At 37.4% G+C, this 144,179-nt stretch overlaps 3 protein-coding genes across 3 annotated transcripts in view; 2 read left to right on the top strand and 1 right to left on the bottom strand.

Moving 5' to 3' along the window:
• Positions 1 to 9,712, top strand: part of LOC121374067 (sodium- and chloride-dependent taurine transporter-like) — a 48,162-nt gene extending 38,450 nt beyond the window's left edge. The window contains exons 6-13 of the mRNA XM_041500963.1: positions 196 to 299; positions 2,053 to 2,177; positions 3,442 to 3,554; positions 4,120 to 4,257; positions 5,039 to 5,138; positions 5,580 to 5,680; positions 6,973 to 7,152; positions 8,005 to 9,712. Coding sequence (XP_041356897.1) covers positions 196 to 299; positions 2,053 to 2,177; positions 3,442 to 3,554; positions 4,120 to 4,257; positions 5,039 to 5,138; positions 5,580 to 5,680; positions 6,973 to 7,152; positions 8,005 to 8,208 — 1,065 coding nt within the window. The 3' untranslated portion in view covers positions 8,209 to 9,712. The remainder of the gene's footprint in view (positions 1 to 195; positions 300 to 2,052; positions 2,178 to 3,441; positions 3,555 to 4,119; positions 4,258 to 5,038; positions 5,139 to 5,579; positions 5,681 to 6,972; positions 7,153 to 8,004) is intronic.
• A 20,078-nt stretch (positions 9,713 to 29,790) lies between these two features.
• On the top strand, positions 29,791 to 124,231 carry LOC121374216 (protein WWC2-like). Its single transcript, XM_041501212.1, has 24 exons — positions 29,791 to 29,972; positions 46,826 to 46,935; positions 56,778 to 56,872; positions 57,384 to 57,492; positions 67,036 to 67,195; positions 78,588 to 78,720; positions 85,521 to 85,646; positions 86,192 to 86,343; positions 87,408 to 87,572; positions 88,011 to 88,100; positions 88,649 to 89,518; positions 90,236 to 90,301; positions 91,172 to 91,258; positions 91,953 to 92,136; positions 98,938 to 99,135; positions 100,033 to 100,121; positions 100,538 to 100,641; positions 101,072 to 101,178; positions 110,925 to 111,185; positions 111,733 to 111,831; positions 113,063 to 113,219; positions 113,988 to 114,061; positions 114,884 to 115,014; positions 115,806 to 124,231. Exons 1-24 carry the CDS (start codon positions 29,845 to 29,847, stop codon positions 115,921 to 115,923), a joined length of 3,813 nt encoding a protein of 1,270 aa, XP_041357146.1. The 5' UTR covers positions 29,791 to 29,844; the 3' UTR covers positions 115,924 to 124,231.
• A 5,571-nt stretch (positions 124,232 to 129,802) lies between these two features.
• The window catches only part of LOC121374061 (proteoglycan 4-like), a 25,610-nt gene continuing 11,233 nt past the window's right edge, over positions 129,803 to 144,179 (bottom strand). The window contains exons 8-14 of the mRNA XM_041500958.1: positions 142,550 to 142,665; positions 141,629 to 141,751; positions 139,136 to 139,483; positions 136,962 to 137,123; positions 136,121 to 136,346; positions 135,150 to 135,268; positions 129,803 to 134,464 (exon numbers count right to left, since the gene is read on the bottom strand). Coding sequence (XP_041356892.1) covers positions 134,351 to 134,464; positions 135,150 to 135,268; positions 136,121 to 136,346; positions 136,962 to 137,123; positions 139,136 to 139,483; positions 141,629 to 141,751; positions 142,550 to 142,665 — 1,208 coding nt within the window. The 3' untranslated portion in view covers positions 129,803 to 134,350. The remainder of the gene's footprint in view (positions 134,465 to 135,149; positions 135,269 to 136,120; positions 136,347 to 136,961; positions 137,124 to 139,135; positions 139,484 to 141,628; positions 141,752 to 142,549; positions 142,666 to 144,179) is intronic.

Raw genomic sequence — 144,179 nt, 5'->3', positions numbered from 1 at the left:
GTTGGTCGTGTCTAGGTGTGGATTATTAATATTCCGTGTTAGTCGTGTCTAGGTGTGGGTTGTTAATATTTCGTGTTGGTCTTGTGTAGGTGTGGGTTGATGCTGGGACGATGTCACACTATTATATTTTCAAGATGTGTTATTTGATATAAAATGTATGCCCCGATGTGTTGATATGTCGTGTTTCGTGTGTAGGTGTGGGTTGATGCCGGGACGCAGGTCTTCTTCTCCTACTCCATATCGATCGGCGCCCTCACCGCCCTCGGCTCCTATAACAAGTTCAAGCATAACTCGTACAGGTAAGACAACACACACACTGTAATGGCTGGCGCGTGTCTAGGAATATCAGCAGTGGGAGTCAGCACTGTGGCGAGCGAACTGTATGTCGGTCGAAACATGCTCCCCTGGTAAATGTACTGAAAACCCCCCCAGAAGAAACTTTGTTTGAGCAGGGGTTCCACCCCCGAAACCCGCCCCTTGCATATGCCTCTGTAGTTTTATTATTTGGGAAGTATCGCCTGCCTAAAAGCTGATGTTTCTCTTCTCACTAGACTTAAAACTGAATACCCCCTCCCCCACCCCCAATCTTCATTCAACGCTGTACACCTATCGTTTGCCATAGCATTAGCTTGACCTCTAATTGAAACAAAATATGTATTTTTTTCACATTTTGGGTGTCTAATTAATTGAATATAATAAATAAGAAGGGTTAAGAATGATAAAATGTTGAATTATGTGTACAGTAGATGCAAAGTTCATGGAGCCCTTCGAATTCCTGGGCTTATGCATTTTTTCATTTTTAAAAAGAATGAAATAAAAGAATTTCATGACGCACTCAAAATAATTTAATTACGGTTATCAGACGTTGGACATATGGTTAAGGACCACACAGATAATGAGAGAGGAATCCCACTGTCACTACACAGTAGGCTACTCTTTCCGATTAGCAGCAAAGAATGTTTTATATGCAGAATCCCAAAGGATAGTACATACCACGTCCTTTGTTATACCAGATGTGGAGCACTGGTTGAAACGAGAAATAGCCCAAAGGGCCCACCGACAGGGATCGACCCTAGACCGACCGCACATCAAGCGGACGCTTTAACAAGTCCCGTCTCACTACCCATGTTCAAACGTTTAGAACAATACAGTCCGTATTTACTTATTGTCTGTTGCTCGACGACTGATGTATAAAAGACCGTGGTGTGTGCTGTTCTGACTGTGGGAAAGTGCATATAAAAGATCCCTTGCTACTAATGTACTAATGAAAAAATGCAGTGGGTTTTCTCCTAAAACTATGAGTGAAAAGTACGAAATGTTTTATATCAATAGCTGATAATTATGGTGTCCTTACATAAAAAGGGGCGAGACGTAGTCCAGTGGTAAAGCGTTCGCTTGATGCGCGGTCGGTCTAGGATCGATCCCCGTAAGTGGACCCATTGGGCTATTTCTCGTTCCAGCCAGTGCTCCACAACTGGTGTAACAAAGGCCGTGGTATGTACTGTCCTGTCTGTGGGATGGTGCATATAAAAGATCCCTTGCTGCTAATTGAAGTGGCGACAGCGGGTTTCCTCTCTCAATATCTGTGTGGTCCTTAACCATATGTCTGACGCCATATAACCGTAAATAAAATGTGCTGAGTGCGTCGTTAAATAAGACATTTCCTTCCTCATTAAAGAAAACAAACGTTTAACTGTTTAACTCTGTTGTCTGTTGAGAGAGAACACACAGTACCCGATGATGCTCAGTACAAGGCCCGCCTAAGTGTGTTTCAAAGTGAGGTCAGTTCGATGGTCTGACGAATGGAAATTCGTGAATACGAGGCCCTAAACCTCTGGGGTTCGGGAGCATGTTCTTTCAAGAACGTTTTGTTTTTGTTTTTGGGAGTGTGGTGGGGTTTTTTTGTTTTTTAGGGGCTGTTGGAGTGGGGAGTGTAAAAGGGTCTGTTAGTTGATTTATTTTTATCATCTAATATTATTATTTTTATTGTTGTTATTGTTGTTTTTGTTGTTGTTGTTATTGTTGTTAAAACTCTTCGTTATCGTTTTACAGAGATTCGATTCTGTTCGCACTCACAAACAGTGGAACCAGTTTCTTCGCCGGTTTCATAGTGTTCACTATCCTGGGCCACATGGCGAAAACTCAGGGTCGTGATATTTCTGAAGTCGCGGCGTCGGGTCAGTATACTGAATGCCACTCACAACACACACGTTAGATTCGTAATTGTTAATAGGATACGAGAAGAAAAGAAAAGGAAGGCAATGTTTTATTTAACGAATCACTCAATACATTTTATTTACGGTTATATGACGTCGGACATATGGTTAAGGACCACACAGATATTGAGGGAGGAAACCCGCTGTCGCCACTTCATGGGCTACTCTTTTCAATTAAGAGCAAGGGATCTTTTATATGCACCATCCCACATAGAGAGTAGTACATACCACGGCCTTTGTTAAGCCAGTTGCGGAGCACTGGCTGGAAGGAGAAATAGCCCAATGGGCCTTAGACGGCATTCGATCCTAGATCGATCACGCATCAGGCGAGCACTGTACCACTGAGCTACGTTCCAATGAATTGGGTGGTTCGTTTTCAGTGGAGTATATTTCCAGAAAGTGTGTCGCAATTACGAATCAACTAAGTCATCATTTCCACACAACTAGGTTGTAAATACTAAACAGCTAGCTCGTAAGTACGAGATAGCTAGAGCATAATCACAAGACAGCTAGAGAAAATTACAAGATAGATGAGTCGTAATTACCAAACACTTAGGTGGTAATTACGAGATAGCTGAGTCGTAATGACCAAAGAGTCAGGTGGTAATTACGAGATAGCTGAGTCGTAATGACCAAACACTTAGGTGGTAATTACGAGATAGCTGAGTCGTAATGACCAAAGAGTCAGGTGTTAATTACGAGATAGCTGAGTCGTAATGACCAAACACTTAGGTGTTAATTACGAGATAGCTGAGTCGTAATGACCAAACACTTAGGTGTTAATTACGAGATAGCTGAGTCGTAATGACCAAACACTTATGTGGTAATTACGAGATAGTTTGGGCAGTTTGGAGGTAACTGCGAGACGGCTAGGAAGTAACTATGAGACGGCCAGGGCGTTGTTACGAGACAACCGGGGCGCAATTACGAGTCCACTGGGACGTAATTACGACATTGAGAAAGCGTACTTACAAGACAGCTATGTCGCAATTATGATAATACGAGGTCTGTTAAAAAAAAGTATCCGGAAAACAAGTAACTTAAATTGTGTTTTTCAACTCTAATCTCTTCCTATGTAGACCTCTTGTACATATATTTGCGAACATTATGAGGTACTATTTTTGTTGGCAAAGACCATTTGCTTAGATAATAATGAATGACAGAATATGATTTTTGCTGTAGATGTTTTCCTAATTGCAGTGGTTTCTTCTTCTTCTTCATCCAGGTCCTGGCTTGGCGTTCATTGCTTATCCGAAAGCCGTGTCCTTGATGCCCGGATCGTCCGTGTGGTCGGTGATCTTCTTCCTCATGGTCATTCTTCTCGGGCTGGACAGTCAGGTATGTTAGACTGGACAGACGCACCACATGGACGGGGCCAATGGCGTATTTGGTGGCATGTGTAGGGCACCGAAAGCTCGCAAACTATTCGTACTGGACTCGTACCATCGTCTTCTATCATATATTCTTTTTACGTTAGTCGCCAAGACAAGTCTTGCGAGCAACTGCGAGCACTCGCGCACCTGAACATGACTCAGAAGTGAGAGCCTTCGCGAATGATTTCACGTGTACGGAGACGCATTAATGGATTTTACTCAACTTATTTGCATAGCAAGTTAATGTTAGTCGCAAATTCCATTTGTCCGTAATCCGTATGCGGATACGTATACGTAATCCATAAAGCATAGAGCGATCGGATATACAGACACACGTACGGAGATGCATACATGGAATCTGCTCAACCTAACTGTATAGAAAATGGTTGTTACGGAATACGCATGGCTGTGTACGGACACATGGAATTTGCGCATTACTTCCGTGAAGTGTGCGCGCGGATGGCGTGGACTCGCATCCTAAGACCAATGTCTACTGTAAAACTGATCGAAATTTGTGTTTATTTATTCAGTTCGTGGGCGTTGAAGGCGTGATCACGACCGTCGTGGACCAGTGGCCGAACTTCCTCAGACGAGGCTACAGGAAGGAGATTTTCATCGGCTGTGTCTGCATCTTGAACTTCTTCATCGGACTGGCCATGGTCACCAATGTAAGTCAGATTGGGCGGCCCCGGGGAGGGGTTTGGAAAAAGGGAGCGGACGAAACTTATTTCAGTGATGTGTTTTTGCTATCTTTTGTTTAGTTGGGTGGGGGTTTTTTTCTTCTTTTGTATTTTGTTTTTCAATCATAAACTGTACTAGTTCATTACAAAAACGAACCCTTCAGGACCGTATACAACCTTCATTACTAGAATGGGTAGTAAAAATAGGAGTAGGGAACAATAAAATAGAGTCTTCAGCTAGACAAAAAGAACAATTTCAGTCTGAAAAGGACATTTTCATATTTTTAGTGGGTGGGCATCTTCCCCGAGCCCTCTGAGCTCTTACATTAAGCAGGGGCGGATCCAGGATTGTGTAAAGGGGGGTCCCAACATTCTAAAAAGGGCAATTTGAGTTTGTTGAAGTTAGCTCCAAGGAGTATTTGGGTACATTCTCCCTAGAAATAATCTTACTCAGAGACGCGTTTTCACATCAGTTTGATGTTGTATATTGTAATGATGAATTTAAAAAACATAAACATAAAGGGTACTTCAAACGGGCGGGGCGGGGTGGGTGGGGGAACCCCTGTGACCTTTCTCTGGATCCGCCAATGTGGAAACCGAGCACTTAGTCGACTACTGTGGTCTCTGTATAATGATATTGTCGTCATCGCCGTCGTCATCATCATCACCATCATTATTATTATTATTTATTGCTGTGTTATTGGGTGTCGTTATTCATTCATTCATTCATTCATTCATTCATCCATCAATTGTATATTTTATGTTCCAGGGCGGAATGTATGTGTTCCAGCTATTTGACTATTATTCCGGTAGCCGTATTATTCTGCTGGTGGCCTTCTTCCAACTGATCGCTATCGCGTGGGTGTACGGTAAGTCATAGCACGTCGTTCGGTTACCATTACGCTAGGTGGGGGTAGGGAGTATACAGTTATTCAACTAATTGTTACCATTAGGCAGTTAATTGTTTCCGTTATGCTTGTACTGGGTAGTGTTATGCTGTTATGTTTAGCAATATGCATTAATGTATTACCATTAAACTATTGTTTGTTTCCGTTATGCTTGCGATGTTGTTCGTTACCGGAATTATAATTCATTCACTATTGATATCTGCAAGTCCTTATGGTAGCTATGTTGGCTGCATGCCCTTATGGTAGCTATATTGGTGTAGATGGATATGGGATAGACTATACTACCGTGAATACGTATCTTCGTGCCATTCTTACAATTAGTCTTAGATTATATAGGTAGTTTCTGCAAAATGGAGAACACAACACATGAAAAAGGAATATACTTTTGTCTTGTTTTATTAGGAGTGAGACGTTTCTATGACAACCTTGAAATGATGTTCGGCTGGAGAATAAATCCCTACATGGGTGTCTGCTGGGTGGTCTGTTCGCCTGTGTTCTGCATTGTGAGTATACAGACAATAACTGGTTTCTCTCTTAGTTTCAACCCGTGAAAATGGACACCGAGTTTAGTTAATCTACAAACCTGTAACACATCTCGATAAAATTACAACAGAATGAAACGAGTCTGTGGCGTTCAAATGGAGAAATACTCTCCAAAAATAGATTAGAGCTCGCTTCTGAAACCGTTACTTTTCAGAGGTAGATGCGGTTTTAGAATTTATTATTTTTAAATGCATTTCGTGGTATTACAAACACCAGGATGACCAGAAACAATTTGGATGTACCGAAATGGATAATCTGAACAATAAATTATAAATAACGTCTGATTTCAATTATCAAAAAACGTCTGTAATAGTGAAAAATATGTGGTAGTGATTGAAAACTAGGGTCTGTCGCTTTAAGATATCGGCTTTATTTATAGTTAGAATGGCGATTTCTGCAATCCTAAATAAGTTGAAACATTTATGAAATTTAACTTTCATTCCACAATTTTTACCGTTTTTAGGGTAGTAGGTTCTAAAAAACAGTGTCAAAATGACCATATGTTTGACGTCCAATAGCTGATGATAGGATAAAAAAATCAATATGCTCTAGGTGGCGTCGTTAAATAAAATAAACTTTACTTTTTCATATCTTGCGAAATATAAAGTGATGGCAGGACTGGTTAATGTCGTAAGATATTGGCTTTATTCTGCGAAACTTAGAACGGCGAACTGACACTTATTGGTCGGTGGACGCATTCTCTAATTGAGCTTTTTCCCATTCCAACCAGTACCCGTGATTTGTACATCAAAGGCCGTGATTTGGTCTCTCCTGTTGCAAAGTGCATATAATAGATCCCTTATTATTAATGGAAAATGTAGACGACATCTTCTAAGACTATTTGTCAGAATTATTAAATCTTTATCGTTCCAGTCAGTGCACCACGACTGATATATTAAAGGCTGTGGTATGTGCTATCCTGTCTAGGATGGTGGATATAAAAGATCCTTTGCTACTGATGAAAAATGTAGCAAGTTTTCTCGCTAAGACTATATGTAACAAATTACCAAATGTTTGACATCCAATAACTAATTATTAATAAAGCGATGTGCTCTAGTGGTGTTGTTAAAGAAAACAAACTAATATTTTCCACTAGCCGATGATTAATAAATCATTGTGCTCTAGTGGTGTTGTTAAAGAAAACAAACTAATATTTTCCACTAGCCGATGATTAATAAATCTATGTGCTCTAGTGGTGTCGTCAAACAAAATAAACCTTAACTTTTGATACATGTTGTTGTTTTCCTTCTAGATCATTTTCATCTTGAGTGCACTGAATTACTCGGAACTGACGTACAGTCGAACGACGGCGCCGAAATATATCTACCCAGACTGGGCCGTCGGCATCGGCTGGCTCATGGCCGTCATCTCCATCGTGTGGGTCCCCATCTTGGCCATAGCACAGCTAATCAAATACGGATTTTCTATGAGGGTCAGTTCGTCATATAGTATATATATATATATGTACTTTTTTGGAGGGTTTTTTTTTGTTGTATTTTGTTGTTGTTGTTGGGGGTTTTAGGGGGTTTTTGTTGTTGGGCTTGGGATTAGGGTTTTTTTTGTGTGTGGGAGTGGGTTCTTTTCTTGAAAATTTTGAGGACCAATATGTTAAATGTGTGACCACAATTTTTACATTCATTATTTTGCACATGATGTTTGCACATACTCCTTATGGCTAGCTCAGAAAGTAAAACTAGAGGCAGAAAACCTCAGTGGATTTAAAGTTATAAAATGTGTCAGACATTTTTCTGTGTACTTAGCCAAAGATTTTGATGAACCATCTTTTTACGCCTAGTGGCAGCACATCACAATTTGTTTTTGTTTTTTTATGCCATTTCTTTTAAGTGAATTATGCAAAGATTGTTTGTAAAAATACTTATTTGTACAATATGTACATGTTTGTATATATGTTACAATGTGTGTAATGTGTGTGTGTGTGTGTAAGCGCGCGTGTGTGTGTGTGAATTGTGAGTATACAAATGTGTAGCTCGAGTGTCCTCTAGTGTTATTCTAGTGTATGTGAGAATATAATAGAATAACGCTAGAGCTAACAAATGTGTACATTAGCCGCGAGTACTTTGATGGTAAGAGAGCAAGACGGACATTTGGAAAATTTACTTACCGTCTGAATATTCTGGCTATGTGTACACCAGATGTAGAATTCATGTTCCATATATTGCATATTAAATTAATTACTGGGAAAAGATTGTTTTAATTTGGTTTAAAATTTCTTTAAAAATAACTAGTATTTTATTGATTGTTGAATTATATCTTATATTTATAGGTATTAAGGCTTTTGCTCAAGCCGTATGGATTGAAACCGCATCAAATGAGACCGCAGGACTACGGGGAGGAAACTCTTGAAGATTTGGAGCGTGAACGAGCAGGATTACCTCCCCGGAATCGCGAATATATTCCATACGACAACACCGCGTTTGAACCAGAAAAGATACCTGGAATGCCTGACCCACATTTTACTCAACTTTAAAAAATCTGCTACGTAATTAGTGATGAATGCCAGTGGTCTTCCAAAGTTTTCAGTCCTAATTTATATCAAAATTATTCATTTATAAATAGTGTTGTGTTAGTACAGTAATATTTATTACTGTATAGTTATCTAAATTGATGTTTTGGACCGCTCATAGTTGCTTCCAGCAGACTAGACCGAGTAGTCTGACCGTAAGAGAGGTAGGCGGACATTTGGACAGTTATATACGCTCTCATTGCCCTTCCCCCTTTATCGCACACGGGCCTGCAACAAGACTTACAAGAGAAACAGTCACCGGTTTTTAGCACAAAGATGCTATACTTTGTGTGTGGACCCGGACATTCCTTTCTTTTATCGACGTTCTGGTAAATGCATAAGTTGACGCTGTAAATTTGTTGCACAAATATCATGACACCAAATCGTAGTTAGAACTTCATTTTGTCAAATACTTTTCATAAAATAACTTAAGTGTTGCCCTAATTTGAAATATTGTCACAATAATTTATATAAGCAGAGTGAATTATAATTTAATTTTTTAAATATTTATTTAGGTGTTTTTTTTCGTTTTCTTAGTTTCTTTTGGTGGCGGCAAGTAAGCATGAAAAGAAATTAAAATGAAAGTGGCATGTCATGAAATGCAATATATCCCTAATTTTGTTTTTATAATGGGTTGTCATTACAAAGAATAGGGATTAAAAAAAGTTTGAAATGAAATTGCAGAGACCCTAGAAATTCAAACTAAAGGGGTCACTTTCAAATGTGTCGATTTTGGACCTTATGATTTGGAGTGTTACCTCTTCATATCCTTTTTGGGGTCGAGTTTTATTTCGTTTTGTTTTTATTTTATTTTATTTTATTTATAATTTTTTTAACATCAGTTTTATTCTATTTTATTTTATTGAGTTCTATTCTCATTTATAGTTTAGTATGTTAGCGGTCAGTAATTAGTTTAGGTTTTTTTAAATAACCAGTTTACATTTTATAAATGACACCCGCAAATACTCATGGAATGGTAATACACGTGCATATCATGTCTGTAGTTAGCATCAGTTTAAAATACATGTAAATATAATTGCTATATTTCTACATTTGTAATCACATGTTTTGATACTGTGTGAATGAGAATACATCTTTAACAAAGTGGAGGCCGACATCATGTAGTTGTAAAATCGATATAATTTACACATTTTTATCACAAATATGTGTTCATCAGTCCTCTACTTGTTTTAGTTTCATATTTTTTCTATTAAATACTTTGAAATCCACGAATCGTTAATACGTAACGTACAGAAATTGTTTTTTTGATATAAAATATTTTGAATAATGTCTATCTGAATGTTATATGTGCATGTTACATTCTCACGTGTATTTTTTATTCGTTGTCATTTGAACGTTGCGCAGTTATCATATTATAGTGGTGTATGCTTGGTATACGTAATAACCAGATATACTAATATATATAATGTTTTATATTTTACACAAAATAAAGTCTAATTCAGACATGCGCATGATTTCTTTGTTTTCTTTGATAACGTTTACAATTACAAATAAATGGGGGTTTGGGGGGGGGGGGGGGGGGTTTTTTTTTGTTTGTTTTTTTATTGTCCCAGAAGAATACGTAGTGTTAGGGTTGGGGCCCTAAATCACTACTACAATACATAGCATATATATATTAATAGTAACATATACAGGTAATTACATAGACATATCTAGTATGAAGAAATATTCTTTAAACTCCTCTAGGGCACTGACCTAAATTGAAAAGATAGATATAGAAAAAAGAAAAGAATAAAAAGAAAAGAAAAAAGAAATAAGAAACGAAAGAAGGAACAGAGTTACTTCGTGCATAATTGCGCATATATGACAGTATATTCATAGAGATACCTACATACATAAATGCATACACATATATATTATACATGTACATATATTCACAGATGCACCCACATCTACCAGAAATATATACGGAAGAAATGAAATTAAAAGTATTATATTTGTTCTAAAATGTAGTCTGAATTTTGTTTTCAAACAAGCTGTTTCCATGTCGAGATTATCTTTAAGTCTCAATAAAATAGTGTTTGCCACGTTGCCCATTCATTATTAAATACATCGTATTTACAAGTTTTTAAAATAATTTATCTTTCAATTTCAATTTATGTTGCATTATGCCATGCACAGCGTTAATACTTAAACATTTCTTTTGTATTTTCATACTGTATATATAATATTTTATATTAATTATTAACCAGTTTATAAAATCGCTTTTATTATTGTTTATCAAACCAAACATTATAATAATTTTATTAAAATGAATTATAGTTCCTGTTCGAGTAAATATCCAATCTGTTACTGCTTCCCATAAAGTGTGTACCTTGCCGCAATCGAAAAATAAATGTATTGTTTCAGGAAAATTATTACAGAAGTTACATATATCAGAATCAGTGTAGTTAATCTTGTATAGAAAAGTATTAGTAGCTAATATGTTTTGCAGTAATCTATACTGAAACCATCGAAGGCTAGAATCTTTCACACATCGAAATGGTAAAGCATAATATTTTTCCCAGTCAGTTTGTTCAAATAAAAAGCCTTCATTACTATATTTTATCTGTCCTTTTGGCTTTACATACTGAAAGTTTAAAATGTCATACATATTTCTGCACCCTTTTTTACTTTTTAATAATAGTTGCAGTTTTAAAGGGTATATAGGATTTTTCACTGTGTTAAAATGATCGTCTTTTAACTGATCTAATTTATATATAAATGATTTGACAGCATTTATTAATGATGCATAGTTGATAAAATTTGTAGTTATATGGTATTTTTCAACAAACTGGTCATATATTAAAAATAATGTTTTTACCAATATAGGTTTTATACAAAAATGGTTTATGATCTATTAATATTTTACTGTTAAGCCATATATTTGTTCCAAGTATGTCTTCTACATTATTCGGATTTTGTTTTTGTTGTATTTACGCCCAATTTTCCAGAGTATCTTTCCAAAACATATTTTTCATGTGCAATGTTTTACGAACAATAAAATTATCCCCATATAAGATTAGATCCTTTGTGGATATACCTGTAACTGATTTAAATAGGGTTATCCATTTTGAGTTTTGTTGAAACAATCTTCGAACCCATACACATTTTAAAGCTATAAGAAAGTTATCTATATTTATCATTTTTATACCACCATTTTTGTAGTCTTGTGTTATTAATGTTCGTTTTATCTGTTCTGGTTTATTCTCCCAAATAAATTTAAAAAATAATGTATTCAGATGTTTTATTACTTTTTCGTTTGAGTTTGGTAATACCATTAAAAGGTGTGTTAACTTCGGTATTACCAAGGCTTTTAGAACCGTGACTCGCCCTACAACAGTTAATTTTCTCACTGACCATATTTTTATTAACTTTTGCATTTCCAATATTTTAGGATCATAGTTGAGTTCACCGATATGTTCTAACATGACTGGAAATTTAATTCCAAGTAGTTTAAATTCAGTTGCCCCCAGTCTAGTTTCCATCTAGTATGGTGAAAAACATCTTTAGAAAACTTTTTACTGCCTATCCAGATAGCGCTTGATTTTGAATAATTTATTTTTAAGCCTGAAGTATGAGCATAATTATCTAGAACTCTTAGCGTACTATGAAGGGACTCTGGTGATCCATCGAGAATGAAACTGGTATCATCTGTATATTGGGATATTAAATATTCTTCTCCATCTATAGTTACACCTTTAATTGTTGTACAATTTTTAACAAGAATTGCTAGAATTTCAGCGCATATAATAAACACATATGGCGACAATGGGTCCCCTTGTCTGCATCCCCTTTCTAAATGAAATGGTTCAGACAAAAATCCATTTTGCATTACCCGAGATAAAGAATTGTTATATAAAGTTTTGATCCAATCTTTAATAGAAGTTTTAAAGTTAAATATGTCTAGTGCTTTATTTATAAAAGACCATGATACTGAGTCGAATGCTTTTTCAAAGTCTACTAGTAACAGCAACCCAGGTATGTTATGTGTTTCAGTGTAATACATAATGTCGTATATTAGTCTTATATTTTCCCCAATATATCTTCCTTTAATGAAGCCAGTTTGGTCTTTGTTTATAATTTTATCTAGTACTTGCTTTATTCTGTTAGCTATACACCCAGATGCCATTTTATAAGTACAGTTTAACAAAGTTAAAGGTCTCCAGTTTTTAAGAAATTCCTTAGGTTCATTTTCTTTAGGGATGCAAGTAATTATGCCTAATTTTTGGACAAGAGACATTTCTTTGACAGAATAGCTATAATTAATGGATCTAACTATAAAATATCCAATGTCAATCCAAAAACATATGAAGAACTCTGCAGAAAAACCATCAGACTTTTGTCATTTTTCATTCCCTTTAAAAAAGTTGATACTTCAGAATATTTTATATCTCCTTCTAATTCTTCTGCTTCTTTATCACTTAATTTGTTAAATTTATAATTACAATTGTTTTCATTAGATTGTCATTATTTTGCCCAACAGGTGCAGAATAAAGCTTTTGGTAAAATGATTTGGTTTCTTTTAATATTTTTTGTTGGTCATCGATTACCTCTCCATTATCTAATCTTATAGTTGATATTAATTTACTAAAGTAATTTCTAGATTCTAAGTTACAAAAGAACTTTGATGGTTTTTCCCCTTCTTCTATCCATTTTGCCCTTGATCTGATATAGCTACCCTTCACTTTTTCTTTTCTTAGTTCTGTTAGTTCATATTTCTTTTTTTTAATTTCTTCTACGTCAATATTTTCACTTTCTTCTAATGTTTTAATTTCAGCACAAAGTAGTTTTTCTAATTCATTATTTTTTCTCTTTTTGAATGAGGAAAAAGCTATTGTCTTGCCTCTTATTTCCATCAGTAATGTTTCCAAAAACAGCTGGTCATTTATTATAAATTGTATTTCTTCTGTTAGAATCGATTTTAAATTTAAATTATTATATACAGGTACAGCATATTGGTGTTCGATATGTTCTATTAATTATTTTATTGTTTTAACATACTCTTTATCTGTTAGAAGTGAATTGTTAAACTTCCACAGTCCAGTACCCTTTTTCATTTGATTAAATTTTAAAATTAAAACTACTCCGGCGTGATCTGAACGATAACTATTCTCGATTATTATTTTCTTTACAGCAGGCATTAAAATATTTGCTATAAGAAAAAAATCTAGTTTACCTTGTTTTAGCGGTGATTTTTTTTCGCCATGTATATCTTCGAAGATTGGGATATAATTCTCTAAATGGGTCTTTTAAATCAAACAGTTCTATATTTTCGATGATGTTTTGTTGAGCTTTTGGGTGATTAGCATGTAAATAATATTTTGTATCTAAATGTTGATTTAGTACTAAATTAAAATCTCCACATATTAATATATTTATCATTGTCAAAGTCTACAATGCATTCCAATATAAACAAATAAGTTAGTTTCTCAATATATTCTTCTTTTTAAATGTCGACTAAGTATGATCTATAGAAGGAGTCGGGGTCGGGGGAGCCGAGCTCAGCAGGTCATTACACGTTTAGAAAACTGGAACCTCATGAATATCCCCCAAATGTCCCAATCTGCAAACAAATTGTACTAACCTTGCATCTATGAGCGTACGGAAATGGGGGGGTAACTACCCCCCTCCCCTAAACCCCCCCCCCCCAAACCCCCACCACCATCACCATCACCATCACCCATAATGCTGGAGCAAATCATCAAATTCGGGCAAACACGATAGAGATATTCAAATAAAATTTGCTAATATGGCAAAATTATTAGTGAACTGCTGGAAGCCGCCAGTGTCCCCAAGAAGACTTCGTACCAATACTATCGACTTAAGAAGTATGAAGTTCTTCAGTGCGGTGACAGTGAAAGACTGATAAGACGACGTGAGCACGCAGATGAAGCTCCTCTGTACTTCGTGTCAATTGAAGAGACGTATGGTGTGGTTACACGTACCCACATTGCAACCGGCCATGGTGGTCGAGACTAGATGGTGTACGAGTTGACCAAGAAATACGCTAACATCACAATAGAAGCACTGAACCTCTTCAAGTCCCTGTGTCTGGAGTGCCAGAGAAAGAGAAAGAGACCATCTACAAAAGGAACAGTCGACAGGCCGATCATCTCCAAAGACTTCAACTCCAGAGCCCAGGTTGATCTAATCGACATGCAGTCAATCAGCCAAGGACAGTTTAAATGGATCATGGTCTATTAAGATCACCTCACCAAGTTCTGTGTTTTGCGGCCCCTTGACATCGAAACGTTCCGCTGAGGTTGCGTTTCAACTGCTAGACATCTTTCTCCTACTTGGTGCTCCCGTGCTGCAAAGTGACAATGGTTCAGAATTTACAGCACATGTAATCACTGAACTGAAAGTAATGTGACCAGAGTTGGTGATGGTCCATGGGAAATCTAGGCATCCACAGAGGCAAGGGTCCGTAGAAAGAGCAAACTGTGACATTAAGGACATGCTTGTTTGTTGGTGAGGAGATAACAATACAACTGAATGCACTGTTGGACTCAAAATTTGTTCAGTTTCAGAAGAACTCCAGTCTTCATAGTTGAATTAAGTGTTCCCCATTTGCGGCACTGTTGGGTCCTGGTGCTAGCACTGGCCTGTCATCGTGTAGCCTCCCTCCTGGAATTCTCCATCGATTGCAGTCAGAGGATGATCTACTTGCAGCCATTGCATTGCCAGTTCCTGATGATGGTGATGATCGTGTGGCCACTGCAACTGAGTCCTCTATACCTGGCCCGGTGACAATGTGACTATATCTATCCCCCCCCCCCCCCCCCCCCCCAATGTTGATAGAGGTAGAACTGACCCACGGAATATCATCGGCGTTGTGACTGAATGTAGTGACAATGACGTGTACAGTATTGCTGTGAAAGGCGGCACTCTCAGTGGTAAGTATTCACACAACCAAATTGATATGTGTGTGTGTGTGTGTGTGTGTGTGTGTGTGTGTGTGTGTGTGTGTGTGTGTGTGCTACCAAGTTGTATTCTGCAGATGACTTCAACACAGAGAAAACCATTTCTCTCCGCCAAGCTGTTCAACTTGACTCTAACTGTGGTGGGCAGGGTTTTACTAAGTACAACTGTGCAGGTTCCAAGCGTTGTCAAACTAATCGTTGCCGGTGTTTCAAGGCCAAGATGCAGTGCAACTCTAGGTGTCACTCGACACTGCCGTGTACAAATAAACTCTCCTAAGTGCAATTCTCTCCTTCCTGAAAATGAACACTAAACAAGACACTAGCCATTCCGACATGTGCTATGTTCAAATATAAATATGTGCTATGTTTCCCTTTTAAAATGACGTTTCAATAAAAATGTATTTTAATTTAGAAACATATTGCTGTTGTCATTTCATGCCAGACATGATGCAAACTACTCTATAAATACTATTGGTTTTCTCATCAGAACGATTTCAGGAAATATGTATAATTTTCACCATCGGATGGAAATATGTGTAATTCCTGGAATTTTCAGGAATTACACATATTTGAGTGAATGAGACATTACACATATTTTCTGAAATTTTCAGGAATTATACATATTTCCTGATAATACATATCATTATGCATTGATACAATAATTATATCTATGGTTGTGTGTACCTTTTCGTCAATAATCCAAATTTAAGAATAATAAATTTGGTTTTGGAAACCGATTCCCTCCCTGCAGTATACATACTTTTATAAAGTTTTGAAATCATTTAAAATAATCCAAAATTATCTATTGCCTTTCAATGAATGAAATCAGTATGGTTGTGAAATAAAGTGAATAATTTCATGATTTCAATGATTGTAATCATGATTACTGGACAATGTATTCGCAATCGTAATCGATTACTTTCAATTTTCTTGTAATCGTAATCGTGACATTCTCAAGTAATCGTAATCGTAATCGATTACTTTTGTCTAGTAATCGCCCCACCTCTGATATATATATATATATGTTCTGGGCACACATGTCGGCTATCTGGGCTGTCTGTTCAGGACAGTGAGTTAGTTTTTAGTGGTTAGTGAGAGAAAAGAGGGTGTAGTGGTCTTACACCTATCCATTGAGTTATTAAAACTCGCTCTGTACCTGGCAGCGAACCCTGTAGGCCCCTACCTACCGATGGCTTAACCACGACACCACCAAAGCCGGTACACCATGTCCAAGAACGATTACTCTGGATGACTTGATGTTGTGCTCAAATGTAGTTGTCTCCCTTAGTTGGGTGGGGTTTTGGGGAGGGAGGAATTATTGGTATTTTTATTAAAAAAAGAAAGAAGGATAATGTAATGATGTTAAAGTTATTAATCAGTGCATTAAGAAAAACATTATAACTGTTAACAACTTTATGAATTATAAATGAAATAATTTAGAAAAATGTTTCACCATTAAAGTGTTTTTTAAAAGTTGCAGTAATGGGGCACTGGTTGGAACGGGGAAAACTCAGAAAGTGGGGATTCGGTCCGTTCACTATACTGAACTCCATAGACAGATTTGTGGTTATAGAAATGATATATGAGGAGAAACAATACATTTAACTGATTTTATATATCTGAGTGTATTCTGGCAGACAATAAATAAACCAAACATACCACGGTCTTTGATATATCAGTAGTGCTGCACTGGTTGAGACGGGGAGAACCCCCAGTCAGAGAGAATGGGTCCACTAAGGTGATTCGATCCTACAATACAAGAACTTCTGACGAGCACTCTACGACTGACCTAGATGCCGCTCCTACTCTAGACCAAGTATGAAAATAGACAAAGAGCCATATACGAGTTTAAAATGTTCTGAGGTGTTGTTAAACATCTAATCCTTTCTTTTCTCTTAGTGGATAGCCTTATTTGTAGGATGTTCCGTTATAACCAGTGCTCCATAACATGTGTATAGAAAGCCGTCATTTAGGCTGTCCTGTCTGTTAGTGGATAGCCTTATTTGTAGGATGTTCCGTTATAACTAGTGCTCCATAACGTGTATAGAAAGCCGTCATTTAGGCTGTCCTGTCTGTTAGTGGATAGCCTTATTTGTAGGATGTTCCGTTATAACCAGTGCTCCATAACATGTGTATAGAAAGCCGTCATTTAGGCTGTCCTGTCTGTTAGTGGATAGCCTTATTTGTAGGATGTTCCGTTATAACCAGTGCTCCATAACATGTGTATAGAAAGCCGTCATTTAGGCTGTCCTGTCTGTTAGTGGATAGCCTTATTTGTAGGATGTTCCATTATAACCAGTGCTCCATAACGTGTATAGAAAGCCGTCATTTAGGCTGTCCTGTCTGTTCAAATGGCGCACGCTTAGAACTCTTCCCCAGGATCTGCGTTTGCGAACAAAATTACTGTTATTATTACTGGTTGTTGTTGTTGTTGTTATAGTAGTCGCTCGGGGTGGGGGGAGGGGGCATGTTATGTTTGGTTGTTTTTGTTTGATTGGAGGAATATTTTTTTGGGGGGTGGGGGTATGCCTTTGTGTAGAACTTTTTTGTTTGTTGTTTTTTGTTGGGGGGTTTGTTGTTGTTGTTTGTTATTGTTTTTTGTTGGGGTTTGGGTGGCGGTTGGGGGTTAATACTGCGTGGGTTAAACACGGCCCTGAATATATCATATAGTTAATAAGTATGACTGTGTGGCTCTACGGATGTGTAAACCACGTCTGCCCCACATTTTTAAGTTACCAGGTACTAAGCAGATGGTGTTGCGCGTGCCCGCTCTATGAAACATTCTTTTGCAAATGAATGGAATTTTAATGTCTTTCCCAGCGCAGCTGTTTTCGTTTGGCAGACATAGGTACCGAGTCCATACTCCGAAATTATTCCTCTTTTTAACAATTTAAAAACTCGTACATCTTCATAACGGCTGTTTTTCATGCGTGAATGCAGAATGCTGAAAACGAAAAACGAATACGTTCAAAATTGATTCTATTGTTATCGGTAGCAATGTTCCACACGAGCGGCACTGTTTGTGTCCGTTTTTTCGCATTACGCGCCCGCATCACGCCCACAAACGCCGGACCTCGCCTGCAATATGTCCGCACCACGCCCTAACCACTCGTCACCATGCCCGCATCGCGTCCGCACCGCGCCGGTGTACACACCACACCTACACCTCGCCCGCGCCGCGCCGCGTCAAAAACAGCTCACATGGAAAACGGTATAAATTGTCATTAGAAGTGGGATGTAGCCCAGTGTTAAAGCGCTCGCCTGATGTGCGGTCGGTCTTGGATCGATCCCCTTCGGTGGGCCTATTGAGTTTTTTCTTGTTCAAACCAGTGCAGCGCGACTGATATATCAAAAGCTGTGGTATGTGCTATCTTCTCTGTGGGATTCTGAATATAAAAGATCCCTTGCTATTGATGGGAAAATGCAGCGAGTTTCCTCTCTAAGACTATGTCAAAAGTACCAAATGTTTGACATCCAATAGTTGATTAATAAATCAATGTGCTCTAGTGGTGTCGTTAAACAAAAGTTATTTTAACAAACTTTAAATTGTCTTTAGTGCAGCTCCGAACCGCTTCAAAATTATACTGACAGAAAGAAGTAAGGAAACACTTGGTATAGTAGATGGACATTATTAAAATGTACTGTCAGCGTCGTAATGTAACACGGTTTATTTTCTCTGACGGTTTGCCACATTTTGGTGGAATGCTGTCATTTTGAGCAAACGAGAAACGATATATTTGGTAGGAAAAATGTGATGGAATCATTTTAATTCCATCCTGAACTTGTTTTGAAATTTCTCCAAGATTATGAATTTTATTCTAAATTTTAATTGTACCTACTTGTGATATATGTATTTGTTTAGCACAGCTCCTTTATACTATTGTTTAATTTAACTTTTAACATTTTATTTTGATGTTCCTCGCCGAGTTATTGTTATATTTACCTTTGTTTCACATCCAATAGCCGATGTATTTCAGTGTGATGGGGTGTCGTTAAACATTCTGTTCAATTCAATTTAGGTTTTGTTTTCTTTCTTTCTAACACTGGATGTGCGTTTTGGTTGCAGTGACGCTTTGTCGTTAGTGTTGGTGTGGTCCCATATTTTATTCCCATCAGTATATCAGTGGAAATATCCGTTTTGGTTGCAGTGACGCTTTGTCGTTAGTGTTGGTGTGGTCCCATATTTTATTCCCATCAGTATATCAGTGGAAATATCCGTTTTTGTTGCAGTCGGTTGCTCACTTGAAGTGCTTGTGTCGCAGAATCGAACCATCTCTGTGAATTTATTCAACTAATAGGGGTTTTCTCGATCCTACCAGTGCACCACAATTGGTCAAAGACCGTGGTATGTGCTATCCTGTCTGTGGGATGGTGCATATAAAAGATCCCTTGCTTCTAATGGAAACATTTAGCGGTTTTCCTCTGATGATCACGTGTCAGAATTGCCAAATGTTTGACATCCAATAGTCGATGATTAATTAATCAACGTACCCCAGTGATGTCGTTAAACAGTGGATGATTGCAGGGCCATAGCTAGCGGGGAGGGGGGGGGGGGTGGGAGGGCAATTATAGAAACTTGAAGAAAATTCTCTTCTTAACCATTTAAGGAGTTTTAGACAATTAACTACTCAGTTGCCCCCCCCCCCCCCCCCCAGCTACGACCCTGGTTAGTTGCAGTTATTATCTGCTGTTAGTATTGGCACCCGTACCCCCTCTCCTTTTTTCCATCAGTATATCAGTGGGATTATCTGCCTTTGTTGCGGTATCGGTAGTTCGTATGGTCGACCCCATATCCGTCTGATGTAGCTGTAACTGTATTGTATATGTTGTCCTTATGTGTAAAACATGGAACATATTTTTAACGATAACACTTAACTTGATGAATAGTAATATATGTAACAATTGTGGGTGTCTTCTCTTACACAGTATTCCTAGATGTAACCCGTGTGTGTTTATCACGGGAAAGTGTGTGTTGTCGTCGTCTGACGCTTGCCTTTCCCCCCAAAATAGATAGCCTGCCTTTATTATCCAAGTCTATATACAGGACCGTACAAAGGGGGTGCCAAAACCATCGTAATCTTTGCAATTATCTTGCTAATTATTTCTATTTTTCTTCCTTTAATGGATATCGATGCTCCACGACTGGTATATTAAAGACTGTGAAAGAGATCAAATAAATAAAAAAATCGCTTGCTGCTTTTCGGAAGAGGTAGCCTCTATGGCGGCAGCATTTGGGTTTTTTCTGGGGGAGGGGGGGGGTCTTCTTTTTTTTTTTCTTTTTTTTTGTCTAGACCAAGTATCGTAATAGCCAAACAGTCATTGTTTAAAATGTGCTGAGGTGTCGTTAAACGTATAATCCTTTGATTTTCATTAACTTTTGAATTTGTATATTGATGTCGATCATCAATTCAATATTTACCTTGATGGAACGATGGAAAAGTATGGTGGAAAGATTTCAGGCCAGCTCATCTGTCGGTTTTGCCCGAATGCGAAATTTTGCCCCAGCAGAGGCGGGGTGGGGGGGGGGGGGTGAGAAGGGGGGATTCTCCTGACCCACCAAACCCTACCCATGACTCGTATTCTTAAACTACTTAAGCTACTTTTTACTGTTATATTGGCTCTATTTGAACATAAACGTCAATGAGAGACGGAAACAAAATCGCCAACAGTATTGTTTAGTTAGCTGCATGGAACATGATAGTTGGTACACCGTACATATGCAACATTTGTGTAAATATTCCTATAGGCCAAGATCATGAAGATATACGTCAAATATAGATCGGTGTAGGCACGTGATGTGTGGGATTTGTGGAGGCACAATCCCCATAGAGTACGTGGTGTATCACATCACAGTGATGGCGGTGTGACCGTTCACGCAAAGGATGATCAAATGACTTATGCCCTCGTGTCTGGTATGTTGCCTATATGCTACATTCGGCGTCAGTGGAGAGGGCAGGCGCGAGTACAGGAGATGGTTGGGTGGGGGTGGGGTGTTGGGGTCAAAACCTCCATCTCAAGGAAACATTTGTTATTTTGTTAATGTATTTTCCCCGAGCATGCCCCGACCACCACCCCCCCCCCTCCCCCCCCTCCTCACCCACCCAACCTTTTAAAAATTAGCACGCCACTTGCACAATTTTCTGCACACACAGCTGGTGGTGTTACTATCGCTGGTAGGAAGCATAGTTTCTGATGGGTTTACTATCTCTGGTAGGAAGCACAGTCTCTGGTGGGGTTACTATCTCTAGTAGCAAGCACAGTCTCTGGTGGGGTTACTATCTCTAGTAGAAGGTACAATCTCTGGTGGGGTTACTATCTCTAGTAGGAAGCACAGTTTCTGGTGGGGTTACTATCTCTAGTAGAAGGTACAATCTCTGGTGGGGTTACTGTCTCTAGTAGGAGGCACAGTCTCTGGTGGGGTTACTATCTCTAGTAGGAAGCACAGTCTCTGGTGGGGTTACTATCTCTAGTAGAAGGTACAATCTCTGGTGGGGTTACTGTTTCTAGTAGGAGGCACAGTCTCTGGTGGGGTTACTATCTCTAGTAGAAGGTACAATCTATGGTAGGGTTACTATCTCTAGTAGAAGGTACAATCTCTGGTGGGGTTACTATCTCTAGTACGAAGCACATCTCTGGTGGGGTTACCATCTCTAGTAGGAAGCACAGTCTCTGGTGGGGTTACTATCTCTAGTAGGAGGCACAGTCTCTGGTGGGGTTACTATCGCTAGTAGGAAGTACAGTCTCTGGTGGGGTTACTATCTCTGGTAGGAAGCACAGTCTGTGGTGGGGTTACTATCTCTGGTAGGAAGCACAGTCTCTGGTGGGGTTACTATCTCTAGTAGGAAGCACAGTCTCTGGTGGGGTTAGTATCTCTAGTAGGAAGCACAGTCTCTGGTGGGGTTACTATCTCTAGTAGAAGGTACAATCTCTGGTGGGGTTATTATCTCTAGTAGGAAGCACAGTCTCTGGTGGGGTTACTATCTCTAGTAGGAAGCACAATCTCTAGTGGGGTTACTATCTCTAGTAGGAAGCACAGTGTCTGGTGGGGTTACTATCTCTAGTAGGAAGCACAGTCTCTGGTGGGGTTACTATCTCTAGTAGGAAGCACAGTCTCTGGTGGGGTTACTATCTCTAGTAGGAAGCACAATCTCTGGTGGGGTTACTATCTCTAGTAGGAAGCACAGTCTCTGGTAGGGTTACTATCTCTAGTAGAAGGTACAATCTCTGGAGGGGTTACTATCTCTAGTAGAAGGTACAATCTCTGGTGGGGTTACTATCTCTAGTAGGAAGCACAGTCTCTGGTGGGGTTACTATCTCTAGTAGAAGGTACAATCTCTAGTGGGGTTACTATCTCTAGTAGGAAGCACAGTCTCTGGTGGGGTTACTATCTCTAGTAGGAAGCACAGTTTCTGGTGGGGTTACTATCTCTAGTAGGAAGCACAGTTTCTGGTGGGGTTACTATCTCTAGTAGAAGGTACAATCTATGGTAGGGTTACTATCTCTAGTAGAAGGTACAATCTCTGGTGGGGTTACTATCTCTAGTACGAAGCACAGTCTCTGGTGGGGTTACCATCTCTAGTAGGAAGCACAGTCTCTGGTGGGGTTACTATCTCTAGTAGGAGGCACAGTCTCTGGTGGGGTTACTATCGCTAGTAGGAAGTACAGTCTCTGGTGGGGTTACTATCTCTGGTAGGAAGCACAGTCTGTGGTGGGGTTACTATCTCTGGTAGGAAGCACAGTCTCTGGTGGGGTTACTATCTCTAGTAGGAAGCACAGTCTCTGGTGGGGTTAGTATCTCTAGTAGGAAGCACAGTCTCTGGTGGGGTTACTATCTCTAGTAGAAGGTACAATCTCTGGTGGGGTTATTATCTCTAGTAGGAAGCACAGTCTCTGGTGGGGTTACTATCTCTAGTAGGAAGCACAATCTCTAGTGGGGTTACTATCTCTAGTAGGAAGCACAGTTTCTGGTGGGGTTACTATCTCTAGTAGGAAGCACAGTCTCTGGTGGGGTTACTATCTCTAGTAGGAAGCACAGTTTCTGGTGGGGTTACTATCTCTAGTAGGAAGCACAATCTCTGGTGGGGTTACTATCTCTAGTAGGAAGCACAGTCTCTGGTAGGGTTACTATCTCTAGTAGAAGGTACAATCTCTAGTGGGGTTACTATCTCTAGTAGGAAGCACAGTCTCTGGTGGGGTTACTATCTCTAGTAGGAAGCACAGTTTCTGGTGGGGTTACTATCTCTAGTAGGAAGCACAGTTTCTGGTGGGGTTACTATCTCTAGTAGGAAGCACAGTCTCTGGTGGGGTTACTATCTCTAGTAGGAAGCACAGTCTCTGGTGGGGTTACTATCTCTAGTAGGAAGCACAGTTTCTGGTGGGGTTACTATCTCTAGTAGGAAGCACAGTCTCTGGTAGGGTTACTATCTCTAGTAGAAGGTACAATCTCTGGTGGGGTTACTGTCTCTAGTAGGAGGCACAATTTCTGGTGGGGTTACTATCTCTAGTAGGAAGCACAGTCTCTGGTGGGGTTACTATCTCTGGTAGGAGGCACAGTCTGTGGTGGGGTTACTATCTCTAGTAGCAAGCACAGTCTCTGGTGGGGTTACTATCTCTAGTAGGAGGCACAGTCTCTGGTGGGGTTACTATCTCTAGTAGGAAGCACAGTCTCTGGTGGGGTTACTATCTCTAGTAGAAGGTACAATCTCTGGTGGGGTTACTATCTCTAGTAGGAAGCACAGTCTCTGGTGGGGTTACTATCTCTGGTAGGAAGCAGAGTCTGGTGGGGTTACTATCTCTAGTAGGAGGCACAGTCTCTGGTGGGGTTACTATCTCTAGTAGGAAGCACAGTCTCTGGTGGGGTTACTATCTCTAGTAGGAGGTACAGTCTCTGGTGGGGTTACTATATCTAGTAGGAAGCACAGTCTCTGGTGGGATTACTATCTCTAGTAGGAGGCACAGTCTGTGGTGGGGTTACTATCTCTAGTAGGAAGCAGAGTCTCTGGTGGGGGGAGGGGCACAATCCTTAGTAGGAGCACAGTTTCTAGTGAGACACGATCTTTAGTAGGAGGCATTGTCTCTAGTTGTAGGTACACTCTCTGTTAGGATGCACAATCTCTAGGGGTGGGGCACAAGCCAGATTTTTTGTCTTAATTTATATAGAGTAGGACCAAAAAAAACTAAAAATCGTCCTCAAGTGATGTTGCTGCTATTGGTTTTGCTGCTGCTGCTGCTGCTGCTTTTGAAGAAGGAAAAGGCTACGTGTGATTAGATATAGGAAGGAAGGAAATGTTTTATTTAACGACGCACTCAACACATTTTATTTACGGTTATATAGCGTCGGACATATGGTTAAGGACCACACAGATAATGAGGGAGGAAACCCGCTGTCGCCACTTCATGGGCTACTCTTTTCGATTAGCAGCAAGGGATCTTTTATATGCACCATCCCATAGACAGAATAGCACATACCACGGCCGTTGATGTACCAGTCGTAGTGCACTGGCTGGAGCGAGAAATAGCCCACCGACGGGGATCGATCCCAAACCGACCGCGCATCAAGCGAGCGCTTTACCACTGGACAATTAGATATAGATTAATTTATTCAGTGATTGATAGCGCATTAATTAACACTATCTGGAACTGTAAATAAGTAATTTCTGTTTTGTCATGCTCTGCTTCAAAATATTTACAAATTAATTTTATTATTATTTATTATTGTTGTTATTGTTTGTATAGTTATAGTTATTGTTATTATTTTTGTTATTGTTGTTGTTGTTGTTTAAAAATTTGAATTTGAAGGGGATAGGAAACATTAAATATATAGAATATAAATGCGATTTTCTCTTCTGGATTTATTTTAGGACATTACTCTTTCCTGTAGAATTGCTTTCTCTTTCCTTTTCTTTGTTTCACCTGAAGCATGGCATTTTCACCTGACGCTGACCTTTAACAGCATGACAAATCGATTGTCACAACACCTTTGGACAATTTCATAGTTCTAAAATTTCATAAGCCTGTAGTCAGCACGTGCTTTTTCAAAAAAACATTTCAAATGACCGGAATATTAATATCCGTTCTGGCACCAGCCTCAAACAGATCTGTCACCGGACTACAATAACTAACTTTAGTTAAGATCGATACAGGGTAATTAGAGATCGCTTTTGACGATGGAGGTGATTAGAACGGCTAGCCGATTATCTCATCAATACATTCAATTTATCTCATAGGTGACCACACTGTCGGCAGTACAAACCACATGGCAGAAACAGAAAAATCAATCAAGTTAAATTAAGTGACATCGAATTTCTCCCCTTTATGTTGGACATGAAACATTTGTTCTTTCTAATGCTAGGCTCCGACTACCAACTGCCAACACAAAGTCCGTCAACTTTCTGCTCTCACGATTTCTACGACTGTCCAGTTGCTGATGTGAGCACTCTTACAACTCCATTCTCGTCGTATATAACTCCTACGACCGATTAGTTGTCAATCTGAGCGCACCCGTCGTAACATTACATTACAACGCATATGTCGAGTTGGCCAACTCCGTCGTAACAGTTGAAAGTCAGATCCTAGCATCCTATTCTGAGTATTTCATGTTTCAAACCAGTAGGCTATTCAAAAAGGCGGTGCTGCATTCTTGGTCTTATTTTGGCTGTGTTTGTTAAAATGATTTTCTTTTAGACGTGTAGGTGATTTTTTGTTCCCTCTGGTATGTACTAGCGATTTCCATGTTTGATCTTCTTTTGTTCTCATTTGACTATCTCTTCTTTGCTCAAATAAGGGTTTAATTTATACTCGTACAAATTCATTGTAATTTTGTGTCAAACTGACACTCAGAAACACGTGCTACTTGTGTGAGCAAAATCTGGGGGCATCCTCGTGATGATTGAACACTAAACCACAACATTTTTTCTCGAGATATCAGTCGCTGAGAAGCCACGCCTAGCCCATGGCACTAGTTTGCAACTGTGGGCGGTAGAGATGCTTCGTAGGTGGTGTCTGCCAATAAAGCAAGTGTACATTTATTAAAAAGACATCGGAACACTCTTGGAAGTGACTCGACTGAGCTTCATTGTAGTGAGAAATGACTGGTGCTTTTGGCACGCTGCGACGGAAGCTATCACACACAATCAGCTAAAATATAGAAGACACACACGCGATTCATTCATTGTCAGACCTGCTGGAAACCTCCACTTCATTAAAATCGAATAAATAAAACTATGAAATAGTTATTTTGCTAATTATACAAAATAAAATGGTAATGATGATGATGACTATGATAATTATGATGATAATGATGATGATAATGGTTGTAACGGTGGTGGTGGTGGTTGTATTGTCGTTATATATACTACTCAAAAGAATTTAAGGGTCAAAATTTTATAACCAAATAAGTTTCAGAGTGTATTAGATTGATGATGTAAACTACACCAAATTTTTTATTTATTGTTCCATATTTACAAAAAACCACAAATAAACGTCACTGTATACAAGAAAGTCACATGACATGCTTTCAAAGTTGAAGGTTGTCAAACATGGATTTTACACATTAGAACATTCGTTTAATAGTGTGTGAATCCACCCCTGGCGCGAATACACTCGACACATCGTTGCCTCATGCTGTTGATCAGACGTCTGAAGAACTCTTGGGGAATGGCCTGCCACTCTGCCATAAGAAGTTGACCCAGATCATGAAGGTTGGCCGGAGGGGCATGGTTATCCCGAACTCTCCTGCCTAATTCGTCCCAGGCGTGCTCTATTGGGGCCAAGTCAGGCGAATATGCTGGCCAATCCATCCTGGCGATACCTTGTTGTCTGAGAAAGTCCGTTACCACCCTGGCGCGGTGGGGTCTGGCATTGTCATCCTGCAGAACTGCCCCGCCGCCAATCTGCTGAAGGCCTGGGAGAACCAACGGCCGGATAATCTCATTCAGATAGCGGATTCCATTCAGATTGCCATCCACCACATAGAGGGGGGTCCTGTGGTGGATAGAGATGCCGCCCCACACCATGACGCTGCCACCACCGAACCGGTGACATTGTCTAACATTAACGTCAGCGAAGCGCTCCCCAGGACGTATGTAGACACGAACCCGACCGTCGTTGAACTGGAGACTAAACCTGGACTCATCAGTGAACATCACTCGACCCCACTGAACACGTTGCCACCGCAGATGAAGCATGCACCAGTGACGTCTGGCCGTTCTGTGACGTGGTAGGAGTGGTGGTCGAACAGCCTGGCGACGGCAGCGTAGATTATTGGCTCTCAGACGATTGCGTATGGTTTGATCAGACACTCGAGTTCCAGTCGCAGTCCGCAGATTGTCACGTAATCGGCGTGCAGTGTTTGTGCGTTGACGTAGAGCCATATTGGTGATGTAGCGGTCCTCTCTATTTGTAGTGCTTCGGGGTCTTCCCTAACGTGGACGATTTCGAACAGAATTCGTTGCTTGGTACCGTTGCCACAGTCAGCCAACGACACTCTGACTGACACCAAGTCTCAGAGCAACATTTCTTTGCGTATTGCCATCCTGAAGCCAAGCAATAGCCCTTCCTCGATCTTCGATAGTCAGTTAAAATCGTACCATTATCGAATTTGGAGTGTGCACCGTATACGAACGCAAGCTCCAATTATACGGAAATTCAGCATTGGGAACATGGAATACACGTGCAAAGCGTGCAAATGAAGCGCTTTGTGAAAAAGCAAGTTATGGACACTTAGCAGACCTTTCGCTTTCGCCCTAATTTACCTGCAAATGTAAGCATGTTTTCGCCATTAGAACTAGTCGACAGTGTCAATGACAGTGGCTTTTAATTCATTTATGGGTTGCTTAGACCCACTTTCGTCAAAATGGAACAATACCATGCGTGACATTATGGTCTAGCTAATATAATTGACATTCAGAAAATAATGTCGAAAATATCGTCTGACCCTTAAATTCTTTTGAGTAGTAATGTACCACTATGGGTGGTAAGGGTGCTTACAGGCGCGTGTTCAGGGGGAAAGGGTTCTGGGATCGAACTTCCACCCCCATTTTAAGCAAATTTGTTTTACTTTTTTTTTCCGGGGGATCATGACTCGACACCCCCTCCATAAAACTTCGCTCGCTGTAGTCTAGATCGCTCCCCTGTATACGCGCCTCGTTTAGTAGGTTGTTAAAACGTTAGTTTGTTTAACGAGCACACTGATTTATTAATCATCGTCTATCATCGGGATCTTTATATGCACCATCCCACAGACAGGATAATACATACCACGGCCTTTGATATGCTAGTCGTGGTCCCAAACCAACTGCACATCAGGCGAGCGCTTTACCACTGGACTATGCCCACCCCCACTTTAAATATAATGCACTGACACCACAACCCATTAAAAATCAAATTAATAAGCTGTATAATCCTTCGTCCGCACCCAGGTCGCTTCCATCTTACGATTTATATGAGAGAAAAAAAAGATATAGGGCCCATTAATATATAGAGGTTTTTCACAGTGGCGGATCCAAAAAATCCATTTAAGGGGCCCCCAATAAACGTTCCCGAAGGGATTCCTCAGATTCTCCAATGTAAAGAATTAAAAATATACTGAGATCCAGGGCGCAAAGCAAAGTTTCTAGGGGGTTCGGGGGTATGCTCCGCCGTAAAATTTTGAAAACTAGATGTCCTGAAATGCAATTTCCTGCATTCTACAAGTAAAATACATCTCTGCCTTAAGATTTACTTCCAATAATATTTTTGATTCAGAATTATCGAGGGGGCTAGAGTTCCCCCAGGCAACCCCTACTCCGCCGTGCCAGTAAATCTGTGTAAATACATCATTATTAGAAGGGATGGGGAGACACACATTAGGCTATAGACCAGTGCATCTATCAGGTTAGTATTAGGCCTATTTTAAAACATTTTGCTTTATTAAAATTTAGAAATAAAGGCCTAAAAGTAGGCTTAGTTTCTATTTTAGGAGAATAAAGCAACACTTGTCTTTAAGTGTCTGAATATTAAAATAATAGACTTATGAAAAGGTAGGGGAAGTTTTAAGAACATTACAAGAGGCGGATATGGGGGGGGGGGGCAGGGGCCCGCCTCCCCTAAATTTTGCGATAGTTATAATTCTATTATATATTAATTTTCATTTTTTACGATCCCCCTCCAAACCTCCCCCAAAGTACCCTTGGCATTCCACCTTATGTCCCTGCCCCCCCCCCAACTTGATTTTCTGGATCCGCCACTGATTATTGCCCTATAAAATTAACTCACAAACCACCCTCCCGTTATGAAATTTCCGTAGGTTACCTCGTTTGTTTATTATGCCTATGGTACTAGTATTTAAAGCGTATAATGAATGTTTCCTAGCAACAAAATTGTTAAATATTTATTTTCTGAAACATTTTTAAGATGCTGTTGCCTTGCATAATTACAAGCTGGAATTCACGGGTTACAACTAATCGAGAATAGTCCCCCAAAGTTGCTCACCACAACATTAGGAGTCCGGCGAAACTTTTATCTATAGTACACTGTGTACTAAGAAATATTCTGCTGTTTAGATATGCATTCCAATCTCCTATTGTGTTTTCTGATTGGCTAACACCTCCACGTGACTGTGCTTGCTAATGGCAGTCAAAATGGAGGCCAAAAATGTGAGAAGCGAAGAGTAGCCTACTAAGAGTTTAGATGAAATATGCCAAGGGAAAGTAATGGGGACCTTTCCCTACCCGAAGGCTGGGAGAAAGCAAGCGATTTTGATGGCAAAATATTCTTTATAGATCACATTAACCATCGAACGACCTGGATAGACCCCAGAGACAGGTGAGAAACGTCCCCGTTTTTAAGTTGTCAACAGTGTGTGTTGCTAAATTGCAATAAACCGCGCGTGGAGACGTAGTTTACCTCTACGTGGATGTTACGTGGATTTTACAGCAGTTTATCGGGGATTTTCAACGATTCTGCGGAGGTGGAATTATCTATTTTTATTTGTATTTTATGTTGTGTGTACTTGCCACTTGGGATTGCGGCGATACCTTTGCTTTGGTATTCCAACATCTTTGCAAGAATTGTTTTGTCGTTTTCGAATGCTAGCCCCAGTCTCAGATGGGAGTGGGACTTGCAGTGGGAAGTTAAAACGTGAGAATAATTGGAGGACTAATCGTTCGATTTTGGACTGGTTTGTGAGTTGTAATTTAGGCTTGCCGCATAGGTCTAAGTTAAAAGTTCAAGAATTTATTTTCTTTGTGTACTGTACAAATGTCAAATAGTTTTTAATATTTGTAATCCAAACAAACACAAAGATAGAACACATACACATACAATCATTATATTACAATAGTGAGGGGTTATGTTCTGTGTGGAGTTTTTTTTTTAAAGAAACAAAATAACCCAAATAACTTTAATTATACTTTTTGTTGTTCGTAGCATTAGTACACATTACACAGGTGTTCAACTAATCATATAAACAAAAATTAATTTTAAGTAAATTTTTACCAAGCATTTGTGTCTTTAAAATGCTAAATAACTGAAAAGACATAACTTTAATTTAATATGTAAGTGTGGTTGAGACATGTTTTTGTAACTTCCATTCTCTGTAGGAATGGAATGCTTGAGTAGCCATGTACATGCACATAGTCTAGGGCCACACAGATAATGAGTGAGTGAGAGGAAACTCACAGCCAACACATCGTCAACTACTCTTTTTAATTATGTCATGTCATGTCATAGGGTTTTACGTGCACATTCAGAACAAGCTGTTGTAGTGCACACCTGTCGTGGGCACAAGAGCCGGCCAAGGCTGGCTCCTCCGTCCATGACAGGAAAGGTTGGGGGAGGGGAGAGGAGGGACTGCCTGCACTGGCAGGTGCAAGGGAGCACCAGCAGCCCGATCAAGTCGGTAGCGTGGGGGTAGTGCTATGGAATTTGAATGGAGCAGTTAAATGCCAAAGAGAAAAGGGTGCGCAATTTTGATTGAGGGAATTTGGCGCAATTTTGAACGGTGTCGGTCGAAAGGTAAATGGCCGAGCTAATATAGGTTTTGATATTAGTGAATCGAGAGTAGCTCGTTTTTGATTAGCAGCAAAGGATCATTTATATGCACCATGCCACAGACAGAATAGTACTTAACACAACCTTTGTTACACCAGTTGTGGTGCACTGGCGGGGACGAGAAATAACCCAGTGGGCCCACTAACAGGATCTGTTGTGCATCATTAAAATGCTTCACCCATGTTCTATGTCCCAGCCCCATACTGGTACATTTCATGTCGTTAATTCATGTTGTGCATGCCTGGAATTTCACGTATATGTACTGTTCCATTTCTATTATTTTATGTCTATGGACTGTCAGTCATGTCAAGGTTCATGATAGATTATCAGTTTTATGGTTCCTTTGTAAAAGTAGTGTACTCTCTAGCCCTGACTAGGCCAACCAGGCTGCATATTTAGCAGCATTCGGTGCTTATGTGAATCCCAGACTGTAGTAATGTTCCAATGATTTATAATAGAAAATTGATCCGTTTGGCTCCACCAATGTGATGATGAATTATAAAAATGTATAAACAATTGTGTGGGACTACTAACTGTAGTTCAATTTAGATGACTTTGAGGTAAATTTTTAGGGATTGGTGTTTGTTTTCATGTGTACACGAAAAAACCCCGATAGTAAATATATATGTATTCAAGGCAAAGTTAGCAATTTGAAGGGTTTATCCTTGTAAACATTACCCGGTACATTACATGTAGGAGCATAGTCATCCTAATTCAAATCCTCCTTACATGTAGGAGCATAGTCATCCTAATTCAAATCCTCCTTATATGAGAATATAATTTAACCTATTGTGTAGTCAAAAGTTGATTGGCTGATATAAACCAATTATAATGAAATTCAAACTATAGTACTGTCGCAAATAGAATAAAAATGATTTTCGTCAATTATTTCTTGCATATTAAACAGATAAGTAAATACTTTGTAAATATCTATTTAATGATAGTCTACCTAATTTAGCATTTACTTGTTATGGCTCTCATTGATGTACAAGGTGGTGTTTACTCTTGGAATTAAAAAGAAAGATGTCAATAACAGGTGATTTATGCACTTTATTGGAACAGACTATAACATATTTTGGTCAACATGTGTCAATTTCATTGCTGTTAAAATAATATGCGAGGGACGGTTTCTGATGACAGTTTACCCCTATCCCTCTCCAAAACAGGATATTTGTAGACATTTATAAGTAACTTTTGAGCAAAACTGTCAAGAACCATTCTGAGTTTGTGATCTATTATAAATACCAGTATTAAAGGTGCTATTTCAAAGTTGCATAATGACAGCTATTGCAAATCATGTTTTCATTAAATTTTGCTTTAACATTTAAAGACTACATCTTTTAACTATATGCCCATAAATGATTATAGGAAATAATTTTATCTACTATTAGAATTTTTATTTTTTTACTGGAGAAACTTTATTACAAACAGAATGGAAATGGAAATGTTTTATTTAACGACGCACTCAACACATTTTATTTATGGATATATGGCGTCAGACATATGGTTAAGAACCACACAGATACTGAGAGAGGGAAACCCGCTGTCGCCACTTCATGGGCTACTCTTTTCGATTAGCAGCAAGGGATGTTTTATATGCACCATCCCACAGAAAGGATAGTACACATAACTGCCTTTGATATATCATTCGTGGTACACTGGCTGGAGCGAGAAAAATCCACTGACGGGGATCGATGCCAGACCCACCGCGCATCAAGCGAGCGATTTACCACTGGGCTATGTCCCGACCATTATCACAAACAGATGGTCACATAACTTCTAATATAGCACCTTTAAGTGGTTGCAAGATTGTGTACATTTCTAATGTACTTATATTGAATTCATATTCACTAAATATGCTGGTCATAATTAATAATGTATGCTGCAGTTCAAAATAATCAGTTAACTTGCAGTTTTAAATTAGAAGTTTGTTTAAGGGTAAATGAAATTGACACATGTCAAAATGTGTTATAGTCTGTTCTAATAAAGGACACAAATCTCCTGTTTACTGACATCTTTATTTCAATTTCAAGAGTAAACACCACCTTATACATCAATGAGAGCCCAAACAAGTAACTGATAAATTAGGTAGAGTATCATTAAATAGATATTTACAAAATATTTACTTGTCAGTTTAATATGAAAGAAATAATGGACGAAAATCATTTTTATTCTGTTTCCGACACTACTTTAGTTCCCATCACTAACAGATTTTTGGTGAGAAGCATGAGATGATGAGATGGAATCCCAACAAATATATTCATGCATTTGATAGAATCCTACCCACCCTCTCCCCAAATCTGGAATATATATTTTTTTTCTGTAATTAATCTACTAAGTTATTAAAATAGATTTCAGCTGTTAGGGTGATAATCAGTTTGGTTTTGAAGCATTGTGTTGAGGTAATTGGTCGTGCTGGTAATCATGATAAAAGTGTTGAGATCCAGGGTGTGAAATGTGTCCATCAGGACCAGGCAGTGATTAACACAGCAGAGAGAGAGTTAACACCTGCAGAAGCAAGTGTTTAGCACCTGTGGACATCTCAGTAGTACATGCAGTATTCATAGAATCGGTCCACCAGGTGACGGCAGGCAACACAGTATAGAGATTATAATTATACATGTATGCATCTTTTGGACACTTTTTCTCATCATTTTATTACCGGCCTACAACTAAACCAGACTAATAAATGATACATGCACATATATGTCACAGTGTGTCAGCTGTGATATCAGCAGGTATTTTGTCTTGAGACATTGTTGAATAATAGTGACATTCTCCTTGATGCAAAATGAATGCATGAATATATATTTTGGGATCTGCACATGCATATATATACTCTTCAAAAGAAGAAACGCAAAACCACATTGTCGTAACATTTGGAGAATTGATTTAATTATTGAATGGTGAGTCCGATAATTACCAAATGTTGCAGGATTGTTCACAATTCACTCTAGTCCATTGTGAGTAAGTGATAGGACACACCACCAAGGTCAAGGTTATCTGAAGTCAATACCGGGTGTGGCCTCCGCGTGTGTTGACAACTGCCTGGCACCGCCTGCCCATTGAAGCAACCAGAGTACGGATGACGTCCCGGGGATGGTGGCCCACTCGGCCTGCAAGGCTGCTGCCAGCTCGGGCAGGGTCTGGGGCTGTGGTTGTCGCTGTCGGAGGCGTCGGTCCAACTCGTCCCATAGATGCTCAATTGGGTTCAAATCCGGTGATATCGATGGCCAAGGAAGGACATTAATGTTGTTGTTCTGTAGGAAAGCCGTTGTGAGACGTGCTGTGTGAGGCCTGGCGTTGTCATGTTGGAACACTGCGTTGGCGTTGGCCATAACTGGAACGATGTGTGGCCGGAGGATCTGGTCAATGTAGCCCTGTGCATTCAGGTTGCCCTGCACGTGGACCAGGTCAGTTCTGCCAGTGTGTGAGATGGCTGCCCACACCATGACACTACCCCCGCCGAATCTGTCCACTTCCTGCACGCAGTTTGCCGCATAACGTTCACCACGACGCCTATACACGCGACATCTTCCATCATGACGTCGGAGCAGAAATCGGGACTCGTCACTGAACCACACCTGTCTCCATCGCAGTTGAGGCCATTGTCGATGAATCTGGCACCACTGCAGTCGGAGTCGACGGTGTTGTGGTGTTAAGATGACACCTCGAACTGGACGTCTGGCACGAATTCCTACCTCACGTAGGCGGTTCCGTACGGTCTGGTCGGATATCCTGCGCAAACCTGGTATTGCTGCGGCTGTGGAGGTGGCAGTAGTCAATCGTTTCCGAAGGTGGCGTACCCGGATGTAGCGGTCCTGCCCGGGGGTAGTGACCCGTGGTCGACCGGATCTAGGGAGGTCACATGTTGATCCATGTTGCTGGTAACGGTCCCACAGTCTGGAGATGGTGCTTGGGGACACATGGAATGCCCTGGCAACGGCCGTTCTGGATTCGCCTGCGTCTAGTCGGCCGATGGCATTGTTTCTCTGCGGTTCACTGAGACGTGGCATGTCCTGGATTGTCAACTGTCGGCCAGATACAGAGGCCAGGCAAGCGAACACCCTGCACCTTTATACTGTCGGTGTTCATGTTGCACGTGCAGACAACGCATGTGCAGTGGTGACATGGTTTGCACGTGGCTGCGTTTTTGCGAATATTCACATTTTGGAACTTTATTGTACAGTAGCTGCGTTTTATCGAATGTAACCGTGGGAATGTGTTTGGGACATGCAATGACCTTATATTCACAAAGCATGAACCGGTAGGAAACATAAAATCGGAGTTATAACCCATTTGTACCCTTTTGCGTTTCTTTTTTTGAAGAGTATATATTGGTTTATGGGGAGCCATTCTAAGAATTTTTTTTTTGCAAAATAGCTTGAAATAGGAAGGAAAATATGACCTGCTGTTATTTTTGTAAAATAGCTGATCAAAAGAGTAGAGGTTAGTAGAGGTTATTACCAGAATGTGTTTCGATATTGTCAATATCGTATTATGTTATAAATGAAAATTGTATTATGTCAGTCTCTGGCGAGCATAATAGTATTCCATTATTTTTATTCCTAATATATGATATATTGATGATACCGAAACACACAAGGGTAATAATATCTTTATCATATAAATTCAAGCTTAATAAATGTTTTTGTAAACTGTATTCGCATCTTTAATTCCTGTCATCCATTACTCGATATTCAAATGATGTAATGAATATGTGATGCAGTGCCCTTTTAAATGGAAATAATGTCAAACTTGAATGACGTCATTTTGGATATCCTTATATAAAAATAAACTAGTGCTTTTTTAATGCTGTCCAATCATCTTTCAGTGTAAAGTTGCTTTTGAAATGTTTTTGTTTGATGACTGTGATTCTATGAACGCATACATCAATTATGGACCATGGTTAGGCCATCGGTCTACAAGCTGGTAGGTACTGGGTTCGGATCCCAGTTGAGGCATGAGATTTTTAATCTAGATACCGACTCCAAACCCTTAGTGAGTGTTCCGCAAGGCTTAATGGGTAGGTGTAAATGACTTGCACCAACCAGTGATCCATAACTGGTTCAACAAAGGCCATGGTTTGTGCTATCCTGCCTGTGGGAAGCGCAAATAAAAGATCCCTTACTGTCTGTTGTAAAAGAATAGCCTATGTGGCGACTGGGTTTCCTCTTAAAAACGGTGTCAAAATGACCGTATGTGTGACGTCCAATAGCCGATGATAAGATAAAAAAATCAATGTGCTCTAGTGGCGTCATTAAATAAAACAAAAACAAAACAAACAAACATCAATTATGGCATGTCGCCGTAGTATGTTTGCTTAAATGTCAATAAATGTAGTGCTTTGACCTCAATTAATTTACATCTGATGTGCAAAGTTATAAAAAAATTCTGAAAGTGTGATCTGAAAGATATACTTTGATTACACTGAATATGCTAGCTGTTATATGATAAAATCATATATGTCCTGTTGGAAAAAGGATAGCGATGAGTGAGGTGGTGGTTATGGATAATATGAGAAAAATTAGAATGTATATGTATGAGGAGTGTTTCCAAATAATGTGAAATTTCAAAATAACACCCATACATCTAAAAACTCTACTCATTTATTTATACAATATATGCATAATTTTTCATCTTTCGTGGACATTATTCCACTTACAGATGGAACATTTTCTCACAAATAGTTGAGATGTGTCCCATATCAGGGCTTCAAGAATTTTTATAAAATCCACAAGCCATGGGATCAGTGACTTAAAACATTTACTAGCCATGATTAAAAATTCACTAGCCCTACTTTACTTTAAGTCAATACAATTTTACTAAATAATCATAATAAATCAAATATGTCACCTAAAGAGGGAGATAAAGCTTAAAGACACTAATATTTTGGAGTTGGGGTGGGGGCAGGATATTCATATTTACAATATTGGACAAAATTTTTCACTAGTCGTCGGGCATGGCAATAGTAGTTATTTACTATCCCAACATTGAATATCACTAGTCATGGGAGTGGGGTTACCATAATCTAGAAACCCTGCCCATATACATGTATATAACACATTTTAAGCAATTTTTTGTCAACCAGCAAGAATACAATAATTTCAACAAGGCATTTTTAATATAATGCAGAATGATACAATTACTCTTTTACTTTATTTCATGAGAAAAAGTCTCCATTCATAATTCATAAAAAGTCTCCATTCATAATTAAACAACTTTCTTTTCATCTTGATCTTTCTTAATTTTTTATTTTGATGCAATGAAATTCAGGTGCTTTCAATTTTGTAACACTTTTTCTCTATTTTTGTAGTCTATGTAGTCATCAAATGCAATTATGAAAGGAAGTTGTCCCTTGACACTAAAGACTAAAATGGAGACTGGTGTGTATCATATTTAAAACCATTGCTTTCCGAGTACCTATAAAGTCCTGGATCCAAAATATTTTGGGGGTTGAAACAAGTTGGTCAGAATGCTCCACATTTTACATATAAATTATCAGCATGACATTATTAGGTCAGGTCAGGTCATAGGGTTTAACGTGCACATTCACAAGCTGTTGTAGTGCATGCCTGTCATGGGCGCATATGTCGACCCATGGCGGCTCCTCCGTCCAGGACAGGAAAGGGTTTGGGATGGGTGGGATGAAGGACTGTCCACGCTGGCAAGTGCAAGAGAGCACCAGCAACCCGAACAGGATCGGTAGTGGGTGGGAGGCATGACATTATTCTTAGAGAAAAATACTTAAGATTATATTAATTATTATGAGATAGTAATATATGATAGTAAGCTGTTTTGAACAAAGCTAGATACATCTACCTGCATTTAGTTAAATTATAAACAGTTATGCCTATTGAATATACCTCATTTGTCTGAATTTACTGATATCTAAACTATACAGGCAAAACAAAAAAATCTTGTGCCCCAACCCACCCCCAAAAAATTATAAAAATGAAAACTACAAACAAGACTCCTCCCAAAAACAGAAGACCCCCCCCCCCCCCCCCCCAAATTTGTTTAATTTTATTTTTTTCATGAACTAGTCAGGTTACAGAAAAATAGTCCAGGGCCCTGTTCCACAAAGCTATCTTAGCACTAAGATCACCTTAGTGTATATGGTAGCTATGCACTTAAGGTGATCTTAGGGCTAAGATCACTTTGTGGAACGGGGCCCTGGTATTTGTTTTTTAAGTTGTTGAAAGGTTTGACCAAACTGGAACAATATGCACCTAGGTAACCTTTATAAAAATGATAAAAAGTTCTTCAGTCTTCTTCATAAGATTGATTCTTGCTGTGAGTCACTCATGTGAAAATGGTTTGAACGGGATGCCTGGTTCCGATTGTAAGAGCCAGTGGTGATCAAGTGCTTGTTTATACTTCCCTGCATGTCTGCCTTGTAGTGGTGTGACCTTTCACTCTGTGCTATTTCTCCAGAATGCACACATGTACCAGTGTCACCACCAGTGACCCCAGTGTACCCAGAGCACACCCTACATGTATACATATACATGATGCCACAACCAGATGACCTGTCTTGACACCCTGTTGGTATCATTTCACAGTGTGTTTTGCTTTACAAAGTGAAAAGGGTTGGGACGTAGCCCAGTAGTAAAGTGCATACGTGATGCGTGGTTGGTCTAGGATCAATCCCTGTCAGTGGACTATTTCCTGTTCCAATAAGTGCACCATGATCAAAGGCTGTGGTATGGGCGATCCTGTCTGGGATGGTGCACATAATATTCCTAGCTACTAATGGAACATTTTAGCGGTTTTTTTCTGTAAACATAAAATAATATAGTCAATGATGTGGTTGATGCAGACATGTAGATTAAATTAAAACAAATCCATTAAGGGTCATGTAAATCTAAGAAAGTCCTGGCATTTGCCAATTTTATTTTTGAAGCTGGGAAAATCATGTATTTTGGAGTTAGGTCATGAATGAAAAGTTACGGAAAACTAAAATTGGTTACTAATAATAAAATACCTGTAAATGTTTTTTTCATTTAAAATAACAGTAAATTATAACAAATAAATGTTAATTTTCATCAGAACATTATTATATTATAAGATTATGCTGATCAGTTTGTGTCAGAACAGTCCTGGAAAATGCTACAAACGGTCATGAAAAATGTTATAATTTAAGTCATGATATTTGGTTAATAACAGTGTATGAAATCTGAAGATATTTTCAGCTGACGTGTCTTGGGTAATTTTCATTTCGAATGAACATCATTGAAGTTTTTGATATATAATTATTGTGGTGACTTTCGTGTACAAATTAAGATTTCTGTCATTGTCATATTTTCAGCATATTTATTAATTAATAGACCACAATATGTGGCACCACTCATTTATACATTTCGTGTATTTATAAATAAACTGATCTGATTTGAAAAACCTGTTACAATGCAGAGAATTGTATTGACTACAGGTATGAGCCTTCTGTACAATGCATACCTGTACATTTTCTGTATTTATATTTCCACATCTACAATGGACATGTTTTATGAACACTGTCTTGTTGTTTGTAAATAGATGTCTGCTGATTTTTATATCACAAACGTTTAGAACCTAATTGCCAACCACGACACCAGTATTTTCCACCAGGTGAATTGAAAGTTATTTAACTGCCATGCATATTTAAGCAATTATTCCCCTGCCCTTCACCCACAACAGAATAACTGTTGTGGTCATTGACTCTCGGACAGAATAACTGCATCAGAATGTGTTATAATGTACCGGGTAATAGCTAATATATGTACATATATGTGTACATACATGAAAGCCAAATAGCCTGCTGATGTCCACATTGCACAAACAATAATATCAACTGGTATAGGCATAAACTGGCTGGGTTGTTTTTAGCATGTTTTTATTGCCTATGCTGATGGTGTGATCAAAATAAAGACCTTTGATGTGCCAGTTGTGGAGCAATAGTTTTAGACAGTGGGGTGGGTGGAGGGGAGAGTCAATTGAGGACAATTGACTGTGTAACCCATTGCATCTCAATGAAGCACTCTACTTTGAAGGGGGGTTGGTAGTCCAGTACATGGTAAAGTGTTTTCCTGATGCGCGGTCAGTTTCGGTTCAATCTTCATCATTGGGCTATTCAGGCCTATGGATTTCATGGAACCGGTCATTTCCAGTACCATGTCGGTAAAATCACGCAAACAAAATTTTGTTTCCCATCATTATTATATCGAGTATACGACTATTGAATGGAACCTAAAAATAGTTTCTGATGGGTTACTGGTCATGATCGCAAGGCATGGAACTGAAAAGATGTTTCCCATGAATCTCTGATTTGGTTTTTTCCATCCCGACCTCGGACCAGTGCTTCACGACTCATTTATCAAAGGCTGTGGTATGTACTGTCCTGTTTGTGGGAAAGTACATGCATAAAAGATACCTTGCTGTTAATGATTTTTTTTTTTAGGATTTCCTCTAAAACTTCATATCAGAATTACCAAATGTTTGACATCCAATAGCCGATGATTAATAAATCAGTGGGCTCTAGTAGTGTCGTTAAACAAAACAAAGCTTCTATCATTAAGTACATTGTTTCATACTTTTCTTGGAAAAGTTTGCTTCTTAATTGAAAATATTGCTTTCTTTTTGGGGGTAATGGCGTATGCTATTAGTAGAACTCTGCCTGTTGTGTTGGTGCAGAAATGTGTCCGGAATGCAAGTAGATGATCTTATCTCGGTGTAGAGATAACACCTCTGTTGTTGTTGTCTTGAGAGGCCCTGTTTGAGTAACTATATAACTACATGTATACTTTAGTACATGCATGTTTATGTACTCGGTACATGTATGTTCTTAACACAGCATAGACATATGTGCAGTGCAATTACACATTTTCAGATATCTCTTGGAGTGAAATACTAGGTCAACCTTAAATTTAATGCATCGTTTGCTGTGACACTACTCTCTAGTAAAACACATCGATGGATTGATTTAATGAAATAATCTTTTTAGACAAGATTTTCACTTCTCTGAAAAAATATCCGACCCCCAAATAAACCTCAACAACTGGTAAACAAACAATGGATTAAAATGATTGTAAAAGTATAGTGGTGTCAGTTTTAATACCCCATGTAGTCCTATGGGCATGATGTGACAAAAATGTTTAAAAGTTTGACATGCATCATTGGATATTCAATTTGAGGATACTTTTTTAATGATAAAAAATGGTGTAACCTAGATATTTTGGGATTCCATTTCATAATTTTAAACTTCTTTACCCAATAGCTGATGTCTTTTTTAATCTTCTGATGCAGAATTTGGGATGTGTAAATGCACCTACACCTGTTAAAATGAGCAACCTATTGATATAAACAGGTTCCTGAGTGTTCTACGTTGCAACCAAAATGGTCGCCAATGCGACCAAAATGTTGGCGTGGCGACTGATTGAATTTATTATCATCACCATCTGGCAAATGACTCCAAAAACTTTAACGTCTAAGTATTAAATTATTTGCCATGTGCGTTCAGAGTCCTAATATAACAGCGAAAACCAATGCAATTTGTTGACATCATTGTGCAGTCGGAACACTTCGTTATTTACGAAGTTGCCCGATTGATCACTGTGAATTCCATATTAATTTTTGGTACCGTTCGGAACTCATCGCGAAAACAATCCAGATATTTCGATTGGTATATTATTTTAATGCACACAACCATTTGGAATATTTTAATTGATATGGATTTTTGGATCATGTATGTAATAGGACTAAAGAAGTTCTGAATTTTAAGGATTTTGGTTGCTTGCCCGGAGGGCAAGTATGGGTTTACATTGAGGTTGCCCCTCCAAAAATTTGGTTGCCCTGATTTCATCCGTGTTTTGAAACTGGAGTTCTGACAATAAAATACATTACTTTTTAATAATGTTTTTAAATATTTGTAGTTATACACATGTACTCATAGGGCCTAATTGCTTAAGATTGTTGTGATTTGGCGACACATGAGCTATTTTCTAATCGAATGCACTGGAATGTTTACTATTCGGAATACTTCAGCTGATTACGATGTTTCCTGATGTCTCACAAAATCGGCCGAGGAGTTCCGAGTGGCAAACAAACCCACGTGATTTTGACTGATGCTTTAGTAGAGGGGATGATTTTTCGTTTCAGATTTTGCCACATTCCGTTTCAGATTTTTGCAAATTCCGTGTTTGTTTTGGGGGTTTTCCTTTTTGTGTGTTAATTAGTGTCATGTTTTATTATTATAAACTATATCCATTTGTGTTTTATTGTTCCAGCTCTGAGCTTGTTGGCTATTGCTATTTTTTAAATACCTGTAAACATTTTTGTTGACACAAACTTAAAAAAAGAAGCAGTTAAGTAATGTTTACTTGCCACTAATAAAGACTAAAAACGTGATGCACCATATTTTTTGGCCTATTACACGCATTGCTGTATAAACAGCACCGCTTGGTTTTAGACAAAGTTTCGACCTTCGTCCGTACATAAGCCGCAGTTAAAACAAAGTTACAAACTTAATTACTGTTAATTATTGTTTGTATTAATAATAATAATAAAGAGATCCATTCTCCCTTAAATTCAAACAATACATAATTGTTGATTGTGTGGCTTTCAGTTTCATTTCATTTAATGGATTATGGTTAAGATTCATAAACAAAACACACATTTGATAAACCCCGCTATTTTCATGAAAATATTAACAAGAACTTGGTAATGCATTGTTTGTAATCTTACATTAGTTGCCAAAAAATATATAAATAAATAAATACACGATAACATTTTATTTGGTCCAGTATTATTACAAAACGTGAACCAAAAAATAAAAGTGCACAAGTAAGAATGACTAGTACCCACTCGATTACACATGTATGTTTCTATGTAACCTAACTAGCACAAATTACATATTCAGACGTGGTCGGGTCAAGCTGGATATAGGCCAGCGGTAGTGAACCGATACTAAGCACTGTTCTGTCGATCGTTTACAGTTTCGACATTGTTTTATAACTTTTAAATGAAGGTCTTATGCTTACGAATCGTAATAAGTATTATTAAAAAATATTGAAATTGAACATACTAGAAATCTTGTTATATAATCAACATTCTAAAATTGTATTAGTTCATGTTTATTTTTATATTTCAAATTAAATTTTACTGTGTAAAGTGACATGGGTAAACAGTCAACATGCTTTGTTACAAGCTTACAGCGTAACTTCCGAGAATGAACGGTTCTGGAAGTGTTTAGGCATACGAAAGTTGGCATACAAAAACACTATATGCGTATATTATTAATATTGAATCTTAAAACTACCAAAAAGATTTATAATGGTGCTTGAACCAGAAATACAACTTCTAAAGTTTTTGTTTTTTTTAAATCGCGAATTCCGTTTCAGTTACTAAATTCCGCGATTCCGTCCGTGTTTTTCGTGATTACAGAAAATCATCCCTTCTACACGATAGTTTAAAAGCGATTGTGGGCAAGGAAACTGCATATTATTTTGCGACACAACTCGCCTTTTGGTGTTTAAAAAAAAGTCAGTCATCCGACGGGCAACTAGTATCATAGAAGTAAGTTGCCCGACTGAATATTAGGTCGTCACAGACGACTGGACGACTGTAAAATTGAGCGATGTATTGTACTATACATAACGATTCACTATGGTACATTAGTGGTGGTTGCATTTGATTGAAGAACACGAGTACAAAATCAAGTAAGGGTTGCTCACTCACTGTTCAAACTATACACATTGTAATCAAATGTGCAAAATGGAGACTGATTATTAAACAATGCATTATAAATGAGCATTTCAACAATTACGCAATGCTCTTTGATGCACCATGTGATGCGTTACAAACGTTATGGGGGAGTGGTTGTTTGTCAAGATTTACTTGCCGGCAACATCTTTAAGACAATATGATTTTTATAAAAGCATAAACTAAATATCGGTAGCCATACATGGTCATATTTTTATTTGATGATTTTTTTAATCAATTATTTATTTAAAATAAATTCAAAAGAAAAAAAAAATGCAAACCGAATAATGTTCGTTAAAATGCATAACTGTGGCAGTGAAAAGTGGAGGGGTGACAAGGGTGTTACGTAATTTTAGAAAGGATGGTGGTCTTAATATTACAAAATGTTATGTGGAGCAAGGTAATAAAAAACCTTCCAAAGTTTCCACTATGTAATTATTGAACGGACACAAGTGATGTGTTTGATCTGTTAACCCATTACGCATATTACTACACTCGTTCAAATCGAATGCAGCCCCAGTTAGCGGTGTATTTGTTTTTCTTGCTGTGTAGATGTATACGTTGTTTCCGGCCAGCATGGCAAAAATTTTCAAAGCGGCAAAATGTTAAAATATTACAATTCTTTAGGAAAACGAAAATCTAAAATTTCAAACGCTAATCAAGAAGACGAGACGGGTGAAACAAGTACTGAAAAGTTAAATGAAGGCCAATCTGAGAAATCTGCAGCTGAAACCAAAACAGAGCCAGCCAAAAACCGTAGAATATTTAATTAAACTAGACTTTCAGTTTCCGTGGCTTCAGCATGACGATAATACTGACACAATGTGCTATATGGTAGGATACGTAGGGAAAAAAATAGCAGTCATATGAGGCATAAAATAGCGGTCATGTGAGGCACAAAATAGCAGTCATATGAGGCATAAAATTATAAATACAGTCCCTCCCACCTCCCTCATGCAATAAATTCTCAAATGGTCCTCATTTCAAATTCATGACTGAGTGAAAGCTGAACAATTATATTGTTTCAAACTATTTATTTAATCCAGCAGCATAAGTCATGTATAATGTTTAGATGGTTACAGCACATGCATAAATGATACAAAAAGAGTAGTGTGGCTAGTAACATTTTAAGCTTGGCGAGTAAAATATTTTTATCCACTAGCCAAAGAAGAGTAAGATATAAAGCCAAGCATAGAACACTGTTCATGTATTTATGTACTTAATTGTTCTGAAACATGGATGAAAATTATACATGTACATGTACCTACATTGTAGTTAATGTGTCACTTTCCAAATATAATTCATAGTAAGTTAACCATTAAGCACAAAAACTAAACTGCTGTTGGATGTCAAACTAAGGTAAATGCAAAAAATGCCAGTTAAATGAGGTTTTAATTTGATTGAATTTGCCAAAAAGCTGAAAAATCTGTATCTTAGGTTTTTGTTTATTTAGTCATGTCAGATCAATTCTGAAGGAAAAAGTCCTATCGACACATGTAAAGTACATATTATATTTATAAGTATATGTTTAATTTTAAGCAATAACATTTTTGAAATTGTCAGTTTCAATAAGCAGTTTAAAAATAAAAAAAAATCTAATAAAAGAAATTGGCTTTTAAAATAGTAAAATGTTTGTATTTAATCAGTTGTATGTTGAAAGAGAAAAAAGAGAAGATTTTATCACATTTGTTAATATTCCATTGTTTCGCACTGCATGTGTCACCAGTGCCTCTGTACATGCAGAAATCATTCTGCAGATCTCTGCCATTGCACATGAACACATGATGTCTGGACTACTTCCACCTAGACTTGAAGATATTTCTGCATATTGAGATAAACTTGCTGTGTACGGCTCTGTAGACCTATTGCACTTTGTCATTTGATCAAGTTATAAAGTGAATTCCCAGTCTGATAAGCTGTTTATAGCCGGGTAAAGTTGTGAATGGAGGTAGAGCACCTTTCTCAATTCCACATTACGGGGCGTAGCCCAGTGTTAAAAGTGCTTGCCTGATGCATGGTCAGTCCAGGATCAATCCCCGTCGGTGGGCCCATTGGGCTATTTCTCGTTTCAGCCAGTGCACCACGACTGGTCTATCGAAGGCTGTGGTGTGTGCTATCCTTTTTGTGGGATGGTGCATATAAAAGATCCCTTGCTACTAATGAAAAAATGTAACGGGTTTCCTCTCTATGGCTGTCAAAATTACCATATGTATGATATCCAATAACCGATGATTTGTAAATCAATGTGCTCTAGTGGTGTCATTAAACAAAACAAACTTCTTCAATTCCACATTACACAGCTGGTCATCTTTGATAGTGCCATGTATTTAACACCTAATCATGTTTTTAATTTTATGATTTTTGTATTTTGAAATGGTCCCATTTTTTGTATTAAAGATATGGTTACATGGCAGTTGATCTACATAATGGCCCAACAAACATTTCCAAACAATACATTTAATATCTTCTGATAAGTGCTTCATCCAATCAGCGTCATAGCTGCCATATCCCAGAATGAAGCCTTAATTCATAATTTTAAAAATAGTTTATAAAACAAATAATAAACCACCAAAAAAAAAACCTTTGTTCAAATAAAAATAAATTGCGTACAGGTTTAAAGAGCATATGTTACAAGCATTAACTGAAGAAATTAAACAGTGTATATTTCAAGTCGTATAATCCATGGGAGTGCCTTTAGTAGATCAACTGGCATTTGACTATACTTTCATTTCATATGAGGTGCTTGGGAAGAATTTGTAAATATATACCTGGTAAACATTTATTAAACAGGCCATGAAGAATCAGTGGCAGCCACATATTAATGGACATGCTTAATAATTATTCTCAACTTGCTGCAATACCTGTTAACGAAAGTGATTTTATTTCAGTTACACGAAGCCTCGGACATTTGCCGACTGTGTAGGAGATGAGTTGCCTGTTGGGTGGGAGGAAGCCTACGACCCTAATGTCGGTGTGTACTACATCAACCACATCAACCGTAAGTGTCAGGATTTTCACAACAGGGTTCAGTGGGTAAAAATCTGAAGCCTCTTTCACAAAATATCATGAAATATCATGAATGAATGTGTTAATGACACCCCAGCACAACAATTCACATGAGCTATTGAGTGTCAAAGGTAGGTATATGAATAGGAACAAAACATTGGGTTTTATATGTGTCATTTACACATCTCTGACTTCTGTTTTATCAGATGGATCAATAAGAATGAAATAAAATTATTCATGTTCAGTGTTTGTCAGAAAGAAATATTTGGGTATGGCGTTATGGAAGTGAATGCAACCAATCAACGGGTATTGGGGGGGGGGGGGGGGGGGCTTTCCCAGAAAATGGGTTAAATTTAGGTTTGGGCTTAAGAAAATCATACAGTAATGATAAGAGTAAAAAAATCTGCAAACAAATTTGGGTATGGTGCCATATCCATTTTACCTGATGTTTATTTTAAACATTTTTCTTCTTTCTTTTAGAAGTTTTAAGCAAAGTTTTACTAGGCCTACAATATTTTGTGAAAGTGGTCCATGTACCCTAAACTATTAAAATGTAGTCCTTGTGTTTTGAGGCCAGGCAGGTGCTCTTGCTTGTATGTACTCGGGCAAAATGACTTTCAGTGGACGAAACACTGCTCACCTCATCATTCACCCACATCATTAGATTACCGTGAATTTGAAACAAGAGCGATGTAATTTTAGGAGAGCAGTATTCAAACACTAGGCACTGGTTAAGATGTTCTGTTATGCTTTTAAAAAACTCCGTGACACGTGACAGTGAAATGTAGTCTTCAGTCTTGATTCATTTATCAATAAGTTTGCCCATCGGACACAACATGGTCAAAGCTTTCTGTCTTTGACATAAAGCATGCCATAGCTTTGCTTGTTTTTGGTGGTTAGGGTACAGTCAACCTCCATACCATTTTTAAATATTTCTGATCGAACCCTTGAATACAATTTTGATCATAATTATATATTGGGTTTTAGGATTTATGATTTTATTGGAATCGCTTTTTTGGTATCATGTCCTGTGATCATCAAAACTCATCAGAAATAGTTTTTTTGGTAATAATGATAATAGTGGATTATGTTACATGCTAATGGATAATGCAGTGTTCGAGATTAAATTTCTTGGCCAGTATCCCAAATGGATACTAACATTTCAAAATCTGGTATCCCACCTGAGAATTTAGTATTATATGGCATCCCAGTGGGATACTGGGTTCTTGAAGTCTGGTATCCAAAATTAAATTCTGGTATCCCCGGGATATCGGGATACCGTTAATCTCGAACACTGGATAATGAACTTGTAGCTAATATTAGTAATAAGGGACACAGAATTTGAAATTCAGTGATCTATATTTATTTATTTATTTAAATAAATCATTAATTGCGAGATTAACAGGTTCAAAATTAAATCCTTTTTAACTTCTTGACATTCATTATGTGATTTCAATGATTTTTTCACCTACACACCTGTCACCTTGCATTAGAGCTTTGCGTTTATTAAAACTTCAAAGGGAAATCATTTAAAGTTTACAAATTACACACAATTCTTGATTTACTGTTTCCTCTTCCAAGCAACCAGTTTTGCAAAGTCAGCAGAATTTTTGCATATGCAGAATTTAATGATCAGTAATTTGAAAGCGTGGAGCTTGCTAATCATTTGAGTTATAGGTTATGCAATATATAAGGACAAGATAATAGGAATAATTGGGGAAATGGTATGTCACTGTCTGTTCAGTAGAAAGTTCAAATTTAATTTGAGCTGTAAACATTCTATATAAAATATACATATACAGGTACATATGTGAATGTATGCTCATCATTGGATTGCACAGTTATAAAAAAGCATTATAAGATGTTTACTGTATTTTAAAATGCTTAGATACAACTGGGGCTTTTTCTCTCTTTTTTTTTCTGGGTTTTTTGTTTTTTTGTTTTTTTTGTTTATGTATAAATGTACCTCTAGATTTTGTGTTGATGAAATTTCAGTTTTTATTTAAGGTTCATATATCTACATGTACATTTATGTGTACGACATTTAAACAGCCCTCTGCATTAACTTCTGCGTCTAGGAGCCAGATGGTGCCTACTTCTATTTTTCATATAGATAGTATGAAATGTTTTACTTGCCAAATGAAAAAAAATTGTCACCAAGTCGATCACAATGTAGAGGGCTGTTAAATTCTTCTGAAGTATTGTAGATTATATTTAACACAGCCACAGCTTATAATAGAATGGGCCCACCGTCGGGGATCGATCCTAGACTGACCGCGCAACAGGCACATATCAGTAGATGCCATGTTGATATTAGGTAGGACTAGGAGTAGTCAATTTGGCAGCAACAGGTTTTCATTCCACAACCGGCTTCGGTGGCGTCGTGGCAGGCCATCAGTCTACAGGCTGGTGGGTACTTAGAGGGGATGATTTTCCGTTTCAGATTTTGCCACATTCCGTTTCAGATTTTTGCAAATTCCGTTTTTTTCTGTTTTTGTGTTCAATTAGTGTCATGTTTTATTGTTATAAACTATATACATTTGTTATATTGTTCCAGCTCTGTAAAAATAATTTTTGAAACAAACTTTAAAAAAATAAAGGTGTATAAACCGCACCACTTGGTTCCCACCTTCATCCGTAAATAAGCCGCGGTTAAAACAAAGCCACGAACTTAATTACGGTTAATTATTTTTTGTATTTAATAATAATAAAAAGATCCATTCTTCCTTAAATTCAAACAATAAATAACTGTTGATTGTGTGGCTTTCAGTTTCATTTCATTTGATGGATTATGGGTAAGTGTGTTTTATAAACAAAACACACCGTTGACAAACCCCGCTATTTTCACGAAAATATGAACAAGAACTTTCGTAATGTATTGTTCATAATCTTGCATTAGATGCCAAAAAATATGTATAAATAAATAAATACATGATAACATTTTATTAGTTTCAGTATGATTACAAAGCGTGAACCAAAAAGAAAGGGGGGAGGGGGCACACGTAAGAATTACTATTTTAGTACTCACTCGATTACACATGTATGTTTCTCTGTGTGCACAAATTACATATTCAAACGAGGTCGGGTCAATCTGGATATAGGCCAGTGGTAGTGTAACCGAAACTAAACACTGTTCTGTCGATCGTTTAAAGTTTCGACATTATTTTATAACTTTAAAAAAATATATATTTGCCTAGAATTATATATTCAGAGCCGGTTTAAGGATCCGCGGGGCCTGTAGCACAAATAATAGCTGGGCCCAATTCCCAAGATATATATTTTGCAACCCCCTCAGGGAGAGGGGGGAAATGTACACAATGCCTCACCGCAGGACCTCATGAACCGCAGGAGAAGAAAAGTAAAATGCTATTTTTGTGTGCAATTTAGAAAACAATCGGTTCAGAAATAAATAACGTAGTAAATTCCGTAGCATGAAAAAAGGCGTTCCCCGTGGGACGGACTATAAATGTGAAATGTTTCCGTACAAATTAACGAATATGCCCGAAGTTTTACGAAATTACGTTTTCTGGCGAAAGCGTTGTGTAAATTGGCTATGCTTTTGAATCGTAATAAGTATTAATGAAAAATATCGAAATTGAACGTACTAGAAATCTTATTATATAATCAACATTCTAAAATTGTATTAGTAAATGTTTATTTTTATATTTCAAGTTATTTCACTCTGTAAAGTGACACGGGTAAACAGTCACATGCTTTGTTGCAAGCTTACGGCAATTAAGTGTAACTTCCGAGAATTAACGGTTCTGAAAATATTTAGGCATACAGTACACTCCATAAAAGTTCGCATACCAAAACACTATGCGTATATTATCAATATTGAATCTTAAAACTACTAAAAATATTTATTATGGTGCTTGAACCAGAAATACAACTTTTGAAGGTTATTTTTTTTAAATTGCAAATTCCGTTTCAGTTACTAAATTCCGCGAGACCGTCCATTTTTCCGTGATCGAGGAAAATCATCCCCTCTAGGTACTGGGTTCGGATCCCAGTCGAGGCATGGGATTTTTAATCTAGATACCGACTCCAAACCCTGAGTGAGTGCTCCGCAAGGCTCAGTGGGTAGGTGTAAACCACTTACACCGACCAGTGATCCATAACTGGTTCAACAAAGGCCATGGTTTGTGCTATCCTGCCTGTGGGAAGCGCAAATAAAAGATCCCTTGCTGTTAATCGGAAGAGTAGCCAATGTAGTGGCGACAGTGGGTTTCCTCTAAAAATCTGTGTGGTCCTTAACCATTTGTCTGACGCCATATAACCGTAAATAAAATGTGTTGAGTGCGTCGTTAAATAAAACATTTCTTTCTTTTTCTTTCATTCCACAAATGTGTATGTGGAAGTATTGTTAAATAAACTTTTCTCTCCTTTCGTTGTTGTCTGGTTCCGCATATTGCCACAATATGGTTTGTGTCTGGTCCATCATGTTGTAATTTAGTAATATCTTTTAGGTTGGTCACAAATAATATCACATCCTTCTGACAAAACCAAGCACTGTTCAAAACAGAATGCTTTAAAATAATTGGATTTTTAATTAATTTTAATTAATATTCCATCCTTAAATTGTTACAATAACATTCTATTTGGCTTAATGTGAGATTAATTTCAAATTAAAAAAAAGATAAGGATAATCATTTCAATACAGTTAGTTTTAAAATGTTTCTTGCATTACTACTGTTAGTGAAAAAAAATTCATACTAAATAAAACCATGTGCATAATTATTACTTTCAATAAAGTTAGCCTTCAAGTGTGTTATTGTACATTTTACCATGAAAAATAATATTCTTGCTGGAAACAGATCTGCATGACAGTCCAACCAAAATTTAGCTTTCAAATGTTTTAAAATGTTCATGTACTAATGCTACTGATGAGAATGTCTTGGACCTGAAATGACGCACTGCAGTGCGTTGATCAAGTTGTTAATGTGTGGAGAATGGTCACGCAGGAGTCATGTTGTTGTTTTATAGTCAATATGTTCTGGCATTGGGCCTTATGGCAATGGTGTGTTGGTCCAGCATACACAAGAGTTAATCTACGCCAAACAAAGGAGTGAGCCAGAAACTAAAGACTTAAGGCATATGGTTTGCTTAGCATTGGAACCCACTCTTAACCCTTTACTTGCTATTGCTGTGACATCATTTACTCTGCTTGAGAGTGGACTCGGTCCTCTGTACAGAACATGCTCAATCCACGCCAATAGGCTTCTTCCAGTAACCTCTCCATGCCACCAAGCAAGGTTTAGGTAATGTAGTGCCACATTTTTAAAATTGCATATATATTTATATGAATAAAAGGTTGGGAAGCTTTATCTGGAGGCTAAATTAGAATCCCACTTTGTTGGAAGTAACAAAGATACTTTCTGTTAAAAATTTATTTCAAGAAAGACCCCTGGATTGTTTCTCTGTTATAACCAGAACTCATAGAATGGCCTTGGTTAGTTGCATTTTGACTGCGTTGGATAATTTTCATGTTAGTCAACTGAAAGCAGGCCGTGATCTTAACTTTTTTCAGTGGTAGCCCACTGGTCTACCAGGTTATAAAATCTGGTAGCCCTCAGTGAAAATTGGGCGTGCACTACAACAGCTTGTTCTGAATGTACACGTAAAACCCTATGACCTGACCAGTGAAAATTGGTAGCCCCATAAATAAATTAAAAAACTAAATACTTTATTTTTATTCAAACATATTGTTTTTTTACGTGTTTAAGCATCTTGTTGATTGTGGATGTGCAAAGAAAGTCTAGTAGACTGGTGGACTACTGGGTTTAGACATCTGATAGCCCAGGCAACAAGTTGGTAGCCTAAACAACCGGGGCTACTGCGAGGGTCGAGTCTTGTGAAAGTGAAAACCATTAAAAACATTTATTGTTTGTTGTGAATGTATCAAAAACCCTCATCATTTTATAGAAATTTTACACTGGCAAAATGGTGTGTATAATTCACTAAAACCCCAAATATTAAACTAATTCTAAAGAGTTTGATGAGCAGAACATCATGTTTTTATTTATCAAGGCTCAAAGTGGGAAGCAAACTTAGCTTCTCAAATTTTAAGCTGTAAGCAAATGATAGAAAATACGAAGCAGTTCTAGAATTAAAGACTCCTAATTAGACTTGTAGTGCAACTTTTTTTTAACAGCATGTGAAGTTATCAGTCTACTGCAGGCATCGAAATAAGCATTGTGTCTGGTAACCCATTTACAGGTTACCACAAAATATAGTCTGGTAACCTATAGGTTTCCACAACTATATGAAAGTTAGAATTGAATTCCTGTTACTACTACGCGGTCGTTCTGAAATTGTAACGGTGCGCGCGAACATCGGTACGAGAAACGAAATCCGGAAGTAAATTTATCTACTGGGCGCTGCTTAAACGCGGATTGCCAAAATTGCTTTGCAATTGCACAAGTGTGCACGAACATCGGTGCAATTTTGTATGAGAAAACAAAACGCGGACATAAATTCATCTAGTGGATGCTGCTTAAACGCGGAGTGACTTGCGCGTGAATATCGATGCAATTCCTGACGAGATAATGAAACGCAGAAGTCCTGAATGCATTGCCTGGTTTACGTTCGGAAACGAAACACCGTTCTCGACTTTTCTAACATGTGGTAACCTCCCAGTAACCTGAACGACCGTTCTCGACTTATTTCAATGCCTGTACTGTGGATAAAATTTATGATTTATATTAATTATTACTCTTCAAAATGAAGAATTAGTGATATATCTGGAATACTGTCAAAAGTATGATGAAAAGCAAAAACTGTCTGTGAAGTTGATTATCCAGAAGCATACCGTATATTGCTGTGTATTAGCCGACTCCTTGTATAAGCCGACCTCTTGGTTTGACCCTAAATATCAAGTACAAAATCATCGGCCTCGTGTATAAGCCGAAGTCATCTTTTGTCCAGTTGTACATTTTATTGGTTTCAATAATACTGTCAACAAATAGACTTGTGCTTTTCTTTTTCATTGTATTTTTTCCCCTTTAATTATAACACACACGGTAATCGTCATCGCAATATTAACGTCTTCCATGCCATGCAAAAATAATTTAGCACCAATAAATCATAACAGGAAAATAAACAATTCAAGAAGTAACAACATATCATTGCACATAAGTAATTAAATTATTCACTGGACAGCAAATAATAAACTCATTAAGGCATGTTTAATCCCTGTTTTCCCCTCCACACAGAAAAACGATGGCATGAGTTCCATATTTTCCCATTAACGATTTTAAAGAAATATTTGTTAGAATTAGTTTAAGGTTAGGGTTAGGGTTAGCGATAGTTATATACAATATCTTTTAAAACAATTGGTTCTATAAAACCAATATAATGTTTATATACTACTCAAAAGAATTTAAGGGTCAAAAATTTATAACCAAATAAGTTTCAGAGTGTATTAGATTGATGATGTAAACTACACCAAAAATTTAATTTATTGTTCCATATTTACAAAAAAACACAAATAAACGTCACTGTATACAAGAAAGTCACATGACATGCTGTCAAAGTTGAAGGTTGTCAAACATGGATTTTACACATTAGAACATTCGTTTAATAGTGTGTGAATCCACCCCTGGCGCAAATACACTCGACACATCGTTGCCTCATGCTGTTGATCAGACGTCTGAAGAACTCTTGGGGAATGGCCTGCCACTCTGCCATAAGAAGTTGACCCAGATCATGAAGGTTGGCCGGAGGGGCATGGTTATCCCGAACTCTCCTGCCTAATTCGTCCCAGGCGTGCTCTATTGGGGCCAATTCAGGCGAATATGCTGGCCAATCCATCCTGGCGATACCTTGTTGTCTGAGAAAGTCCGTTACCACCCTGGCGCGGTGGGATCTGGCATTGTCATCCTGCAGAACTGCCCCGCCGCCAATCTGCTGAAGGCCTAGGAGAACCAACGGCCGGATAATCTCATTCAGATAGCGGATTTCATTCAGATTGCCATCCACCACATAGAGGGGGGTCCTGTAGTGGATAGAGATGCCGCCCCACACCATGACGCTGCCACCACCGAACTGGTGATGTTGTCTAACGTTAACGTCAGCGAAGCGCTCCCCAGGACGTCTGTAGACACGAACCCGACCGTCGTTGAACTGGAGACTAAACCTGGACTCATCAGTGAACATCACTCGACCCCACTGAACACGTTGCCACCGCAGATGAAGTGTGCACCAGTGACGTCTGGCCGTTCTGTGACGTGGTAGGAGTAGTGGTCGAACAGCCTGGCGACGGCAGCGTAGATTATTGGCTCTCAGACGATTGCGTATGGTTTGATCAGACACTCGAGTTCCAGTCGCAGTCCGCAGATTGTCACGTAATCGGCGTGCAGTGGTTGTGCATTGACGTAGAGCCATATTGGTGATGTAGCGGTCCTCTCTATTTGTAGTGCTTCGGGATCTTCCCGAACATGGACAATTTCGAACAGAATTCGTTCCTTGGTACCGTTGCCACACTCGGCCAACAACACTCTGACTGACACCAAGTCTCAGAGCAACATTTCTTTGCGTATTGCCATCCTGAAGCCAAGCAATAGCCCTTCCTTGATCTTCGATAGTCAGTTGACGTCGTACCATTGTCGAATTTGGAGTGTGCACCGTACACGAACGTAAGCTCCAATTATACGAAAATTCAGCATTGGGAACATGGAATACACATGCAAAGCGTGCAAATGAAGCGCTTTGTGAAAAAGCAAGTTATGGGCACTTAGCAGACCTTTCGCTTTCGCCCTAATTTACCTGCAAATGTAAGCATGTTTTCGCCATTAGAACTAGTCGACAGTGTCAATGACAGTGGATTTTAATTCATTTATGGGTTGCTTAGACCCACTTTCGTCAAAATGGAACAATACCATGCGTAACATTATGGTCTAGCTAATATAATTGACATTCAGAAAATAATGTCGAAAATATCGTCTGACCCTTAAATTCTTTTGAGTAGTATATTTCGTAATCCAGTATCGCTATGTTTTGCCTTTGAAAAATTAGACATTTCGACTATTCTGTGTAAAATTTCCTCCACAAGGGTGCTTTTGATGGTGCTTTTGGAAGAAATATAGCACAGAAGACAGAATGAGGCATCATGGGACTAAATCTTCGTTTTATTCCTTAGACGTTCGGTTTATTCCGTCAAAATACACACTATGAGATTTATAAGTATTAAAATGCACTTTCACTTGTTGATCCACTGCTCGGCTACAGTCCCGATGGTCTGGAGTTCAAATCCAGGCCTAGCACTACGTCGTTTGTAGTGTTTAATGCAATACCCAGTTCATATGGCTAATTCAATACCCCAATAGTGGGAAAAATACGGAACTCTTTCCTCAAAGGCTGTGGTATATACTACCCTGTCTGTGGGATGGTGCATATAAAAGATCCCTTGCTGCTAATCGAAAAGAGTAGCCCATGAAGTGGCGACAGAAGGTTTCCTCACTCATTATCTGTGTGGTCCTTTACCATATGTTTGATGCCATATAACCGTAAATAAAATGTTTGAGTGCGTCGTTAAATAAAACATTTCTTTCTTTCTTTCACTCCACCACACTCACCTGGAATGTTTAGGAGAGCTGTAAATTGAGCTTCTTGTCATAAACATTTTAATTTTTTTTTTAATTGAAACTTCATGAGATTGCTCTCCTAGCACCATTTCAGGAGAGTGATCTTGATCTCCCTTGATTTTGATTATAGTAAAAACTGTCACCATGACAACTTGGAGGCTTGATTTCCTAGTATTTAATATAGTTTATGAATGCAGTACTTATATAGTTATAGGTTTTGTAAAACATGTATGTGTTTGTCATGTTTCAGAGGTGAACCAGCTTGAGGATCCAAGACAGCAATGGCGGAAGGAACAAGAACAGATGCTCAAGGATTACCTCATCACGGCACAGGAGGATCTGGCGGTCAGTTGTCTTTTCCTCGTTTCATGTCGTTAAAGTTCTTAAAAACCAGACCACTGTTTTGTTGTCAGCAAATTTGACTGCGTTAAGATATTTGGTCCCAGTGCATACAGTTTTGTTTTTTAACCATATATTTTATAAATGTCATAATTTTTTCAGCAAATTATGTATTTTGAGTATTGGTCAAGTTCAAGCTAATGCATGTGCATGTCCTACACAAAAAGTGTGTTTTTCGTTACAAGTGTATTCTTTAAAAACAATTTAGTTTTGTTGAGTATTATTGATACAAATTATGTAAGCAAATTTTATCTCAGTTTGTTTGTTAGAAATAGTTGGCATTAATTAAGGTAGTTTGTTTCTTATGGTACAAGAGTGACCATGTGTTGAATTTTCCATATTTTGAATTATTTAAAATAATGCTTTTTACTGTAAGGTTTTACTTTCATTGTATGGAGTAAAACTTTAACCTTTCAGTTGAGATGTATATAAAACATTTGATTTATAAAATTTGTAGGCCAAAAAGGAGATCTATGCTGTGAAAGAACAGCGGCTTCGACTGGCGCAGGATGAGTACCACCACTTGACGGAAACACTTTCGGGTTGGAAGTCCTCCAGAACTAGCTGTAAGTACATTTATAAATATACTATACCTTCTTCGACAAACATCTACTATACCTTCTTAGACAAACATCTACTATACTTTCTTGGACAAACATCTACTATATCTTCTTAGACGAACATCTACTATACCTTCTTAGACGAACATCTACTATACCTTCTTAGATAGACATCTACTATACCTTCTTAGACAGACATCTAATATACCTTGTTAGACAGACATCTAATATACCTTGTTAGACAGACATCTACTATACCTTGTTAGACAGACATCTACTATACTTTGTTAGACAGACATCTACTATACCTTGTTAGACAGACATCTACTATACCTTGTTACACAGACATCTACTATACCTTGTTAGACAGACATCTACTATACCTTGTTACACAGACATCTACTATACCTTGTTACACAGACATCTACTATACCTTGTTACACAGACATCTACTATACCTTGTTCGACAGACATCTACTATACCTTGTTCGACAGACATCTACTACACCTTGTTAGACAGACATCTAATATACCTTGTTAGACAGACATCTACTGCACCTTGTTAGACAGACATCTAATATACTTTGTTAGACAGACATCTACTATACTTTGTTAGACAGACATCTACTATACCTTGTTACACAGACATCTACTATACCTTGTTAGACATACATCTATACCTTGTTAGACAGACATCTACTATACCTTGTTACACAGACATCTACTATACCTTGTTACACAGACATCTATTATACCTTGTTACACAGACATCTACTATACCTTGTTAGACAGACATCTACTATACCTTGTTAGACAGACATCTATACCGTGGTAGACAGACATCTACTATACCTTGTTAGACAGACATCTACTATACCTTGTTAGGCAGATATCTAATATACCTTGTTAGACAGACATCTAATATACCTTGTTTGGGGCGGGACGTAGCCCAGTGGTACAGCGCTCACTCAATGTGCGGTTGGTTTGCAATTGATCCCCGTCGGTGGGCCCATTGGGCTATTTCTCGTTCCAGCCAGTGCACCACGACTGGTCTATCAAAGGCCGTGGTATGTGCTACCCTGTCTAGGATTGTGCATATAAAAAATCCCTTGCTGCTTATTGAAAAGAATAGCTCATGAAGTGACGCCATATAAAATGTGTTGAGTACGTCGTTAAATAAAACATTTCCTTCCTTCCTTCTATACCTCGTTAAACAGACATCTGCTTATACCATCTTGGCCAAACATCCACTATACCTTGTTAGACAAACATCTATTATACCTTGTTAAACAGACATACACTATAAATTGTTAAACATACATTTGCTATATACCATCTTGAACAAACATCCACTATACCTTGTTAGACAAACATTACTATACGGTGTCGAATTTTGCATTAAAGTTTAACAATAAAGTTTAGTGTTTAGATCAGTTTCTCACGGACTATAGTCCAAAGTCAGTGAAACTTGGTTTATAGTTTCACCTATCTATGGATATTCATCACAGTGCATCAAAAATGTTTATGATAGGCGAGACATTTAATTCTGCAGAATTCCTGTTTTCAATTTGTGTCACCCATGGAGTACCTTCCACACCCATTACACATTCTTTACTATGTCGACATGGTCAATTCCTGAACTTTATGCACTCTTTTGAGTGACACAGTATCAGAAGGAAAGACAAAAATAAATAAATAAAAATATAAACAGGAAGAAATAGGACGAGACGTAATATCAATGATCAGATTTCCAACCTCATCTGTTCATTTGTGGCAGTAGGTTTTATCTTTCAAGTTATTCTGACAGTTAGCCTATCTCTACTTATTTGTCATATAGAGTTACGCTATTACTTTATTTGTGGCATACCTGCTGTGCTTAGGCTTGCATATTAGGTATTATAAATTGTAGCCAGCGTGAAGCTGTGCTGCAACAGAGGCACCGGAAACCGTAGTTTTTTAATGGTCTGATGCCTCGTGCAAGAACGAAGCCTAAATTTCATTGTGACATTTCTTTAGCTTGCCAATTAATAACAACTTTTATCGTTTTCCTCAAGGAACTGCTGTTTCGTAGGCAGTGTAAACAGGATGTAGTTCTTGATAAAAGGAAGACTTTAATAATTTTTTATTTTTTTATTCTTGTGGAAAGGAAATTAAATGTACAGACATACCAATTTAAAGTGTATTTTTTAAGTTTAGTTTTTAATGTTATAAGTTGAAAGTAATATTTATAGATATATCTGCTGGTGCTAATTATATTTGTTAGATAAAGTATTATAGAAGTTATATTTGGTAGATAAAGTATTATAGAAGTTATATTTGGTAGATAAAGTATTATAGAAGTTATATTTGGTAGATAAAGTATTATAGAAGTCTCTGAGTATAAAATATGCATGGCATGTAATGTATGTGCTTATTTCTAATGTTGAAACTCTTTTACATACGTACCCCCAGGGAAGTATTACTAATAGAGAGCATGATTTTCCATTTTAGATTTTGACAAATTTGGTTTTTATACCATATTTCTAAGTTTGTGATTAGTGTTAAATTGTAATCTTAATAACAATTATTTGGAATTACCATTTTCATTGTCATGGCTACTAAAGGAAATTTTATTTATTAAATCAATGTGCTCTAGTGGTGTTGTTAAACAACACAAACTAACTTTCCATTGTCATGGAAAATCATCCCCTTTCGTATAAGAAAAATGTATGTAACACCCAATATAAATTACCTGTATTTACCTCAAGGGGGACCTTAAATTTGTTGTATATTTTATGTATTTACCTACATAAACCTAAAAAAGAAAGAAAGAAAAAAGAATAAATAAATTCACAAAATATCTAAATGAACATAAACATTAAAACAAATGGTGAAAAGGCACTGAAGTTAAAGGGCCACAGTTGTATGTGTGACCTGAGGGCCAAGGTCATGGAAATATCTAAGATCCTATGACTTGCTCTTTCAGAAATAGTACTGCAATAGCTGGTGGCCTTGTGTGTTGTATGAGCTATGTGTTTGATCTGGGTTTTTTACACTGCGTCTCCCACTATTTAACTTGTACTATTGTGACTGTGACACTATGAAATGCTGGTTTAATTGCCTCGGCATCATTTGCCGGCCAGGACGTGACAATGGCCCAGTCACTAACTAGGGCTGATTCTGTGATAATACTTGAAAGCATTTTCACACGTGTGTTCTGGCTTTATTGCCTTCATTACTGAAATACTGCTCCAGGCTTTACAGTACACCTTTCACTAATTGCAGTTTAAGTCTTCAAAGAGAGCGCAGGCGAAAGATTTTATTTATTTTTGTTTTTTTGTTTGCTTGTACACTCTTATGGTTGGGCCGTAACCAGGAAAATGCACCCGTACACAGCTGGACCAATGATACACATCTACAGGAATACTATATTTTTCCAGCTTTGTCTTTTATGTATATCAATACTGAAAGTCAATGGGGCCCATTGGGTTATTTCTCGTTCCCGCCAGTGCACTATGGTTAGTATATATCAGAGGCTGTGGTATGTGCTGTCTTGTCTGTGAGATGGTACATATAAAAGATATCTAGCTTCTAATGAAAAAATGTAGATGGTTTCCTCTCTAAGACCATGTCAGAATTAACAAATGCTCCACATCCTATAGCCGATGATTAATAAATCAGTGTGCTCTAGTGGTATTGTTAAACAAAAAAGTAAACAAAACAATATTTAGTATTCATCAGTGGTAAAGTTAGACAGGTGTTTAGGTAGTGGCTGGTAGCAAGACCGAATAAAACAACTGTTCGTGGCCATAATTAGAGTTATTAACCCTCAGGTTAACTGTATTCCAACTTGTAAGTTTCTTTATCTAACAAATGTATGTTCATCTACATGTTAATTATTATTAATGTATTACTCTAAACTGTTACATTGTTTGTGCAATAGCACTGGTCATTTGTTATTGATACTGACAGAAACACAAAATAAAGTTGTGTAAACAAACAGCATATGATTGCAAATCCAAACGGTTTTGACACGCCCACATCCTTCAAGGTTTAGGCATGTCCACCCCAGCCCCTGTGTTTGGTTTGACCAGTGGCTTGACCCAGGGTGGAATAATAACATGACTGAAAGTAACAGCAGTTATTACTTTATCAAATTAATATTTAGGAAGATAAAATCACTATAAAATGCCAGAAATGCTATTTCATGAAAAAACAAATAAAGCCTTATCTACTGACCTGGGCCCCATTCCACGAAGCGATCTTAGCCCTAAGTTCAGCTTAAGTGCATAGGGTAGCTATGCGCTTAAGGTAATCTTAGGGCTAAGATCACCTTAAGTGCATATGTTAGCTGTGATCTTAGGGCTAATATGGCTTCGTGGAATGGGGTCCAGGAGTACAATATACATGTACTTGTAGCAATAGTTGTAATAAAGTCAGTAATTCTGTACTCAGAACTTTTTATTTTAGTGCATGTAACATAATTGAAAAACAACAGTTAAGTGTGGATAGATAAGAAGTGGCAGACCCACTAGGCATAAAAGTTAAAATAATTATGTGATGTAGCCCAATGGTAAAGCACTATCCTGATGCACGATCAATCTAGTGTACACGTGTAGGATCAGTTGTAGGATCAGTTGTCGGTGGGCCCATTGGCTATTTCTCTTTCCAGCCAGTGCTCCACAACTGGTGTAACAAAGACCGTAGAATGTACTATTCTTCTGTGAAATGGTGCATTTAAAAGATCCCTTGCTGTTTTTATAAAAAAAAAGAGAGTAGCCTATGGAGTGGTGACAGCAAGTTTCTTCGCTCATTATTTGTCTGGTCTTTATCCATATAACCGTAAATAATAATGTGTTCAATACATTAAATCTGTCTGTAAGCTCTATTAACGTGTCTATATCAAATTAAAGTTCAGGAATGCCCATCTCAAGCCCCGTTTCTGGCATGGCCAGTGTCTGGTTTGGAACAGGAATCATTAACAAAAAAAATTCTCTTCTCATATGGGACAGTACATCCCACAATGTTTGATATAGATATATATATATATATATATATATATATATATATATATATATATCTATATATATATATATATATATATATATATATATATCATATCTTACATTTTCAGTGCAGTCAAAGTATGTGATATTTTTCAGATCACATACTTTAAGAATTTGATAACTTTACAAATTAGATGTAAATTAGTCGAGGTCTAGGCACTAGATTTATTGACATTTAAGCAAACGTACTTGGGTGACACTCCATGATTGACATATGCATTCATAGTCATCAAATAAAAACATTTCAATGTCAATTTGACACTGAAAACTGTCCAGCGTTCAGAAAACAAAAAACGTTAGGCATAACTTTATTTTGATGTAAGGACATCCAAAATGACGTCATTCGAGTTTGACGTCATTTCCATTCAAAAATTCACCACGCCACATATTCTTACATCAGTTACTGGAATTAAAGTTGCATGTACAGTTTACAAAAACACGTATTAAGCTTGAGCTTATATGATAAAGAGATTATTACCCTTGTGTATTTCGGTATCGTCGGTATCATATATTAGGAATAAAAATAATGTATTATGCTCGCCAGAGGCTTGCATTAAAATACAATTTTTATTCCTAATATATGATATTGACGATACCAAAAAACACTGGTAATAACCTCTCTCTCTCTCTCTCTCTCTCTCTCTCTCTCTCTCTCTCTCTCTCTCTCTCTCTCTCTCTCTCTCTCTCTCTCTCTCTCTCTCTCTCTCTCTCTCTCTCTCTCTATATATATATATATATATATATACACACACATACATATACATATACATACATACATACACACATACATATACATATACATATATATATATATATATATATATATATATATATATATATATATATATATATATATATATATATATGTAAAACCTACAAACAGTAACGAAATGGCTGGAGGAACTGCCTAATAATCAAATTATAGAAAAAAAACCTCAAAGCCTTTTACACAGACTAGTGTTGATTGCTTGACCTATCCAATCTACATTTGAAATGTATTAAAGTCTGATATAAACTTTATTCTTTGTACTTGACTAGCTTACATTGTTGTGCCTACAGCTCTGTTTACATCATTCAAGTAGCCTACATAACTACACATTCCACTCCACTATAGAGCGGCCCACTTTGACCTGGCCTACAATGGAACCCAGCAGTCAGCTTGATGTGATCTGTAAAATGTAGATAGACAGTGTGTGTATATTTAGATGTGTGTCTTCTACACCACCACATTTATTACACATATTAATGAGTCAGGTAGTGAGAGACGATTTGTTTCTTATGGGGCAGTGCCATGGAACATGTTTCCTGTGAAAACTACATGCAAGAATAGTTCCCAAATGTTTGACATCCAATATCCGATGATTAATTAATCAGTATGCTCTAGTGGTGGTGTTAAACACAACAAACTTTGAAAGTTTCACACTGTAGACCAAGTGTTGCAGTAACCGTATGTTAGACACCAAGTAGCCATTGTTTAAAATGTATTGGTACTCAGGGTGTCGTTAAGACAAATATTCCTCGTTTTTTTCCCATTATCCCAAAATATGAATTAAAGAGACTGTCCTGAGTTTGCTGCCATTGAAAGATGTTTCCCACTATTAAAATTATTAATGACTAAAATTATAGACTCAGTATATTTTCTTGCTTAAAATATCAGTGTTTGTTTATTGAATGTGTTTCTAGTCGTCATATTTGTCAGAAGCACAAACTGAATTTGGTTTCTCAGTAATTATTATGAAAAAATATAATTATGTAATTATTATGAAATTAAATGAATATTTACCTAGTACAAACACTAGGATGAACAGAAACACATTTAATATATAGCCAGTGATATTTTATAAAGAAAAATGTCTTTTAATATATAATTTTAGTCATTAAATGATCTGTTAATCGGCAACATCTTAACGGCAACAAACTTAGGACAGTCCCTATAAAACATTGTACCATAACTATGTATCAAAGTAAATTCAGGATTTTTTATTTAAAACATTTTTTTTTTTTTTAATACACGTGTGTATGAATGAAATAAGATTGTATCTGAAGTACATGTCTACACATGTAGACGTGTAAGATGAATTATACTTGCATATCAAGTGCTATTATGTGTATTGGCTCGGAGCATTGGCCATGCTCAATGTAATCCCACTGAGCCTTGTAATGTCTTGCTGCCTGGTATGCAGGACGGCCTCTCTTTCTTCTCTTTGAACTGACCTGGTATTTTCTTTATGCCCGTTTTGACAGGTTAATATTCCACGGGGTTAGTCCTGATACATCAAACAAATTTATACGCTGGAATGCTGGACATACGGCAATCGTTTGTTCCCATCTCTCTCCCCCCCCCCAATACTTCTGCAGATGATTACTTCTAGTGTAATTATGTGGAACTTTTAGCAGGCAAGCCAGGCTGATTTATTTCATTGGTGCATTCCACTGCTGGCTGTCAAATGCTGGCTTCTGATGATTTATTTGAGACTTTTGTTTATCAGATTGTGCTCAAATTTAGGCTGCATGCTCAAACACTGTTCTTGAGAGATATTCAACTGTTATGTAATACTCGGGGAGCGGGAGGGAACAGGAGGGGGTATTGATTTGTCAGGGATATGTTGTGGATGTGTAAAAAAGCATAATCGGGAGGGAGGACGGAAGGTTAAAAATAACTTAATTTTAAGTTATATAACTGTTGAAACAGGGAATGATTCTTGAAGGGGAAGGAATGTTTGTTATGAAAACCCCAGTAGATTGTTCAGTCTTCTTGGTTTGGGGGCTGAGGTGTGGAATTCATTGGGGTTTATGGAATGAGTTATGTATACACGTTAAAAATATTTAAGGGGAGCCATCACTCTGGCACACCATCATTCCCTTGAGACTACTTCAAAGAGAAGGGATATTTGTCAAAATGTTTATATTAATCTTACCTGTATAATGTACCCGTATAAACATTTGTATACGATGTTTCCAAATATTCTATACAGTAATTTAGCATCATAGCCAGTAGTTGCCATTTCAGAATTGACCACATAGGAGATTGGGTGACGGCTATGGGGGTGGGTCGGGTGGGGGGTGTCTATAATTATTTTATGCTTGGTTGGCCTACCACATTTTTACCTGTCATGGTTCAAATAAAATTTACTTTTGAGCTGTGTGTGTGTGTGTGTATGTGTGTGTGTGTATGTGTGTTGTGTGTCTGTGTGTGTGTGTGTCTGTATGTGTGTCTGTTTGTGTGTGTGTCTCTCTGTGTGTGTGTGTGTGTGTGTGTGTATTTTCATTTATATATTATTTACAAATACATCCTGCCCACACCTAAAACCCCAGTGGAGTTCTGGAACAGCTCTAAATCAGTGTCCTGCAGATCTACCATGTGTATTTCGTAATTGGAAAGTGTTTTAACAAAAATCCAAAACATTGGGGGAAATGGCAATAACCACACATACTAGTGTACGATTGCTTACATGCACAGTGGTTATCCCAGAATAGATAAATACCCTCATAGTTGATATAAACTGGTGGCACATGTGTATACATGTATTCATGAAGTTACAATTATAACACATTATTGTTTTTCAGACTTACACTTTGTAGATGTGACACGGTTTTGTAGTTCTAAGTAGAAACACTCCTCAAGATTTTTTTTCTCCCGAACCCTTCCCGAATAAGATAATTTATGAACAAGCTAATCAACATGTTTAGCACTGCTTGTGTAACAGATTACCACCACCGCTGTGTGTACACAACTCCCTGGGTGTGTGTGAATGTTTGTGATAATGTATGTTGCCAGTGGTGCTCGTGCTTCCAGCGTTTGTCATACATATTCCGGATGCTTCTTATTATGTCAGAGAACGCGAGGACTTGATTTTTGTCAGTTTTCCAGCGAGATTTCTTTGATTCAGGAAATATTCCGAGAGCTTGAGAACTGCTTCGTTCACATCTGTCCTAATTTAGTGTTAGGAGAAGAATGTTTACCACTGCCTTCAACCCATTTTATCCATTCATCCATCCATCCAACCAACCAAAGCTGAACCATACCCACCCACCCATGTATAATTCACCCACCATTCTATCCATCCATCCATTCATCTTGTCCATCCGTCTGTCCATCCATCCATCCATCCTTTCACGCATCCATCTATTTTTCCATCCATCCATCGATCTTTCTATCCATCGATCTTTCCATCCATCGATCTTTCCATCCATCCCCATCCATCCATCTTTCCATCCATCCATCCATCCATCTATCCATTTCAGTAAAATGTGAAAATTAATATTTGGATGGGTCAAGTGTAAACATTGTGTGTGTGTGTGTGGGGGGGGGGGGGGGGGTCCTTCTTTGAAAATGTTATCTTAAAGTTAGTGTGAGTCTGATGTAGGCATGTGTTGGAAAAGTATGATTTTCAAAGTAAAATACAAATGTAACAATGCTAATTGAAGTGGGTTTTTATTTATTTTATTTTTTTATATTGAGCATCTCACCAAGAATGCATATATCAATATGTTTTTGTTTCAGTGAATTCCAACTCCAGTGTGGGAAGTACAAAATATGACCCAGATCTTCTCAAGTCCGACATATGTCTTGCGAAGAAAAGTGTGGCCCGTCTCAAGCGGGAGTTGGAACAGATCCGGGCTGAAATGCAATACAAAGAAAGAGGAGTTGAAACTCTTACTAGGTGAGCGGTATTCTCATTAATTAAACTTTTATATTAATTAAATCAATTTATTTAGTAATTTCTTCAATAAATGATATTAATAATTCATATTAAACAACCTCGCAATTAAATTGGTAAGAGGCAATGCAACCCCTGCAATTAAGAAAATGTCTACAGCAAAAAAAAAAAAAGTATAGTCCACAGCAGAAAAGGTGCCATGGAGAATGACAAACTCCATGGCTTTGCAGATTGTCACTGAGATTGCTGCAGTTATTTTTATTTATTTTACCAAGGAGCTTTCAATTTTCTATGTCACCTTTCTTAATGAATTATTTGTAAAAATTTTGATTTCTGACAAATTTAACTTCTTTTACACATTAACTGCAAAACTGCCATGTAATGACAATTTTCTTAATTGCCAGCGCTTGTACTATTTAGTCATAAGAATTCTGTCAAAAATGTGGATATATATGCCTATCATGTTATATATATATGCCTATGATGTGCTATATGCCTATGATGTGCTATATGCCTATCATGTGCTCTATGCCAAACATGTTCTAGGCCATTCTTGTTTATCTACGTGCAGTTATTTATTTTTCTACTCGAAGATCATCATCTCTTACTTTTGATATCCTTCTAAGACCAATTGAGCTGCTACCATGCATTTTTGGCACGTTTGTAGTTCCTCGTTGGAAAATGATGTTTACAAATAATTGTTGCATTCATGTACGCCACAGGCTGTGAATTGCTTGCAGGAATTGTTTCTGTTACATGCATCGAATGCCATAAGTATCACAAGAAAACTAAGTGCAATAGTTAGTTAACCCAATAGTACTCGCATGTTGTTACTGAAGAAAGTCGCTGCCAGAACGGGCTATTTCAGGAACATTGGTGTCATTCGAAAGACAACAGGCATATTTTTCTGCTGCAGGTTTCGTCAATTGTCATGTGAACTTGCCACAGAATGACATGTGAGAATCCAGAGCTTTTGCATTTCAGGGGTGTGGATATGGGTGGATGGATGGGTGGGTATAGCATATAGCTCGGTGGTACATCTCTCACCTGAGGTGTGATGGGTTATAGGATCAATTGCTCTTGTTGGACTTGTCCCTCCTCCCCCTTTTCCCATGATTGCCCTATATGGCTGATACATAATGCCATAGTACCATGTATAGTCCATTATTTGGAGAAGTGCATTATACAATATCCCGTGTTGGTTTTCAGTAGGTGTAACTTCTGAGGTGACATCAGCAAGATCTCAGGACTTTAAACCGGAGGTATTGCATGTGTGTCCATATCAGGGTTTTATTTCTAAAATTTGACTTGACACCAATGGCTTTCACTTTTACAAAACAGATGAGGGAATTTTCATTTTATTAAACCAAGTTATATTTTAAAAAGAGTTATACTATACGTTTAAATATACTTGTTTATTCAAATTAATATAGCTATTTTGCATTATGAAATGATATAGGTGAGGGAAAGGGTGTTTGTCAGGTGTTACGTATTGATTTCAAAATCTATCTGTGTATAATACTAAACAAAAGGAATATCTACATTCAGATTGGGACGTTTTAGTCCAAAATTAGGAATAAAAAATGACAGACTTTTGTGAATGGTGGGGAATGATACCGATTATCGGAGTATAAAAAACAAGGGTGATAAAACCCTGCATATACATGTCACATTGTCCACGCTCAACCATAAGTTGCAAAATTTATATGCATGCATGATTTTCATTGTAGATACTAACAGTTGTAGATATTATCAGTTGTTTGAAAAATTTACGTCACAAAATTTACACATGTGTATTTAAGAAAAAAAAACCCCAATATTAATCAGGTTTACAACAATCTTGACAAAATGTTGCAATAACCATATGTGAACTTTACACCAATAGCTGTTTTTTAAAATGTGCTGAGGTGTCCGTATACAAATATTTATGCTGCCTTTCCTGTTGTTGCATTTCAGATATAAATTTAATTGTTTGTTCATTTCATTTCAACTTATTTTCGTGCTTATATCCAATTAAGGTTCAAGCACGCTGTCCTGGGCACACACCTCAGCTATCTGGGCTGTCTGTCCAGGACAGTAGGTTAGTGGTTAGTTGGTTAGTAGTTAGTGAGAGAGCAGAGGGTGTAGTGGCCTTACACCTACCCATTGAGCCCTTAAGAACTCGCTCTGGGTTGGAGCCGGTACCGGGCTGCGAACCTGTACCTACCAGCCTGTAGTCCGATGGCTTAACCACTACGCCATCGAGGCCGGTTAATTGTTTGTACAGTATTTATTGCAGAATAACCAGTGCTGCCACCTAGCACCACCCAACCTCAGTCATATGTTTTAGAGACTGACAAACCTAATTTTATTTTATGGATCACTTATAAATAGGAGCAAGAAAGAAAAAGAAAGAAAAGAAAAGCCTTTTATTTTATGAACAAATTCCAAAAGGTTAACATGACCCATGACTCAAAATACACGTACATTATCACTACCTGTATATTTGTCTAAAAGTACCTCTAGATCAGTATCCTGTAACTACCAGTACAATTAGCTCAAGATGTGCTACATCCTGCAACTGCCAGTACAATTAGCTCAAGATGTGCTACATCCTGCAACTGCCAGTACAATTAGCTCAAGATGTGCTACATCCTGCAACTGCCAGTACAATTAGCTCAAGATGTGCTACATCCTGCAACTGCCAGTACAATTAGCTAAAGATGTGCTACAGGCTGCAACTACCAGTACAATTAGCTCAAGATGTGCTACATCCTGCAACTACCAGTACAATTAGCTAAAGATGTGCTACATTCTGCAACTACCAGTACAATTAGCTAAAGATGTGCTACATTCTGCAACTTAACTACCAGTACAATTAGCTAAAGATGTGCTACATCCTGCAACTAACAGTACAATTAGCTAAAGATGTGCTACATCCTGCAACTACCAGTACAATTAGCTAAAGATGTGCTACATTCTGTAACTACCAGTACAATTAGCTAAAGATGTGCTACATCATGCAACTACCAGTACAATTATCTAAAGATGTGCTACATCCTGTAACTACCAGTACAATTAGCTAAAGATGTGCTACATTCTGCAACTACCAGTATAATTATCTAAAGATGTGCTACATCCTGTAACTACCAGTATAATTATCTAAATGTGCATTTCATCTTGGAACTAACAATATAATTATTTAAATATTTTACATCTTAGAACTTACAAGTATAATTATTATCTAAAGGAGTGTTACATCCTGTAAATATTATCATAATCATCAAAAGATGTGCTAGCCTACACCCTGGAACTACCAGTATAATTATCTAAAAATTACTGTTATCTCTTGTAGTTGCCAGTATATATTTGCTTGAAGTCATGAGCACTACATCTTGTACCTGCCAGAGTATCTACATGTTTTAGTGAGAAGATTTTGTAGAATTCATTTTGGGAGTGTAGTTGAAAGAAGTGGTACTCGCTGATTACCTAATCCATGCTGTGGTATGTTGGGTGGGTGCCAGCTATAGCGACTGTGTGTGGCATGTCCTTGTGCAGGTCTCGCTACTGTTGCCAGTTACAGGGAGTCTCGTGCAGTCTGGTGGCATCTCCCTACACCTGCTGACCTTTAGGCCTACCTTGTGAATTCTTATAGGTCTACATACACGTGTATTCTGTCACAGCAACCTGTCATTCGGTTTATAAATCATTCCCATACTTTCTTAAATATATAATATACTTTTTGCCAGAGATTTTAGTTTTGTTCTGGTTGGGCAGGATTTAAAAAAAAAAAAAAAAAATGGATTTTTGTTTCTATTTTTACCGCATTCATTGTTTTGTCTATTGCTTTAATTAAAAAAGAGAAGAGAAAAAATTGCCAAGTCAGAAAAGTTACAAACTTTGTTGATGGATGGGTGTCTGGGCTCAGTATTTTGTCATTCTTGGCATTTTTGACGCTATCTCATTTGGGAGACCTACCTGGACATACTTTGGATGTGGATACTTGAGACATGTGGATGCATACACGCACATGTTCAGCATACCTTTTACATTTCAGCAGATTTTGGCGTTAATCAGTTTGTCTGACACTGACATGAGGTGTGTGAAGAAATGATGTGTTAGCGTGTCTACTAAATACAGGCCATCCTAACCTACATTTTACATTGGAGCCCTCAGCAATTTGAAAAAATTACAACAAAAATAAAGACAAAATATTAGTTGTAAAAAAAGAAACATTTTATTTAATGACGCACTCAACACATTTTATTTACGGTTATATGGCGTCAGACATATGGTTAAGGACCAAAAAGATATTGAAAGAGGAAACCTGCTGTCGCCACTTCATTGGCTACTCTTTTCAATTAGCAGCAAGGGATCTTTTATATGCACCATCCCACAGACAGGCTAGTACATACCATGGCCTTTGATATACCAGTCGTGGTGCATTGGCTGGAACAAGAAATAGCTCAATGGGCCCACCGACAGGGATCAATCCCAGACCAACCGCACATCGAGTAAGCGCTGTACCACTGGGCTACATCCCACCTCAAATATTAGTTGTGTCGTACACTCAGGAGACTGATTTTCCCTGTCCATGACCCATAATCCTTCATCATTAGATAAAAAAGAAAGTAAAAGGGATTGGGGCATTTTTGTGATGCAGGTACATATAGCAGACTAAATGCACCTTATTGTTGCCTTGTTTTGTCTTCATCATTAGATAAAAAAGAAAGAAAAAGGGATTCGGGCATTTTTGTGCTGCAGGTACATATAGCAGACTAAATGCACCTTATTGTTGCCTTGTTTTGTCTTCATTATTCAACATACTGAAGGTACACACCTGATAATATATGAACAGTAAAATAATGTCACCTCTCCATACACATACACACATTATATGTATATGAACGGTTCTGTTTAGAATACTAACTAGTGCTTATAAGAAAAATAGTTTGTTTTGTTTCACAACACTAGAGCACAATGATTTATTAATAATGGCCTAGGCTATTGGATGTCAAACATATGGTAATTTTGACAAGTAGTCTTCAGAAAGAAAACCCTAAAAAATGTCTTTAGCAGCAAGGGCTCTTTTTATATGCACCATCCCACAGACGGGATAGCACAAACCAAGGCTTTTGATATATCACTGATTCACTGGCTAGAATGAGAAATAGTCCAGTGGGCCTACCAACTGTGATCAGTCCTAGACCAACTGCGCATCATGAGCTGAGCGCTTTACCATTGGGCTACGTCCAGCCACAGTACTTACAACAAAAACATCAAGATAATCCCCGTGCTCTGTATAGCAAAGGTAAACTAACAGTTTGTCAAAACATCAAGATAATCCCCGTGCTCTGTATAGCAAAGGTAAACTAATAGTTTGTAAAAACATCAAGATAATCCCCGTGCTCTGTATAGCAAAGGTAATTTTACGACATCAAACTAATAGTTTGTAAAAACATCAAGATAATCCCCTTGCTCTGTATAGCAAAGGTAAACTAACAGTTTGTAAAAACATCAAGATAATCCCCGTGCTCTGTATAGCAAAGGTAAACTAATAGTTTGTAAAAACATCAAGATAATCCCCGTGCTCTGTATAGCAAAGGTAATTTTACGACATCAAACTAATAGTTTGTAAAAACATCAAGATAATCCCCGTGCTCTGTATAGCAAAGGTAAACTAACAGTTTGTCAAAACATCAAGATAATCCCCGTGCTCTGTATAGCAAAGGTAAACTAATAGTTTGTAAAAACATCAAGATAATCCCCGTGCTCTGTATAGCAAAGGTAATTTTACGACATCAAACTAATAGTTTGTAAAAACATCAAGATAATCCCCGTGCTCTGTATAGCAAAGGTAAACTAACAGTTTGTCAAAACATCAAGATAATCCCCGTGCTCTGTATAGCAAAGGTAAACTAATAGTTTGTAAAAACATCAAGATAATCCCCGTGCTCTGTATAGCAAAGGTAATTTTACGACATCAAACTAATAGTTTGTAAAAACATCAAGATAATCCCCTTGCTCTGTATAGCAAAGGTAATTTTACGACATCAAACTAATAGTTTGTAAAAACATCAAGATAATCCCCGTGCTCTGTATAGCAAAGGTAATTTACGACATCAAACTAATAGTTTGTAAAAACATCAAGATAATCCCCGTGCTCTGTATAGCAAAGGTAAACTAATAGTTTGTAAAAACATCAAGATAATCCCCGTGCTCTGTATAGCAAAGGTAATTTTACGACATCAAACTAATAGTTTGTAAAAACATCAAGATAATCCCCGTGCTCTGTATAGCAAAGGGTCAAACTAATAGTTTGTAAAAACATCAAGATAATCCCCGTGCTCTGTATAGCAAAGGTAAACTAATAGTTTGTAAAAACATCAAGATAATCCCCGTGCTCTGTATAGCAAAGGTAAACTAATAGTTTGTAAAAACATCAAGATAATCCCCGTGCTCTGTATAGCAAAGGTAAACTAATAGTTTGTAAAAACATCAAGATAATCCCCATGCTCTGTATAGCAAAGGTAAACTAATAGTTTGTAAAAACATCAAGATAATCCCCGTGCTCTGTATAGCAAAGGTAATTTTACGGCATCAAACTAATAGTTTGTAAAAACATCAAGATAATCCCCGTGCTCTGTATAGCAAAGGTAATTTTACGACATCAAACTAATAGTTTGTAAAAACATCAAGATAATCCCCGTGCTCTATAAAGCAAAGGTAAACTAATAGTTTGTAAAAACATCAAGATAATCCCCATGCTCTGTATAGCAAAGGTAATTTTACGACATCAAACTAATAGTTTGTAAAAACGTCAAGATAATCCCCGTGCTCTGTATAGCAAAGGTAAACTAATAGTTTGTAAAAACATCAAGATAATCCCCGTGCTCTGTATAGCAAAGGTAATTTTACGACATCAAACTAATAGTTTGTAAAAACATCAAGATAATCCCCGTGCTCTGTATAGCAAAGGTAATTTTACGACATCAAACTAATAGTTTGTAAAAACATCAAGATAATCCCCGTGCTCTGTATAGCAAAGGTAATTTTACGACATCAAACTAATAGTTTGTAAAAACGTCAAGATAATCCCCTTGCTCTATATAGCAAAGGTAAACTAATAGTTTGTAAAAACATCAAGATAATCCCCGTGCTCTGTATAGCAAAGGTAAACTAATAGTTTGTAAAAACATCAAGATAATCCCCTTGCTCTGTATAGCAAAGGTAAACTAATAGTTTGTAAAAACATCAAGATAATCCCCATGCTCTGTATAGCAAAGGTAAACTAATAGTTTGTAAAAACATCAAGATAATCCCCGTGCTCTGTATAGCAAAGGTAAACTAATAGTTTGTAAAAACATCAAGATAATCCCCGTGCTCTGTATAGCAAAGGTAATTTTACGACATCAAACTAATAGTTTGTAAAAACATCAAGATAATCCCCGTGCTCTATATAGCAAAGGTAAACTAATAGTTTGTAAAAACATCAAGATAATCCCCGTGCTCTGTATAGCAAAGGTAATTTTACGACATCAAACTAATAGTTTGTAAAAACATCAAGATAATCCCCGTGCTCTGTATAGTAAAGGTAATTTTACGACATCAAACTAATAGTTTGTAAAAACATCAAGATAATCCCCTTGCTCTGTATAGCAAAGGTAAACTAATAGTTTGTAAAAACATCAAGATAATCCCCGTGCTCTGTATAGCAAAGGTAAACTAATAGTTTGTAAAAACATCAAGATAATCCCCGTGCTCTGTATAGCAAAGGTAAACTAACAGTTTGTAAAAACATCAAGATAATCCCGTGCTCTGTATAGCAAAGGTAAACTAATAGTTTGTAAAAACATCAAGATAATCCCCGTGCTCTGTATAGCAAAGGTAATTTTACGGCATCAAACTCATAGTTTGTAAAAACATCAAGATAATCCCCGTGCTCTGTATAGCAAAGGTAATTTTACGACATCAAACTAATAGTTTGTAAAAACATCAAGATAATCCCCGTGCTCTGTATAGCAAAGGTAATTTTACGACATCAAACTAATAGTTTGTAAAAACATCAAGATAATCCCCTTGCTCTGTATAGCAAAGGTAAACTAATAGTTTGTAAAAACATCAACATAATCCCCGTGCTCTGTATAGCAAAGGTAAACTAATAGTTTGTAAAAACATCAACATAATCCCCGTGCTCTGTATAGCAAAGGTAATTTTACGACATCAAACTAATAGTTTGTAAAAACATCAAGATAATCCCCGTGCTCTGTATAGCAAAGGTAAACTAATAGTTTGTAAAAACATCAAGATAATCCCCGTGCTCTGTATAGCAAAGGTAATTTTACGACATCAAACTAATAGTTTGTAAAAACATCAAGATAATCCCCGTGCTCTGTATAGCAAAGGTAAACTAATAGTTTGTAAAAACATCAAGATAATCCCCGTGCTCTGTATAGCAAAGGTAATTTTACGACATCAAACTAATAGTTTGTAAAAACATCAAGATAATCCCCGTGCTCTGTATAGCAAAGGTAATTTTACGACATCAAACTAATAGTTTGTAAAAACATCAAGATAATCCCCGTGCTCTGTATAGCAAAGGTAATTTTACGACATCAAACTAATAGTTTGTAAAAACGTCAAGATAATCCCCTTGCTCTGTATAGCAAAGGTAAACTAATAGTTTGTAAAAACATCAAGATAATCCCCGTGCTCTGTATAGCAAAGGTAATTTTACGACATCAAACTAATAGTTTGTAAAAACATCAAGATAATCCCCGTGCTCTGTATAGCAAAGGTAATTTTACGACATCAAACTAATAGTTTGTAAAAACATCAAGATAATCCCCGTGCTCTATATAGCAAAGGTAAACTAATAGTTTGTAAAAACATCAAGATAATCCCTGTGCTCTGTATAGCAAAGGTAATTTTACGACATCAAACTAATAGTTTGTAAAAACATCAAGATAATCCCCGTGCTCTGTATAGCAAAGGTAATTTTACGACATCAAACTAATAGTTTGTAAAAACATCAAGATAATCCCCTTGCTCTGTATAGCAAAGGTAAACTAATAGTTTGTAAAAACATCAAGATAATCCCCGTGCTCTGTATAGCAAAGGTAAACTAATAGTTTGTAAAAACATCAAGATAATCCCCGTGCTCTGTATAGCAAAGGTAATTTTACGACATCAAACTAATAGTTTGTAAAAACATCAAGATAATCCCCGTGCTCTATATAGCAAAGGTAAACTAATAGTTTGTAAAAACATCAAGATAATCCCCGTGCTCTGTATAGCAAAGGTAATTTTACGACATCAAACTAATAGTTTGTAAAAATATCAAGATAATCCCCGTGCTCTGTATAGCAAAGGTAATTTTACGAAATCAAACTAATAGTTTGTAAAAACATCAAGATAATCCCCGTGCTCTGTATAGCAAAGGTAAACTAATAGTTTGTAAAAACATCAAGATAATCCCCGTGCTCTGTATAGCAAAGGTAAACTAATAGTTTGTAAAAACATCAAGATAATCCCCGTGCTCTGTATAGCAAAGGTAAACTAACAGTTTGTAAAAACATCAAGATAATCCCCGTGCTCTGTATAGCAAAGGTAAACTAACAGTTTGTAAAAACATCAAGATAATCCCCGTGCTCTGTATAGCAAAGGTAAACTAACAGTTTGTAAAAACATCAAGATAATCCCGTGCTCTGTATAGCAAAGGTAAACTAACAGTTTGTAAAAACATCAAGATAATCCCCGTGCTCTGTATAGCAAAGGTAAACTAATAGTTTGTAAAAACGTCAAGATAATCCCCGTGCTCTGTATAGCAAAGGTAATTTTACGACATCAAACTAATAGTTTGTAAAAACATCAAGATAATCCCCGTGCTCTATATAGCAAAGGTAAACTAATAGTTTGTAAAAACATCAAGATAATCCCCGTGCTCTGTATAGCAAAGGTAATTTTACGACATCAAACTAATAGTTTGTAAAAACATCAAGATAATCCCTGTGCTCTGTATAGCAAAGGTAAACTAACAGTTTGTAAAAACATCAAGATAATCCCCGTGCTCTGTATAGCAAAGGTAAACTAATAGTTTGTAAAAACATCAAGATAATCCCCGTGCTCTGTATAGCAAAGGTAAACTAATAGTTTGTCAAAACATCAAGATAATCCCCGTGCTCTGTATAGCAAAGGTAATTTTACGACATCAAACTAATAGTTTGTAAAAACATCAAGATAATCCCCGTGCTCTGTATAGCAAAGGTAAACTAACAGTTTGTCAAAACATCAAGATAATCCCCGTGCTCTGTATAGCAAAGGTAAACTAATAGTTTGTAAAAACATCAAGATAATCCCCGTGCTCTGTATAGCAAAGGTAAACTAACAGTTTGTAAAAACATCAAGATAATCCCCGTGCTCTGTATAGCAAAGGTAATTTTACGACATCAAACTAATAGTTTGTAAAAACATCAAGATAATCCCCGTGCTCTGTATAGCAAAGGTAATTTTACGACATCAAACTAATAGTTTGTAAAAACATCAAGATAATCCCCGTGCTCTGTATAGCAAAGGTAATTTTACGACATCAAACTAATAGTTTGTAAAAACATCAAGATAATCGTGCTAATGTTATAACAGAGAAAATGTCAACATATATTGTTTTTTACCCAAATATACTACAATTTATATAAATATATATTTTTACAAACAGGATTAACTTTCATTATCGGTGTACTGTAGTTAACATGTCATGTTTAAATCACGTGGCAGTATTGTGAAACAGAAAGTAGAAATGTTTGGAGTACGTTGCTATGTAAAACAAAAGCTGCTTTACTAAATTTGTTTTTTGTTGGTGTACGCGTTTACTGAGATATGAACATGTATAAACATTATACACACAATACAATTATTGGACAACACACGTATTATTTTTCCTGTACGTGATCAAAATGATGACAGTGTAAAATAGATTTTGTGATCATTACCTGCATTGTACGAAATTAAACAAAAGAAAACCGACGAGATCTTAATAATAAGTGAACTCCTAGCTGATTGGCTCAGTGTAAAGATAACCGACCAATCGTGTTTCAATTTATAAAAGAGTATTCTAGGAAGTTCATTGTGAACAGAATGGAAAGGTTTGTGGCGTTGTGGATTGGATTCAATAAACTATTAAAATGGCAGAGTTAAAAAAAAAATACAAGCGTGATTTGTTCAATTTAGGCGTGTGTTATTTCGCGCCCGTCAGATTGAGTTCACGGGCGTAATAGCGCTCGCACCCGTCAAAAACAAAGGTCTGCTTTACTAACGCATTAATATTGATGTAATGTTTTCCTGATATTTGAATAAAAAAAATATTTAATAAAATAAAAATAAAATTGATTTTTAAAAATGATGTGTGTTGTTTTTATAGGGTGGATGAGAAGCTGGGTGGTGGATTGAACAACAGTTACAATGTGACACAAGCACAGGCGATTCTTATGGAGATACACCATCTACAACAGAACCTGACCACTGGGCAGAAAGAGAAGATTGAACTCATGCAGGTAAAATCACTGTCTTGTGTCTATATATATACACATGTTCTTATATGTTACTCGTTTCCCTTCACTGCACTTTCTATGTTCCGGTATATAATAATTTTATGGTATATTCATTGGTATTATTGTTTGAATATGAAGTAAGATCTGGGAGCAAATAGAGCAGCAGACAGATTGCCACAGTAATATCTGAGAATATGAAGTAAGATATGGGAGCAAATAGAGCAGCAGACAGATTAGCACGTTAATATCTGAGAATATGAAGTAAGATATGGGAGCAAATAGAGCAGCAGACAGATTAGCACAGTAATATCTGAGAATATGAAGTAAGATATGGGAGCAAATAGAGCAGCAGACAGATTAGCACAGTAATAACTAAGAATATGAAGTAAGATATGGGAGCAAATAGAGCAGCAGACAGATTAGCACAGTAATAACTAAGAATATGAAGTAAGATATGGGAGCAAATAGAGCAACAGACAGATTAGCACAAACAAAACCCCCACCCCAACCCAAAACACATGATTTATTCAGTATGTGCATCACAACTTGTATACTTGTACATGTATATTGTCCTGTTTGTTAGAAGTGCATATAAAAGATAACTTACTACTGGTGGAACTAGCGTACCTTAGTGCTGGTAGAACTAGCATACCTTACTGCTGGTGGAACTAGCGTACCTTAGTGCTGGTAGATCTAGCGTACCTTACTGCTGGTGGAACTAGCGTACCTTAGTGCTGGTAGAACTAGCGTACCTTACTGCTGGTGGAACTAGCGTACCTTAGTGCTGGTAGAACTAGCGTACCTTACTGCTGGTGGAACTAGCGTACCTTACTGCTGGTGGAACTAGCGTACCTTAGTGCTGGTGGAACTAGCGTACCTTACTGCTGGTGGAACTAGCGTACCTTACTGCTGGTGGAACTAGCGTACCTTACTGCTGGTGGAACTAGCGTACCTTACTGCTGGTGGAACTAGCTTACCTTACTGCTGGCGGAACTAGCATACATTACTGCTGGTAGAACTAGCATACATTACTGCTGGTAGAACTAGCATATATAGAGAAAGTGGGTTTCCTCTCTTACACTGGACACCAGATAGTTTCAGTTTTTAATGTGACATGGCATCATTAAACATTCCTTAAAGAAAAGTATTTCTTTCTCTCACTGTCAATTCAGTTCTCTCTCTCTCTCTCTCTCTCTCTCTCTCTCTCTCTCTCTCTCTCTCTCTCTCTCTCTCTGCACACACAGCACTGATACATCTGGTGTAAAGCGGTATCATGGGAGAATGTTAGGAATTCTCAACACATCTGAGTGAAAAAAGTAATATTTCGAAACCCGACACCTCGCCTGATTATTTCCTACATATTACAATTTGGCAGATGTTTTTCAGCTCAAAGGAAATCTTTGAGAAATGTGATTTCTGCTTACAGGTGGAGAAACTGTTTACATTTAGGGCAGAGAGCGAGCTGGGAGGTCAGCCAGTGTGTAACCTTTTAAATCAAAGATGAATGAAAATACTTTTCACTCAAAATTACCTCCTCCCATTTTTGTCGGGATAAGGAACCGATGTGTTTGACTTGTTGACGCTTGAAGATATATTTACATAAGAAGCCTGTTATGTCTTGTAGAAATCTACATGAAGATTTCAATGGGTGGTTACTGCCGCTATCATCAGCGTAACCTGCAATTGCCTTGACTGTATACATGAACCTAATTATCAATTGCATGTTGGTTTTTTATGTGGGTTTTTTTCTTTTCTTTTTTTTTACATGCCTGAAGTACATATTTTTGTCCTTACATGTTCTTTCTTTCTTTTTGTTTCTGTCTGTGTGTCTGTCTTTCTGTTTTTCAGTGCAACTGTCTACATTGTTCAATTGACAACAAAGAAAACAGAAATTCTTTTTGCAGATTACTTTGACATAATTTTGTTAGACCAGTCTTTTAAAAATATTATTTTAAATTTGCTGTAATTAAGTTCCTCAAAGGGTAGGGGTGAGGGTGAGGATGGAGGGCCCCTAGCCCAACTTGTTTTTGTTTTGTTATAGCTATAACTACTATTTTCTTTTCTTTTCCACTTCCTCTCCAATATACATGTGATACATGAATTTTAGAAGTAAAATATAACATAGTAAAACATAGCTAGAATTGCCTGCACTAAGATTTGATTAAAAGGTTGGGAGAAGAATGCAGCCGACTTGGCACCAAGGGACAGCAGTAGAGCTAGCTGCCAGCTGACAATAAAAAGTCCATGTTTCATGCTGGTGTATATACCGGTAATAAAATGTATCATACTAATTGGTATCCTGGTTAAAAAAAAAAGAAAAAAAAAGGTGTATACTAACTCTTGAAAAGTTTTCTGTGAAAAATTCCTTTTTTAAAATTTTGTGTCCTTTTTTAAAAATAATATAAAATATAATATAATTTTTAAAAAGTATGTCTTCCACCCTTGACGTACTGTTGAAGTGATGGATTACATTATAGCAGAAAAGCATTATTATTTTTTAAAAGGAAAAGTGTAGGCTTTGGTTATAGGATCATTCGTCCCCAGTGGACACGTCAGGTTTTTATCCCATTCCAGCCAGTGCCCCACAACAGGTATATGAAAGGCTGTGGTATGTGTATTGCAGTTATTTGGTAGGACTAGTATTATGTGGCAAGAGGAGGTTTCCTCTCTCGTATCTGGATCGATCCCTGTCAGTGGACTCATTGACATTGGGCTGGTTCTCATTCTGGCCAGTGCACTACAGCTGGTGTAACCAGGGTTTGGGAACTCTCCTTGGATCTGCAGTTTTCCTTTCATGGAACATTGCGTTTCCTCGCATTTTAATTATTTTTGCCTTCAAAATGTGTCAGATGGCACAGATTTTAACCTAGGATTTCAAGAATTTCCCAGACATCTCTAGATTTCCTCTTTTTTACAGTTCACCAATTCCCACCCCTGGTAACAAAGGTCATGGTATGTACTATTCTGTCTGTGGGTTAATACATGTAAAATATCCTTTGTTGCTAATTAATCAAAAAGAGTAGCCCATGGAGTTGCGGCATCAGGTTTCCTCTCTAATTGTCTCCTTAGCCATTTGTCCGATGCCATATAACCATAATTACAGTGTGTTGAGTGTGTTGTTAAATAAAACACTTCTTTCATTCTTTCTTTCTTTCGTTATCTACATGTAGACCAAGTTTCAAAATAACAATATGTTAGACACCTGAATGACATTGTATTAACCATAGTATAAAATGTGCTGGGGTATTGTTAAAACAAAATATATGAAACCTTTTTCTTGAAAACAGATGAACCTAATACTTATAAACACATTTTTATCTGTTCCTTTCACATTTGTTTAACTAAGACTTGTTAAAAGTACTGTTATGCAGCATATGTTCATTTATGCCTATTACATAACGTGATATCTAGTTAGATTAAACATGGATGTCGCTCGTTACACTAAGCTTGAGTGCACGTATGTTCACTGTTGGCAGGAGGTTGGCTCCTACTCTACTGACTGCTGCATTGCATGTTTTGGCTGATTGTTGTGCATGTAAATTACGGATCACTCGGAGATAGTGGCGAGAGGAAAACGGAGCTGGTACAGTGTAATGGCAATGTAAACACATAGCTGGCATTCCAGGCCAGTCAGGCCGGCACAAGTCTGGCTGCCACTCACTGGCTTTAGACCCCGTTGTCAGACTGACTTGCATCTGCACCATCGTGCTTTACATCATACATGTACTTGGGGCAGTCTTTGGGTTGGGGGGGTGGGTAGGAGGGGGAGGGGGGAGGGCGGAGGGAACCAGGTTTATGTTGCCACTATATGTAGCCAAATTATATAGTGACATTTAAAGCGAAATGAGTATAGTCTTGCAAGATAAGAAAAAGTTTTGCTGAGAATTTTGTTTTTTAATATATATATTTGCTGCTAAACATTTCTGCCGCCACTGTGGGGGCATGGGTGGAAATGGGTGGGGGAGATGAGATACTTTTATCCTGTTGTTAAATATTTTCTGACATTTGCAGCAAATATTATAAACACCATTAGCAGCTGGTGGAAAAAAAGAGAAAAGAATACATAGTTATTAAGAAATAGTTTGATATATTTGCTGCAAATATTTTAAACCCCCCCCCCCCCCCCCCCCCCCGAAACCAGTTAAAAAAGACTCTTTTAAAGGGACAGTCCTGAGTTTACAACCATTATAAAATGTTTCTGACCAATACAGCCTTTTTGATGATGTAACATACAAATTAAATACATTTTCTTAATTACAATATCAGTGTCTGTATTTACAAGGTGTCTGTTGTTGTCCTAATGCTTGTAGTTGCCTAAACTGGATTTTACCTCCCAATAATTTTGTAAGTACGAACAAATATATATCACAAATTAAACATTAGTATACAACCACAAATGCATTCAATATACAGACACTGATATTCTAAATAAGAAAATGTATTTAATATGTATGTTACGTCATTGAAAAGGCTGTATTGGTCAGTAACATTTTACAATGGTTATAAACTCAGGACTTTCCCTTTAAGAAATATTTTTTCATACTTAAGTCAAATATTTTAGATCGTTCTATAAGCAGCATGAAGGAGGAGAGGGCAGGGGAGGAGGGGGAAGATGCCTTTTTAGGAAATATTTTATGACATTTATAGTAATATTTTAGCTAGGGCACGCTAGTGCCAGAGGGTATGAAAGGTAAATTAACATGCCTTAATATCTTGGAAATTAATGTAAATATTTTTTTTTTTAGATAGACTATAGTAAGAGCGCCACTGTATAAAATTGTCACTTTACATGAAATGCTGTGTCGAGTTTTAAAAGACTTCAAATCCATAACCTCCTAGTTGGCATACTTACTAAATTTTAAAAATTATTATTATGTACTCTCAAATTATTTTTTGGCAGAAAGCCTGCCCCATCTTAAAAGTGTTCAGTTGATTTTACAAGAGGTGTTTTTATCAACTTTCTATTTTGTTTTAAAACGAAAACTTGCATTACCCAAATTCCATCGCAAGCATTTGGTGTGCATGTTTATGATAATTTTTAGTTGGCTTTTAACTATTTAAGGTCGTTACATGTGCTGTCCTGTCTGTGGTAAAAATACATTGTTGCTAATGTAAAAATACATTGTTGCTAATGTAAAAATACATTGTTGCTAATGTAAAAATACATTGTTGCTAATGTAAAAATGTTGTGGGTTTTCTCTAAGACTATATGACAGAATTATCAAATGTTTGACATGATGAATAAATCACATCCAGCAGCCGATGATTAATAAATCAACGTGCTCTTGTGGTGTCATTAACAAAACAAACCTCAACTTTTAACTTAAATATTTAAAGAAAATGACAGATGTTGTCCATACATTTAGTTTTAATATTCCTGATGTGTACTACACATATGGGTCAGTTTTGAACAGATTTTTGAACTGATGTTCTCTAACTATAAATATTTTAATGTATTACCTTCCTTTCAAGCTTTATTCAAGCTTGTTCAAGACCTTGTGCACTCTTCTCTTGTATTGTGATACCTTTTGCCAGAAAAGTGTACTTTTACCGTCTCCTGCGACAGGTAAATATTAGGTAACTGTGGTGCTTCACTTTACAATGACAGCTACTTCTACGAGAAGCTGCATCTAGAGAGACTTGCATGTACAAGAGATGTTCTCAGTGATTCATTGTCTAGTGATGTGCAGCTGACTTCGCATGTCTTCGTGTGCTGTATTTGCGGCTTTAGATGTTGCCATGTGTATTGAATGTGTACACTCGGTTGCAAAACCTCATTATTTTTGCAAATACTTTAGGGTGTTGCTAAGATACTCTAGAAAATCATAGGAATGCATCTACATGTAGACTTGAGTACCTTTTCTTCAGGTTTTTACTGTGGTAATTTATCTGGTGCCATAACTGCTTCTAATCCTCATCCTAGTTTAAATGTTTTCAAAATGATAATACCAATGGTAGTTGGATATACCACAAAAAAATAAATGTAGACACATTTATTTTGAAATATATAACCTGTAGTCTAATGTGATTCCAATTATTAAAAAAAAAGTAACATTTGCACCCTTGGCCCTGGTGACTAGAAATTTATGGGAATGAAGGGAAGGGAACTCTATTAATGTGTCCATATCCAGAAGGTTCAGGCACGTCCATCCCGGGTTTGACCTCAGACTTTGCCAATGACCAACTCCAGGTGGGTATCGGTGATGATGCTGAGTTTCAAGTTTATATCTGTTTTGTTTTGATGACTGAACAAACACTGGATTTGTTGAAAATGACTGAACAATGAAACTAATGTGAATATTTTAATATGTATTCTTCCTTCATGGTAAAATTATTTTGGTAAATAAACATGATAATTTTAACAGACACCAAAACTAATGCGATTCCTACTGAATAATTTACTAAAAAAATTAAAAATAAATTAAAGAAAACCAAATTAATATTCATATTTCTTTTATGGTTTGATATATTGCCTAATAACTAGAGTTATTATTGTTTAAAGTTTCCAGGACTGATAACCCTCAGTCCTTGTAATTTAGAAAGTTATCTCAGCAATAACAAATGTAAGGAAAAGTAATTTAGTTTATCTAAAATACCCTTTGTCTTGGCATTTGTGTTTTAAATGCTTAAATTCTATCTTCTCATCATAGTATTGGCAAAAACAAGTGCTGATGTTACTTGATTGTATTTCAGCTTTTACAGTGGCATGCCATTGGTGAATGATGAAGCAAATTGCAAGGTCAGAATGGTAAATGTATATTGTGTCGATTAGTTTTCAACTTTAATTTTCCTTGTTATTGCAGAGCTTGGCAAGACTGAAAGAGGAGTTCATGTTCAGCAAGAATGGCGGCTCGTCTCCGGATGTCTCGACACTGTCTCTCACTCATGAGAAGTCCAGCACAGAGTCACAGACTGACTTGATAGGGGAGGTAACTCATCGTTTAGTTTTCTAATGAGTACAGGATTCAGCTCGGTGGTAGAGCATTTGTCTCAAGTGTGATGGGTTGCAGGATTGATTGCCCTCAATAGACTTGAATGTTTTTCCATGTTTCATACAGTGCCACACGGCTGCTAAATCAAAGTCTGTGGTATGTACTGTCCAGCATATGGGAAAAAGTAAATGTTTTCTTGTCCTGACAAGTAAAATATTCTCAAATGGTTATTTGATAGAGAAGTAAAAATTTACAGAATAGTTTTATTTTGAGCAATTTAAAATTTCACCCTTGCACTTGACTAACACAAAACACTTACTCGAACAAATGAAAATATTGATGAATTAGTAGACTTCTAGCTGTATTTGTCATGTGAAAAACGTCTTCTAATTTGTATTATTGTGCATATAAAAGATAAACTTTGATATTTTATTCAGTCTATATTGTGAATAAAAACATGTCAGTGGATTAAAAAGGTCTTTATTATGTAATAAATAATTTAAACTATGCTTACATGTTGTTTTCTATTTCTCACTGTTTAGTTTTGCCTTAATCAAAGAAGGATATATGCCGAGAATACCAGACTACAACTGCAGTACGATGAGGCATTAAGAAAACTGAGTGAGTTGAAGCACAAGCTGGCTAAAGTCGAGGACCAGATGATACCAGGACAGACAGAGTCCGATAAAGATAGGTATGCCATTGGTAAACTGTGAATTGTTTAGATAGGTACGTCATCGGTAAACTGTGAATTGTTTAGATAGGTACGTCATCGGTAAACTATGAATTGTTTAGATAGGTACGTCATCGGTAAACTGTGAATTGTTTAGATAGGTATGTCATCGGTAAACTGAATTGTTTAGATAGGTACGTCATCGGTAAACTGTGAATTGTTTAGATAGGTACGTCATCGATAAACTGTGAATTGTTGAGATAAAATATATCTTTAATAGACTGTGGGTGTGTGTGGGGGGTAGGGTGGGTGGGATCTATATCTTAGTTGGTAGAGTGCTCACCTGAGGTGCTTGGGTCATGGGATTGAATCTCCTTCACAGACCCATTGGGTTTAATAGACTGTGGGTGTGTGTGGGGGGTAGGGTGGGTGGGATCTATATCTTAGTTGGTATAGTCGCTCACCTGAGGTGCTTGCGTCATGGGATTCAATCTCCTTCACAGACCCATTGGGTTTAATAGACTGTGGGTGTGTGTGGGGGGTAGGGTGGGTGGGATCTATATCTTAGTTGGTAGAGTGCTCACCTGAGGTGCTTGGGTCATGGGATTGAATCTCCTTCACAGACCCATTGGGTTTAATAGACTGTGGGTGTGTGTGGGGGGTAGGGTGGGTGGGATCTATATCTTAGTTGGTAGAGTGCTCACCTGAGGTGCTTGGGTCATGGGATTCAATCTCCTTCACAGACCCATTGGGTTTAATAGACTGTGGGTGTGTGTGGGGGGTAGGGTGGGTGGGATCTATATCTTAGTTGGTAGAGTGCTCACCTGAGGTGCTTGGGTCATGGGATTGAATCTCCTTCACAGACCCATTGGGTTTTCCCTGCCCCAAGCAGTGCCCCATGACTGGTATATAAAAGCCCGTATGTGCTTTCCTGTCTGTGGGAAAATGCATATAAAAGATCCCTTGCTGCCAATGAAAAGATGTAGCGTGTTTCCTCTGAAGACTACGTATCAGAATGACCAAATGTTTGATATCCATTAATAGATTTGGTTTTGGATACTTTTTTATGTCTTGATATCTTGCAGACTTCTGCTTCTTCAAGAGAAAGAACAGTTGTTGCGAGAACTGCGAAGTATAGATCCTAAAGGACGGAGCGAGGGAGAACTGACGTCGATCCAGCAGCGCATTATTCAGCTGGAGCACGACTTGAACCACCATCTGGAAATCTCCAACAAGCAGATTGCAGAGAGGTAGGCACTCACGAAACCACAATACTGTCTCACCAGATGCAGTGCAAGATGACTCAAGAAATTTTGAATTTAAAAATGAGGAATGAGAAATTTAGTTATCACATTGAAACTCTGAAACATAAGTTTGTTTTTTCCTGTTATTTGAAATAGTTGTAACGATTATGGTCTGTCTGTGTATCAAAATATGAAATCATATGGAATACATTTCAGTAGATAAAGTTGCAACTGCAGATTGCAGTTAATGTTTATGTTGTCTTCATGAGTTGGATACCAAATAATCACAATGGTGACCTTTCATTAAGGTCTATAATAAAAATATTTTGCAATATAAATTTTGACTTTAACATTATTTCAGTTTTTTATCGATTTGTCTTTTTGGTAATATTGATTAAATTGACATTAATTAAAATATGATTTTTTGGCAATCTTTTGTTTCAGATTAAAACTGCAGACTGAGAAAGTTTCCATTATGCATCAGTTATCAGAAACAACGAAACTGACATCATACTTGGAGATGCAGCTGCGCAGGTGAGTAAAATGACATTAAAATAGGAATATTATTGCTTTGTGATACAGACGTACCTTTCTCATACCTGGCAATTCAGTCTGAGAGGTGTTGAACATGACACCCCTCATTTGAATAAACCCCACTAACATTGATTATTTCATAGTGATTTTCCCATCCACAACACTGAACAGTGTGATTTTCACCTCTTACATTTTCATAAGTGGTTTACCATTCTTCTGGGTTTTTGGTGTTTTCCAAAAATTAAATTTCACACCAAACCATTTTGGCTAAATTATGTTGTTGTGGGCATACACCTCCGGTATCTGGTCTGTCTGTCCAGGAGAGTGGGTTAATGATTGTGGGGTTAGCAACAGAGAAGTCAGTATTGTGGTCTTTCATTGAGCTGTTAAAACGTTCTCATTGAGCTGTTAAACGTTCTCACTGAGCTGTCAAACCTTACTTAGGTGGGAGTTTAAGCTAGAATGTAATCCCAGTACCTGCTACCTTTATAAACCACTAAAAACTATATTTACTGTTCATTTAATTGTCTGTCTCTTCTTTTTTCCAGTTTGTCTCTAAGCACCCTGTCCATCTCATCCGGCTCCAGCCTTGGCTCGCTGGGCTCGCTGTCTGCGAGTAGTCGTGGCTCGCTGAACTCGCTGAGTGCGATGGACATCTACAGCCAGTCGGCGAGTGGCAGCGACGTGTCCCTCCAGGACCTGCACCAGCGGGTGGAGAAGCTGCTGCAGGGTCACACGTCTAGCATGTCTCCCATCCACGAGAACTCGGTGAACTCAGCTCTGACGTCGCCCGACCTTGCAGCCGCCGCTACCAACAACTACCTTCAGAGCGTCATGGCCAGCAGCGAGAACGTGTCGTCGTCCGCCAAGTCGGTATCGTCAACGTCATCGCTGACGTCGTCTGTGACATCTCCGGTTTACGACATGGGGTTGCCGCCCACTTACCGACAACATATGAATGCCGTCGAGAAACAGAAACTGTTCGACATGGGAGGTAACTTGAACTGGAGTGCGAACACTGTGTTGAACGTTCCGGACACAAACTCTGAACATGTTTTACCTTCCTGTGTACTCAATACAAACTGCGAGCAATCAAAAATAGTCGAAAATTCAATAGTTTCACCGAATCCAAGGGTAGATAACTCTAGGACACTCCTGCCTGTGGCCAGTGAAGTTGTTGTTCCTCCGGCGCTCGTTGCCGGGGTTAGTGAATCAAATACATTTAGCAATAATACAAAACGTTGTCAGGGCCTGGACGGGGTGGATACGACATCGAACCCCCCTCTAAGCCCTATCAGTGAGAGTAGCTCGGGAGTGTGTAATAATTTATCTGGAGGCAATACAAGAAGTGTGTCTGCTGCGGTCAGTGATGAAAGTGTAGCCGGTGATAGTGGAGTTTTTGAAGCATCGGTCAAGAGGTGAGTTCTTTTTTTTATATATACTTTGATTCTAAAATTGGAGCAAAATATATTCTACATATATGGATATATTGTCTTTTCTTGTTTTGAATTGGAATTCCATTTTTAGAATTGATATAATATTTTCAGCATCTGTTTCAGAAATTTTGTGTTGTTTTCCCCATGTAGTCTGTTCCATTTCTGTTTTGATTATAATAATATATTAAAAATATGAAATGCATTCTACACATGATTTTTTTTTAATTTTAAAATCGAATTTTTAGAACAATGTTTTGTTTCAGCAATGAAAATTTGTGTTGTAGTTTTTCCAGTTAGTTTGGTTGTTTTGTTTCCTTTCACCTTTTCAGAAGACATGGTGCTGCATATGTTTAATGTTGACCAATATTAAGTTATTTATAATCTGCAATTGTTAGAGCTTACAGAACAAATAATTTGCTCCGCTCAAGTTCCTTCTGGGTTTTTTTTCTTTAAAAAACCCCCAGAGAAATAACAAAAAAATCATGTTCGAAAGATTAGTTTTTAATTTAAAAAAAAAAAAAAAAAAAAAAAAATGTTACGTCCTGTACCTGGCGGCTGTAATATTCATATTTCTTTGTGTTTATGAAACTTTGTGTAATAATAAGTAATATTAATTTTAGATATAAAGCACAAACTGTGTTCTGTAAATACTATTGTGAAAGTCAGTGTTGTTAAAACATGTTTCCTTTATTTGATCAGGACTGGTGATATTGATGAAGTATTAGAAACAAACCTGGAAAGTGCTCAGATTCAAATAAAGTTAAAGTAAGTGGATGTAACCTGAACATTGTCTACCCAAACACTACAGCATGTAGTGAAGTGACATTCATTACATCTTCAGTCATAAGTAGATTTCTCGTTCCAGCCAGTGCACAGTCATGATTGGCTAGATTTTACTTCATGAATATAAATGAGACATTGTTTAAAAAACGTGGTGGGACATAGCCTAGTGGTACAGCGCTCGCTCGATGCACATTCGGTGTGGGATTGATCCCGATCGGTGGGCGCATTGGGATATTTCTCATTCCAGCCAGTGCACCACGACTGGTATATTATCAAAGGCTGTGGTATGTACTACCCTGTCTGTGGGATGGTGCATATAAAAAATCCCTTGCTGCTAATCGAAAAGAGTAGCCCATGAAGTGGCAACAGCAGGTTTCCTCTCTCAATATCTATATGGTCCTGAACCATATGTCTGATGCCATATGACCGTAAATACAATGAGTTGAGTGCATCGTTAAATAAAACATATCTTTCTTTATTTCTTTTCAATCATAAGTAGCTCATTCTGGTGAAATCCTAAAAAAGAAAAAACTATTTAAAAAACCTTGAATTCAATGCCTGTTAATTTATTATATATCTATGAAATTTATATCAATACCTATTTCTCAATTGTTAATGTTTGCTTCAAGATTAACATTTGGGAAAGCAAAGATTGCTTCCCACTGCACAAAGTGAATTTGGCACCTTGAATTAGCCTGCACATGTAACAGCAGCAGGCCTCCTTTCTCTATCTAGACCAAGTGCTGTAATTACTGTGCGTTAGTTTAAAAATGCTGAGATGTCATTAAGCAGACATTCCTTTTGTCTCCTGGTTAGCCATGTAGTTACATATTGCTGTGTTGTGATTTTCAGGTATGAAGGGTTGGAGACTCAACTTGTGATTGGTTTGGTGCAGGCCAGAAACCTAGCAGCATTAGCATTCCCTGAACATAGCCGAGTGTAAGCTACTCTCACCTTTCTCGTTTTCTCCCTCTAAATGTCATCTATCATCTTTGTGCTGTACTCGAGGCAATACTACAGATTACTTTAGTCATTCATATGTTATATAGTCTACTTCTCGTCCATGCTACAAATCTTAAATGTTTCTGTTTGTTATAACCTGACAAACTTGTCCGTATTTTGTCTGTATGTAAAGTATCAATGAATGAGCCAACCTCAATATTTTTTAGAAACGAACTACGATTCACATCTCAATTTTTGTGATTTTCATTGTTGGTAACATGGCCAAATTTATGATCAAGTTAGCTGTCAATATCAGCTATCAATTCCTCAAAATGACTGCAATATACTGCCATTGTGGTCAAGCAAAAATACTCGCCCAAAATAACTTTCTCATCTGAATATTCCCAGTTTTTTCTCGAAGAAAGCTGAAAAACATTGATAATCTGTGGTATGTATCAAAGCTATTTCTGTTATTCCATTATTTCCAGCCTGTGCAACATCAGGCAAGATATATGTGTTACCTGCAATATCCTAAAGGCTAAATGTGATCTCAGTTAGCCGTGTTATAACACGTTGTCATTAATTAATGTGCTGTGTTTCATATGGGATAAGAGGGTGACCATGATTTAAACTTGCCTGTGTTTTGAAGAAACACGATGATAAATAAGACGATGTGTATTGCCTATTTCAGGTGTATTAAAGCAGCCCTTCTGCCTCACATGAACATTTCCTGGACTACCAAGTCTTCGAGTGATTTGTGTTCGCCCAAGTTCGCCGAGATTTATCACGTTGCTATTCCTGAGAACAAACTGTCATCAAAAACATTGCAAGTTAATATTTGGAGTCTTCTCGACAATCACGAAGATGAATGCCTGGTTAGTTATTTATTTTATTTTGTCCATGTTCATCCATCCATCCATCCATATAAAACTTCAACCAACAGGTTTCAACTCTCTCTCAAACAACATTCAAAGTAATTGTATGTTAGTCACCATAGCTGAGTTCAAATTCTTCTGGGGTGTCATTAAACAAGGAATCTTATCCCTTTCTTTCCATTCATTAATCAGTCCATTCATTGATCCATCCATCCATCCATATATCCATTCATTCCCACTTTCGATCCATCCATCCATTCATCCATCCATTCCATCCATTCATCCAACCAACCAACCATCCATCCATCCATCCATGCATCCATCCATCCATCCATCCATCCATCCATCCCATCCATCCCATCCATCTATTCCATCCCATTGCATTGCATTCCATTTCATCCACCCATTTTTTATGTCATTTCTTGCTTCGTAATACAATTAAAAGCACTAAGTGACCTGCCTTTGTAAGTAGTTGGCTTTCTTATGCGTTATAATATGTATATTTGTACGCAAGTATCTTCAAAGTCCTGTGGTTTTCACACTGTGTGCACATGTCGGAGAACATTTTGTTTTAAAAATTTTGATTAGCGACAGTCGTGAATCAATTTTAAAATTGATTAGCAATCACTTATTTTGATTAGCGATTTCTGTAACATTAGTATGGTATATTAAATATGAACAAAATAGTTTTTGCAACCTTTATATCAACTTTTAGTGACATTTCTAGTTCAGAACCCCAAAAAACAGAATTAAATTTAGAGTCATTCAGTAAACTCAGTGTTGGAGGATGACTCGCAAGCAATGTTTGGTCTCTTCGATGCAACAGTGTCCACAGAGTTCTCTTTTTTGTCGCCATTGTTTTTTAAAACAACCTTGCTCGAACTACGTTTGCTGCGTGACGTCAAATTATTGGGAATAGACGGTCGATTAAGAGGTCATTTCAAAACTATATGCGCTATACGATGTGCTAACTAATTTCACCTTGTTTTAAAAATTATTCTTGTCAAAGATTCACGTAATTATTTTTAAAAAATGACACGATTTTTTGTTTGCAAATTGTTGAAAAATATTTGTAACCTAAGCTAAACGTCATAATGTTATCGTGTCTATCGGTGGGTGGATATCTAAACAGCCGTTTTACCACGTAAAAGCTGTGCTCCTAATCGGAGGGTTGCAAAAAAGAAAATATCTGATGAAACTTGGAAATCTACACCTAGATAAATAGTTCATTACAGTGATAGATTTAACATGTTATCAGTGGAATATTTGGGGGTTAAGGACGATCTTCAAAATTTAATACTGTCAAAAATATGCATCGCGACATTTAGCGATACGTTTTAATATTGTGTAGCGATAGCCGGAAACTGCATCGCGTTTCGCGACGCGATACTGAACAAAATGTTCGCTGCATGTATCTTGGGGAACCTCACCATGTGTGATGTTGTGTATTGGTATTAAACTTCTATTTTTGTTGTTTGTGGGTTTTTAATGAAATATATGCTGCCAAAAGGCTACGTTTGGTTTACAAGTATTTCCAGTTTGGCAGTAAAGTGTAAATTGTATTTTATTATGCTACACAAATAATACAAGCTTGCTGGGAAAAGCCTGAGTTTTAGCTGAGTGGTAATAAAACAGCCTACCGGTAATTAAGACGTACAATTTGTAAAATTACAAGTGACGAGCGCCTGCTTGCTCCAACTGTGTGTGTGTGTTGGGAGACCGACTGTGTGTGTATGTTGGGAGACCGACTGTGTGTGTGTGTTGGGAGACCGACTGTGTGTGTGTGTTGGGAGACCGACTGTGTGTGTGTGTGTTGGGAGACTGACTGTGTGTGTGTGTGTGTTGGGAGACTGACTGTGTGTGTGTGTGTGTGTATGTTGGGAGACCGACTATGTGTGTGTGTGTGTGTTGGGAGACTGACTGTGTGTGTGTGTGTGTTGGGAGACCGACTGTGTGTGTGTGTGTGGGTAGACTGACTGTGTGTGTGTGTGTGTGTGTGTTGGGAGACTGACTGTGTGTGTGTGTGTGTGTGTGTTGGGAGACTGACTGTGTGTGTGTTGGGAGACCGACTATGTGTGTGTTGGGAGACCGACTATGTGTGTGTTGGGAGACCAACTGTGTGTGTGTGTGTTGGGAGACTGACTGTGTGTGTGTGTGTGGGTAGACTGACTGTGTGTGTGTGTGTGTGTGTTGGGAGACTGACTGTGTGTGTGTGTGTGTTGGGAGACTGACTGTGTGTGTGTGTGTTGGGAGACCGACTGTGTGTGTGTGTGTGTGTGTGTGTTGGGAGACTGACTGTGTGTGTGTGTGTTGGGAGACTGACTGTGTGTGTGTGTGTGGGTAGACTGACTGTGTGTGTGTGTGTGTGTGTGTGTGTGTTGGGAGACTGACTGTGTGTGTGTTGGGAGACCGACTATGTGTGTGTGTGTTGGGAGACTGACTGTGTGTGTGTGTGTGTTGGGAGACTGACTGTGTGTTGGGAGACTGACTGTGTGTGTGTGTGTGTATTGGGAGACTGACTGTATGTGTGTGTGTGTGTGTGTGTGTTGGGAGACTGACTGTGTGTGTGTGTGTTGGGAGACTGACTGTGTGTGTGTGTGTGTGTGTGTTGGGAGACTGACTGTGTGTGTGTTGGGAGACCGACTATGTGTGTGTGTGTTGGGAGACTGACTGTGTGTGTGTGTGTGTTGGGAGACTGACTGTGTGTTGGGAGACTGACTGTGTGTGTGTGTGTATTGGGAGACTGACTGTGTGTGTGTGTTGGGAGACTGACTGTGTGAATGTGTGTGTTGGGAGACTGACTGTGTGTGTATGTGTGTGTGTTGGAAGACTGACTGTGTGTGTGTGTGTGTGTGTGTGTGTGTGTTGGGAGACTGTAAAAACACACCTGTTGATTTCTGAGCTAAACATCAAACCATTATAATCTCTTTGAACAAAGAACAGAATTAGCTGCAACCATATTCTGCTCTCCAACACCCTCTCTCCCAGGTGGGTGCTCCAACATTTAGACTCTTCCACTTGCCCCACCCCCATCCCCACCGCCACCCCCACCACCGAAAACGCCCAAGACTACATTACTGTATTTGATACTCTAGGGAAGATATCTATTGTCCTTCCCACAGGAAATGCATTTTTTCATACTTTGAAATTTACTATAAGTTATTTATTTCAGAGCCAATTGTATTCTAAATTGCACACAAAAATTGTATTTAAAATTTTTTATTTCCAAAACACTGACTTTTTTTCTTATGTCAAACCAAATTGAAATTATGTACAAAAAACAACGTTGTAGGAGGATGGGATGGACTATATCTCAGTTGGTAGAGTGCGCAGTTATAGACAAGTCACTGGATTGATCTTCCTCACTGAACTTGTCCGATTCCTATTCCCCCCCCCCCCACCACCACCACCACTGTCAAGCCAATGTCCCATAACTGATATATCTAAGTCTGTGGTACATGCTGTCCTGTCTTTGGTAAGTGCATATAGAATATCCTTTGCTACTGTTTATTAAAAATAGCCTATTGGGGGCAGTAGGTGTCTTTCTTGCACTATACCAAGTGAAGATGCCAGCGTACATCTGTAGTTTATAATGTGCTGTTAAATATTTCTTTCCTTTTCTTTACTAATATAAAGAATAACCTCGGTGGTGGCAGTAGGCTTATTATCTTATTATCAAGACCATGTCACTACAATATTGTTAGACAACAAGTGGATATGATCAGTTGAACAGTGTGCCAGGGGTGGTATTCAACATTCCTTTCCTTTACTAATATGAAGAAATAAGCTATGGTGGCAGTAGGTTTGTTATATCTTATTCCCTAGACCAAATAGACACCATCGATTGCACATTGTGCTAGAGGTGTCATAAAACATTCCTTTCCTTTACTAATATGAAGAAATAAGCTATGGTGGCAGTAGGTTTGTTATATCTTATTCCCTAGACCAAATAGACACCATCGATTGCACATTGTGCTAGAGGTGTCATAAAACATTCCTTTCCTTTACTAATATGAAGAAATAAGCTATGGTGGCAGTAGGTTTGTTATATCTTATTCCCTAGACCAAATAGACACCATCGATTGCACATTGTGCTAGAGGTGTCATAAAACATTCCTTTCCTTTACTAATATGAAGAAATAAGCTATGGTGGCAGTAGGTTTGTTATATCTTATTCCCTAGACCAAATAGACACCATCGATTGCACATTGTGCTAGAGGTGTCATAAAACATTCCTTTCCTTTACTAATATGAAGAAATAAGCTATGGTGGCAGTAGGTTTGTTATATCTTATTCCCTAGACCTAATAGACACCATCGATTGCACATTGTGCTAGAGGTGTCATAAAACATTCCTTTCCTTTACTAATATGAAGAAATAAGCTATGGTGGCAGTAGGTTTGTTATATCTTATTCCCTAGACCAAATAGACACCATCGATTGCACATTGTTGTAGAGGTGTCATAAAACATTCCTTTCCTTTACTAATATGAAGAAATAAGCTATGGTGGCAGTAGGTTTGTTATATCTTATTCCCTAGACCAAATAGACACCATCGATTGCACATTGTTGTAGAGGTGTCATAAAACATTCCTTTCCTTTACTAATATGAAGAAATAAGCTATGGTGGCAGTAGGTTTGTTATATCTTATTCCCTAGACCAAATAGACACCATCGATTGCACATTGTGCTAGAGGTGTCATAAAACATTCCTTTCCTTTACTAATATGAAGAAATAAGCTATGGTGGCAGTAGGTTTGTTATATCTTATTCCCTAGACCAAATAGACACCATCGATTGCACATTGTGCTAGAGGTGTCATAAAACATTCCTTTCCTTTACTAATATGAAGAAATAAGCTATGGTGGCAGTAGGTTTGTTATATCTTATTCCCTAGACCTAATAGACACCATCGATTGCACATTGTTGTAGAGGTGTCATAAAACATTCCTTTCCTTTACTAATATGAAGAAATAAGCTATGGTGGCAGTAGGTTTGTTATATCTTATTCCCTAGACCAAATAGACACCATCGATTGCACATTGTGCTAGAGGTGTCATAAAACATTCCTTTCCTTTACTAATATGAAGAAATAAGCTATGGTGGCAGTAGGTTTGTTATATCTTATTCCCTAGACCAAATAGACACCATCGATTGCACATTGTGCTAGAGGTGTCATAAAACATTCCTTTCCTTTACTAATATGAAGAAATAAGCTATGGTGGCAGTAGGTTTGTTATATCTTATTCCCTAGACCTAATAGACACCATCGATTGCACATTGTTGTAGAGGTGTCATAAAACATTCCTTTCCTTTACTAATATGAAGAAATAAGCTATGGTGGCAGTAGGTTTGTTATATCTTATTCCCTAGACCTAATAGACACCATCGATTGCACATTGTTGTAGAGGTGTCATAAAACATTCCTTTCCTTTACTAATATGAAGAAATAAGCTATGGTGGCAGTAGGTTTGTTATATCTTATTCCCTAGACCTAATAGACACCATCGATTGCACATTGTGCTAGAGGTGTCATAAAACATTCCTTCCTTTCCCCTCCTCCTTTTTGAAATTGTTTTTATGAAAAAAACTTTTTGAAGGGTTGTCACTACGATATATTACACAACAAATATGCACCATCAGTTAAACAGTGTGCTGGAGGTGCAGTTAAAACATCCCGTTACTTTCCCACACTCCCAAGATGATCATTTCTGAAATTGCTTTTATGAGAAAAAAAGGTTTTGTTTTTGTTGTGTTCGAAGCCAAGTCTGGTGAAGATGGGTAAAAGCACTGTCTGACATGGGTTGCGCAGTGGTTCCTCTAAATGGCTTTGCCAAGGTGCTTCTGTAATAGAAGTAATGTGAACTTGGGTGTGTCTGCACAGCATAACCAAGATGGAGATGTCGGCTAATTGAGGATGAAGTGCCATGCACCGTTATTGCTTTCATAGGCATTAACATGCAATTATTGTCGGAAGCAGTTCATATCCAATTATTTGTGGGAAAACAGTATCTATTGGTTCACGTGTACTGACAGTTTTATTGTGAAAAAAACTAGAGCACTTTTATATTGTGTAGTTGGAGAAATTATTTTATATTATATTGGTAGACATAGGAAGAATTTTAGAGAAAGTTTAGGGCAACAAGTAGTGGGTAATGGAGATAGTAACATCAGGGTTGAATTTAATTAGTAATTTACAAATGTATTAAGGATCAGAAGCCTAATTTACATTGATATTGAAACCTCTTAAGTAGTTGCCAAGTGTAAAAAAAAAGAAGACCTTTTAAGATACCAGGTAGTTGTTTAAATCTGTTCTTTCAACAAAAATATTTTAAGACACATGCTACAGAAAATTATTTTATTTTCGTATCATTAACCTGATCATATGAGTGAAGGAGATAGAAGGAAGAAGAGATCATGCTGCCTAAAATGGGTGCCCTTTATTTAATAAAACATTACACCAATTTGATGGTTGTTGACATGACCAATTCATGGATTTTCATTATTATTATTTATTTTGTGTGTGTGTGTGTGTGTGTGATGGGGGAGCACGAGATGTTAGGTTGAATTATTGAATTTATATTTTTATTAATATATATATATATATATATATATATATATATATATATATATATATATATATATATATATATATATATATATATATATATATATATATATATATACACATTTATACTTATGTTTATATTTACATTTATAATTTTATTTTGATTTATTTATTATTTTTTATTATTATTTTATTTTTTAAATTTATTTACAAAACTTATTTTGTATTTTCCAGGGCTGTGCCCAGGTGAGTTTGGCTGACTTTGATCCGAATGAAGTGTCAATACGCTGGTATAACGTGCTCAGCTTCAAGTTCATGCAGTCTGACCTGGGCCTGAACCTGAAGAAGAGCAGTGAAGCTAGTCAGCCGTCCTCCACCAGTACGCTCAGCTCGGACGATACACGCAACTCATGCAGTCTCACGCCATCACAGGTAACAGACACTTCACTACAGTGCTCTTCAAAACTAAACATTTGTTCTCTTTTTTTTCTTGTCTTGTCTTTTTTTCTTTTCTTTTTTCTTGCCTAACTTTTTCATGTTTGTACTGAGCCTTTTGTTGATGTCAAACTAATAGCGGCATACAGCGTGCGCCATGTCCACAATTAAAATGACTGTGCATAGCATGCCGTTATGCTACAAAAGGGTTAAAACGGATTTATTAAGTGGATAGCTTTCAAATTTGGTATGGATGTACACGAAGTCATAATGTACTCTTCCTGCTCAGTGTTTGTGACCTCAGTTGAAGGTCAAGGTTATTTGGAAGTTGAGTCTTTCCAGTAGCTTTTTAACTTGTACTTCATTCTACGAATGGCTTTCATATTTGGTATGGATATTCGCTAAGTCAAAATACACTCGGCCACATATTTGTGACACCAATTGAAGGTCAAGGTCATTTGGAACTTTTAAAAAAGTTTCTCAATGGCTTTCATATTTGGTATAAGTGTTGAGTAAGCCAGTCTTTCAACTACACACCTCTTAGGGCCTGTGCATCTGACCCCAATGTAAGGTCATGGTAATTTTAAACTTCGTTACTTTTACAATTATTGCTTATAATCTTTGTATCCTTTCGTGGATTCCATTTATATTCACTATACATTTTCACCAAGTGATATTCTACTTCGGAGATCCTGTGTGTTGGCATTAAGCTTCAGTGTGTTGCACAGTGTATTATTTATTATTTATTATATTAATAAAAAGTCTTCCTTACTTCTTAACATTCTTGTTAATTGATGTATTTTAACATCTTGTAGTCCTTTTAGAATACAAATTATTATTTCTGCTGATCCTCACCCAGCTAGTATGTATTTATTTGTGTATTCACTGTTTCAGAAAGAAGGGTCGGATAAAGTTAAGAAATTACTGGAAGAATCATCAGCTAAATTACGGAAGTCATCATTAGACAAAATAAAGGAACGAAGGTAGTTACAGTTTATTTCATTTGTCACAATATTTCATGGTCATCATTTATGATCATCATGTTGATAAAACCTAGAAATGTGATTTCAGTATACAAACTTTGAAATAGAAATGAACATTACCTCTATATTCCTTACATATGATACATATTTTACAAGCACTTACAGCATATCATTTTTATTTAATATACAAAATGCTAAGTTGAACTGATCATTAATCACCACCTTCGATTTAAAATAATATTATGGTTATCTCCCCTTACTGCACTTCAAACATACTGGTGTTCTTGTCACAGTTCACATTATTTCCTTGTAAACTTTAATGATGCTTTTTTTCTTCTTCTCTCATGTATCTCAATATATTTTACTGTTTTTTGTCAGATCTTTTAATTTAATGTTCGTTTTGCTTTCTTTTGCAGTCATTTCAAGTCTCTCCATTCTGTTGTGTCAACTGTAAAAGAAGAAAGCAGTGATGAATCTACAATAATCTCATCCCAGACGTCTACACTGACTAGAAATCAAGGTAACCAGAGATGTGGTGTTATTGGAATAGCGGTAGATATAGGGAATACTAAACAGGTTCTTGTAAGATAGTGTGTCAATACATTTAAAGTGAAACCTCTCAAAACCGGACCCTAAACCAGAATTCCCTCAAAACCAGACATTTTTCTCGGCCCCTTTTTAAATATCTGTACAGAAGAGAACCTCTCTAAACTGGATACCTCTTAAAACCGGACTTTTACTTAGTCCAGAGGGTGTTCAGTTTACAGGAGTTTCACTGTACATCCCACATTATAATTTGTATTAATTTTCACAAAGTATATGGATTTGATCGAAATACTTCAAAATTACCTAACATTTTGTGTGGTGTGGAGTTTTTAAAGGTTATTTTAAAAACAAAAATGTGTGTAGATGAAATATGCTTCAATATTTGTTTCTTTTTCTCGTTATAGGACCTGAAGACATGGAGAGGCACCGCGACATCAACACGAGTCCTCCGCGGTTTGAGTTTGTCGAGGATGGCCAGGACGAAGAGGAGGACCTAGAGGAAGATGAGAAGGTAAAGTCGTGAAACTTAATGATGTGTCCCGTCGGTGGGCCCATTGGGCTGTATCTCATTCCAGCATTTACCTTAGTTTGATCGCGTCGGTGGGCCCATTGGGCTATTTCTCGTTCTAGCATTTACCTTAGTTTGATCGCGTCGGTGGGCCCATTGGGCTGTGTCTCGTTCCAGTATTTACCTTAGTTTGATCACGGTGGGCCCATTGGGCTGTATCTCGTTCCAGCATTTACCTTAGTTTGATTGCGTCGGTGGGCCCATTGGGCTATTTCTCGTTCTAGCATTTACCTTAGTTTGATCGTGTCGGTGGGCCCATTGGGCTGTGTCTCGTTCCAGTATTTACCTTAGTTTGATCACGGTGGGCCCATTGGGCTGTATCTCGTTCCAGCATTTACCTTAGTTTGATCGCGACGGTGGGCCCATTGGGCTATTTCTCGTTCTAGCATTTACCTTAGTTTGATCGCGTCGGTGGGCCCATTGGGATGTGTCTCATTCCAGTATTTACCTTAGTTTGATCGTGTCGGTGGGCCCATTGGGCTGTGTCTCGTTCCATTATTTACCTTAGTTTGATCACGGTGGGCCCATTGGGCTGTATCTCGTTCCAGCATTTACCTTAGTTTGATCGCATCGGTGGGCCCATTGGGCTATTTCTCGTTCTAGCATTTACCTTAGTTTGATCACGTCGGTGGGCCCATTGGGATGTGTCTCGTTCCAGCATTTACCTTAGTTTGATCGCGTCGGTGGCTCCATTGGGCTGTATCTCGTTCCAGCATTTACCTTAGTTTGATCACGTCGGTGGCTCCATTGGGCTGTATCTCGTTCCAGCATTTACCTTAGTTTGATCACGGTGGGCCCATTGGGCTGTATCTCGTTCCAGCATTTACCTTAGTTTGATCACGTCAGTGGGCCCATTGGGCTGTATCTCGTTCCAGCATTTACCTTAGTTTGATCACGTCGATGGGCCCATTGGGCTGTATCTCGTTCCAGCATTTACCTTAGTTTGATAACATCGGTGGGCCCATTGGGCTGTGTCTCGTTCCAGTATTTACCTTAGTTTGATCACGGTGGGCCCATTGGGATGTGTCTCGTTCCAGCATTTACCTTAGTTTGATCACATCAGTGGGCCCATTGGGCTGTGTCTCGTTCCAGCATTTACCTTAGTTTGATCACGTTGGGCCCATTGGGCTGTGTCTCGTTCCATTATTTACCTTAGTTTGATCACGGTGGGCCCATTGGGCTATTTCTCGTTCTAGCATTTACCTTAGTTTGATCACGTCGGTGGGCCCATTGGGATGTGTCTCGTTCCAGCATTTACCTTAGTTTGATCGCGTCGGTGGCTCCATTGGGCTGTATCTCGTTCCAGCATTTACCTTAGTTTGATCACGTCGGTGGCTCCATTGGGCTGTATCTCGTTCCAGCATTTACCTTAGTTTGATCACGGTGGGCCCATTGGGCTGTATCTCGTTCCAGCATTTACCTTAGTTTGATCACGTCAGTGGGCCCATTGGGCTGTATCTCGTTCCAGCATTTACCTTAGTTTGATCACATCGATGGGCCCATTGGGCTGTATCTCGTTCCAGCATTTACCTTAGTTTGATAACATCGGTGGGCCCATTGGGCTGTGTCTCGTTCCAGTATTTACCTTAGTTTGATCACGGTGGGCCCATTGGGATGTGTCTCGTTCCAGCATTTACCTTAGTTTGATCACATCAGTGGGCCCATTGGGCTGTGTCTCGTTCCAGCATTTACCTTAGTTTGATCACGTTGGGCCCATTGGGATGTGTCTCGTTCCAGCATTTACCTTAGTTTGATCACGTTGGGCCCATTGGGCTGTATCTCGTTCCAGCATTTACCTTAGTTTGATCACGTCAGTGGGCCCATTGGGCTGTATCTCGTTCCAGCATTTACCTTAGTTTGATCACGTCGGTGGGCCCATTGGGCTGTGTCTCGTTCCAACATTTACCTTAGTTTGATCACGTCGGTAGGCCCATTGGGCTATTTCTCGTTCCAGCATTTACCTTAGTTTGATCACGTCGATGGGCCCATTGGGCTGTGTCTCGTTCCAGTATTTACCTTAGTTTGATCACATCGGTGGGCCCATTGGGCTGTGTCTCGTTCCAGCATTTACCTTAGTTTGATCACGTTGGGCCCATTGGGCTGTGTCTCGTTCCAGCATTTACTTTAGTTTGATCACGTTGGGCCCATTGGGATGTGTCTCGTTCCAGTATTTACCTTAGTTTGATCACGGTGGGCCCATTGGGCTGTATCTCGTTCCAGTATTTACCTTAGTTTGATGACATCGGTGGGCCCATTGGGCTGTGTCTCGTTCCAGTATTTACCTTAGTTTGATCACGGTGGGCCCATTGGGATGTGTCTCGTTCCAGCATTTACCTTAGTTTGATCACGTCGTTGGGCCCATTGGGCTGTGTCTCGTTCCAGCATTTACCTTAGTTTGATCACGTCGGTGGGCCCATTGGGCTATTTCTCGTTCCAGCATTTACCTTAGTTTGATCACGGTGGGCCCATTGGGATGTGTCTCGTTCCAGTATTTACCTTAGTTTGATCACATCGGTGGGCCCATTGGGCTGTGTCTCGTTCCAGTATTTACCTTAGTTTGATCACGTCGGTGGGCCCATTGGGATGTGTCTCGTTCCAGCATTTACCTTAGTTTGATCGCGTCGGTGGCTCCATTGGGCTGTATCTCGTTCCAGCATTTACCTTAGTTTGATCACGTCGGTGGCTCCATTGGGCTGTATCTCGTTCCAGCATTTACCTTAGTTTGATCACGGTGGGCCCATTGGGCTGTATCTCGTTCCAGCATTTACCTTAGTTTGATCACGTCAGTGGGCCCATTGGGCTGTATCTCGTTCCAGCATTTACCTTAGTTTGATCACATCGATGGGCCCATTGGGCTGTATCTCGTTCCAGCATTTACCTTAGTTTGATAACATCGGTGGGCCCATTGGGCTGTGTCTCGTTCCAGTATTTACCTTAGTTTGATCACGGTGGGCCCATTGGGATGTGTCTCGTTCCAGCATTTACCTTAGTTTGATCACATCAGTGGGCCCATTGGGCTGTGTCTCGTTCCAGCATTTACCTTAGTTTGATCACGTTGGGCCCATTGGGCTGTATCTCGTTCCAGCATTTACCTTAGTTTGATCACGTCAGTGGGCCCATTGGGCTGTATCTCGTTCCAGCATTTACCTTAGTTTGATCACGTCGGTGGGCCCATTGGGCTGTGTCTCGTTCCAACATTTACCTTAGTTTGATCACGTCGGTAGGCCCATTGGGCTATTTCTCGTTCCAGCATTTACCTTAGTTTGATCACGTCGATGGGCCCATTGGGCTGTGTCTCGTTCCAGTATTTACCTTAGTTTGATCACATCGGTGGGCCCATTGGGCTGTGTCTCGTTCCAGCATTTACCTTAGTTTGATCACGTTGGGCCCATTGGGCTGTGTCTCGTTCCAGCATTTACTTTAGTTTGATCACGTTGGGCCCATTGGGATGTGTCTCGTTCCAGTATTTACCTTAGTTTGATCACGGTGGGCCCATTGGGCTGTATCTCGTTCCAGTATTTACCTTAGTTTGATGACATCGGTGGGCCCATTGGGCTGTGTCTCGTTCCAGTATTTACCTTAGTTTGATCACGGTGGGCCCATTGGGATGTGTCTCGTTCCAGCATTTACCTTAGTTTGATCACGTCGTTGGGCCCATTGGGCTGTGTCTCGTTCCAGCATTTACCTTAGTTTGATCACGTCGGTGGGCCCATTGGGCTATTTCTCGTTCCAGCATTTACCTTAGTTTGATCACGGTGGGCCCATTGGGATGTGTCTCGTTCCAGTATTTACCTTAGTTTGATCACATCGGTGGGCCCATTGGGCTGTGTCTCGTTCCAGTATTTACCTTAGTTTGATCACATCGGTGGGCCCATTGGGCTGTGTCTCGTTCCAGTATTTACCTTAGTTTGATCACATCGGTGGGCCCATTGGGATGTGTCTCATTCCAGCATTTACCTTAGTTTGATCACATCGGTGGGCCCATTGGGATGTGTCACGTTCCAGCATTTACCTTAGTTTGATCATGTTGGGCCCATTGGGATGTGTCTCGTTCCAGCATTTACCTTAGTTTGATCACGTCGGTGGGCCCATTGGGATGTGTCTCGTTCCAGCATTTACCTTAGTTTGATCATGGTGGGCCCATTGGGATGTGTCTCGTTCCAGTATTTACCTTAGTTTGATCATGTCGGTGGGCCCATTGGGATGTGTCTCGTTCCAGTATTTACCTTAGTTTGATCATGGTGGGCCCATTGGGATGTGTCTCGTTCCAGCATTTACCTTAGTTTGATCACGGTGGGCCCATTGGGCTGTGTCTCGTTCCAGTATTTACCTTAGTTTGATCATGTCGGTGGGCCCATTGGGATGTGTCTCGTTCCAGCATTTACCTTAGTTTGATCACATCGGTGGGCCCATTGGGATGTGTCTCGTTCCAGCATTTACCTTAGTTTGATCACGTTGGGCCCATTGGGATGTGTCTCGTTCCAGCATTTACCTTAGTTTGATCACGTCGGTGGGCCCATTGGGCTGTCTTGTTCCAGTATTTACCTTAGTTTGATCACGTCGGTGGGCCCATTGGGCTGTGTCTCGTTCCAGTATTTACCTTAGTTTGATCATGTCGGTGGGCCCATTGGGCTGTGTCTCGTTCCAGCATTTACCTTAGTTTGATCACGTCGGTGGGCCCATTGGGCTGTGTCTCGTTCCAGTATTTACCTTAGTTTGATCACGTTGGGCCCATTGGGATGTGTCTCGTTCCAGCATTTACCTTAGTTTGATCACATCGGTGGACCCATTGGGCTGTGTCTCGTTCCAACATTTACCTTAGTTTGATCACGTCGGTGGGCCCATTGGTCTGTGTCTCGTTCCAGTATTTACCTTAGTTTGATCGCGTCGGTGGGCCCATTGGGCTGTATCTCGTTCCAGCATTTACCTTAGTTTGATCGCGTCGGTGGGCCCATTGGGCTGTGTCTCGTTCCAGCATTTACCTTAGTTTGATCGCGTCGGTGGGCACATTGGGCTGTTTCTTGTTCAGCATTTACCTTACAACGAGATGATGCAGGAAGTTAATGTGTTGTATTAACTGTGTTGTAGGACTATGACGAGATGATGCAGGAGGTTAATGTGTTATATTAACTGTGTTGTAGGACTACGACGAGATGATGCAGGAGGTGAATGTGTTGTATTAACTGTGTTGTAGGACTACGACGAGATGATGCAGGAGGTTAATGTGTTGTATTATCTGTGTTGTAGGACTACGACGAGATGATGCAGGTTAATGTGTTGTATTAACTGTGTGTTGTAGGACTACGACGATGTGATGCAGGAGGTTAATGTGTTGTATTAACTGTTGTAGGACTACAACAAGGTGATGCAGGAGGTTAATGTGTTGTATTAACTGTGTTGTAGGACTACAACAAGGTGATGCAGGAGGTTAATGTGTTGTATTAACTGTGTGTTGTAGGACTACGACGAGGTGATGCAAGAGGTTAATGTGTTGTATTAACTGTGTGTTGTAGGATTACAAAGAGATGATGCAGGAAGTTAATGTGTTGTATTAACTGTGTGTTGTAGGACTACAACAAGATGATGCAGAAGGTTAATGTGTTGTATTAACTGTGTTGTAGGACTACGACAAGGTGATGCAGGAGGTTAATGTGATGTATTAACTGTGTTGTAGGACTATGACGAGATGATGCAGGTTAATGTGTTGTATTAACTGTGTGTTGTAGGACTACAACGATGTGATGCAGGAGGTTAATGTGTTGTATTAACTATGTTGTAGGACTACAACAAGGTTATGCAGGAGGTTAATGTGTTGTATTAACTGTGTTGTAGGACTACAACAAGGTGATGCAGGAGGTTAATGTGTTGTATTAACTGTGTGTTGTAGGACTACGAAGAGGTGATGCAAGAGGTTAATGTGTTGTATTAACTGTGTTGTAGGATTACAAAGAGATGATGCAGGAAGTTAATGTGTTGTATTAACTGTGTGTTGTAGGACTACGACGAGGTGATGCAGGAGGTTAATGTGTTGTATTAACTGTGTGTTGTAGGACTACAAAGAGGTGATGCAAGAGGTTAATGTGTTGTATTAACTGTGTGTTGTAGGATTACAAAGAGATGATGCAGGAAGTTAATGTGTTGTATTAACTGTGTGTTGTAGGACTACGACGAGGTGATGCAGGAGGTTAATGTGTTGTATTAACTGTGTTGTAGGACTACGACGAGATGATGCAGGTTAATGTGTTGTATTAACTGTGTGTTGTAGGACTACAACAAGATGATGCAGGAGGTTAATGTGTTGTATTAACTGTGTTGTAAGACTACGACGAGGTGATGCAGGAGGTTAATGTGTTGTATTAACTGTGTTGTAGGACTACGACGAGGTGATGCAGGAGGTTAATGTGTTGTATTGACTGTTGTAGGACTACGACAAGGTGATGCAGGAGGTTAATGTGTTGTATTAACTGTGTTGTAAGACTACGACGAGGTGATGCAGGAGGTTAATGTGTTGTATTAACAGTGTTGTAGGACTACGACGAGGTGATGCAGGAGGTTAATGTGTTGTATTAACTGTGTTGTAGGACTACGACACGGTGATGCAGGAGGTTAATGTGTTGTATACTACTCAAAAGAATATAAGGGTTAGACGATATTTTCGACATTATTTTCTGAATGTCAATTATATTAGCTAGACCATAATGTCACGCATGGTATTGTTCCATTTTGACAAAAGTGGGTCTAAGCAACCCATAAATGAATTAAAATCCACTGTCATTGACACTGTTGACTAGTTCTAATGGCGAAAACATGCTTACATTTGCACGTAAATTAGTGCCCATAACTTGCTTTTTCACAAAGCGCTTCATTTGCACGCTTTGCATGTGACGTCGTATACGATAATGGTACGATTTTAACTGACTATCGAAGATCGAGGAAGGGCTATTGCTTGGCTTCAGGATGGCAATACGCAAAGAAATGTTGGTCAGTCAGAGTGTCGTTACTGTGGCAACGGTACCAAGCAGTGGCTACAAATAGAGACGTGTTCGACCACCAGTACCACGTCACAGAACGGCCACGTCACTGGTGCACGCTTCATCTGCAGTGGGGTCGAGTGATGTTCACTGATGAGTCTAGGTTTAGTCTCCAGTTCAATGACGGTCGGGTTCTTGTCTACAGACATCCTGGGGAGCGCTTCGCTGACGTTAACGTTAGACGTCACCGGTTCGGTGGTGGCAGCGTCATGGTGTTGGGCGGCATCTCTATCCACCACAGGACCCCCCTCTATGTGGTGGATGGCAATCTGAATGGAATCCGCTATCTGAATGAGATTATCCGGCCGTTGGTTCTCCCAGGCCTTCAGCAGATTGGCGGCGGGGCAGTTCTGCAGGATGACAATGCCAGACCCCACCGCGCCAGGGTGGTAACGGACTTTCTCAGACAACAAGGTATTGCCAGGATGCATTGGCCAGCATATTCGCCTGACTTGGCCCCAATAGAGAACGCCTGGGATGAATTAGGCAGGAGAGTTCGGGATAACCATGCCCCTCCGGCCAACCTTCATGATCTGGGTCAACTTCTTATGGCAAAGTGGCAGGCCATTCCCCAAGAGTTCTTAGACATCTGATCAACAGCATGAGGCAACGATGTGTCGGGTGTATTTGCGCCAGGGGTGGATTCACACACTATTAAACGAATGTTCTAATGTGTAAAATCCATGTTTGACAACCTTCAACTTTGACAGCATGTCATGTGACTTTCTTGTATACAGTGACGTTTATTTGTGTTTTTTTGTAAATATGGAACAATAAATAAAAAATTTGGTGTAGTTTACATCATCAATCTAATACACTCTGAAACTTATTTGGTTATAAATTTTTGACCCTTAAATTCTTTTGAGTAGTATATTAACTGTGTTGTAGGACTATGACGAGGTGATGCAGGAGGTTAATGTGTTATATTAACTGTGTTGTAGGACTACAACGAGATGATGCAGGTTAATGTGTTGTATTAACTGTGTGTTGTAGGACTATGACGAGGTGATGCAGGAAGTTAATGTGTTGTATTAACTGTGTGTTGTAGGACTACAACGAGATGATGCAGGTTAATGTGTTGTATTAACTGTATGTTGTAGGACTATGACGAGGTGATGCAGGAAGTTAATGTGTTGTATTAACTCTTTCACCACTAAGTTTTACAGTCTTGACCTTCCCTGCACACTGAGTTTAAATAGCAGATTTATGATCATGTTTGTTAAAGGATAAAACTACTTGTTTTATCATTAATTTTAGTTATAGGCTATACATTTCCAGAAAGGTGAATGGACGGCTGTCTAGATAAAAAAATAATACTTTAAAAATGTTAGATTCAACAGGTATAAATCTGGTAATTACAGGTAAACTATGCATATTACTCGCCTATTTGAGTAGGTAGGACTGGTAATTTAAAAAAAACCCCAGTACAAATGTTTTTCTTGTTGGATAATTAATTAATTAACATTCCAGTTATAATTTTTAAATATATATTTACAATGCTTTTGCAAAATTAAGCTTTCATTTCATCAACAGAAATATCATACCACACACCTTTGTTGTTAGCAGGATCTGTATCACGCTTTTTTTTTGGCATTCATGTTGGTAAATTACACAATTTTTCCATACACTGTATTGGAATAAAATAGCGAAAAGTACTCTATGGCGTTTGTGTTGACGTCAAACACTTTTACGGGCCCCGGATATTTAGTAAACGTTGATCTGCAGGTAACCGAATATGGCTCATGTGTCCAGGTAAACTCAGGCGCGTGGTAAAACAGTGGCAAGTCATCTTGTAACTCGTCATCGGTATCATTTTCTTCTAAATTGCCATGTTTAATGACATTTCGTTCACGATCGCCAATCTCGATTAAATCAAATGCACCAAAGTCCATAATATCCCACATTTCTTCATCGGAAAACCCGTCATCTGAATCGCAACCATTGTTTTGAACAGACGAAATTTCGTCACCTCGGTTCATGTTTAATTACAGTCAGAATATCAGTATAAACTTGGAAAAACTCATTCAAAATTCGCTAGAACATGGGCGCAGCCATTACAGTGTGTCACATGGCAGCTATGTCTAATTATAATTTTGACGCGTCACTCGGCGCCAAATATGAACAGGTGTTACAAGCCGCTAAACCGGCCTGTCATGGTGAGAGGCGCTGGTATCGCAAGCCGGTATACCGGCCTGTCGTGGTGAAAGAGTTAACTGTGTGTTATAGGACTATGACGAGGTGATGCAGGAAGTTAATGTGTTGTATTAACTGTGTGTTGTAGGACTATGACGAGGTGATGCAGGAAGTTAATGTGTTGTATTAACTGTGTTGTAGGACTACAACGAGATGATGCAGGTTAATGTGTTGTATTAACTGTATGTTGTAGGACTACGACGAGGTGATGCAGGAGGTTAATGTGTTGTATTAACTGTGTGTTGTAGGACTACAACGAGATGATGCAGGTTAATGTGTTGTATTAACTGTATGTTGTAGGACTACGACGAGGTGATGCAGGAGGTTAATGTGTTGTATTAACTGTATGTTGTAGGACTACGACGAGGTGATGCAGGAGGTTAATGTGTTGTATTAACTGTATGTTGTAGGACTACGACGAGGTGATGCAGGAGGTTAATGTGTTGTATTAACTGTATGTTGTAGGACTACAATGAGATGATGCAGGAGGTGTTGGAGGAGCTGGAGAAGATGGAACAGTCTGACGACCACTTCACTGAGTCTGACGAGTCTCTGCCGATGAAGACGTGCGATGCGGGGACCAACACGGAGGGCGAGTTCATTGTGCGCGAGGTCAAACGCCGGCCGCACCACCACCACCATAACCACCACATCCGCAACAGCACCATCCGCCGCTCACAGACGTTCTCACCCGCCTGCAGACAGGGGCCCGGATATGTGTGCAAGGTAGACATGTCTTTTTTAAATTTATTGTTAAATAATGTGGTTATGTTATGAAGTAGTCAGATTGTTAGTAGAGTATCTACTAACTTTAAAAAAAAAACAAAAAAACTTTTTATCTTGTTGAAAAAGATTTTTCGTACTCACAGATTATGTGATTTAGAACTTGGGGTGGTGGGGGGGGAGTTAGTCATATTAACTCATTGTTTACACATAATAATGATAGGAACCTGTCGACAGATTTTTAAAACTATCTTAGCACTATATTATAAACCCATCATAGACTATAATGTCACAATGACACTTGCCATAACCTACGTCAAATTTTATGAAATTGTAAGATAGCTTTGAAAAATATGAGCCCTGTGTAATTGTGTCACACTTAACCTAATCCAGTATTGTAACAGATTAGTTCTTCCATATAAAGCCTGACATTTCTACCGTGGGTAATTGATCCTACAACCCACTGCACCTCGAGCGAGTGTTCCACCTCTGTGCCACCTCTCGTCCCATTCCAATGATAATGACCATTAATGAGTGTTTGTTTGTGTAGCTCAACCGCAGTGACAGTGATGGCTCGATGCCGCTCTATAAACGAGGTCCATTCCAGAGAAACACGAGAGAACGGACGAGCTTGCGCTGGAAAAACAAGGTAACAGTTAAAACAGCCTCAACACGATGGGTCGGAAAAATTAACTAATTTTTATGGAATGCCAGATCATAGTTCAGGGACCTACTTCACAAAGCTTTCGTAAACGACATCACATCATCCTTGCAAATCTTTTTATATTGCACTGCGAGATCGCAAACTTGTCAGAGTTCATTGAATTAGGAAAATACTTTTTGTTCACTTGTTGCTCACAAATCTTATTTTGCATTCGTTCATTAAATTTAGGATATCATTTACATGAATATATAGAGGTTGTTACCAGAGTGTTTTTCGGTATCGTCAATATCATATATTAGGAATAAAAATTGCATTATGCAAACCTCTGGCAAGCATAATACATTATATTTATTCCTAATATATGATATTGACGATGCCGAAACACACAAGGGTAATAATCTCTTTATGCGATAATCTCAAACTTAATACAAAGTGTTTTTGTAAACAGTCTGCCATTACTAAATATGACATAAGAATATGTGACAGTGTCTTTTTGAATGGAAATGACATCAAACTTGAATGATGTTATTTTGGATGTCCTTACATAAAAATAAACTATTGCTTAACATTTTTAGTTTTTTGAACACTGGACAGCTTTCAGTGTAAGGTTGCTGTTGAAATGGGTTTTTTGTTTGATGACTATGAATGCATATGTCAATTATGGAGTGTCACCCTAGTACGTTTGCTTAAATGTCAATAAACCTATTGCCGTGACCTCGATTTACATTTAATTTGCAAAGTTATCAAATTCTTAAAGTATGTGATCTTGAAAATATCACATACTTTGATTGCACTGGAAATGTAAGATATTATGTGATAAATAAATATATATATATACAGAACTTCACATATGTTGTTTTCGCTTCTTCATAGCGAAAACAACGTATGCTCAGTTCTGTATTTATTACGTACCTTCTTTTACTTCTAACAAAATAATTTTTAAATGAATGTCATAACTACACTTCCTTAAATCTATTATCAATCCTCCTTTCATGGTTTTACTTAATGTTACAAATCATACTCTGTGTCAATTTTTTATAATGTAAATCATACATAATGTAAGTAACAAAAAGGCGCTAACTTTAGTAAAAATAAAAAGGGAATTCCCCATTTACAAGTTTCGGTCCAGAAAGCCATGAAAAGTTAAGCAAACGAAAACAAAGGATTTAACCGTATTAGATCTATGTAAAATCTATATTTCCGTTTGTTATTGCAGACCTGTGGGGCGGCCTCGTCCGGCCATCTTCCCATTCGGACATCTCTCGACCTGGAGCTGGATCTGCAGGCGTCTCACACGAAACTCTCACATCTCAATGATGAGATCACACGCTTGAAAGAACTCAAGCGACACATGGAAGAAGCCAAATCAAAAGGTGAATTTCTGTGTGCATGAAATGATGTATAGTTGTGAAAACTAAGTGCAGAACAATGATTTTGAGTTCAAATGGTTTTTTTATTATTTTATTTTAAACATATTTTAGTTAAAGATGAATAAATACTTGTTTTTGTACCAAAGTAGAGAGAGATTACACTCTTCCCTCATATTTAAAGGAACATTCCTGAGTACTGCATTGTAAAATGTTTCCGACTAATAAAATATTTCTACAATTAAGCTTGCATATTAAATATATTTTCTTGTTTAGAATATCAGAGTCTGTATATTCAATGTGTTTCTGGTCGTCTTAATGTTTATAAGAAGCCCAAACTGGGTTTTGTCTTCAAATAATTTCGTATGGACGAAAAAACTATATTTTAGGAAATAAGATGAAATTTAACCTAGTACAAATATTAGAACGATCAGAAACACGTTTAATATACAGCCACTATTATTTTATGCAGAAACATAAAATTGATATGTAATTACAATCATTAAAAAGTTTCTGTTAGTCGATAACATCTTAAAAAGTGCAGCAGACTCAGGAATGTCTGCCATCCATATATATTTTATTTGTGATATATTCATAAAAAGAAATAATTTGGTACTATTAAAACACAATTGATTCTAGTGATATTTTCATTGATCAAGTTAGTCCAATATTGCCTGCTTGACCTATTTTATCCGTCAAGTGAGTACAAATCTTATGTTAGTCTGCACTTACTGTGTTTAGGTATGATTAACATAAACGGATATGATCGTTTAGGTACTACAGAGTTACCATCTTGGATAACTGATGATGACCAACTTCAGAAATTCCTGTCGGAGGCTGAAAAACTTGTAAGTTTAAACTCTTTTCTTCTTACAGATAATAGTCGTAAGTAAATATGCATTTGCTTTTAGTGAACAAATAAAATTATTTAGATTTATTTTTTAAATCTAAGACTTGTTGGCAAACTGTTATTATTTAAAAGAAAACTATACTCTGTGCCAAATTAATAGTGGTTTTTTATATATATAAAACTTAATTGCACAAGATGCCAATTTTAGAAAAATGTGTTTTGTTTTAAACTTTTTTGTATATACCACTTGTTCCTCTCAACCATGTTAATTCATTTTGAGATAATCGGTATGCATGTAACTATTTACAGTAAATCATACATGTAAGTGTTTATTTCAATTTTCCTTAATTATGGACTAAACCAGTAAAAACAACAATGTTCAATAATCAACCGAGGTGTTCCAAATAGTAATAGTTAACAGTTAGTTAATTTTTAAAAACAAAGCAAAACATCTACATTTTGATACAGGCTATGTAATGACGCAGTGCACCATACAAACACACAAACACTAAAGAGTTCCAAGCATCCATTCCACATCTATGAAACCTGAACTGGTGCACATTTAACAAAAGTGAAATCAATCTAAACTGGACAGCCAAGAAACTAAGTCTGGTATCTGATTAAGAGGAGATTCTGTTCTGTAATGATATTTTAAAAAGGACCATAAAAAACACTTGTTGTGAAGGGGATTCTGATTTACTGAGGGTCTGTTCCACTGTGTTATTTTGTTTATAAACATTATGTAAATATGTACAGCATGATTTATATAATTACCTACTGAATACACTATCTTAAAAAAAAATTGTATTATCCTTTTCAGACCCAGAAGCAAAATATTCAAGGTTTTGTTTCTAAGCAAGACCGACGTGCAGAACACTTGATGAAGAAAGTCAGGAAAGACGTGTACAAGATGAGACAGGGGACACAACTGTCCAACGCCAAGTCATTTAGGTAGGTGCCTGTATATAACATGGACTAAAGGCAGATATGTAGTACCATTTGCCCGTAGCAAACATCAAGGCTCTTGGCTACCAAAATCTGTACTTTCCTTACACTCTCCTGCCCCTAATTGTAATCAGAACTATAATCCGGCTGAGTATAATGTTCTACCTTATAGCTTTGGTTGCTACTGTTTATAATTTGTTATAAATGGAATTGAAATAAATTGCAGATGTTAAAATAATTCCCACATTTACTTGTTTCAAATGTTGATTACCTGATCAGTGGTAATTTAAGACTAGAGCATTTATGATTAGTGTTTGTTGATTTATGTGAACAATCTCTTCTTAACATGCCAGTCTTTTCCCTGGATATTTCATTTAAAAGCAATATTTATACTCTGATTATGTCTGTTCCTTTAGAATAATAAGGAGCGGGATTTCTTTCAGTCGGTTCAGTGCTTGCCTAAGGTGCTTGCGTCGCAGGATCGAAGCACCTCAGTGGATCCATTCAACTGATTTTGTTTTCTCATTCCAACTAGTGCACCACAACTAGTGAAAAGGCCATGCTTTCCTGTCTGGAAAAGTGCATATAAAAGATCCCTTGCTGCTAATGGAAAAATGTAGCGAGTTTCCTCTGAAGACTACGAGTTAGAATTATTGAATGTTTGACATCCAATAGGCAATGATTAATCAGTGAATGTTCTCTAGTGATGTCACTAAATAAAACAAACTTCTAACTTTTAGAATAATAAATATTTTGAGAACTCTTAATGAACCAGTTGATGTTTGTTGTGTTTTTAGAGAGAAGATGGCGTTCTTCACCACTGTAAACATGAAGGTTCCGGTAATCCCAGTAGACAAACCCGACGACAGGCTGGAAGAATTTCTCAATGATAATAGAGTTGGTGAAGAAGTCTGAATGGACAATTTCTGTCTTACTTCAGACAGACGAGAAACCCACCACGACGAGTTTTATCAGCATGCGCCACATGGCCCCGCTCACAGAATAATGAGAATGTGCAATTTGTCAAATATGTGCGTGTCCAAAAAAAGAAGAAAAAAAAAAGAATTTTTGGATACACTGATAAAGTCAATAGCTGACGACTTTATGAAATATAAGAACAAGGTCCTTGTGCCTTGTTCAGCCAACGGTTCATGCTGTCTCATCCAGTTCTGACAGTGGAAGACTTGCCCATGGATAAACTCATTCAAAACCAACAAAAAATGTGAACTTGAAATTTTCACCAGGATAATTGATGTCGAAGAACGACACAGTTAATTTTTTGTGAAACCATTTCAAGAACTGTCACTGCTGAGTACCAGCAGCTACAAATAGTTGTGACACTGTTTCTTTATATATGACATCTTAAGAACAAAATTGCTACATCAAATAATTGTTAGTATAGATTTATAATATACTCCTGTTCCAGCCAGTGATAAAACACTTGAAAGGAACAAACCAAACAAAAGGATTGTTTTTAATGAGACACTGGTATTCACATATTTTTTTCTTCCGTTTTTTATGTTTATGCTTCATGCAGACAACTTTCTGTTTTGCATGGCTTGTATTTGTTAGTAGGTTTGTTGATATTGAAAAGAAAAACTTTTTATAAAAAAGAAAAAAAACATTGTTAATACAGTGAACAATCTTTAAAATACTTATAAATATTTTGTTATGGAGGAAAGCAAGTTGAAACTGGTGATTCTGGACAGTTTGTGAGCAAGGTGAACTTTTTTTCTTTATTTTTTCCTGTGAACAATATTTGAGCATAATTTATTGACTGTATATTGGTGACGTAATCCCAGTGTTGACTTGACTGATAGAGTGGATGGCTTGTTTAGGACGCGATTCGGACGTCGTGTGATTCGAACATCGTGTCAGTGTGTTTCCACAACAGTAATAAATGCCGAAAGAATGTTTTAGGTTTTTTCAAAACAGTAGTAAATGCTTAAAAGGTTTTCAGAAACACATATTACAAATAATGTTTTTTAACCTAAAACATATATATTTTGACTTTAGTGTCAAATAAAGTGTTTGCCAGGAATGGCAGGTGATCACTTGCCTAGAAAGTTTTAAGAGTGGGGCAAATTGATCACCTTGCAATAAAATGTGAGAGATTTGTTTTTGTTTAAACTTAGCGTTTCTGGAGAAGACCTTCATCTTTCCTTGCTCTATACTTAGCTCTTTTAAGTATCTAATATAATGTTTTATTCAACTGTTTAAACTATTAAAGCTGTCCTAGTAACTCTAATCATGTACCATGCTTATCTGCTACTAAAACAGGGCATTACAATGTACACATAGTCTTTTAAAGCAAATCATATCTCTTTTTGAAGAAAACTAAAGCTACTTTGTCAAGGCTTGTACTGTTTTTTAGTTTTTTTAACTTTCTAAAACTCTCTCCATTATGATAATATACAGAATATGTTGTATAATAATAGACAAGTATTTGTGTATATATAAACTAACCTCGTCTATCTTTGCAAATGTAGGAACTGTGATTTAATTCTTGGTGAGAAATTATTATGTCATCATGTACGGTCAGGTCAGGTCAGGTCATAGGTTTTAATGTGCACATTCAGGGCAAGCTTTATAGCACACGCCTGTCATGGGTGCAGGTATCTACTTATGCTGGCTCCTGCATTCAGGACAGGAAAAGGGTTGGGGTGGGTGGGAGAGGGGACCACCCACGCTTGGCAAGTGAAAGAGAGCACAAGCAGCCCGACCAGGGTCGGTAGCGAGCATTGGTGTTTGTGGTCGGTAGCGAGCATTGGTGTTTGTGGTCGGTAGCGAGCATTGGTGTTTGTGGTCGGTAGCGAGCATTGGTGTTTGTGGTCGGTAGCGAGCATTGGTGTTTGTGGTCGGTAGCGAGCATTGGTGTTTGTGGTCGGGAGCGAGCATTGGTGTTTGTGGTCGGTAGCGAGCATTGGTGTTTGTGGTGCTATTGAATTTTGAAAATGTCCTGTAGGATTGAGTCCAAACATTAAATAGCATGTCAGGTCAGGTCAGGTCAGGTCAGGTCATAGGTTTTAATGTGCACATTCAGAGCAAGCTGTTGGCACGTAAGGAACAATTTGAGTTTTTTATACCCAATTAAAACAAATACCACAAGTAGGAACATCCAAGACACGATAGAAAATTCCAGCCAATGATTGGCTGGTGGATGTTAGGGCCAGTCAGTTGTTAAAGGGAGAATGCATAAAAGTCATGTTATAGTATGGGGAAAAAAATAAGCTGTGTTTTTTTTTTTTTTTTTTTTTTTTTTTTTTTTTTTTAAGATATAAAGTGGAAACAGGAAATTTGCTGACCCATCACATAATTTGATTGTCCCACCACCCACACCCTTCACCCACTAACACCACAGAAGTAATAACTGGAACAGCCTTGTATAGCCTTCTTAGGATAGTGTGCTTTAGGTATAATGATAAAGTGTCTTCCCAAGATAGGTTTTCTTTCACCGTTTGAGATTCTTTTCAAGGCTCAGGGTATAGGCCTACTGACATGAGAAGTACAATATTTAGGATTTTTTCGTGCTTTTTATGTTTGTGTTTGTTCACTTAATCAGACTCGGCTTAAATTAATTTAAATGTTCAAATTAGTTTGTTTATGTTATAAAATGAGAAACGTTGGACAGCAAAAGAAAAAAGGTAATTAATGTCTTTGTGTACCAAGTCCAGCAATGGTTTCTTTACTGATTCCTTTTTTTCATCTGATGTTCATATTTCTGTCCTATTTTGGCTGTATTTCGGAAAAGAAAACCCCTATATTTTTTTTTTTTTTTTTTTTTTGTTCAAATTATTTGTTTTATTGCTACCCGAGAATGGTTACTGTCCTTAATCTTTGATGAAAAGCATTTTTATCCAGTGTCGTATTCATCCCTTGAGTCGTGTCTTCTTAACTTCTGTTGCCGGCCACCTCCACATCCCAGTCTTTGTCTCTCCAACTACAACAAGTGCTTTGAATGATTGAAGTCATTAGTACGGCATTGTTCGGTAATTTGTTGTATTGATCAATAGAGTAGACAAATCTGCTTTCTTTTGTATTACAATTACAGTACAAGTTTTTCAGTCCTTGTGTAACTGTTTGTACGTTTTGTTCATGAAAATGGTTTTTCATGAATTTGGTGTACAGTACATGTTCTTTAACATGCAAATGTGCTTGCAGTCACACCCATACCAAAATGGGGAATGTGGCCTTGACTATTAAGAATTTGTTAAAAGGTGTACATATCTTTTATTTGTTATTCAAAGATTTCAAGTTTTTACTCTTTCAGAATAATATGATTTTGCATGTGTGATCTGATCTGATTGTATTAACCTATTTTAAACAAATGTTTTCAAATAATTTTGGTTAATTGTTTAAAAAACCTAATTGGTTAGAACGAAAAGTGATTTCCTTCTTTTTTTTTAAATTAAAAACATTCTGACAAAAATATTTTGGTTTCTTCACATGTATAATTTCAAAATGTACTTGTTTTATTTAATCTTTTTTTTTAATTTGATGCTGTTAATCTTGAAAATAATACATCATCATCTTATAGCACTGGGATAGATTTAAATTTGATTAAAGTTTTGATCCAGATACTATGATTGTAAGTTAGAATACTATTTTTTCTTTTAAGACAATCGTTTACTTTACTGATGTTGGCTTGCACATTTTGTGAGTTGTTCTGTTTTTCTTGAATTTCAAAAAAATATATTACCCTTGAGTAATGTTCGAATAGTAAAGATTTATGTTGACCATTTAACATTACAAAGTCTCAGTATCTTTGACAAGTTACTTTTTTATTGCATTTTTTTTTTCCCCACATTGGACTGATTTTCAAGCAGTTTTTACATTGTCTTTAATATTGTCACGGTAAACTGATATGTTAATTATTTGGATGAATCATCTTAACTAGATACTTAGGTATTGTTTTGTTTCATTAATGAAAACCAGAAGTCATTTGGAAAGATTTGTTTTATTAAATTGTCTTACCTATATTTAATAGCATTGTTTACAAGGAAAGATTTTTTTCTTCTATATACTGTTGCAGGAATTCTTATGCCTGTATTTGTTAGGGATTGTTGGGTGCCTTGTTAACCTTTTAAGATATTTTATAAAATACCGTTCTGACCAGAGATATTTCTTATGACTGCACTTTTATTCAATTGCTTTTAACCAATATGAAATTCTTGGATGGTTAATTTTTACTGAGGCCATCCTCAAGTGTGTTTTTTATGTTATTTTAGTCAACCATTTTAGTGGTTGAGTGGTAGTTTGTTATAAATAGTAGAACAAAAATATATATATATATATATATATATCATGGGGGATATAAGTGCCTCAGTTCACGAAAAGTAAAGTATGTTTTTCGAAGAGTGGCCTGGTGACTCAGGTTTTTCCAGACCTGTGTCTAATCTCCACCCCTCACATTTAGAATTTTTGGGGAATATTAAGTTCTAAAGGCTGGGTGTTAAAATAATGTTACAGTTAAACCATTTTCGCACATCAAGTATCTAGTGACACATTGTATTTAAATAAAACAAATTGAATTTCCATTATTTATGTTGAATAAAAAAACAAAATGAGGTTCTTAGCCCTTATTGCTCATTTGGTAATCTGATAGGTAATAAATAAGATGAAGCTGTTACTAACTTTGTAACAGACGAATGGGGGGAGTTACATACAGGTAGTATGTATTTGTGTCACAACTTTCACTGCCTTCTCAAAGGTGTGGTTAATTGTAGATTTCTTCTATGCTGTTTATTACGTCTGTAGTCCATAGACACAGAATGCTGTATATTTTTGTATATATATTAGATTAGTACAACTTACTACTTAGCGTGAAAATGCCAAAGGCAAGTATATTATATATAGTACTTCCATGATTAACACCGGTAACATGAGTTGGATCTGTTTGTTTTGGGATGTGATAAGATGATTGTATTGGTTTGGTTTGCCATGCTGCTTACCTGTGTGGCATGCTTGATGCTAGTAGATTTAACAGGCCAGGTCACTGGGTCATTGTAACAAGCGAGTCTGTAGATCATTGTCATCAGTTATACCAGTTCTAATGTTCATCATTTGTCACTTTTGATAGACTTCATGTAAATATCATTGTTGATAGTGTATATGAGTGACTATTTCATTGTGCACATGTTACTGTTGATAGAAATTGTCTACATGTCACTACAAATAGAGATTGTGTGCATGTCACTATATATAGAGATTGTGTGCATGTCACTATTGATTGAGATTGTGTGTATGTCACTATTGATAAAGATTGTATACATGTCACTATTGATAGCGATATTATAAATGTCACTATTGATAGAGATTGTGTACTTGTGATTTGATAAAGGTATACGTGTCACTAGTGATATATTGTATACTTATCGCTATTGATAGAGGTTGTATACATGTTACTATGGATAGAGATTATGTATGTGTCACTATTAGATGGTGTATACGTGTCACTAGTGATATATTGTATACATATCTCTATTGATAGAGGTTGTATACATGTTACTAAAGATAGAGATTATGTATGTGTCACTATTAGATGGTGTATATGTGACTATTGATAGAGATTATGTGCATGTCACTATTGATAATGTCAGTGTTAATGTTGATGAAAATAGTGTACGTTTCTGTTGATACAGTTCATGTGCACATCATTGCTATTACATTTCATGTGCATTTGTTAAATTTGTCAATTTATGTTTTCCACTCATGCTAAACTGTTGATGAGCACATCACAGCTTTGTTGCCTTCAGTGAGCAAATTTGTTTAATCATTTTCACCCATGGATTAATATTGATCTTGCATGTGCCACTGTTGATTTCTGTGAACGTTTTGCATTCATTTTTCCCTGTTCAAGTTGAATCATTTTGAAAGTGAGTTTCCATTATCATTTGTTGTTATTTGTTCATGTATCACTGTTTTTCATTGACATCACTGTTTGTACATTGTTATCAGCATGTCACACTCTGTGTGTGTGCGTGCGTGCGTGTGTGTGTATGTGTGTGTGTGTGTCATATGTTTTGTTTAGTCGACTGTTTGATGGTGTAAGCCGCCAGGTTCCATTGTACGTTCTGGTTACATGTATTCAGTGTATGGGTGTCAGATTGTTCACAAGTGTGTGCTGTACATAGGTAAATAGTTGTCATTGTTGTATGACCCTCAGATCGTGTGTTGGCGGCACAGACAAACCAGTCGTTTCATTGTAGCTCATTAAGGCCCAGTGTTTGTAAAGTTTTTAATTTTGAGTTTGGACTTAGGCATGGATTCTCTTAACATGAAAGACATTTGGCTTTGTGTCCACATTTTGTTTTTTAAAGTAGGATGGTGTTTCCACTTTGGTATTTTTCACTAAGTTAAATTAATCAAGCATTTATTGTTTGGAAAAAGTATTTTTCACTTTAGTTTCGTTAAATGTTAAAGTCTAATATTATGGTAATACTAGAAAACGAAGAAATATCTGAAGAAAAATTTCTTCGTATTTTGGTGGCAATAGGATAAATAAGTAAATTATTTTTACAATAAATATTTTACATTTTCATAAAGTTTTATCTTTTTAACCAGACTATATAAAGTAAACATATAGTGTCCATAAAAAGAGTTATGAAAATTAAGTTACATTTTACAAAAAGAATAAACAATTAAAACAAAACCATCATAGTGTGAATTTTAACACTTGAATCATGTAGATGGATCTGACTTACACATTCATTACTGAATATATTTGATATTGTGTTAACTGATCATGTTGATATTACAATTTAATATTCAGTACCGATTTTGTTTCAAATTAGACTGATGTATTGAGTATGGGCACGGAGAGAAGGTCATTTTGTTTCAAATTAGACTGATGTATTGAGTATGGGCACGGAGAGAAGGTCATTTTGTTGCAAATTCATGTCCACACATTTATTTTTCATAATGAACATCTGCATTTTTGAAACGGATCAAAAGCAATAATTTAATGTGACATTCTCTTTATGTTTTCAGTTGATGAGAAAATGTTTTTATCATTTCCTTACTGTGCCTTCCAGATAACATTTGCCATTTTGTCACCCATATAACAACAGGTTTATCAAATCATTTGTTAGTCAGTTGCTGGCTTTTAGAAACCGTACCAAAGACCTCTTAAAAAGAGTAGCTTATGTGGTCACAGCAAGTAGCACCTACATGTTTTAGGATGAACATTGATTTCATGTCTGTGTCCTCGGTTCTAAATCAGATAACATTACAAGTACCTCTTAGATGCTTGTTACGTGTCTTATTAATATATACGAGTCGATTGCTTTTTAATTATACAGAGTAATGGTTTGTTTTGTATAATCTGTATGCTTAACACAAGAATGTTTTTTTACTTTTATTATTCTTAAATTTACTTGATATTATCAATTTTCCTGTATCCAGTGGGGTTTTTTTATGGGTTTTTTTTTTTTTTTTTTTACAAACAAACTTTGCTGTTCTTTTTAAATCAGAGATATGTATGGTTTTTAAGTGATGATAATCAAAATGGATAAGCCATAATTGTATTCAAAATCATCATATTTTAGCCTTTTTTCTCTTCCTGGTTTATTTTGTTCAGTATGTAAACATCAAAGTGCTGGCCAGGAGTAAAACGACTATAAAATCAACACTGTCCGATTTATGTACATTTTGCTTAAAATCTGTGCAAATTTAAATTTGGTCGTTATAAATTAAATAATTATTACAACTTGGGGAATTGCATTTAAGCAAACACTATTGATAATTAATTTATTTGTGATAAATGCAACTCTACCGGTATATGCATGTTTGGATCTGAAATAACAACTCCACAACTTACATTTCACCATTTTAAAATGAGCTTGACCTTTTTTTTCCTTCAAAATGATAATGTAACTGTTAACATGTTAACACTGTTAATTCAGTAGTTCCTGTAGATATTAACTAATTTCCAAGCTTTTATTTTTGTCAATGATATAGTTACGATTGTGAAATGTCTTGACTAGCAAGAACATCACAAATGTGTTGTTTTGACTTGAAGGATGATATTATGTACATAGAGCCACAGTAATCTTGTAAATAGTCCTGCAGTCTGGGAATTCGCCTTTTGTATCTTGTATAGCTCTTTGTGTATAGATATTTAACACAAGCCCCACGCGAGGTCACTCAGGTCGGCAGAGCACATTGTTTAAATTAAATGTAACATTTATATATTTTGCATAAAATGACGTATATTACACATAAACCAGTGTTTTTGTTGTTTCTTCTTAGTTGTGGGAAAGGTGAAAGTTGAAATGGTAGAGCACTTGCCTGAGTGAATGAATTTTTGACAACCCTGCACAAAAAAAAATACATTGGCTGAAATCTTGTGTGTAGCTTTACCATGTAATGGTTACAGATCAAGTTTGACTTTCGTGGAGATATACGCATGTTTGTCAGTTATGGCTCTTGAACTTGGGAAATACAAAAAAGAAAAAAAATGGTGTTTTGGAGATTAAATTTTGTATGTAGCTTTATCATGTACTGTTACAGATTTAGTTCAACTTTCATGACGATTTGCCCATGCCTTTGAATTTAGATGAGAAAATTTGTTGGGCCCAATAGAGGACATGTATTGCTTTAGCAGTACTCTCAAAATGCTTGTTCACTTTGCTAGCTAATAATCCTCCATGTTGTCTTGACCAACAAAAATATGTGGAACTACACACTATCGCTGTGTTTAAACTACACAGGCCCAAAGCTAGCTTGTGAAATGGTGTTTCTTCAATGTTAGTTTGCTAAATCAGTTATTAGCAGTAATGTGCAGTAATGTGAAGTCAAGTCACCATAACATTTTGAAACCAATCCCATTTCAAAAGCAATATCGAACGACATATTTAATGGGGCACCAAAACGTTTGACATGGAGTTTTCCAATTGGATAATAATGCAGTGTGTAAAAAAAAAAGGAAAGAAGAAAAAGGACTCTTAGTCCACCTTTGATTTTTTTTGCCACTGCAACCTGTGTTCTAATACTAGTGTGTCAAAGTGTGTGGTATGTCATCAAGTTTACTGTTCTGTCACTTGTTTTTTTTCAAATGCCACAAAACTGAGGGGAGAGGGGTGGTGAAAACTGATTGAGGGGAGAGGGGTGGTGAAAACTGATTTTTGTTTACAACATCACTTGTAGACAATGACATGAATTGCTGAAGCCACTGGGTATGAAACTACTCGATGGGCCGTGCTCACGCTGGTTTTCAGATGAGCAAACTAAAGCCTGGGATACTGAACAAGTTTCACAATAATCCTCCCCCATGTGGGGATCATACACTTAGGAGATGCACCCATAATTACAGCCATGATGGTGATGAAACTGTGTACTTGGCCTTGTGCCTCTCCATGGAGATAAACAAATAAATAAGCAAAGAATAACCAGAAAAGATGCAGTATTGCATAGCTTGTTTATTTGTATCCAATATGTAAACCCATTCAAAATATATTTAGGGCTGTTCCATGATCACTTGGGGGAAGTGAGAGGCACTATAATTGTTATATTATATTAATTATTATTATGTTATTTTATGCCTTGTGGTTCTGCTGCCATTTTTCTTTTTGTCTGGTTGTTGGGTATTTTACCCATCCCCCATGTGATCATTTCTGGAAAAGCCCTTCAATTTGAAAAAAACCAACTGTTATTAGGCATGTTACACCAAGTTCGTAAATAAAAGCTGAAATAAGCCTTTAAAAGCTGAACATTCTATAGTATAGTTCAGTACAGGTGATTTTTCAGCATTTCAGAACAAATTAGCCTACTTTGTGAAACTTATGTTTTGTAAAACAAGCTGAAATGAGAAACTAAAAACCATCCCTATGTAAACATAATGTTTTGAGTCATACAAAATCTACCTACATGCAATCTCACAATGCAATTTGTAGTTTTTGGTCAGGCAGCATTATACTCAACAAAATTAACTAAGGGCCAGAAGACTTTTTACTTGGGTTTTTGGTAGTGTTTTATTATGTTATTAAAGGGACAGACCCTGCTTTTTAAACACTACAGCATATTTTTCACTATTAGAGCCATTTATCAATGGAAATCAAACATTACATATATTTTATTGTTTAGATTATCCATTTCTGTAGAACAGAAGTGTTTCTGGTCATCCTGTTGTTCTTAATACCACAAAATGCATTTTTCATATTGTTAAAAATGCACATGCGTCTGAGAAGTAGTGGTTATTGATTTGAGTTCTGGTTTTATTTTTTAAAGGATATTTCCCAGTTTTGACATCACAAACTCTTCTTTCACTCTGTTGTAACTTTATCTAAGTGTGTTACAGGTTTGTGGATTAACTAAACTTAATGTCCATTTTTACGAGTTGAAACTAGGGTCTGTTGTAACTTTATCTAAGTGTGTTACAGGTTTGTGGATTAACTAAACTTAATATCCATTTTCACGGGTTGAAACTAGGGTGTGCATCTTTAAGTTCTTATCACATAATTTCTAAACATTGTAGTAAATTTTGAGGAGTGATTCATGCTTTGTAATCATTAAAAACCCAAAACAAAAGTATTTTGTACCATACACAACCCCTGCAATTAAGAAAATGTCCATTGCAAAAAAACCTCCATGCCATTGAAAAAACCTTGAATAATAGTCTAAGGCAAAAAAATGCCATGGAGAACTAAAAACTCCACGCAATCTCCACAGCATTGCTGATTGCCATGAGCATTTGCAGAGTTTACATATATAAACAGCAATAACTCCACGCAATCTCCACAGCATTGCTGATTGCCATGAGCATTTGCAGAGTTTACGTATATAAACAGCAATAATTCCACAGAATTAAATGTCTCACCTACCAAAACCCTTTTTGGTGCCGAACATCCACAGGTGCAACTATAAACCAAGTTTCATTGATCTTATGGTCTGCAAGACTTGAAATTGTATTATAGAAAACCAACAAATGGTACAGTGGGATACAAAAGTATCATGAAGTTCAACATTTACATGTCACAATGCACTTCACGTCGCAATGCACTTCATGTCGCAATGCACTTCACGATACATGCAAAATGTTTCTAAGGTGATTTCTAAATTGGTTCATTTTGGTTAGCAACAATATTTATCAAATTATTCAAACTTTTTTTTATGTAAAGTTTCTTTTTGATGTCAGTATAGTAGTCACTAACATTTTATTTTGTCATCAGGATTCTGTTTGTTACCAAACTTATTAGCAAAGCCAACATAACCAATTAAAATTATTCCATTATGTATCAAATACTTTAAGTGCAAAAATAAGAGTATATTACATATATTAAACTTAACTTTTTTTCTTTCTTTTTTATATACATGAAGCATTTACTTTGTGTTAATAAAATAAATATGAATATACATGTAACAAAATATCAGTATAAAATGGTTAACATTAACAGACTAATATTTGTATAACATGTAATTATTTAAATGTTTATAATTCCATTGATAACATTAATAAATACTGATGTCTACATACATCAAGAATTATTATTTAAACAGTTAAATTAGTGAGCTAATAGTAATACACATTTATTCAATAAATATATGTCATAAACTTGTTACAGAGAGGTTGAGATTTTATAGTTATACCTGTACTTGTACATCTATTTGAATTTCCCATGAATGACGTCATTGTGTTACACGTACTACATGTACTACAAAACCTTTACAGTTTGGAATACACATATCGATAGCAGTGTACATCTATTTGAATTTCCCATGAATGACATCATTGTGTTACACGTACTACATAACCTTTACAGTTTGGAATACACATATCGATAGCACGGCTGATCACACTACAAACTACAAAGAGATGGATCCAAAGGACCCCCCCCCCCCCCCCCCCCCCAATATTCAAGTGTTTCTTTGTTTCCTTCCTGTAGTTTGTTTTTCCACTGGGATGCCCTGCTGATGAGTTGGTCCTTGTGCTGTTTTCCCTGTTACACCCCCCCCCCAATATTTAAGTGTTCCTTTGGTTCTTTCCTGTAGTTTGTTTTTCCACTGGGATGCCCTGCTGACCAGTTGGTCCTTGTGCTGTTTTCCTTGTTACACCCCCCCCCATATTCAAGTGTTCCTTTGTTTCCTTCCTGTAGTTTGTTTTTCCACTGGGATGCCCTGCTGACGAGTTGGTCCGTGTGCTGTTTTCCCTGTTTCCCCCCCCCCCCCCCCCCCCCCCCAAATATTCAAGTGTTCCCTTCCTGTAGTTTGTTTTTCCACTGGGATGCCCTGCTGACGAGTTGGTCCTTGTGCTGTTTTCCCTGTTACACCCCCCCACCCCCAATATTTCCTGGATCTGCCCCTGCTACAATGAGGTAAATTCCATTCCATCTCAGTGTAAGACGACTACACTGACTTCTCTTCGACTAACCCATTAATTCTCTGTCCTCCACATACAGTTCAGAGCCCCATTCCATGAAGCGATCTTAGCCCTAAGATCACCGTAAGTGCAGAACCACATTATGCACTTAAGGTGATCTTAGAGCTAACATCAATTCATGGAACGGGGTTCTGATGCTTGAATTGTAACTGAATATAAACACGCAAATAAATGCAATTATACAACTGTGTGTCAGCAATGTTAAATGGATATAATTGAGAACATGAAATGTGTACAATGTTTTAAGTGAGAGTTGTAGTCACCAAGACTGCCTCCAAGGCATGCTCAACCTTCTTTTATGTATTCATGGCTTCCTGTGCATAACAGTATTAACAAATCAAATATCAATTAACACCCCAAGATACATCCTAACATTTATGATACAGATAATTGAACTTATGCTAAAAGTAGGTAATGTCCAGTAATTATGTCAGGCAAGTGAATAAGTGCAAAGAGAAAAAAAAGTGCAAAAAAGAAAAACAAGTGCAAGATAAAATAAGGCTGAAACTTAATTATGGTTAAAATGTGTATAATATCATAAGTGTATCAACAAGATTATATGTGTGTTACAAATACCCCGGTACTGCAATGCACTAATAGGACTGAAATTGGGCCATTTCTTAACAAGATTATATGTGTGTTACAAATACCCCGGTACTGCAATGCACTAATAGGACTGAAATTGGGCCATTTCTTAACAAGATTATATGTGTGTTACAAATACCCCGGTACTGCAATGCACTAATAGGACTCAAATTGGGCCATTTCTTAACAAGATTATATGTGTGTTACAAATACCCCGGTACTGCAATGCACTAATAGGACTCAAATTGGGCCATTTCTTATACGGGTCTTCTTTTTGTCCTGTCTGGGAAACACTGTTAATTATAAATAATTAAATTTAATAATTAAAACTAGGCCCAGTGTTGTATACAATGCATACAGCTTTTGGTCTTTATAACCTTCAGACAGTTTAAAATTATTTACAATAAACAGAATGTTCCAAATGGAACCAAAAAAAGAGACCCTTATGAAAAGGTCCAATTGGACTCTGGAGACCTTTGTTTGAGAGTGCAGTTCTCTTGTTACTGACGGATTGGGGATCCTATCATCAACCTCTTAGCATAATTGACAAACTCATTTTATACTGATACTTTGACTTACTGAGCGTTATTGTTTATGGATAAAAAAATAATTCAAAATAAAAAAAGAATTTTTAACATCATCATTATCAAGTACCCGGTTTGTTTTAAATTTAATAATATGGATTGTCTATTATTTCTTTTAAATTCATCTGGGTATGAACAAATAAATCATCCGCAAACTTATGTGAGAATGGCTTTGCCGATTCATAGTTTGCAGATGATTTTTTTTTTCATACCTCGATGAATGTAAAACAAATAACAGACAATCCTTATATGAATTCTTGAACAAAATATTTAAACAATAAAGGCAAGAAAAATGTTTGTTGTTCAAATAATTTTTAAAGAATTAATTTCTGCTTGTATAAACATGAAGTTGTTTTTTTTTCCTCCTTTTTCTCAAAACCTCTAGAAATGAGTTATGTAATTTATTATGCAATGAGGCTAAACGCCATGTTGGTCACTGGGGTTGATCTCCATTGTGCCACTATCCTTTGTTAGCGATGCTTACAAGTTGGTGTCACAATGAATTCCAACCATGACCATTCCAACCAATATTAACTATCTTGGTAGTAAAGCATTCATTCAAACAGGGCCAATATAGCGACACTATCTTGGTAGAAAAACATTTGTTCAAACATCATCATACAAACTTCATCACCGATAAATTATCTTACAAATTATGCTATAAATATGCTGAACTAGTGAATGAGACTGTCTGAACTAGATTCAAGGGAAGACTAACAAAATGTGCTGGTATACACACAGTGCCAGATTAGACAATATTATTATACTTCCAGCTAATTTCACTGAACGTGACTCTATGGTCATGTCAGTTTATACAGATGCCACTATATATGTATTAAAAATAATTTGTTATGAAAATCTTTGAAGTCTTGATAACCATTTCCTTTTCATCTTGGAAGAGAATGTTTCTTTCACTTTTGTACCCAAGGATTTGTAGCCATCTTTACGGCACTTCTCCAAGTCTGTCTATACAACACATAAAGAAGAGGTGCAAGAAAATAGCACCTCATTGTTATTTCTATCAACACGGATGAAAAATGGGTGGAAATGATTGTGTAAATTTTAATGAATTATGTAAAATAATATTTTTTCTTTAACAAGAATTTATTGTGGACTTTGGTCTCACAAACTACTCCTTAAAACTCAGTTATCTATGTCAACTATGAGGTACTTGTAGCACGGTCCACCCTGTCAGCACAGATTTAGACACCGATCTGCACACTTAACACCAACTCTAATATGCTGCATGTCAAAACCTATTTCTGATCATCCATTTCTCCTTTGTAACCCACAACTTGAAATTAATAAATGAAAGAAAAATCTACAAATTGGGTGTTTTAAAGCTAATATTAGCATTTTTCTAAAATGAGCAAAAACCTAGACTGACAGATCTGCACTGAACTGATCTCAGCGTCTGATTGGTTAAAAATCAGTTTCAATAAATTGACAAACTGTGGTACCTTGTAGGTAAAGCCATGTTTTACATGCATGTTCAATCTTTATACACATTGTGTGTTTACTGAACACTGTACAGTAAAATGTGTACCGTGATGTGGACAATTAACAGGAATATTGCATAATGCTCCAACCAGTGAAGTAGAAGAGGCAATATAACAGGAAGGAGAAAATCCTCCACCATAACAAAAATAATTAATAATATAAAACAATGTACTAATAGTAATATTCAATAATGTAAAGAACAATATAAATTTTGTATGTTCTATCTCTTTAAAAACGTGAATACTTTATTGTAATTACTATGCAGTTTCTTTCAAAAGATTAAATATTAATTTTAAAAACCCACTGTAATATGCATAAAAAATATATTAAATATTCTATACTGTTCTCAACTATGTAATTATAACAAGCATTTTATCATACTGGAATTTAACCTAAACATTACAATAATTTGTGATTTAGGCCCAGGAATGGTTACCTTCAATAAAAAATAATTAAATTTCTGATATATTCACTACAATTTGAAGTTATCCCATTGATGCAGCCATAGCAATGATGAATGTTAAAGAAATTGCAGACAATCCTAAAAATCCCTGATTTTATAGTCTGTGCCTATAATTATATAACAACAAATCAATCTCCCCTAAACCAAAAAATAAATAAATGAAAAGTAATTGGTATAAAGCAATTGATAAACTCTACATATTGTAATGTTCTTATAAGTAGAGAATGTAGCCTACGCACTGCCACATCAAGTTGAGAAACAACATGCCGCATGTATTAAATCTATCAAATAACACATTTCTACTGAAATGGTGACTGTAAGAATCCAATGACCTACTCACTAACGTAAAGGAATATTACCATAACCCATACGTCCTACTGTTGAAAGCCTGAAAGTGTTATCTCAAAGTTTTGTGGCTACGAGGGTGGTTTATAAACATAACGTATTCCTGCTAGCAGAATTTACTTGCAGTCAAACCTCTAGAAATTAAACCCTCAGTAAATAGGAATTCCCTCAAATTTTCAGTCTAAAAACCTGTCTTAACGCAAAATGCCTTAAAACCAGACTTTGTACTTGGTCCCCTGGTTGTCCGGTTTAGAGGGGTTTCATTGCATTAGCCAAGTAGTACTTTGTTTTAGTAAGTTCAGATTATTAAAAAATAAGAAGGCATTTAAAGCCATTTTGAGAACAATGGAGACAACACCTTTTGGCTCTATAGATCTAACAATATTATAAAAATATGATAAATATATAGACAAAATATTTAAAAATATAAAGCATAATTTTGTCAAAAGTGATGTAACTACACCTAGGAAAAAATGTATATAATGAACAATTAAAAAAATAATATAGTCCAAGACAGAAATCCACAGAGTTATAACTGAAATCAGTGTAATTGCACTTAAGATCGAAAATGATCAAATTTATAAATAACTTAGCCCCATAAGAGTTCAGTTCAGCTATGTACATTGTGGCATTATGACCAGAAGCACACTGGTGAAAATGAAAAGCAGACTACATACTTTCGAAGTATCTTAGCACCATGACATCATAAAATTATCTTAGGCTATGATGCCACTACGACACACACACATCTTAGTCGCAGACTGTTTTACGATATCGCAGCACTAAGATGGCTTCGAAACTATGGGCCCTGAAATGTGAATGCCAGTTGTTTTATTGGCTTGGTGCACACTGTTATGTCCAACACTGGTTACGGGGACTTCGCAGACGGCTTGATATATTACAAAGGTCCTTAGCAACACTTCTAACAACAGAGCTAAACGTACATCTGTGTTGCCGCTTTCCACTGAAAATTGGCACAAGATTTCCATTTATCTTGATGTCATACAAACATCTTGTTCCAGAGTTTGAATTTGCCATGGCAACATCAACAAGCGCTGTGATTGCCCTCCTTACTTGCCGTTGTGCTCCAAACATTGGATGTTGTTGGTGCCAAGAAAAATGCCATGGTTCCCAACATGGTTTGCCACTGTGTCTTTCTCATAGGTTCCATGTTGTATATGTAACATATTGTAAAATTATCACTGGTAATAATGATAACAGGGCTCGAAATTGCAGCCTGCGAAAAGCAAAAAGCAGTCCATTTTTTAGACCATATTTTACTGATATTTCGAGCCCTCAATCTGTATCCAGTAAACTGTATACGATAGGAAACCCATGGCACCAGGGTGGTATCATTTTCGTCTGAGAAAACTTGACAGAAAATTAAAATTTGCCTTTCATGCCCCTCTTTTGAAGGAAAGGTTTGCCTTGGGGCCCCTCCATCAGGTCTTACTGCCCGTAGTTTTGTTATTAAACTGAAGGTAACCCCTTCAAAAATAAAAATTTGACCCGTTATTCAGTTGAGATTTGACAAACCAGTGTTGAAAATAAAGTCCTCCTAAAGAAGAACTAAGAAGAAAGCATATATCATGCTGGAGAGAAGCTGTTCTTATATAAATGAAGCACCTGACATTAATTCATGGAAGTATACCTCCATAAAGTCTCAAAACATCCTTTGGTCTCTTGTCATGTACACAGATACAAGCATAAAGCACTTGATGGTAATTCATGGAAGTATACCACCACGAAGTCTCAAAACATCCTTTGGTCTCTTGTCGTGTAGAGATACAAGTATAAAGCACCTGATGGTAATTCATGAAAGTATACCTCCATAGTCTCAAAACATCCTTTGGTCTCTTGTCATGTACAGAGATACAAGCATAAAGCACCTGATGGTAATGCATGAAAGTATACCACCACGAAGTCTCAAAACGTCCTTTGGTCTCTTGTCGTGTAGAGATACAAGTATAAAGCACCTGATGGTAATTCTTGAAAGTATACCTCCATAAAGTCTCAAAACATCCTTTGATCTCTTGTCGTGTAGAGATACAAGTATAAAGCACCTGATGGTAATTCATGAAAGTATACCACCAAGATGTCTCAAAACATCCTTTGGTCTCTTGTCGTGTACAGAGATACAAGTATAAAGCACCTGATGGTAATTCATGGAAGTATACCACCACGAAGTCTCAAAACATCCTTTGGTCTCTTGTCATGTACACAGATACAAGCATGAAGCACCTGACATTAATTCATGGAAGTATACCTCCACAAAGTCTCAAAACATCCTTTGGTCTCTTGTCGTGTACACAGATACAAGCTTAAATTATTGTAATGTTTTTTGTTGTTCAGACTTGTACACATTTATGGTTATAATCACAGAATATTGACAAAACTGTCTAAAAATCCTTGTGTTTGTCATTCAGAGAATTAGTCGAGGGATTTCACAGATAGCTTGATATGAGAACCTTGTGTCTAACACTTCCATCATTACAGAATGTCGACAAAACTTGCCGGAAACATGCCGTCCTTCCCGTTCAGTGTCCCATACTGCCAGTCAGAGTCCTCAGACACACGCTGGCCTAGAACGATGAGGTCTCCTTTCTGAAAACAAAACACAATCCTGTGGTAACTTTACAGTGTCTTTGTCAGACATGTTTATAACGTTTTCCAAAGAAAGGTAGCAATAAGGACTTTGCAAACTATACTAATATGACTAAATGTTAACTTAGCAACACCCTCCCCCCAATCCCCAAACAACAACAAACAAACTGAAACTATAATTTTTAAAAGTATTCTCACACATTAACCACAGTATGAATGCAATATGAAATTATAATGTAACCAGTGGTTTTGTTGAACCAGTTACATATTTCCATTAGTAGCAGTGGATCTATATGCACATTCCCACAGGTAGGATAGCAAATACCAATCGTGGGGCACAGTTTGGGATGAGAGAAAAAACCCAATCAAAGATTTGTGCCGAGCTCTCTACCAAAATAAAGAGATTCTGTTCCCAGTGGCTATAGCACTGGTAGACATTGTTCAACATCCTACAACCAACTACCATTCAGAGTGAGTTTTAATGAATCAATGGCTGCTACACCAACTTCTATCACACAACATCTAACCATTAACTCCTGTCCTCAACAGACAATCCAGACAGTTGACTTGTATGCCCACTTCAGCATGCCTGAACTGTAATTACTTTACGCTGCCTGATTATTCAGGGCCAGTGTACCTTTGCTGTAACAACTGCAGTATAAACAGTGTGAGATTTAGTGCGAACCTTAAAAGACAACTCATTTCCTTGGCCTTCGAAGTCATACAAAGCTTTTCCCTCAATCTTCACAGTCAGTGGGTGGTCTGGAGCGGTGTAACCTTCCGGTGAATCAGGGGCAGAAAACTCTACAAAGCAGGACATAAATAAAACTAAAATTAATTACTGAGAACTATATATATATGTCTTCATGTTTAATCATATTAATTAATATTAATATTAAACTGTGTTACACACAATAATCTAATAATAAACTACAGCTGAAAGCTTAGTACATGTTACATAGGATAAAAACAAATCTGTACATGAGATAGATGGTAGCATATAGGGTTGTTGTTGTTTTTCTGGTCTCACCTTGGTGCAATCACCCACCTTACCTCTGTAATGATAAAGACCAAACATCCTCACTGCTCAAGTCTGGGCATCTTTTCTTGAACCCACATGGCATGCATGCCCTCTACCACTAATAAAGCTGGTCTGACCTGTAGCACTAACAATCACCAGTTGTATGGGCATATACATGTAGTAGGTGCTTACAAGTGCATCTTAACAATGCCTATTTACCATAGTTTCACACCCAATAGACGACGTATTTTTTGTGCTTGGGTGTCATTAAACTGTTAACAATGCCAGATGTACCTACCGAACACTCTCTGAAGTGATCAGACTAAACTTACAACAAACACTGATGAGAACTGGCAAGTGTGTGGCATGGATGGCCAAGAGACAAACACTTGTCACAGTTGGATAGACTGGAAGGACTGGGATAGGGAGGTGAACAGTAAAATAAAGTTGAAAGATAGGAGATGTCAGATTGGGAAGAAATAAGATGGAATTCAAAAAGAAAAGCATAGGGCCAGTGGGATAAAAAAAAAAAAAAACCCACCCCAACAAACAACTCCCCTCTCCATCTAAAGAAAACAAACATCCCAGTAGCCAATCAATTGTCTTGCGCTCTCTCTCACAATGAGCACCATTACCTGGTAAGTCTATTTCTACATGAACGAAAGCAGCAGGAAACATCCCTTCCTTGCCATGAAGACGTCCCCTGTACCAGTCGGTTCCAACTCGATCGACAAGTTCGATCCTGTCCCCTTCCTGGAATGAAAGGTCGCCATCTTGTTCCCCACCAAAGTCGTGCAGTGCTGTGGCAAATGGCGTGCCGTCTGAATGGGAAGCTTCTGTTGAGAGATGGTGACTCTCGGTCTAGATAAACAAAACAGTGATTGTAATTGAAAATGATCAAAAGTGAGATTTTCAATCATAAACATAAAGTATAATGTGGATAATGCCGATAAGATTTCGTATGTGGTCATCACTAGGCCAACATTGCTAAACTATAGTACAAACGATAGCTTTTAACATGAAATGTTAGTCTTGCTTAATGACACCACTAGAGCATTGGCTAGTGGATATCTAACATTTGATAAATCTGACATAGTCCATTAGGGATTATATACATTCACTGTCCCTGTGACAGAACAGCACATACCTCTGCCTTTGATATATCAATCATGGGGTACTGGTTCAGAAAGACCAAAAATCCCAATGCTATCAGAGAATGGGTCACCAAAGAAATTTAATCCTATGACTCAATTACCTCAGACAAATGCTGCACTGACTGAGCTGGATCCCGCCCCTGCCATTGTAATGAATGTCCACAGGTGCATGTATGTCCCAACTTCGGGGGGAAATCATCATGAATTACTTCATTATTCTAGGTAGTGTTTCCTTTTAGCAAAAAATCTAATTTTAATGCAGAATTTTCAATAATATTGGAAATGAAAACATTATTATAAAGTTAGCCTTTAAGAAAGTTACCTCTTGCTCTTGAACCAGGTGAGCTGGCGGTTCATAGTCAGGAAGTTCTGGGGGTAGAGGCGTAGAAACCAAACTGGCAGGAAACTTGCCTTCTCTAGTGTTAGATTCTCCTATCAGCCAATACGAATCTAGTCGACCAAGAAGCTTTATTGTGTCTCCAGCCTGTAATAAAACAACATAGTCAGTTATAAAAATGACAAAGTATTCTTATAACATCAAACAGATATAAAACAAAACCAAAATAGTGGGGTTTATTAAATTGGGCACCATTTGCTTAGAATCAGGAGGATATTAAATCATAGATGGCTTGTACCATTTGCTGCTTTGTCATCTGTAATAATCAGGATGATGCCAAAGCCAAAGAACGAAACAATTTCATTGATTATATTAAATATTAGTATCATAAAAGCAACTAATATTAATCAAGTAGGAATTAGCTTACAAATATATACAACAGGGATATCAACATGTACGAATGTCTAATGAGGAAACATTTTCAAAAAGGTTAAAGTTTGTTTTCTTTAACAACTCCACTGATTTATTCATCCTCGGCTATAGAATGTCAAACATTTGGTCATTTTTTACTCATAGGCTTAGAGGAAACTGCTACATTTTCCTGTTAGCACAAAGGGATCTTTTATAACCTACACTCCACGGCCTTTGATACATCAGTCATGGTGCACTGGTAGGGACAGGAAAAATCCAATCAAAAAAGGGGTCCACTGAGACAGTTCAAAAACATTTTCAACTACTACAGAATTTTAATGATATTCCTAACAATGCTTTACCTTGTACATTTTGCATGACAGATATCGGTTTTTGTGAATCCTGCACATTTCTATTAGGCCGAAAACAAAAAATTACTTGTTTCCTATTACATGCTGGAAAAATATAGGGTAGGTAGGTAGGAAAAACATTTTATTTTGGAAAATAATTTTATTTATGGATATTAAATAAAGGTGTTGACTACCGGTATCCAAAATAACCTCTGCATGTATAGAAATGCATTATGCAAACCAACAATACCATTCATCACAGTCTTTTCCCTAGAAATGAACTAAGGCATGGTAAAGTGATGTTTTGGGGGCATATTTTATTTGCAGTTTTAAATATAAGGGCTTTTTTTTTCCATTACAATTTTCAAAAGGACTATCCACATAGATGTGTTTAAAGGCTTCTTTTTACATGGGCAACTTATAAATTTATAAAAGGCAAGGCATTTTGATTTTGAAGGCAACATGGTGCTAACCTATCTGTGGGAGAGTACATACAAAAGACCCCTTGCTGTTTAATAATAGGCAGAAGGTTTACTCTCATACTAACACTTAACTTCTGTACTGGTCCAGGACAGACTTGGTTGAACTTTAATTGGATAGAAACCAATAAACCAGTAAATAACTTATAGCAATTTCTTTTAATGAAAACTGACAAGGGTTCTATATTTATCTGTCCAACAATAAACATTTAATTTTTTTTAATGAATATTATCTTTCCTAGTGTATCTAAGAAATGGTAGACTTACCAATTTTATAATTTGCAATGTTAGTTTTATTCTGTATGCATCCAGTATTAAAGTACACACTTGGTTTGAAGCAATCAATTGGTCCAATGAATAGAAATGCAATACAAATAAACTCCCATCAGTATCGGTAAACATTCCCTCCCCTAGTTTATCAGAAGGTCACTAAATTTCTACAAGGCCAGTTTATCGCTGGAGTAAATCATTAAATATAGTTATTATTATTATTATTATTAATCGGAACACCTCGCTACGCTAGATGTAGAGTAAATCGGAAAAGATTGCATATATTCCGACTCTTCACCCGATATCTCACGAAAGTTACCGAACTTCAATTTGAAGGGAAGTAACTCCATCAATCGTTAGAAGAAAACATTTCGTGGCTAACGGGTCGCTAATAAAACTGAATATGCGACAGTAAAACCACCGATATACATCCGCAAATCGGAAAACACAGTCGGGTTATCCCCTAAATGACACCAAATTAGTGCTTGTGATAGTTTTGGAATGTTTTTGTGGAAATCGTTGTTATATTAAAAAAACATTTTTGGATATAAAAGAAAGTTTTAGGATCGGCTGGTTCAAATTAGGGTCGGTCGGGTAACTGGAAACAAACAATATTTTATGATACGCCTTATGCATAATTTGTATTTACCTTGAAAGACAATTCTTCTTCTTCTTTCCCCACATAATCTGAATCCATGGTAACAAAGAAGCTGTCGGGTCTGTATGCATCGTCTGGGAGCGGCTCGATAATATCTACAAACGCAATCGGGAAGATGCCTTCCTTTCCTTTGAGTTCTCCTCTCATCCAATCACAGCCCATTGTCGATATCAGTCGGATGACGTCATCTTCCTCAAATGTCAAATCATCTGTCCCGTCCCCGTCAAAGTCGAATCGCGCAATACAGCGAGGTCCAGATGTTACAGATGATTCTGTGTCATGATAAAACTGAGTCTCTTCTGGTGCAACTAAATATTCAGCCTGAGTCTCGTCTGTCATCTAAACAAAACAAGCAAAATATTTGTATTATATATAATTATGTTTCAGTGTAATTTTTTTAATGTTAATTACTTTAATGTTGAGCTTTTCGTTCATGTTTTGTTTTTGGAGAATGTGTTTGTGGAGAATGTGTTTGTGGAGAATTTTCTTTGAAATAAATTACATAATTAAATAATAGTGCATCTTGTTATTACTTGTGTTTACCTTTCCAACAATTGCTTTCAATGAATGACGGATCTTTCATTTCAGGCAATGTGTTGAGAAATTACCTTGAAAAGTCAGGCATTGTGTAGACTGCCTGAAATATTTAGGCAATCTACAGATTGTCTGAGTGAATCAGACAATTTACAGATTGCCTGAAATATTCAGCCATTCTACAGATTGCCTGATTTTACACATTGCCTGTAACATATATATGTTACAGTCAATCTGTGAAACCAGTCATTACGCGTAATGCCTAAACAAATCAGTCATTTCTCGAAGTGCCTGTGACCACCAGGCAATACGCGAAATGACTGAAAAGTCCAGGGATTTCACGAAATGACTGAAAATCATGGCCAGCCATTACGCAAAATGACTAAAGTGCTATCTATAATACCACACCACTCAAGTCCTAATGTAACGCTTTATTTAAACTCAAATCAAATCATTTCACAAGTTGTACATGAATATGAGGTTGAATGTTACCAAGTAGTCAGTGTCAAATCATTATAGTAACATATTGGTATGTCTGCTCTTTGTTCCACTATCAGCTGCTGCTGTTTTAAGATCTTCTAGCATTGTGAAATGTGCATCTTTTGGAATTAGCACTTTTCTACAAACTTCATACTTTTTGTAAGGCTTAGTTTTAAATTTATCTTCAAAGGACTCTGCCATGTACTGGTTGCAACAGAAGAACTTATGAGTAAACTCCAGAAACATGTTTAGTTTTATAAGAGATGAAAGTCATAGCAAAAGTTGAATAATAATTAATATTAAGTAGTATTTTAAATCGTATAATCAATATACTTATCCTTGTTTGTTCTTAAAATGTGATTTTATCAATATTTAAGACCAAAATCCTGAATACGAGTGTCAACAATAACACTTGAATCACTTTAGTCATTTTGCGTAATGGTTATCAGTCATTTCGTGAAATGCCTGGAATTTTCAGTCATTTCGTGTATCGCCTGGTGATCACAGGCACTTCGCGAAATGACTGATTTGTTTAGGCATTACGCGTAATGACTGGTTTCACAGATTGGCTGTACCATATACATGGATAACAATCAGTGAAATATCTCAAAACATTGCTGAAGCTATTATCCACTGGTGAAAATAACATGCAGAGTTGTTATTCCCACAGCATAAAGTGTTATTTTCTCAGTAAATGACATTATCAGTAAGATACAGTTTATCATTGTTTTGTTGAACCTTTACTGACAAGAAAGGTAAAATGATGAAAGTTATGTAGTATCTTGAAATTTCTGTTGAAATTTTTGATTATGTGGTGACTTCTCTTTAAACATCCAGGCAAATAATGTTATTTGCCAATCTGTTCACAAAGGTTCTGAAATTTAATAACTTTCAATTCTTTTTTCCCTTTCCTTCTATTCTTATCTTTAATTTGTCTGTTTTTCTTTTTTAAATTACCGTAGATACCAACATTATTCCATTCTTTATCTATTTATTTGTAGTCAGTATATATAATACTCAAATTTTACTGTTATATGAAAAGAAAGATTTTTGTAGTCAACCAATCCTGGACAGAATAACATACTGTTTATCCCATAATCTGCTATATCAATAAAATATTCCTGTACTTAAATTTGAACAAGCATTCTGAGAATATTGCTAAAGCAATACATGTCCCTTACCGGACCCAACAAATGTTTGTATCTCCATCACTCAAAATTGGATATAACGCGATTTGTAACAATAGATGATAATTCTATATGCAAAATGTGAGCTCAATATGTTGAGGCGTTGCGACAAAAAGGTCCAGAAAACTACATGTTGGATAGACTGACAGACGGAATGACGGACATTGACTAAACCTGTAGTCCCCTCAAGATGGGCAGATAGGGGTCTAATAAAAATACTTTCTTATCTAAAAAAAATAAAGGTAAAATTAGAAACACAAAACACCAGGCTGGTATAAAATACCTCATCATCCAGTGGACGTATGACTTGAACAAACTCTGCTGGAAACATGCCTGTTTTGTCGCCAATTTTACCAACCAACCAGTTAGCATCGATACGACGTTCCAGTAGTACTGTCTCACCTGCCTACAAACAGAAATACACGCTGCAACTAGTGGAAGTTTCTGTAATATTGACATTTTTAAATGTGATTACTTCGGTTTATGCTATGCAAAAAGAAAGGTTAAAACCAGCATAATATAAAATGCAACTGCAATTTTCTCCGGGTTGCTAATACAAAAAAAAACATTCTTTAAATCTTTTTATTGCCATGTGACACTCCATTTTCTTGGAAGCAAACAAAATAAATGGTACCAGTTTTCAATGTGAACTGATGAGTGAATGCACTCCTTATATCAGTTGTATTAGAAAATGTTACCTTTATCAGCAGTGGAAATAAGTAAACCTGAGCTACATTCCAATCTGGTGACAAAGGGAGGTAACTTGAGGCCTATAGTATTTCACTGGCTCTAAATGTTCCTAAACGTTTCGAAGAGGCAACAACATGTTCCCATTCTCAAGTCCCACACTACATCGTATAGAGTTATGACAAGAATGGGTTCTCAGCTGTTCTCATTCTCAAGTCCCACACTACATCGTATAGAGGTATGACAAGAATGGGTTCTCAGCTGTTCTCATTCTCAAGTCCCACACTACATCGTATAGAGGTATGACAAGAATGGGTTCTCAGCTGTTCTCATTCTCAAGTCCCACAATACATCGTATAGAGGTATGACAAGAATGGGTTCTCACCTGTTCATGAAAGCAGTTTTGAATACACAGACAGAATGCACATTCTCAGAATGTGATAATAAGCAGGCCTCATAAATATCAGCCTACCACTACTAACAACAGCAGAGTAGTATGAAACAAGGCCGATCTTACTGTGAATGAGATCTCATCATCTTGAGTTGCTGTGTAGTCGAACTGAGCAATGCCGTGTGGTTGATGCATCATGTAGTGGTACAAGGGATGTCCGGGACTCGGTCGACTTGGTAGCTCTACAAAAAAATTCAATGATTGCCATGTTTATTTTGTTTAATAAAACTGCTAGTCATTACAGCCAAAAGATTTGCTTTGTACATCTAAATCAAACCCCCCCCCCCCCCCCCCCCACCTGGAAAATACAATAAGGCTCCTAAAAAGGTAAATATGTTAGATACAGTTAAAAGTTTGCATTGTTTAACAACACCACTAGAGCAGATTGATTAATTCATCATTGGCTAGTGGAAGGAAGGAAGGAAATGGTTTATTTAACAATGCACTCAACACATTTTATTTACGGTTATATGGCGTCAGACATATGGTTAAGGACCACACAGATATTGAGGAAGGAAACCCGCTGTCCCCACTTCATGGACTACTCTTTTCAATAAGCAGCAAGAGATTTTTTATTTGCACCATCCCATAGACAGGATAGCACTTACCATGGCCTTTGATGTACCAGTCATGGTGCACTGGCTGGAGCGAGAAATAGCCCAATGGGCCCACTGACAGGGATCGATCCCAAACCGACCGCGCATCAAGCGAGCACTTTGCTACTGGGCTACGTCCCGCCCACTGACTAGTGGATGTCAAACATATAATAATTCTCACACATTTAAGAGAAAATCCCCAATTGTGGTTTTTTTAAAAGCAGCTAAGAATCTTTTCAATTTACTTTTCCACAGACAGGCCAGCTCATACTACAGTGTTGGACATGCCAGCCATGGGGAACTGCATGGAATAGCGACAAGGTGAGGGGTCCTACAAGCCAAGCACTTCAGACAAGGACTCTACTAAATGGATTGAAAGATCATTTACAAATAATTTACAAATGTGTAGTAAGTCTCACAAAGAATATACAAATGTAAGTACAAAACGCCCAAACTTTTCAATATTTTTAACAATCATAATGGTGATAATTATAATGAAAAAAAAGAAGTAATTTAGTCACTGACCTTTTCCCTTCAGTTTGTTTCATAAGTGCACAAAAGAGGTAATACTGTATGGATCCCAAAGAGGAAAATTTAAATTGAGCATATCTTATTTATTTTATCCTATTTATTTTTTACTATTTATTTTATCCTATTTACCTTAGAAAGCTTTGTTGGCAGCTTGAACTGAGAAATTCTCTTTGCTTAATAAATAATGTATTTTTTCCCCCCATTTCACAACAAGTCTATATACAACGTTCTTTATGGCCATATGAATGATTTATCATGGTTAAATTAAAGGGACACACCCTAGTTACATTTATTTGTTAATCATTACGGCGTTGTTTTTCGCTATTAAACCCCATTTTTCACAAATAAAATTGCACTTTACTTACATTATTATTTAGAATACACATTTCCATTCACCTGAAGAGCTTTTTGGTAATCCTGATGTTTGTAAAACCACGAAATGCATTTTTTGCATTTTTTCACAAAACGTGTTGTCGAGAAAAAAACGTTAAGCAAGCGAGGTCCAATCTATTTTTAATGTCACAAACGTTGGTATATCACGTGACCGTTATCATTTTGGTTCGGTTTGT

This window comes from Gigantopelta aegis, chromosome 6 (assembly GCF_016097555.1).
Source record: "Gigantopelta aegis isolate Gae_Host chromosome 6, Gae_host_genome, whole genome shotgun sequence".
In the NCBI taxonomy this organism is placed as follows: Eukaryota; Metazoa; Mollusca; class Gastropoda; order Neomphalida; family Peltospiridae; genus Gigantopelta; species Gigantopelta aegis.
The sequence above is the reverse complement of the archived record's forward strand: the minus strand, read 5'-3'. Positions and strand labels throughout refer to the sequence as shown.

What these genes read in the sequence shown, in the direction of transcription:
- LOC121374216 (XM_041501212.1), top strand. Translation starts at nt 29,845, where the DNA reads ATGCCAAGGGAAAGTAATGGGGACCTTTCCCTACCCGAAGGCTGGGAG. An exon ending in GGCCCGGATATGTGTGCAAG is followed by an intron (nt 111,186 to 111,732) that starts GTAGACATGTCT and finishes TTGTTTGTGTAG; the next exon opens with CTCAACCGCAGTGACAGTGA. An exon ending in GCTTGCGCTGGAAAAACAAG is followed by an intron (nt 111,832 to 113,062) that starts GTAACAGTTAAA and finishes TTGTTATTGCAG; the next exon opens with ACCTGTGGGGCGGCCTCGTC.